This window comes from Xenopus tropicalis, chromosome 1 (genome assembly GCF_000004195.4).
Source record: "Xenopus tropicalis strain Nigerian chromosome 1, UCB_Xtro_10.0, whole genome shotgun sequence".
Classification (NCBI taxonomy): Eukaryota; Metazoa; Chordata; class Amphibia; order Anura; family Pipidae; genus Xenopus; species Xenopus tropicalis.
This window is the reverse complement of record NC_030677.2, coordinates 28,574,464-28,697,707: the sequence shown is the minus strand read 5'-3', so window position 1 is coordinate 28,697,707 and position 123,244 is coordinate 28,574,464. Positions and strand designations below refer to the sequence as shown.

General features: G+C 41.4%; 2 protein-coding genes across 2 annotated transcripts; one reads left to right on the top strand and one right to left on the bottom strand.

Annotated features, from left to right (window-relative positions):
• Positions 1–13,355: 13,355 nt before the first annotated feature.
• On the bottom strand, positions 13,356–49,252 carry LOC100492857. Its single transcript, XM_018090917.2, has 23 exons — positions 48,564–49,252; positions 42,214–42,381; positions 40,823–40,920; positions 40,121–40,180; positions 38,912–38,995; positions 36,531–36,622; positions 35,918–36,063; positions 33,932–34,044; positions 33,717–33,845; positions 32,255–32,458; positions 32,010–32,156; positions 29,925–30,038; positions 27,938–28,030; positions 26,431–26,550; positions 24,574–24,668; positions 23,851–23,956; positions 23,197–23,319; positions 22,501–22,602; positions 21,409–21,530; positions 17,781–17,922; positions 17,504–17,583; positions 16,548–16,689; positions 13,356–13,669 (listed from the first exon to the last, which is right to left on the bottom strand). The coding sequence occupies exons 1-23, from the start codon at positions 48,970–48,972 to the stop codon at positions 13,643–13,645; spliced, it is 2,916 nt and encodes a 971-aa protein (XP_017946406.2). The 5' UTR covers positions 48,973–49,252; the 3' UTR covers positions 13,356–13,642.
• Positions 49,253–51,891: 2,639 nt separating this feature from the next.
• LOC101731905 lies at positions 51,892–92,440 on the top strand. The gene is made up of 22 exons (XM_018095330.2): positions 51,892–52,466; positions 53,789–53,941; positions 56,102–56,202; positions 56,606–56,671; positions 57,487–57,582; positions 60,684–60,775; positions 62,856–62,998; positions 68,720–68,826; positions 68,912–69,052; positions 71,724–71,918; positions 72,686–72,832; positions 74,571–74,684; positions 75,421–75,504; positions 78,231–78,350; positions 78,424–78,518; positions 79,036–79,132; positions 80,522–80,644; positions 82,744–82,845; positions 84,168–84,256; positions 86,918–87,053; positions 89,610–89,689; positions 91,707–92,440. Exons 1-22 carry the CDS (start codon positions 52,049–52,051, stop codon positions 92,173–92,175), a joined length of 3,168 nt encoding a protein of 1,055 aa, XP_017950819.2. The 5' UTR covers positions 51,892–52,048; the 3' UTR covers positions 92,176–92,440.
• The last annotated feature ends 30,804 nt before the right edge of the window (positions 92,441–123,244 follow it).

Sequence of the window (123,244 nt, the reverse complement as noted above, 5' to 3'; positions counted from 1 at the left end):
ATGAGATCAGCAGGACAGCTGTCCCCAGCAGCTACATACAGAGCAGTAGAAAGTAGATTACTAGTCAGCAAAGCTACCTAAACTGTCCCTCAAACCCCTGCACAGCTCTCTCCCTATGCTAACTCATCAAGCACACACAGGCAGAATGTAAAATGGCTGCTGGGCTTCGGTTTATATATGGAAGGGAGTGGTCCGGGGGTGGTCCAGGAGGGAGAGCTGCCTGATTGGCTGCCATGTATCTGCTGGCTCTGGGGTGAGAGGTCAAAATTTGGCTCCAGCTAAGGCGAACCCAAAATTGCGAACATCGCTAAAAGTTCGCGAACTTGCGAACACCCAATTTTCGTGTGAATTAGTTCGCCGGCGAACAGTTCGCTACATCTCTAATTAACATGGTCTGTAATAAGGTAGTAATCATTATTGCCATAGCAACTGCTGGTACAAAAATATTACTGAACTACACACATATATACAACACTCAAAATTTTCCTCAATCTCATTGCTGTACAGACTTATTTTATTATTATTTTATTTATATTGCATAACCAATGAATGTGACATTTAGGGCAAATGTGTATATATATATATATATACAGAAAAAGACAGAGCACACCCTAATTATAATCAACTGCCCCGGGTGCTTGCAAAAAACATGTATAAAGCATGACAGTGAGCCGCACACACAGGGACTTAGTTAGAAGACAAAAAAAATTTTTATTAATGAAAAAAAAATTTTTTTAATGAAAAAAAATTTTTTTGTCTTCTAACTAAGTCCATGTGTGTGCGGCTCACTGTCTTGCTTTATATATATATATATATATATATACAGTAATCAAAGAAAAAGGGGCTACTTATGTATAAACAGAAAAAAAGACAGAAAAGGAAATTTAATTCCAAATTTAAACTATAATCAAATTAATAAGCCAAAAAGCAGTTTGGAAAAATGCGTGAAAATACAAAATCAAAGAAAAGGTGTATAGGCAACGAAATTCGTACCAAATTGAATGATAAGGTCCGGGTGTGTACACCCCGAACCTAGCGCAAGTCTTGAAATCAGACCAAACCGCTGTGAAATCTAATAACGATCCATAACAGTCAAATTCACTCACCCGGGTCTCGAAGTGGTCCGGGTGCCCAGGGCCCCGAACCCGTAGCCTGGGGGTAATCTCAAAATTCAGTCGAAAGAAGCTCCAAACACTCCGGACTTCAAATATAAAATTCCATCTTTATTGATCCATTAAAAAGCAAATACCTAACGCGTTTCGTGCGCAGGCGCAGCCTATGATTAAGTGCGCCTGCGCACGAAACGCGTTAGGTATTTGCTTTTTAATGGATCAATAAAGATGGAATTTTATATTTGAAGTCCGGAGTGTTTGGAGCTTCTTTCGACTGTATTATAAATATATACAGCAGCGAAGAGATCCGCACTCACAGGATTTATAGAATTAATCTGGTCTTTATTGAGAAGACTAATGTTTCGGCTACCTCAGTAGCCTTTTTTCCCCGGTCGTACTCCATATCAGCACTATCTGGGATATTCCCGCCCCCATGCCCCATCAGAGGGATCCTCCCCAAAGCTTTAAAAGTCACCCCCACTATGGCGTCTTTTTTTCCTTCTACTTTCCTTGCTCCATTGGAAGCAACATTTTTGCTTTTTAGCCTTGGGAAAGCATTAGGTGACCGGAAATGGCACCTAGCGACTGGGGTTTTTTGATCCATGAGATCTTTTCCCCTGCACATTACCTCATATCCTGGGATCTTCGGCTCTGTTCTGCTTGATAAGGTAGGACAATGCTGTTTGGTATATTTGATCCCATCTGCCTTTCTGGTTTGTCATAATGGCATCCAATGGCAAGTGCTAGTCCCCCCATCCGTATGCCCTCCCAGGCCGTGAGTGTCTGGTGGCAATGGTGTGTGGCCCGGCACACTTAATATTTTTGCGGATGGGCGAGGGAGGTGGAAGTTAGCAGTCCTCAACATTTAGTTAGTGGCCTGAGTCGATCTCCATATTACTTTTTGTTCTACTGTGTGGAGAGGTTTTTTTTTTTTGAATGGAGCCAGAGTTCGAAGCCTACTGCCTCCCTCACAAAGTCTTTCCTAGGGTTTTGTATCAAGAGGTGTTTTTAAAAAAAAAAAAAAAAAGGGCCTGACAACCCGCTGTCTTTAAACATTGGGCTGCATTATGTACTACAGATGGGTTAGTTTGCCTGCTAGTTGTTACATACCTGACCAGACAGATTGGGTGATTAATTGAACCTTTCAGTTGCTCTGAATTGTGTTACAGTTGCTAGGGCAGAGCCATGTAGTAACCTTGGGAACTGCCTAATGAAATACATTCCTGAGTAGCCTCAGGTGAATGTGATTATGTGCTAAGCTACACTCTACCTGAGCTTTCCAGAGATTGCAGCAGTCCTGTGTTATGGCTACTTGCTGATACATGGGGTAATGCGTCAACTCCTTTCAGCTGCCCGCATTGTGTTATGGTTACTAGGGCACTGTAGTGTAGTTACTACTAAGAACTGGCTAATTAGATGCATTCCTGAGTAGCCTCAGGTGATTGTGATTACGTGATCAGCTATACCTCAGCTGAACTTCCCAGAGAGTTGCACCAGTTTTGTGTTATGGCTACTGCTGCTACACCAGGTAATGCACTAACATTTCACTTACTGTGGAAGGTGTTTATAGTAGTCAGGGCATTATAGAGTTGAAGTACCTCTGAGATCTGTATCTGCATTAGCTGGGTATAATTATGTGTATGCACATGGATCCAGTACTTTGCTATCACGTTTGTAGCCAGATTGTATTGCTGCATTAGGTCTGAAGTTGTTCAGGTGCCTAGCTAGTAGTAGCCTGGCTAATTATGTTTAAAACTCTGTATAAGGGTCTGTAGTATAACCCTATGGGCTAATTGGGGTGTAACCTCTGCTGAAGGCAATTATGTAATTAGCAAAAGGTGTTGTGGCTCTCATTCCAATCCTGAGTTCCCAGAGTATAGCACCATGGTCTGGGAAGGTAAGGTTCTGTATACTGATTTTGTTTGCTGGTTTCTTTATAATCAGTCCTCCTTTAGGAACCTCTTTCCAGTTTTTGATGCCTAAGGTAGGCCATAACTGTTAGCTTAGAGAGCTATAGTATTATAGAAATTGAGAGCCCTTTATTCTGATCACTTAAAGGTGTTTTGTAGCACACTGCAGAGGGCTATAATCCTTACCTTGTCAGCTAGCAGCAATTATTGGCCATGCTTTGGGGTCCCCAGGCCAGGCTTGTGTTGCTACCAGTAAACTAACACAATTATTTGATTTGTGATTAGCACTCATCTGCATATGTGTTATAGTGTATTGCCATGTAGTTTTCATTCAGGCTATGCATGGGCACATTGCCATTAAATATACTTATGCTGTATGTTTCTCTGTACAATAATCACCAGCAGATTTTTTTTCACTTTTCTAAGATTTAGAATCCTGTATCATGCATGCTTAAAACTGCAAATGTCTGGGTACCAGATAATATTCATTAGTTCTTCAGCAACCATTGGCTGGTAACAATTTGGGCAGTAAGCATACCTAAAGCTTTAGCTGACTGAATGTTTGCTGTACTGGGCAATGTGCATGTTCATGAATCTGCAGCCCAAACAGAGTGCATCTCCAGCATTTCTTTTATCTGTGCTATTAGCATGCCTAAAGATGCAGCACAATTCATGGTTCACTGTGTCCTATTATTGATAAGCTTCATAAGCTGTTGCCAGTTCAGGGTTTTGTAGGCCTTTTTTGCAGTACTTCTAAGACCAGGTAGTATGTATGGGCCAAGCTGCAAGTTTCATTGGGCCCTGTGGTATGCAAGCTGAATGCATTATGGTTATAACTACAGCTGAACCAAAAGGGTTAGGCTCACATGCTGTAGTTCAACTGTGGGGCCATTGGGCCTGTAGTAATTATTGAGCCTGGCATAAACCATGATCCATAATATGCTGCCAAACAAATATTCCTCTGAGTTTGCAGTTATTCTAGAGCCCAGCAACATGCATTCCTTTGTGCCGCAGGCATCACTTTAGCAGTATATACACTTGGTGAACAGCATCTGACTTGCGTGTTCTACAGGGCTCTCTCATGAGTTTGATCTACATGATAAGTCAGTCCGAAAACATTGAGTTAAATAGGGGCTGGCTCCATGACCGGTTTGAAGCAAATCCATCAGTGTGTTTATGAATCTCCGCATTGCTAGTGTATAACACTAGCCTTTTTTGAAAGGTGCCATTACACTTGTTGGTATTGCCTCTTGGGACCTAAAGGCTGGCAGGTTGCAGCCAATCTCATGGCATCTGCTGGATCGCAGTAGCTCAAGCAGGGTAATAAGATGGCATGTACATTACATCTTAATTATGTTGCTGGGTATCTTCTCTGCCTTGAGTAGCTTCACAGCTGGACGCTTGTTTACGAAGCTCTGTTTTTTGTTGACAGGGGTTAGGTGCTTGTTGCCCAACAAGCAGCCGTTAAATACACTTTATGCATTACCTTGCTAAGCTATCATTGTCACTTCTGTTGGGTTCGGAGGGTCTAACCCTTGCATTGAATTAGCTGCGGGATTACAGCTGTTTAGGCATATTGTATACATTCTACAGGGCTTGAGAATATATAAAAGTTCACCTGGCTTCCAATTACATGCTATAAGTAAATATTTTGGGGTAGCTGCCATTCCATACTTAGTTCCCCCAAGAGGACACGTGTTTGCTCTTTGGCAGGGAATGACCTTGTCTCTCACGGGATGTGTCACATTCGCACTGCTTGGGATGACCTATGCTTTCAATTTATGGACTGTGCCATCATAGTCTTTAGAGGTAAGTTCTAGCTACATCTCCCTGCCTAGGGCCCAGTTATCTGGCCCATAATATTGCCTGTGCAACAGTTAATTACTTGCCCTGAAGTATTCTCCCTTGGGTGAGGGTGCCTCCAGCTGGGAAGCTTGAAACAGGGTGTTTTTGGCTTCCATCAGATTAGTCCGGACACAGGGCATACACACAGGTTATATCTACTGTAGAAGCTCTAAACTTAACTCATACTTGAAAGACATTCCTTATTCCTACCCAGTTGTCTACATTGGCTGGGATTATGTCTTCCTGTTCCTATGCTATATATTAGTTTAGCGGCATGGTGGCTATGAGTATGCCTTCCCGTCCAGGGTATATCATATGTAGTGGCATTGCCGTTCATGTCTTCTGCTTGGCCTGTTTTGTCATTGCAGTACCTGAGATTCCTGGAATTAGGTTACCCTTGTAGAGGGTTATCATTCTAGTATGTGACCTCGGCATGAGAGCAACCTTTAAAGATTGTTATGGGATAGAGTGCTACTAGCGATCAAGAGGTCAGCATAAGCACATATAGGACTCATAAAGGTCTGACAGGGCTCACATGGTTTCTGCCTATAGTACTTCCTTCATGATGCATATCTTCTACCTTGTGATGTTCATGTTGCATTAGTTTCAGATACTGATATGTATAGAGACTGGATTCTCTGCTATGGTTTAGAAGGTATTTCCACTTGCGGTGAATTTCACAGCTGTCAAATGGTATGCTTCTAAATAGTTTTGTGAAATTCTGGGAGTTTGTTCTTAAGGTGTGTCAGGCACTGTCCACCTCTAACCAAGTGGAGATGAGATGGTCAATTCGGGGTCACACTCACTGTGTGTGTTTCTCTCTATGTCCCAGATAGTGCTGATATGGAGTATGACCAGCGAAAATTGTATCGTACTTACCGTGATTTTCCTTTCCTGAGAGTACTCCATATCAGCATGTTCCCATACCTTATGCAATGGTAGTCTTAAAGCTCGTAACAAAGACGCCATAGAGGGGTTGGGGGTGGCTTTTAAAGCTTTGGGGAGGATCCTTCTGATGGGGCATGGGGGCGGGGATATCCCAGATAGTGCTGATATGGAGTACTCCCAGGAAAGGAAAATCACGGTAAGTATGATACAATTTTCCCTTTTCCTTTATATATATATATGGACTCAAGATCAGGCACTCACGTAAAAAATAATAACGAATGCCTGGGTGCAGAATATCACAGATACGATACTATTATATATATATATATATATACACGCACACACACTCAGGTCTTAGATGCAAAAAACAAAGTTTTTTTTTTTATTTGGATCAAGGACTGACGTTTCGGCCGCACAAGCAGCCTTTCTCAAAGTGCAGATGTGGCAATCAAACCCCCCCTGATAAACCCAGCAGTGGCAAGGCTTGATGACATCATAGAGTGGGCGTGTCTATGATGTCATCAAGCCTTGCCACTGCTGGGTTTATCAGGGGGGTTTGATTGCCACATCTGCACTTTGAGAAAGGCTGCTTGTGCGGCCGAAACGTCAGTCCTTGATCCAAATAAAAAAAAAATTTGTTTTTTGCATCTAAGACCTGAGTGTGCGGCATATTCTTTCTAATTTTGCATGCTCACTTTATACTGCACCCAGGCAAATTATTACTTCATTATACGTGAGTGCCTGCTTTGACCTGTTCCTATATATATATATATATATATATATATATATCTCTAAAATACCTGCTCACTGATGAAACAACATATTTAGCAAAACAGTACTTTCTGATTCCACAGAGCTTCTTATGACATCTATTTCAAGAGATTTGCGGTTCAGATGTGATTCTTATTAAAATAGAAGGGTTGTTATAAAATATTGTGCTGCTCTCCATACAATACAAGTGAGTGATCTTTTATTTCCCATAGGGTCTTGTTGAAACAAACTGATATGCTCTTTCTCTGTTGATGGCTAAATAACCCTGCCAAACTGCAACAACTATTCCTAAACGGAGAGGAGGGGCCCGTGACACTGTTTGTCATTAACTTGGAGCCGGTTTCATAAAAACTCACACTTCCAGTCATGAAATTTGAAAAATGAACAACTGCCTCAATGAGACTCATGCTACTATTGTGACTGCGTTATAATTTCACCCTTAGCCTTTCAGATATCACCAGCCTTAATAAACTACATGGAACCATTGGGATTGTATGTTTGTGACAGTATAACCCTTAGGGGGTGATTTATCAACTGTCAAGATTGAATTTTTTTCTTCATTCAAAATTTTTTTAACTGTGAGTAACCTGTAGGTAATGTTGCAGGTACTGTTTCATGATCAACATGTGCAAAATGTGAGCAAAAGACATGCTGTGTCTAACACTACTAACCACGTGGATATGTACAAAGTTAAGTGGGGTCTTGATGTTCTGCAGAATACACAATGGCTACAGACGGCTACAATGATATTTAGTGAGCCTTTGAGGGCCATCATGGCTGAATTCTCCTGCACTCGCCTTCATTGCCCTCCTCTGGATGGCAGAGCTGATTTAGCCCCTAACTGAAACTTAATTCCTGTATGGCCCTGTGTGGCCCCAACTTTGCAAATGCTATATGTAATATGCTTGCTAGACCACCCTTATGTAGATGCAGAATTGCACAGCATCCAAACACAGCTTGTAGAACTGCACCAAAACCCAATTCAGGTGGCAGTATTTTCACATAATGGTATGCATTTTATTTTTGTTAAATGTCAAATCTGTCAAAATGTCTTCACTTGAAAATTTAGTGATAAGCAATTGTTTTAGCCAGGCATGGATTTGCAGCAAATTTCCACATTGTGCCATTGGCGAATTGTTTTGCAAAACTTCAGCGAAAATTTGCAGCGAAAAAATTAGTCGCATGTCAACAAAAGTTGCATCTAAGATCACGTCAAAATAGACATGGTCACATCAAATTGGGTGCAGTCACGTCAATGACTAACAAGCAATTTGCCAAAGCAAGTCAAACTGTAAGGGCTCTGGCACACGGGGTTAGGGCTCTGGCACACGGGGAGATTAGTGGCCTGCGACAAATCTCCTTGTTCGTGGGCGACTAATCTCCCCAAATTGACTTACATTGTCGCCGGTGGGATGGCAACTGATGGCAACTCGGGGAGATTAGTCGCCCGTGAACAGGGAGATTTGTCACAGGCGACTAATCTCCCCGTGTGCCAGAGCCCTAAATAATAAAACTATTGTTTACATTTTCCTCTACCTTCTCAGTGTTGTCAGAAGAATCCTAACATAATGTTTCTCAAGTTACACAGTTATGGGCTTGTTCCTCAAATTTTTGAGTTTCCTTATTCAAGTTTGTTTGAATAGGAGGGGAAAAAATTCCTTCCTAATTCAAGATGGCAATCGGACCAGTCCCTGGATTAACCTGTAGAGCTGTCTTCCATAACCCTGTATTCCCTCACTTGTACTGAGAGCTATCTCCCATACCCCTGTATTCCCTCACTTGTACTGAGAGCTATCTCCCCTACCCCTGTATTCCCTCACTTGTACTGAGAGCTATCTCCCATAACCCTGTATTCCCTCACTTGTACTGAGAGCTATCTCCCCTACCCCTGTATTCCCTCACTTGTACTGAGAGCTATCTCCCATAACCCTGTATTCCCTCACTTGTACTGAGAGCTATCTCCCCTACCCCTGTATTCCCTCACTTGTACTGAGAGCTATCTCCCCTACCCCTGTATTCCCTCACTTGTACTGAGAGCTATCTCCCCTACCCCTGTATTCCCTCACTTGTACTGAGAGCTATCTCCCCTACCCCTGTATTCCCTCACTTGTACTGAGAGCTATCTCCCCTACCCCTGTATTCCCTCACTTGTACTGAGAGCTATCTCCCCTACCCCTGTATTCCCTCACTTGTACTGAGAGCTATCTCCCCTACCCCTGTATTCCCTCACTTGTACTGAGAGCTATCTCCCCTACCCCTGTATTCCCTCACTTGTACTGAGAGCTATCTCCCCTACACCTGTATTCCCTCACTTGTACTGAGAGCTATCTCCCATAACCCTGTATTGAATGCTTGCTTATTTATTAATAAGGAAAACACCTAAAACTTGAATATCTCAGTTTACAAAATAATTTTGAGTTTAAAAATATAGCTTTACTTTGCCTAGGCCAACTCCCACTGACTTCTGTACCGAAAAATCGTGAAAAAATGTAAACTCTAACGTTGATAAATCTCCTCCATAGACACAGATTTGTTAAAAAAAATTCTACCACAACTAAACTCACTCACTCACAAAAAGCACAAATGTCTCCAAATTTATTTAACATATGATTATAAAAAACAGTTTAAAAAATTGTAAAACAAAACTAATATGACAACCTTGAACTCTTTGTTTATATAAGAATATTTATGAAATTAAAAGTGAAAAAAACCCTGAAAAACTCCAAATCCTCAAAGTAGGTTTACAATTTGCAAAGAAGAGCTACCATTGACTTCTACATTACCTTACCAGCTTTTCAATGGTGTCATTTTTTATTAGTTTTTCATAGTAATTATTTAAATAGATGCATTTTGAAGAAAAGGAAAAAATAAGAACAATAATAAATCTGCACCATAGGTTTAGTTTTACTTCATAATATGATTTATCAATATCCAGCTGCTGTACTGGAATAAATGGGAAATTCATTTCAGTTCACTTTGTAATTTAATTGAATCTTAGGAATTAAGAAAAAATGCAGATTCCTTTGGAAATCTAGGGGACTATTTTACAGACCAAAAGAGGATTAGCATCGAGCCTTACTTGCTGCCACAGTAAGTAACAAAATCCACGTTTCTTGTTTATTTCCAGACTCCCTATTAAGTACCTTTAATGGATATTAAATAGACAAATTCGGGTTTAAAAACAACACAAAAGTTATTCTTCAAAATGAATTACTTCAGAAAGACAAGCAAGGTTTATAATAAAATAGGAACTAGAATTGTTCTATAACCCTGGCCAATCCACACTCTGTTTCCAAATGCAATTGCAATAAAAATATTTAAATTAAATTAAAAAAATGCAAATAAAAATAAAATATATTTCCATGTATCAAGTATTTGATGGCATTATCACTCAAGTGTAAATATATACACATTGGGGCAGATTTATCAAAGTGTGAAATTATAACTCACCACAGAATAATTCACCCCGCGAATAATTCACCCCCACAATACGCGTCTAAAAACCCCATAGGAATGAACAGAGAACGGGTGAATTTTAGTGAACTCTAATTTCACAATTTGATAAAGATCCTATAGAGCAGTGCTGTCCAACTTCTGTGGTACTGAGGGCCGAAATTTTTCCGACCTACGTGGTGGAGGGCCGATAATGGAAGCCAGTTTTGACTACTCCCCTTTTTGAAACTGCACCCACTTGAAACCACACCCATGTTATCACATGACCATACCCATATTAATGGTTTTAGTACAGCAAAAACTTGCCATACTCTGCCTTCCCTACCCTACCTGTGTGTGCCATACTCTGCCTTCCCTACCCTACCTGTGTGTGCCATACTCTGCCTTCCCTAACCTGCCTGTGTGCCATACTTGGCTGGTTTCTGCTATACTTGGCCTGTGTGTGCCATACTCTGCCTGTGTGTGCCATACTCTGCCTTCCCTACCCTGCCTGCATGTGCCATACTTTCACTGTGTTTGCCATTCTTGGCTGGTTTGTGCCATACTCTGCCTTGCCTACCCTGCCTGTGTGTACCATACTCTGCCTTCCCTACCCTGCCTGTGTGTGCCATATTCTGCTTGCCCTATGATGCCTGTGTGTATGGCACACACAGGCAGCCTACAGTGACACAATGCTGGCACTGCTCCTACAGTCTGCACAATAACTATAAATTAAAAAACTTTTTAATTGCAGTACCACCTCAGTATATGTTCTTTTTGTAGTGTGCAGGGTTTATTTGTGGGTTTATACTGCTCCTGAGGTGTGAACAGGGGAACAATATGGTTGATTACAGACTGAGCCTGAGGTGTGAACACTGCAGGGGGTGAACAATGCAGAGATTAAAAGGTGTGAACAACACAGTGGATTACATATTTAAACAATACAGCCTGATTACAGCCTGAATCTGAGGTGAGAACCATGCAGGGGGGCAGTTAATCACAGTACTGATACCATTTAAAGCTTACACAAGGTAAGCCATCAAAGCAGCCAGACAGGTGGGGGGCCACACAGAGGGGGGTCGCGGGCCGCATGCGGCCCGTGGGCCGCCAGTTGGACAGCACTGCTATAGAGTTTATCTTAAACTTACTTACATTTACTTGGGTAAAAACTGGTTTGTTCATTGAGTGTCCATTTACATTGACACAGAAGTAATGATGAGTGAAATTTTGCACCCTAAAAAAAATTGACACACGCAACAATATTTTTTGACACAGATCATTTTCTGTGGTTTTTTTGACACTTCATGAATATTTCCAAAGCTTCGTAAATTTTACAGCAAAGCAAAATGGGACAGATCCGCTCACCGCTACACACAATTGAAAGCAACAATACTGCAAACCTTTACATTTTTTTTTAAATTTTTAGCCTCATTGAAAATAAATAGAATAATATGATTCTCACTTGTGTTTGAGGGTTTTTTCTAATTAAAAAAAAAACTTGATTGCAAATATTGTCGGACATTTTTCTTAAATAAGTTAGTGCTTGAAGAAAAGAATGTTATGGGAAACAAATCTCATGTTTTTTTTTCCCTTTTTTATATGTAATCAAGATTTTTTTTCTTGACCTTGTAAATAAGTAAATAGGGCGCCCTGTGTTGATTAGCTGTTATAGGTTTCTCAGACTTTGCTAATGTAATCTAGTACAGATATGGGATCCCTTATCTGGAAACCAATTATCGAGAAAGTTCCGAATTACAGAAAAGCCATTATAAGCAAATAATTGTAATTTTTATACATTTTTTTTTCTCTGTAATAATAAAACAGTACCTTGTACTTGATCCCAACTAAGATATAATTACCCCTTATTGGGGGCAGAACAGCCCTATTGGGTTTATTTAATGGTTAAATGATTCCATTTTCTCTGTAATAATAAAACAGTACCTTGTACTTGATCCCAACTAAGATATAGTTAATCCTTATCGGAGGCAAAACAACCATATCGGGTTTACTCAATATTTAAATGATTTTTAGCAGAATTAAGTTATGGAGATGCAAATTATGGAAAGACCCCTAAAATCCCAGGTCCCGAGCATTCTGGATAACAGGTCCCATACCTGTATGAGTGTTAGAGCGTATCAACATACTAATGCTCCCCATTCCCTAGATTCCCTTTATTTTTTAATTATATGATTAATAAAATGAATAGATATTAACTGGTTATTTAAGGCTGCAGCTCTGCCTTTTATATGTTTACTTTGATTGCAGGAAAGAGATATGTTATTCTTATAATTCCACAACAAAATGTATATTCAGTATAAGATATGGGGCCTCCTTTAAAATGAGAGTGGATTACCTGGACAAGAAACAAATACAAAAACAGTTGTTTGAGCTCAAATTTCTAGAGCCAGGTAATGTATATCACTGGGGGTGGTTCTCGGATAAGAACTAAGGGGTGAAAAAACAAAATGGTGAATTTAAGTTTTCTGCCATACATTTATAAAACATAAAAAACCTGAATTAAATAATTTGGCATCTAAAAACATGTAAAAGTCAACAAGTCATTTTTTTAAATGAATAGAAATGTTATTTTGTGGGAAATTAAGAATATGTAGGGTTTTAGTTTTAAAAACTCAGTCATGGAAAGCAAATCATTGTTGCTAAGTATATGTTTTAGGGGGGAAATTACTATTATATATTGTGACAATGTGGTTAGGAAACACAGCAGCCTTGAAGCGTGTGATGTGGACTGCAGGGGAATTCCTTGTGCAGATAGGGTTAATAATCCCTCTCAGTCAGCTAATTAAGAGGCAGCTGAGAGAGGAGCTTCCTGGAGAGGTAAAAAGGTGTGTGCTCCCCCACCTGGGGGCCGCTCAGTGTGAAGGAGTCAGTGAGAGTGAGGGGTCACTCAGAGAGGTATCCACTCTCAGAGCGGGGCACAGGGCAGGAAGGCTGCCTGTCTGTGTGAGGAACTCCCAGAGGGGCAGGAAGGCTGCCTGTCTGTGTGAGGAACTCCCAGAAGGGCTGGGGGGGCTGCCTGTCTGTGTGAGGAACTCCCAGAGGGGCTGGGGTGCTGCCTGCCTGTGTGAGGAACTCCCAGAGGGGCTGGGGGGGCTGCCTGTCTGTGTGAGGAACTCCCAGAAGGGCTGGGGGGGCTGCCTGTCTGTGTGAGGAACTCCCAGAAGGGCTGGGGGGGCTGCCTGTCTGTGTGAGGAACTCCCAGAGGAGCTGGGGTGCTGCCTGCCTGTGTGAGGAACTCCCAGAGGGGCTGGGGGGGGCTGCCTGTCTGTGTGAGGAACTCCCAGAGGGGCTGGGGGGGCTGCCTGTCTGTGTGAGGAACTCCCAGAGGGGCTGGGGGGGCTGCCTGTCTGTGTGAGGAACTCCCAGAGGGGCTGGGGGGGCTGCCTGTCTGTGTGAGGAACTCCCAGAGGGGCTGGGGGTGCTGCCTGTCTGTGAGCAAAAGGCCCAGGGATGGCACGGACAATTTACCCATAAAGCTGAGAGCATACATTGAAATTAAAGACACCCATGACATAATAACATAGTATCAATCTGAAAAGTAAGATTGTCACTCGATAAACCACAAACAAAAACACAATACTAACAAAGTCTAAACAGTTAAAAATGCTATTTTCCATTTCCATCTTTCTGGCCGTTTCTTCTTGGCTGTGACGATCTCCATGACCACTAGGATTCCCGAAAGTTTACCGACATCTGTTTTGAAAGGAAAAAAAAAAGGAAAAGCATTAAGAAATCCATCAGGTTCAGCACTTCCAAAACTCTGATAAAGCTAAATCATTTGTTGTATGAAATGTGTTATCACAAGATGATATTCATTTTACACAGGGCAAACAATTCTGCACACATTTTGGATAAAACAACATTTTTAAAAGTGTTTCGGGGTCTTGCAACACCTGCTGCATTCTTTAAGAGATGAAGTATTTCTTATAATATTTTCCAGAGTAGATACTGGGGGTTGATTTACGAAGAATAGTAAAAATTAGAATGATGGAGGGCACTATAGGATAGGATATACTTGTCCTTTAAAATAATTTCATTAAATAGAAAATAGGTATAGGTACTAAGGTTTAAAATCCCCCCAGTTGAGGATTATATACATTGTAATGCACCACATATAAACCTTGCACACTAGAAACTCAAGAGTCCCCTTGACAAAGGCTTTCAAACTGAAACGTTGGGGAATTTTCTCATCCATGCCTTTGTCTTTTCTCTGCTCATTGCTGGGTGTATTTCTTTGCTCACTGGGGGATATTGTGTGTGTGCATATTATGGCATTTTTCTATTTTTTGTATTGTGCAAGGTTTATATGTGGACCATTACGGTGATTTACAAAGAACCCAGACAAGAATGCAAGAGCATGCCCCTTAGTGCTCACACAGTGAGCATTGATCTAACCGCACTCAGGGCCAAGGTGCAGAATGCAGTATCTGTGGGCACAGGCAGCCCTGTTCTTACCACATGCTATAGGGCCGGGAGTTAGCACAGAGCCCTGTTGTGACCACCGCCAGTCCCTAACGTGTGCATCTGAATGACATAAAAGTTGAGGGACAGGTAGGGGGCTGGAGGGACATGCTTACATACCTCCCACTTCTGATAAATACAGTGCATTTTCTTAAAATGAAATTTACATTGGAAGACAGTACTGGATTTGTCACTTGCAGAACCAAGTCTCACCGGTATTACCTGGAATACTTTGCCATTGGGTGAAATAGAAAAGAACTATAATTTATAGAGCTGTAGACAGGAAGAAAACGCTTAGAAAAAAAAGATAGCTTAAAATAATATAACTTTATATCAAAGCATCTCTCTACAGTGTTGGATGGGGGCATCAGGGGCCCACACCATCCCAAATCACAAGCTCCTACTTCCCCCCACACTGCATACTGCACTCCATACTGCACCCTGTACCGCACCACACTCTGTGATTGGGTGCACGCAATTGCCTGTGGAGGAGTGGGCAGGGCACATATAAATATATATATATTGAACTTATTGCACGAGTCTATAGTTTCAGCATCTCAATAGCAGCAATAATCCAGGCCTTCATACTTGTCACAGGACACTTTGGCAGCTGCTTAGAAGCTGAGCTTAGGGGTTGTCACAAATTATCAAGCAGAAAATGAGGCTGGCCTGTCATATAAACTGATGTTACAGGGCTGATTATTAAATTCTGATGCTAATTGCACTGCTTTCTGAGCTGCCATGTAGTAATTATCTTTGTTAATTGCTAATCGGCATTATGTTCTGACATTTATATTCTATATATACACAGTATATTGTGACATTTATATTCTATATATACAGTATAGTGTGTCATTTATATTCTATATATACAGTATAGTGTGACATTTATATTCTATATATACAGTATAGTGTGACATTTATATTCTATATATACAGTATAGTGTGCCATTTATATTCTATATATACAGTATAGTGTGCCATTTATATTCTATATATACAGTATAGTGTGACATTTATATTCTATATATACAGTATAGTGAGACATTTATATTCTATATATACAGTATATAGTGACATTTATATTCTATATATACAGTATAGTGTGACATTTATATTCTATATATACAGTATAGTGTGACATTTTTATTCTATATATACAGTATAATGTGCCATTTATATTCTTTATATACAGTATAGTGTGCCATTTATATTCTATATATACAGTATAGGGTGACATTTATATTCTATATATACAGTATAGTGTGCCATTTATATTCTATATATACAGTATAGTGTGCCATTTATATTCTATATATACAGTATATAGTGAGTGGGCCCCTAAGCTCAGGTAAGTGTCAGCAGCACAGAGTATGGGCAGGGAATCAGCAGAAAAGAAGATGGGGGGCTACTGGGGCATTTTCGGAAGAACAGATCTTCCCTGCTAAAGGGCTGTGGGTGCCTTGGGCTGGTACAGAAGCTCAAAGCATAATGTACAACATGTTTGCCCTACTTCTTTAGTTCGGCTTTAGTTCTCCTTTAAGCTTCCCTGAAAGATCAAAGTTTTTGGGTGTATACATTATACTCCCACAAAAAATAACCTGATACCAGGTCTCGTAAATATATGAATTAGGTAGCCTAATTACGATTGGTTTTATGCTTGATACATTGTTGTTTCTGTTAGCTAAATGGGTGATGGCTGGCTTGGATCCATATATTGTGTACCAACAAACAAATTGGCGGAGTGGAGTGCAATGTTGCTTAATTTATAAAACTCAGCCTGCAGCCTTGTGCCTTTATATGGTCACAGAACCCCTCAGTGACTGCTAATATCCTTATAATTTACAGCAGGGGGTACATTATCCCTTATAATACATGAGTGATACTCAGAGTTCCTTGTATAACTCAGCCTGCAGCCTTGTGCCTTTATATGGTCACAGAACCCTTAATATCCTTATAATTAACACAATATAGAACTGTAGTAGCAATTCAGCAGAAACAGTTTGTATGGTTGTCATGCCCAAAGCTCCCCTGTGATGCTGCAGGCCTGGGGCAAATACCAATCCTGCCCTACCCTAGGATAGATCATAACTTAAAGAAGAAATCATACCATATGAATTAAAGCATCAAGAATGTCTGTGTCCTGGCGATGGTCTCTGATTTTGGAAATCAGTTTCATTTGTTGCACCAGCCTCTGCCACATCTTAGAAGTTCCTTTAGGTGTCATAAGTTTCCCATAAAGGCTTTTCAATCTAGAAAAAGAGTAAAACAAGTTACAGAGATAGCTATTTAAATAGCGTAGACTATTGGCACATACAACATACAACTGGGGAGCTTTTATGAAAGAGTCAAGAACTGAGGGCCGATAAAATGCAGTAGCTGACAGGTTTTCTTACTTCTGCACTCATAGCACCAGCAGCATACTAGGGTATTCGCTCATTTTTGCACATATATATTTTTTTGCAAAGGCAACTCACATATTTCAGTTACTTTACTACACTGAATAATTTCACTATTGTCAGGGATGGGCAAAAAGGCCCTAGTATAACCAGGGCATATAATTATGATTCTTTGCTTATATTAGCTGAAAGTCATTTCTTGATTAATAGCTACATATGAACAAGAAGCATGCAAGGTCTTATACCAAGTCTTATGATACATAGGTTTGTAAGGATTGGCATAATTATAAAATAACTGCCAAATAAAAAAGAAGTTGACAAGATTGAGCAAGAGTGAACTAGGGACTGCTGATTGTGAATGTGTATGATGAACTCAATGTACCAATCAAACACATAACTTTTACCAGGTGTGGGCAACTGTACATTATATTTTACTTACTGGTAAACACTTTCATTTTTTGGCATTTATTATCCTGTAGGGAACATGTAAAACACTGCCTGTTGAAAAACAAGGCGGCTTGGAACTGTTTTTTTTGCACTTTTTTTGCATTCTGGCCTGATTCCTTTTTGTATCAAAAAAAGCTTGTATCAAAAAGTACAAGACAATAGAAATTTACTATGAAACGTACAACAAAAGTGAGTGGTATTTTTTTCATTTTCCCCTTACCTCTCCTTATGCAGAGCAGATAGTTTGAGTAAAAAACATTCTTTTATATCCATTATACAATTTTCAATATTTTCTTCAGTCTAGATAGGAAAAATGCAAGAAACCTGAATTAGAAAAGGTGTTTTATATAGTATTTGAGCTAAATGCACTTGTGCTTGATCTTTCCTTGGAGGCTGAATGTTTGCTGGGTGCTAACAAGCTGCAAAGGGACAATTCATTTTCTGAACAGTATTGATGTATACTTTTTATTTAGAGGTATATAATGAATTTTACTTACTTTTTGTTTTGCAATTTCTAAAGGTCTGTTGTGGCTGAAATTTGGTACTAGAATATATTTTTTAAAACTGTGATTTTGACTCTCTTCAAAATATTTTTTCATTGTTTTCTCATTGAAAGGGCGTCTTTTCTTCCCTAAATACCTTTAAAAAAAAAAAAGGAATTTAATCATTACAGCATAAGAATGAAATCTCTAAGGGGTTTTCCCGAATTTGACCTTTTAGCTCTTAAAATCGTGTATTTGGGTAATTTCTCTGAAACATACATTTTTCACTATTTATCAAGTGTAAAAACCATGAAAAACTCTAATACAAAACATTGGCATCTAATAGCTGGCGAAGTCAGTGGGAGCTGTCCTTTTCCAATTGTAAAATCTTTATTTGAGATTTATTTAGAGGTTTGCGGGATTTTTTTTTGTTTGTAATCACGTGAAAATTCTTACGAAAAAATGGATTTCAAGGTTTACGTATTCTTATTCGTACTAGTTACGCATTTTTATTTGGATTTTTTTTTTTTTAAAAATGAGTAGAAATTCATGCTTTTTTAAAAAGTGAGTTTAGACATGGTAGAAAAAAAACATAAAAATTACACAAATACTTATTTTAATAAATATGTCCCCCCATGTCAAAATAACAATATATACATTACAAATTATGGATAAAACTATCTAGCAACAATTTTACAAATAGAACAAGCGTCTTTCCAATACATATGGAAATAGGGTTATCCTATACTAATATCACTGACTGTTTCATTTAATAATCTTTACACCATTTTGCTAACTTGCACTCCTAATATCATTAAAATGAGATGGTTTAGGAAAAAATGAATTTCTTTTAGGATGGAAGGTTAATCTAACCCCCAATCTGTCTCTACAGTGCTTAGTTGGGGCTAGATTAACATATAGGAATATATACTCGAGTATAAGCCGATCCGAATATAAGCCGAGGTACCTAATTTTACCTAAGAAAACTGGAAAAACTTATTGACTCAAGTATAAGCCTAGGATGGGAAATGCAGCAGCTTCTAAGTTTCAATAATCAAAATAAATTCCAATAAAATTAGGATCTATCAATCTTACTAAACAAATTCATGCAGGGAATGAGTATGCAAGATGCCAGGCTCCCACCTACTCCCCCCCCCCCTATTCAGTGTGAGTTTTACTTTAAGGAGTTCCCCCTCTGTCTCCATTGCCTGCCGGCATCAAAGAGTTCTGCCACTCAAAAAGATAAATAGCAGGCCAGTTTGAGCTTTTCCCTGCATGCCTGCTCTCCTTCCCCCTATTACACACACAGACACCGGAGCTGAAGCAGGGAGCGTGTGATATCACGCCGGGGGGTGGGGCAAGGAACCAGGAAGGATCGACACGCAGAAGAGAGCACAGGGAATCAGGTAGCAGAGGGTGTTAGTGTTAGTTATAGTGTTGTATAAGCCGAGGGTTGATTTTTCAGCACATTTTGGGTGCTGAAAAACTCGGCTTATACTCGAGTATATATGGTATGTGGATTAACCATACCAGGTGTTCCTTCCCAAACAGGCCCAATATATCTTCTAACTACCCCTAGTTTAACAGCAAGAAATAATTTCTAATGATGAACAAATCTGTTCCATTTCACCTTGCCAATTAGTGAAACTGCTGAAAAATTTGCAAAATGGCAAAAAAAAATTGACAAATGCAGCTCCCATTTTGCAGCTAATGGTGAAATGCAGAATTTCTGGCCTGGCAAAAAAAAGGTCACTCATCACTAATAATCTTAAGCCAGTGCTTATAAACATTTCAAATGGCAAGATCTGAAGGGAACATTTTAGGAATGGCTATCACCAATGGTTTTGAATATGCAGCACAAACTAAGGAAAGCTAATTTTACAGGTTTTACTGTTTAAAATTTCAAGAGAGAGGTCAATATAATGTGCCGCTGAGGAGCCATGAGGACATGTAGGTAACAATATAATAACAGAGACAATTTCCAAGGTCAAGGAAACAATAGCTATAAATCAGCATTTAGAATTCCCTTATATACCATTTGACTATTGGACTAGTATTACATTATGGATTGCTGTGTCTAAACCTATAATTTTATATCTATCTTATTTCCCCATATGTGTTAAGAGTGCAAAATGCAGTCTGAAATCTTTGGGGTATTTTAGCTTCATCCATATTAGATTGAATTCTGTTTGCATTGTGCATTCTACAAGTCACAACAATTACTACATCAGTTAAGAAGGTATCACAACTAAAATGATGTGAAAAGCAGCTGGTGCTTCTTGGTATGTATTCCAGGCAGTGATGTGCCAATCTGGAATAGTGTGAAATTGTGTGAACCGGCGAAAAAACACAGGTCATGCACAACTTCTTTGTGCCTTTTTGACAGGACCACAAATTATTTGCGGTGAAGTCTCACGAAACAATTCGCCAAAGGCAAAATGCAGAATTTTGCTGCAAATCCATGCCCGCTGAAAAAAAAACGCTAATTCCAGGATCTCATATACAACACTTTGGGACTAATTACATAATAAAAAAGCAAGCAGGGCCAAAAATTAATGCAAATTAGATAACAACCTTAACTCATTGGTTTTTTTCATCCCCTTAGTTGAAAATTAATGAATCAGGGCCCCAGATGTTGATTCATTAATCTTTATGGAGTTGGATGGGGGAAATCAAAATGTAAAAAAAGAGCACATTTTTTATATATTTTGAATTGTATTTTTTTTTTAAAATGTAAAGCTTGGAAAACCTGGCTTTTTTTTGCTTTTTTTTTTTTTTTTTTTTAAATAACGCAATCAAGAAAGAAAGAGTGTAGAAAAAAGATAGACTTGATGTAAAAAACACAATTTATTTTACATTCATTTCTCCAATCCCCAAGCATGATGGAATGATCACTTACCTTTGGAAAGGTTTCCTTAAAGAGATTCTGACACCTGAGATTAAACTTTTTTTAAAATATATAATAACATTGTCTTTGCATGCTCTCTACAATTTTGCCAAAGTATTTGCTTGATGCTTTTACATAACCTATCTGATCCCCCATGTTCCTCTATGAGGGGGCGGCCATATTTGTGCAGCAGGAGTTCGTTAGCATTAGAAGCTATAACTGACAGGCTGAGAAGGGACAGGCCGGTTGGCAAAACAGTGAGGTTTAGGAACTTCAAGTAACTATTACTTACAAAAGCAGGTCTATCAGTGAAAAACCATCAACATGACCTATAGGCAACCTTTTATGTACATTCATATTTTGAAAAGTAATTTCTTTGTGTCAGTATCACTTTAATTTTGGAGATACATGCATGACCTGTGACCACCATGGCCTCGATAAAATTATTTTCTATTTCTGGGCAATTTCCTCAAACATAAAACTACCAAAAAAAATTGTGAATGTAAAAGAATAGAGAATTCTTGGGTAAATGGAGCAATAGAAATATTTTCATTCAAACAGGGGGTGATATTCCAATTGGTGGAAATGAATTTCAGCAAGTTTGGGAGACATTTTGAGACCCCTCTGAGAGAGGACACAAAAAATGATAAGTGGCAAACATATGTGGCACTAAAAGTGATGTCTTTCATTAAGAACAAATGAAATTTTGATTTTATTTGATTTATCAGCACTTTATTAATGTATAGTAACACTAACCATGCCAGTGCATCATCCAGTTGCTGTTCGATGGTATTTTTGACAAATTGCAAAGTGAATTGATCCTGGTTGTCCGATAGCAGCTTGTTTAGGTCTTCCATACACTGTTGCAGGATTTTTCTCTAAAAGCCACAAAACAACAGAGCAATTATAGTTACAAATGCTAAAGAAAAGGAACAGGTAGTGTTTGATTTTGGGTCTGTCACAAACCTAAGTTGTTAACATTCATGTATGTCTCACCTAGAACTAAAAGGCTTTTTTTTATAGCTGTGTATAAGGATTTGTTAAAGGGGTTGTTCACCTTTAAAGGAGAAAGAAAGGAAAAAACTAAGTAATCTTTACCAGAAAGGTCTATGTAAATGCAGCCATAAGCACTCACAGAAACGCTGCACTGAGTCCTCTATCAAAACAAAACACAGGAATTTTTGTCTCCTTTTTATAAACATGTTCAAAGGGTATCTGACTTCCTCTCTCAGACTCCCACCTCTCTCCCCTGCAATCAGTCTTAAATTCTTCTGCTAAGATCCTCCTGCTCTCTCATAGTAGTGCACTTAAGGGCCAACCCCCAAACCTTGTGCACTTTTAACCTCCAATTTGTGCCTGTGTGTTACCTGCCCATTTAAATTGTAAGTTCTATGGGGCAGAGATCTCCTTCCTACTGTCTCATACCACAGTATAATCTCTGTGTATTTATACTTGAAATATATTGTATTTGTTATAATACATGTCCTCCCTGTGTGCACTTTTGCGCATTGTAAGATTGAACAGCGCTGTGTATCCTTGTAGTGCTTATAAATAAAGTTATACATACATACATACATACATACATACATACATGTATGATAAAACACTTTATTTTTCCTCAAAACATTAATTCATTAGGAAAAAGTTTTTTGAATCCCAAGGCATGTTTATACTATAAACCAGGTCGGCTATGCAGTTTATGCAAGTTACAGCAGTTGGTCCAGTTTATTGCAACATACAGATTGTCAGTGGTAAGCACAGGTTAAACATCTTTTTAATGCCTACAAAGGGGGTTAAAAATGACTTAATTTTAGCATTAATTATTATTCATCATGTGACTATACATACCTTGTATTTTTTGAGTAAACCCTCAATTCTTAATTTAATTTCCTGGAAGATGTGTCCTTTTTTTTCTTCTAAGCCATCAAAGAAAATATTATGTAGTAGCACCTATAACACATAATATAGGTATAAATATTTGTTTTGTACAAACTGTGTTGAATAACATTATCAGAAAAAAGTTACCTCTAATAAACTAATTTAGGTGCAGCATTGCCCCAGTGTTAAACCCATAGCAATGAAATATTTGCTTAAAGAAGGGTATGTATCAGGAGGAAACTAACATCTAATTATATGATCCCTAAAGCTAATGGCACATGTAAGGTTTCTTCCTTAACATATTATATCCAGCAGATAAGTTCCCAATACCCACCCTTGTCACCTATCACACCTTGTCACCTCATTCACAATAGATGATTTTTGCCCTAAAAATAAGCACTTTCTGGATAAAAAACAGCGAGTGGTGATTGCTAAATGCTTAGTATCATAACATACCAGCCAGCTGTATAGTGTGATCCACGCTAAGTAAAACCAGTTTTGTATCAACATGTTTTGCAGTTGACCCAATACTCGGTACTCGTGTTTTGCTCTTATTGTTGCTTAATGTAGGATAAAATGAGTGGTACATCATTCTTGGTTAGTATTATGCACAGATTTGTGGCTGAAGAAGTTTCTATGGCTGAATTTAGCATTAATTAATGTCACCTTGTACACAGGATGTCTACCATTAAAGTGAGGACTGAAAACCCCAACTGACTGAATTCTGTCCTTATGGCTTCTCCAGTTTTTCTTTGCCTGTTCGATATTTTCTTTTAAGACAACATCCACCTGCAACACAAAATATAGTAAGCATGCATAAAACTTAGATGGGGTGTGATAGTTTGCTGTGTGGGGACAGGTTTTTACCATACAATACTGAGGGACATATTTTATGTATAATGTGTACTTAGCATATCAACTGAATGGTACTTGATCATCAAGGTGTTTGTTGCTCTAACACTATTAATTGAAGGTTTCCTTTTAATTTCTTCAACACCTCCCCATAGGTCTTTGGGCTATAAAATTAAAACTACTCCTTCTCTCACATTTACTGCTATAATGCTGTATTATGTGGTTATCATAATTTTTTTTCACTGTTATTAACATTGACCTGAAGCCTACTGGCTGAGCCAGTAAAAGCTGGTCACGTGGCAACCTTTAGATCCCATGACATAAGATTTTTCCCATGTCCCTACAATGTACTGGATATAAGGCAGAACCTGCCATTGTACATGGTATCTCCCATTATACAGACCACAGTTTATCATGTTTTGTAACAAAAACTGAAATTCTGCAACTGTTTTACATTTACATACTCACCTCAGTTTCTACAATCTCACAAAGCATCTCTTTTATGCTCTTATCAAAGCAAATCAACAGTTTGTCAATATTTTTATTAATTTCAGACTCCACAATATTTTTAGATCTGAAACAAACAAGACATTTTTTAAAAATATGCAGTACTAGCTATCTATTAAGTCATTCAGTTCATTTATTAGCAAAAACCTAAGAGCTATTTCTCACAACTAGATTTCCAGTGTGGATTTCTTGCCCTTCCTCCTCTCTGTAATATTTTCTCTTACCCTTACCTGGGTGCAGGGTCACCGACTCATTCCTTTAATTCAGCAGTATGATTTTATTGAAATATCTACAGATAAGTACCAGGCATAGTTCAGAACCATTAGTAATAATGAATAAGGATGGAGTTCTCTCCCACTTTTATATCCTACCCCGATGCTTTTCTGACTCTCTTCTTGAAGTCTTTCTCACATTAATATACACTTTTACTTTCTCGCACAATTATTGTGAACACAATCCACAGCCTAGAAATTTGTTTTTCACATACACAAAGACACTGGGGCATGCAGAGGGCTTTACTTCCCTGCCAAATACAGTTTCTGAATAATAATCATCTACTGTAAATCATCATAATCACAATAGGCATAACGTAGAGTTACACTTTCTACCAGCAACAAAAATGTACATTAAAGCCCTGAGAATTCAGATTTCATATTAAGATAATGGTGTCTCCTTGGTACTTACTCCCTTCTGTATAGCATGTGCAGTACTGATCTTGCCGCATCTGTATTGTTTTCTGAATTGATCTCCTTATGTAAATGTGAGAGCTGTGATTTTACCTAAAAAAAAGATTAAAAAGATGTTTTATGCCTGATAAACACATATCGCTACCAGGAGTAAAAACACAGTTCTACGCTAAATTTTGTTAAAAATTCTGCTTAATGCTTTCAAAGTCAGTGGGGGGAATTCCCAAAAGTAGAGATAGCTGTTTTGATTTAATAAAAGTAGTGGTAAAACTGGTGTAAAACACTTTCTCCATATTCACAAACAGAAATCTGCCTAAATTCCAACTCAACCTTCACTTCTCAGTGAAGTTTACAGACACTTTTGTGAATTTGTCTTTTAAACATTTGAACAACTTTTCCCCCTCCATTTTTTCCTGCCATTTTCAAAATGGAGCAAAGTGGGGTGTGCGTAATTATTCAGCCCCCTGAGCCGTCACAGAGCAGCTGTATTTGTACTGACATTAGATTACACACAGGTGCACTCTATTTAGTCATTAGCACTCATCAGGCAATGTCTGTGGGCAACTGACTGCACTCAGACCAAAGGGGGCTGAATAATTACACACACCCCACTTTGCAGTTATTTATTTGTAAAAAATGTTTGGAATCATGTATGATTTTCGTTCCACTTCTCACGTGTACACCACTTTGTATTGGTCTTTCACGTGGAATTCCAATAAAATTGATTCATGTTTGTGGCTGTAATGTGACAAAATGTGGAAAAGTTCAAGGGGGCCGAATACTTTTGCAAGCCACTGTAAATGGCTAAAAATTAGAATCCAAACTTGCTGAGTGCAAGTCAGTGGCAGAGATCCCTTTCCTTTCCCTGAAGATTATAGGTTATATAGATTTATAGATTATAAGTTGAGGTTTCACACCAAAAATTTGCAGCAACTTTTCCTATCTTTTTTAGTAAATGTTACACATTCGAGGAAATGAGCTTAGTTGATGTTAAGATGTTAAATATTTGGTATTGCAAAATAAGTTGTATCCCAGGCCTGAATGGGTTAACATGTTTCAAGTATACAACTGACTTGCCATTTACACTATACCTCACATACCCCATTGTTCCTTAAGTCTGGAATGTGATGTATAGGAAACATATGGAACCTCTTAGGGGGTAATACAGTGGGGGAGAGGTTTTCCAACAGGGATATATATCAATAACAAAAGGCTGGGGATGACATTGACGTAGTTGGCCAGCTTGAAGTATATTGCAATATATGGGCAAACAATCCCTCTTTTGGGTCAGGGGGTGGGCATTTCTTAGTAGCTGAATGCACAGAATGTCCTAATGTCCTATTTCTACATATTGATAATGGGTGAGTGCAGAGGATCTTTTGTGGTTGTTTATATGTATTTTGTGGTCACAACCTTATTGCACCCCCGCCTAATGGTTTACAATTTAGTGGTTGAGCACAACTTTCCCTTTTTCTTGTGGTCTTATACTTACACACTTACACTCACACATGCTCTCTTACACACATTCACTCTCACACACACACACACACACAGCCCTGACACACACATGCATACATTTTTAATACTTTAAATGATTACAGGCAAATACTTTGTATTGTATTGGTAAACTGTCAATAATGTTTTTGACTGGCTAAACAACTGGTAATTTGTATGTAACTTTTGTAACTTCTTGCCACACATTAACTATACTTCACCTTCGTGAGTGGTGTTTGTTGACCATAGTACTTACACAAATATATTAGAGAAAGAACATTTATAACCGTTGAGCTGGACATTTTTTTAAAAATAAGAAATTTGAGAGTTTTAGTAAATATGCCTCCACGAGTCTATTTACCTCTTCAGTGGTTACATTTTGCCTTGATGACACAAATTCATCAGTTATAGTTATGAGCTTGCTAATTCCAGTGTACTTCAAAAAAGTTTCATACTTTTGAAATATTGTGTATTCTTCTCCCTGTTAGAAAAAGAACAATTAAACCAATATACATTATTTCTGTCCGTAAAATGATTGCAGAACATTTTATTTATTGCTATTAATGTACACACACGGTCCATATTCTGTTTCAGTAAATAGGGCATAGTTAAATTATAGGGCTTGCCCAGTACTTAAAAACTAGCTGAGCACAGGCTTGCCAGGTTCAAAATACAGAGCAGGATAAATAATAGGTTTTTTTTGTTTTTTTTTCTTTTGCTTTACTGCATCAATAAAAGTGCAGAATATAACATTTTGTAATAGAATACAATATAAATACATGGAAATGTGTTCATTATATTGAATTTAAATGCTAATTTCTTTCCATCAGATGCATCAAACTAAGCTGTCATTTCTACCTTCATGCTTACAATATAATTTGGGTTACACAATGCAGCCAAGAGTTGGGGCAGAGGGATTTCTACAAGCCCATATTTGTTAGTGTTGACCCCCCCAGACTATTTAAATCACATGGGCACCCAGATTGTACCTAGAATACATACAAAATACATACAGAATACATAAAAATATTTAATGATAAAATTAATTTTATTACTAAAAATATCATTCTGTAACTGAATTTTGGCAGCCCAAAAATACATTCTGTGAATGCTTATGTATACTGCAGTAAAAACAAATACATATTGACAGCACAAAATTTGCCCAGGACAGTAACTCACACCTGCCTGCCTGAGGATGAATAATGAAGGCTAACTGGTTGTTGTAAGCTATCAGATAGTAAAAGAAGATCAGTGACACTGCACATTTTTGTAGAGAGATCTAGCTAAGGTAAAACTATTTTTGTTTGTTTTAAACTAAGACATAAATAATATAAATAAAAACATATATAGTAATATATTTTAAAAGTATCCATTTAAGACCAAAGTTCCTGGAACCTAACAAAAAAATTCTATAACCATTTGGTTTTGTGGCTTTGTATTGAATCTACTGTGCTGCTGGCATAAATGTGTATAAGCTGAATAAATGTGAATGTTCTTTTGTTGTTCCCATATACTATATCCTAGTAGTGCACATCAGCTCCCAGGGTCAGTTTAATTGTAAAGTGCCTATGAAACTTTTCCAAATTTTCCTACTAAGTGCAATAACCTTGAGCAAGTTTCCCTCTAGAATTTCGATATCAACCTGAAGACTAATCCTCTGTCTATGCTATGTTTATGTGTATTTTGTTGTCACAACCTCATTTCACCCTAATGGTTTAAAATTTAGTGGTTGAGCACAACTTTCCCCTTTTATACTAAGCCAAAAGCCACACTTACAATATAGTCGCCCACATTGTGTTCCTATTAGTGCTCATTATTGCTTCCCTTTCAAACCAAATGGACAATAAGAAGCAAGCATTCACTGGTACCTGTGCTGTAGGCTGTGCAAGAATAGATGTGTGCAATACGGGTAATATGTAGGATGTAATAATGCTGGTCTTCAATTCATCTGGTAAAGTGTCCTATAACAGAACAAAGGTAAGTTTTATTCATGGTTATTCAATAGTATTAAATGAGTGACCGATTTAAGATCTAAACTCTCACTACTTCAGGTATAGGATCAGTTATCCAGAAACCTGCTATTGTAATTATCGAGGGCCATCACTTAGTGACTTCATTTTAATCAAATAAATCAAAAGTGAAACTTATTTCCTTTTTCTCTATAATAATAAAACAGTACCTTGTACTTTATCCATACTAAGATATAATTACCCCTTATTGGGGGCAGAACAGCCCTATTGGGTTAATTTAATGGTTAAATGATTCCCTTTTCTGTGTAATAATAAAACAGTACCTGTACTTGATCCCAACTAAGATATAATTACCCCTTATTGGGGGCAGAACAGCCCTATTGGGTTTATTTAATGGTTAAATGATTCCCTTTTCTCTGTAATAATAAAACAGTACCTGTACTTGATCCCAACTAAGATATAATTACCCCTTATTGGGGGCAGAACAGCCCTATTGGGTTTATTTAATGGTTAAATTATTCCCTTTTCTCTGTAATAATAAAACAGTACCTGTACTTGATCCCAACTAAGATATAATTACCCCTTATTGGGGGCAGAACAGCCCTATTGGGTTTATTTAATGGTTAAATGATTCCCTTTTCTCTGTAATAATAAAACAGTACCTGTACTTGATCCCAACTAAGATATAATTATTCTGTATTGGGGGCAAAACAATCCACTTGGGATTATCACTTAGGTTATTTGATGTTTACATTTTTTACTTAAAGTATGGTGATTCAAATTATGGAAAACCCCAGGTCCTCAGTGTTCTGGATAACAGGTCCCATACTTGTAGTATATAGACCCTGGTGTATTCTGGAGAAAGCTTAAATCACATTACATCTGTGTTTATTGTGCTCATGGAGCCAGGTAAGAAGAAAAATACAGTAGGTGCTGAGTACCTGCGCTGTTCAGTACTTGCAGTAACAGTGTTTTTTGTTTTTTTTAATCTAAATAATAAATATGAAGCATATAACGTCTTCTACATCAGGTTACAGGAGACCATGATGCATTGCAAGGAGCACTGGGAGGCTGTGTATTTTAGCTACAACTCTACTTATCACACTTTCCTGAAAAGTGTGATTGCCTGGAAATAATTCCAAATCTTATTTTATCATGTAAGTCATGTAAGAGAAGTAAATTGTACTTAGACTGTATAAGTTATTTAAATCTCATCTCCTTTAATCCTTTATTTTCTTGAAATATATAATTGCAGCATAGAGGCAGGCTCCATTTTGTAGAAACTGTTACCAAGGCAAGCTTTGCATCATCCCAATATGTAATGAATGCACCAAAAATGCACAGACTACACAATTATACATAGTCAGGAGGGAGGGGCATGTAAAGAGGGCAGTAACATCTAGGAAGTGCAGAAATGGAAGTGAAAGTAATTGGTGTGCTTAAGGCATAGAGGCAGGGAAGGCAATACAATATTGATTATTAACTGAGTTCATAATAGGTATGAAAGTTTTAACAAAACAAAAAGAATTTGGGTTTCATTTTTAATTTAAAAAGATTTTTATTACACAGCTTTTTTTGTCTGGGTGACAGGTTCCCTTTTAACCTCCTTAATAAACACCTATGCCTCGGTAATAGATTCAATTCCTAGATGCTATATGCACCCCAGCTTGGTACCACCAAATATCTTTATTGTGTAGCTAAATGAAAAAGTGAATTAAATATCCAAGTCTGTGCAAAATATCTGGCAGAATAATAGTAAGCATGCTCCAAAACTGATTACCAACTATTACCTTATCAGTGCTTTAATCATATATCAGCTCTATCATAAATTACACTGCTATGATATAGTTCTATTATAACATGTGTATTTAGTCCAAAGTGTTACCATCTTCAACATTTTGCTGATCGAATTCAACTCTACATTTCTTTTCTTCTTTTCTTCTTCTTCCACTTTCTTAATAGTTTTTGAGTCATCTTTTCCAAATTGCCACTTTTGGTTCTGAGAATATTGTAAACTCAGTTTAGAATGCCATGAAATCATTTCAATCACTCAGAGAGTTTCTAAACTCTTGCATGGTTTCTTTATTCGAATACCTCAGCTTCCTGCAGATTGGGGTTTTTTTTTTTCCTCAAACAGGTTTTTCAGAAAAAAAAAAGTTTGGAAAGGCTTTAGGTGCCGAGCTTTTAATTTTTTTTGAAAAAAACCCCAATCAGCAGGAAGCTGAGATATTCAAATGAAGTAAAGACAAATATGGTAAAAATACAACATAAAGCAACTGGTATCGGGATCAGTGTTAGTGGGTCTGTTAGTGCCATTTACTGTGTGTCGTGCCACATGTATTCAGTCCTGGATCAGTTGGTGACAGGGCCACCAAAAGAGGCACTTTTGTAGAGCGCAATGGTGGGGGTGGGAGGGCACTAGACATGTCCCTCTTCTGTTTGCCTGCCCCTACTTTAGTCCCTGAGTGAATTAGTTCCAGCAATTTTTCATTCAACCATACTACCAGCTTGCCTTGGGCATCCTGCCAACTTGTTGAAAATTGTTGTTGAACATTCTCTTGTGTGAGATGCATGTTGGTTTTTCCTTTTGAAAGTATTGAACTGTCTTTATCTATTACATTTGGTAAACAAACTGTTTGACTATTTAAAGTAGATCATAATTGAACATCTCCTAAATTCAAACAAGTTAAAATGTGTTAATTGAAAATAATTTGTTTAGGAAATGCCATGTTTCTATTAAGGCCTTGACATTAGGCCATGAATTTGATGAGAAAAAAATCATGAAAACTCTACAAACAAATTAGGCATTCCTTTATATGGATGCACAAAGGTATGAAACATACCACGGTCCTCAGCGCTTTAGATAAAGTTCCAGTGAAGTACTGTGATTGCTGTGATACTGCTGCTCCTCTTACGAATATAACCCCTTTGACTGGGTCTCAAACGTGTCCAGAAAAGTGTGAAGGGAGCGCACGTATAAAGTGAAACAAAGATGAAACAAAAACAACTGATAGTGTAATAACGTTTTGAAACTTTGTTCAAATAGCTAAACCAATCACCTTGTTGTATGTGAAACAAATTACTATATCCACCACTGTGTGTAGTGACTCAAAAGGCTCACCAGAGGGCGATGAAGTCAAGCTCAACAGTAGGAGACCAGGTTAGATGTAGGCAAATCCCCAGTTCAAACGGAAAGAGGAAAAAACGCCAGACTGTAAGTTTGCCTGATTACTTTCTACAGTCTGTAAGTAGTTTTATTTTTAGCAGTAATTTTATATTAAATGTTTTTACACTATTTGGCGTTTTTTCCTCTTTCCATTTGAACTGGGGATTTGCCTACATCTAACCTGGTCTCCTACTGTTGAGCTTGACTTCATCGCCCTCTGGTGAGCCTTTTGAGTCACTACACACAGTGGTGGATATAGTAATTTGTTTCACATACAACAAGGTGATTGGTTTAGCTATTTGAACAAAGTTTCAAAACGTTATTACACTATCAGTTGTTTTTGTTTCATCTTTGTTTCACTTTATACGTGCGCTCCCTTCACACATTCCTTTATACTAGTTCCCTTATCTGGATAAGCTCTGAATTATGGGAATGCTCTCCCCATATACTCTATTTTAATCAAATTATACATTTTTCTAAATGATTTCATTTTTTTCTGTAAAAATATAACAGAAACTTGTACTTGATCCCATCTAAGATATAATGAATCCTTTTGGAGGCAAAACTTTACATTTTTTTAGCCTTTTCTCAGACCCATACATCCTGGATAATGGGTCCCATACCTGTTGTTGCAGTTAAACCTTTTAAAAGAGAACCGTGCTAGTTCTATATGTGTATAACACTATATATATTCTAATATAATATTGGTCACTGTGGATTGTTTGCAAACAAATTTAAATAACCAAAGTTATTTCCATGATATTATGTGCCTTATGTAATATATTCATGTTAATATGGCCGTACCTTTTCTGGATATGCGAGGAGCATGAGTTTATAATTGCTGGGATTTTGTTTCCAGTATTTTGCAAAATAACTGCTGACAAACACGTCTTTCACTTCTTTTTCAATTATCTTGAAAGCAAAATCACTTACAAGAATGACTGCATCCACCTAAAGAAAAATACATCATATTTATTTAATAACAAAATAATAATTAAAAGAAAGGCATACAGAAAGAATCTATTTGCCAGGCAGTGTTTTACATGCACCTCATACAAAGCAGTTTGTATAAAATTCATTGCCACTGGGTCTGAATCATCCGTTCCTGGCATTTCCAGAATTTCTTTGCCACCATACAATATTTTGCTGGGCAGATAAATGACTATTTCCTTCACAGCAGCGATTCTCTTTTTGTATTCTTCTGCTTTGTCCTGGTCCTCCTCCTGGGAAGTTGTTAGTTGCCTTAGAATAATCTGTCAATAATACAGTACAATATATCATATTACATAACAAGTTTAAATATCAGTGAAACAATAACTACCCTTGGTTAGCAGATGTGACCCTAACTAGTTGGGTGTCTGCTGATTTACTAAAACTAATTCTAATTTTTTGTTTGTTTGTTTGTTCAAATAAACTCCGCAAATGTGTGACATTCACTAAAATGTCTGAGCTGAAATAGTATGTGTGGGGAAAAAGCTGCAAAAATGTCACAAAACTGTGACTTTTTTGTATTGTTACACAAAGACTTTACTTTTTTGAATTGTTGCACAAATACCAGCATCACAAAATTCAAGAACCTCTAAAGTTTCTAAGCACAGAAAGATCTTGCAGGAAAGGGACATGTGCCATGTATTTTTACCTTAGAGTAGACCTCTGAATGAACTGTAAACAAAAGCTTATGAATGACAGGTTTGAGGATTCGCTTCCACCTATATATGTCTCCCTTAACTCCTTTAACTAGCAAGCTTCTATGGGCAGTATTCCTCCAGAAGAATGTGGTAGACTAGGATGCTAACACAGCCTTTCCATGGCAATATGATTCCATCCTGGTTACCAAACTTGCCATTCTTTTAATAACAAGTGCAGGTCATCTACTCTGGGGTATCTCAGCTACCCCTGTCCAGCTCTAAGGGTAAGGTCAACCAACCGCTTACCAAGCTTCTTCAGCAGCCACCCATCCACGCAATGGGGACCTCCTTCCAGCCATGCATGCCTGGCTCAGAGGGTAAGGTCAACCAGCCACTTTGCCATGCTGGTCCTGTAGCCTCCCATCCAAGTTGTGGAGACCCAGCTCCGAGGGTCAGGCCAACTGGCCGCACAGCAAATAAATAGCAAGAGACTAACAATCAGCCTGCCCAAATTGTTCTACCCCCAAAGCCAGCAGTATAGTGAGGAGTTAGTGTGCATATACTGCAGCTAATAACATTATATAAAAGAGAAAAACTCTGCCTCAAGTTTCTACCTGCTCAGAAGGAAGTGAACTGCTTCTCTTGTGACATCACATCCCTCTCCTTTTCCACCCCCAGCCCAGCTTTCCCCTGCCTTGATTCATTTCTTCTCACCCAATCACAACTACACCTGATTCTGCCAATCTCTAAACATAAACCAGTGTAATCTGGCTGCTGATCATTGGATCCCTTGTCATACAGCCCCTGCATTTATAGCTACAGGGCTTTCCTTTCTCTAAGACTAGTAGTTAAACAAAAAAAAAACATGGTTACAAAGTAATACCTGAATAGCAAGTCGGTCACGTTGGGCCTCTTTCCCATCTCCTATATATAATTCTGTTTTTCCAGCAAACTGTTGGACGTCTTTAGAAAGAACAATATCTTTTGAAGACTGAAATTTGCCTTTTATTTCCTACAAAGGTCATAAAATGGTATTCAGAACATACTGCAATCTCTAATATGCTTTCAATTGTAATTATTTCAGTGGAAACATATTACCTTTAAATCACTGGCAATCCCATGATCACTTAGAATTTGAAACCTAGCCTTTAAGCATTCTAGAGCTCTCTCTTTTATATGTTCAATTGATTCATCCATCTGACTTGAAGAGCCTAAAATAAAAGACTTATTACTTGAAGAATAGCTGCATATATTGTACATAGGCAATTAGCTAAGCCAAAGTCAGGATTGTAGGAAAACAGGTACAGAAAACAGGGCACAGGGTTAGACAATAATCAGACAAGACCATGGTTATTAAATGAAATCAGTAGAGACTTACCAAGTGGAGCTCTTCCATTCTAATTTTTGGGTCAGAAAGGGAATTTATGTTTCCCTTGTAGTGTAACTGGGATGGTCAGTTGGGGTTTTGTTTTTATTCATCTGAATCAACACTTAGGTTGTTTTGGAAAAGATGAACTTGATGGGCCAGGTGGACATAAAACTATACATTGTGTAACAAAGTAAGTGGAAAGAAACTTGGAAGGCTATTTCCCTAGTGGAGAGGTTCAAAAAGACATCAAAAGCTAATTTTAGCTAAAGCTAAATTGTCCAAGGCATCTACAGAGTTGGTATACTGGAGGCACCCAGATGGCCTTCTTGACATGATTGGTTCAGTGGGACAATGATCTATAGCCGTGCTATCAAACATCTGTGGTACCAAACATTTTTTCTGGCCTTCATGGTGGAGGGCTGATAAAGCCAGTTTTGACCACTCCTCTTTTTTAAAATGACACCAACTTTAAGCCACACCCATGTTATCACAAGAGCTTTGAAGACCATACCCACATTAATGGTGGCAACACAGAAAAAACCCAAATGGTTAATGAAAGAATTATACTAAGAGTCATATTAAGACACACCGATAAATCCATATGTCTCCTTCCCTGTGGATAGCACAGCAACCCCCAGCATATAATTACACACCCGAGGGACCATATAATGACTATTTCCAAATGCTTCCAGAACCAACCCGTGCCAGGTTCACCTCCCACAGGCAGCATAGGGCAGGCAGAGTAAGGCACATAGGCAGCATATGGCAAACAGGGTATGGCACACCCTGCCCTACCATGCCTGAGTGTGCCATACTCTGCCTACCCTACCCTGCCTGTGTGTGCCATACTCTGCCTGCCCAATGCTGCTGTGTGTGCCATACTCTGCCTGCCCTATGCTGCCTGTGTGTGCCATACTATGCCTGTGTGTTCCACACTCTTCCTGCTCTATGCTGCCTGTATGTGCCATACTCTGCTTGCCATATGCTGCCTGTGTGTGCCATACTCTCCCTGCCCTACCCTGCTTATGTGTGCCATACTATGCCTGTCCAGTGTATGGCACACACAGGCAGCAGAAACACAATGCTGATACTGCTCCTACAGTCTGAGGTGTGAACAGATGTACAGGCGATTACAGTCTGAGCCTGAGGTGTGAACAATGCAGGGATTAAAAGGTGTGACCAACACAGGGGATAACATGTTTAAACAATACAGGGGTTTACAGCCTGAATCTGAGGTGTGAAGCCAGTTAATCTCAGAACTAATACCATTTAAAGCTTAAACAAAGGTAAGCAGTCATAGCAGTCAGACAGGTGGGGGGCCACACAGAGGGGAGCCCCGGGCCACCAGTTGGACAGCCCTGATCTAAAGCATATGTCTGAGCTATGTAAAACCTATTTGGAGAATACACAGTAAGCCAAAGTATGGAGTGACTGGAACTATAATTTGACTGCAATCATATGGTGCCTTGTAGGAAGAGTCCCTTCTCTGGGGAAAGCTACAGGGGACTTGGGTTGAAACTTCCCATGAAGATCTTTAAAGCCAAAGGTCTGCAAAGCTGGGATTGCCTATGTGGGGACTGTGCCAGCTATAAAAATGATGTATACTTTACTCAATCCAATATGTCTCTGCCTATCAGGATGATGTGTTTTTAGCCAATTGCATCATAACATTTAGATAGAGAATAATATTTTAATTTTCTTTAAATGATACTTACCATCTCCATTCAAAGTCACCAAACCAAATAGTTGTTGTTGAATTTCTTCTTCTGAAAAGTAATTTACGCTCATTTGGTAAACTGTACCGTATCTCAAATGAATAATGCATTTTGTAGTAGATTCATAGCTTCCCTCAATCTCTTTCCTGTAATGCATTAATATAAAAGATATTTTGAAACAACAAACATTAGAAGAACAACAAGAACATTAGCTCTTGCATTCAGAAAATAGAATCGGAATATTAAGCCTAGGTCACACTTGCTATTTTCTCTGCCAGCAGAAAGATGGAAAATCTGCCCTGATTATGCCCGTCAGTGCTCACACTGGGTATGAGTTTCTTTTATATTTTAACGTGTATTGTGTTTTCAAAATGTAGTCTTTCACTTTCAATACCTGCCTGACTGCTAGCTGATTCAGAGGGAGGCAATAAACCCCTTCTAAAGCCTCCATTTTGCCCCAGAGGGGGAAAAATTCCCTGATGGCACAGACCAGTCCCATGCGCTATTTTCAATGACCCTGCATTTTCCCACTTGCTAAAAAGCACAATGAGTTAATACTCTGCTGAAAACAACTCACTCAAATATTTTCTGAAATAAAATGCACCAAACTTACTGAGCAAGGATGAAGGGTTCTATGTCTATTCTGCTTCTTCTAGAAAAATAGTCGCCCAAATTTGAAAATGAATCGTTTGATTTTAGGATGCTCTGAAAAAAAAAAATAAGTAGGTTTGAATAAACCAAAGCAAGGAATATATATTTTTGTTCTATATCTAACAATAATATAAATGTGAAACAATACAAGTATGTTGGTTTATGGTCATAATTTTAATAATTTTTACTCATAACTTTGTTATGGGGCAGATTTAATAAAAAGTGAGATTAAAATTCACCACAGAAAAATTGACTCGCTTTTAATTTATTCCTAGGGACTTTCTGGAAGATTATTTATGAAACTACGAACTCAAACTTTAACGCACTGTTAAATAAGCTTCTAAAAATCCCATAGGTACCAACAGAAAGGGGCCCATTCATTAAACCACCTTTTGAAAAACATTTGGAGCAACTACGATAATTTCTGATGTGTAAAGTTGTCACGAAAATTCTTTTCTCGAAAATATTGTGGTTCCGTTCCGAAAATCACAAAACTTTAGGATCCGAAAGTTCGGAAACGGTGCAAAAAACTTTCGCCCTTTAAAACCTGCAATGTATGATCTTGGAAGCCTCCCATAGGGCTCAATGGCACTCTGCAGCTCCAACCCGGCCCAAGGAAAGCCTCCCATAGGGCTCAATGGCACTCTGCAGCTCCAAACCGGCCCAAGGAAAGCCTCCCATAGGGCTCAATGGCACTCTGCAGCTCCAACCTGGCCCAAGGAAAGTCTCCCATAGGGCTCAATGGCACTCTGCAGCTCCAACCTGGCCAAAGGAAAGCCTCCCATAGGGCTCAATGGCACTCTGCAGCTCCAACCCGGCCCAAGGAAAGCCTCCCATAGGGCTCAATGGCACTCTACAGATCCAACCTGGCCAAAAGATAGTCACAATTAGTTATGACCGAATCTGTCCCGTTTAGTTTCTCCATAAAATTCACAAAGCAAGAAAATTTGCAAAACGGCGAAAAATCTGCAAAATGCATTTGTTGCCCAATTTTTTTTGTCCCCTGCGTCTTTTTTGTCGCCCGCGCTTTTTGAAGTGACCGCACCCTTTTCAACGCGACCGTGCCCAATTTTTCTCGCAACAAATTTTACCGCAAAACAATTTGCCAGTGGCAAAATGTGGAAATTCGCTGCAAATCAATGCCTGGTGAAAAAATTTGTCATGATACGAAAGCTGGAATAAATTCCGAAATTGTCATAGTCGTTGCAAAAAATACGACTTTTTCGTGGAAGTTAACGAAACCACAAAAAGTCGTGGAATTTTAACAAAATTATCATGGGCATTACAAAAAGTTCTATGAATTAGAAAAAATACGATTTTTCCTCAAAAAAAAAATTGTGGTTTCATGAATGGGCCCCAAAATCTGAATTTTTCTCTGATTAGCTCGAATCTCACATTTTGATAAATCTGCCCCCATGAGTTCTTAGTAACATGATATACAGGTATAGGACCCATTATGCAGAATGCTCACGACCAAGCGTTTGCTGGATAAGGGGTCTTTCTGTAATTTGGATTCCATACCTTAAGTCTATTAAAAAATCATTAAAATATAAATTAAACCCAATAGAATTGTTTTGCATCCAATAAGGATTAATTATATCTTAGTTGGGATCAAGTACAGGTACTGTTTTATTATTACAGAGAAAAGGGAATCATTTAACCATTAAATAAACCCAATAGGACTGTTCTGCCCCAATAAGGGGTAATTATATCTTAGTTGGGATCAAGTACAGGTACTGTTTTATTATTACAGAGAAAAGGGAATCATTTAACCATTAAATAAACCCAATAGGACTGTTCTGCCCCCAATAAGGGGTAATTATATCTTAGTTGGGATCAAGTACAGGTACTGTTTTATTATTACAGAGAAAAGGGAATCAATTTTAAAAATCTGAATTATTATATTAAAATGGAGTCTATGGTACACAGGCTTTCCGTAATTCGGAGCTTTCTGGATAACGCGTTTCCAGATAACGGATCCCACACCTGTACTTTGAATCAGTCTCTTGTTTTTACAGGGAAACCCTTTTGAGATAAAAATAATAACAAAAGTGGTATAAAGGTGATACCTTTATTGGCTAACTAAGATAATCATAGCAAGCTTTCAGAACATTTTAGTTCCTTTTTCAAGCTGATTGCCTTTATACCACTTTTGTTATTTTTTATTTCAAAAGGGTTACCCTTTAAACATTTTGACTGGCTAGCACGGTACATCACCTTTTCCTGCATCTCTTGTTTTTATAAACATGTTTTTTTATGTTTTGAAGTCCCTAAGCGATCTCTTTGCAATTCATGGAACGATGAATTTACCTTTACCCTTGAGTTTCAATGTGTAGAACTTACCTGTGGGAGCTTATAGCACAAAGGTTCTATTACAGATCTAGCAGGTTGTTTCTTGTTCAGTGTTGTTTTTATAACATCTTTTACCTAAAGTAGGATAACACATATGAGTAAGGTTATGAAGCTGGGTTTTTTTGTACACTGTATATAATTATTACGTCTGCAAAAATCTAAATTAAAGTTATATTTCATTTAAATTTGCCTTTTAATTTCTTTATACTATTTGGTGCTGAATAATGTGTAATAATAATAAAAATGTGGTCATATTTTTTCAATCTTCATGCTGCACAGCCACACTGTTATGAAAAACGATTCCTTTTTGTTACCTACCAAACCTCAGGCCCGGATTTGTGGAGAGGCCACAAAGGCCCGGGCCTAGGGCGGCAGATACCTTGGGGCAAAATGTTAAAATATGTGTTTGGCTTACGGCGCATGCCTGCTTGCATCCCCCACTCCCCCTGCTGTTCGCGCATGCGCAACCCCCCCCCCCCCGTTCGCGCGTGCGCACTCCCGTTTGTGATGCATGCGCACTGGGGGTGCGTACGACCGGGGGCAGCCTCGGGGGGGGGGCGGTTTTTAAATCCGTCCTTGCCAATCCTGGCACACCTGGTAAAAAGTACCTGCCCATGAGCGTATATGCCATCAGTAAGGGGATACATGGTGATGGAGAAGATTTAATGCACACGTGTACATACAACCAAATTCATTTCAGTAAGGAAAACAGTTGGATGTGTAAGTCAGACTAAACTTACAACATTTGTAAAGTAGATACAGGTAGGGTAGGGTGTGAGTTGCCATGGTTATCTTGGTCTGGGAATCAGATTGCAAGTTGCCAGTGAATGTGTGATATGGGAATTTATACAAAGTACCCTAGAAATGAAGAATCTATGGCAATGACTGGTACTTTGGTATCAACAGCATAGATTTTATAACCTTTGGCACTTAAGGGGTTCATTTACTTGTAGGCATCTCCCATTGCTCCCATATAACCCTTTATACTTGTATTTTAAGAGATACCATTCACACTTTTGGCTGCTAAATCTAACAGGTTAAGCATATGTGAGGCCAGCCATAATTGTAAGCTCTCAAACCCATTATTTCTCATTACCTCCATTTGCCATTTTCCAATAAACTGCTTGTGCTCATCTATTTATGGCAGGGTATGGCACTATATTTCATAGTAAACTGAGACTTTTTAAAATATTGTGTTACCACATCTGGCAGATCTTCATCTTCTTCTAACTCTTCCACTGTTATGTTTTCCATAATATTCTTAAAAAAGGGAAAATGATAAAGTCAAATATCTATAGTAATAATTTGTTAATAATATGAGTATGGGAAGTTCATAGTGACTAAATGGACGATGTACTGTCAAGAATCTCTTCTGCTGCAGTGTTTTAAGAATCAGTAGGGCACGGCAAGAGGCAGACAAATACTTATGTAAATGGTAATTATATTTATAAATAACTCATAAAAAGCCAGCTCGCATTTTATGTAATACAGGTATTAGACCCCTTATCCGGAAACCCATTATCCAGAAAGCTCCGAATTACGGAAAGCCCGTCTCCCATAGACTCCATTATAATCAAATAATTCAGAATTGTAAAACTGATTTCCTTTTTCTATGTAAAAATAAAACGATACCTTGGAATTGATTCCAACTAAGATATAAATAATCCTCATTGGATGCAAAACAATCCTATTGAGTTTAATTAATGTTTTATTGATTTTTTAGTAGACTTAAGGTGCTGAGATCCAAATTACGGAAAGACCCCTTATCCGGAATTCCCTTGGTCCCGAGCATTCTGGATAATGGGTCCTATACCTGTATAGACTGGAATTACAGTCAGAATTACAGTTTCTTTGTAATGCAATAAAACATGAATTTTATAATGCTCAATTACAAATACAAACCTGTGGCAGCTTTAAATTCTGATTATTTTCCCTATATTCTTCTTCATTATCTGCTGTTAGGAGTAAGAGCAGGTTAAGGATGAAACTCTTCCCTTTTCCTAAAATATTAAAGAAAAATAATTTCAAAACCAATCAAATCATGAACATGTTCCATGCCTTTAATCCTTAGTTTTCTATTGTTGTACTGGTCATATATGATGTCCCAGAAAAACCCAAACCCTTGTTTAATTTATCTTTAGTTCTGTAAATGTGTCTGGTAGCCATCAAGTGTTGTTTTCTCTGGAAAAGAGGCGCTTGCGAGGGGACATGATTACTCTGTACTAGTACATTAGAGGGGATTATAGGCAGATGGGGGATGTTCTTTTTTCCCATAAAAACAATCAACGCACCAGAGGCCCCCCCTTTAGATTAGAGGAGCTTCCATTTGAAGCAGCGTAGGGGGTTTTTCACGGTGAGGGCAGTGAGGTTGGGGAATGCCCTTCCTAGTGATGGGGTAATGGCAGATTCTGTTAATGCCTATAAGAGGGGCCTGGATGAGTTCTTGATCAATCAGAATATCCAAGGCTATTGTAATACTAATATCTACAGTTAGAATTAGTGGTTGTATTTATAGTTTATGTATGTGAGTGTATAGATTGGTAGGTGTGGGTTAGGTGTGCTGGGTTTACTTGGATGGGTTGAACTTGATGGACTCTGGTCTTTTTTCAACCCTATGTAACTATAACTATAACCAGCGCCGGATTTCAAATCTGGGCGCCCCTAGGCCGCCCCCTATTCCCTCTGCGAATGCGCGAATAAAACACCTCCCCCGGCGCCGCGCCGACGCAAGTGCGCATGCGCAGACATTTAAACTCCCATAAGGCGCACTGGGGAGAAGTCCCCAGCGCTCCATATGGGAGCAAAATGTCAGAATGTTTGTGCGGCGGGGCGGCATGCCGCCCCTAAGTTTCTGCCGCCCTAGGCCCGAGCCTTTGTGGCCTCGCCACAAATCCGGCCCTGACTATAACACAGCCAACTAGAAGCCTCTTATTCTGATATCTGTAATTGTGGCATTTTAAACTCTCTCTTTCTCAGTTTTCCGAGACAGAGTGCATAGACAGTTAGAAAGTAGAGTCGCTAACACTCTGGGCCTTCAAAGAGAGCTATTAAGCCAAGCCTACCAGGCAGTATAAAACTGTCTACAACTGAGAATATATCAGAAAGTAATATTTTAGTAATATTGCTTAATATGGGACAAAGAAAAAGGAGAGTGGGGTCAACAAACCCACAGCAATCTACTGAAACTAGAGTAAAAGTACAAAAATATTACTCTTGCACCTGTTACTTTTGAAACTGGGGAAACAATTCCACTTCATTCACAAACATGTGTACATATTTTTTGCCAGACTTACCATTGTGAGACAGAACTGCAAACTTTGTATATTGTCCCTTTAAATCATCTGAATTGGATTTGATGGTGTCAGCAGCTACGATAAGATCAGGTTCTTTGTCAAACCCTTTGGAGATTTCCACAAGGCCTTCATAGCACAGTTTAAGCTTGTGGAGTTCAAAACTGGTTTCTAGAAAGTAGAAAATGCTATTGTAAATAACTGCCGTAATAAAAACTGGCAAAGAGGGTAATAAAACACTGTCAGGGATGGTTAATAAACTGACAGAGAAGGATAGCTAAATATTGAGATGAACAGGTTTTTAAACCAATTGAGGTATCAGTACACACTTTCCAAGGAATAACTCTTTCTTTTCCAAAATACTACATTTTCAATAGTACAGTCACATTTTAGGCATCTTTCCCCTCTAAAAGTACACAGTAATCCAACATCTTACATGTCCCTTAGTCACAAGCTTTTTAATACTGCAAAAGCACACAACACACACCAATGCCAGCACTTTAAGATATTTTAATTCTATGAAAAAGGGTGATTTTGGCCACTTTGGTGCTAAAAATCCAATTTCGGTTAGCCATCCAAAATTTGTTCCTTTTGGCCTGAAGGGATTTCAACTAAAAAAATATAAATACAGGTATGTACATTTTTATACAAACATAATTATTATGAATAACACCTCAATGTGTACTTAAATAAATTCTGCTATGCCTCTTTTGAAGATTGCTTATTATGTTGGGTTGAAAACCCCAACATACTGTTCTTCGACTTTAGCTTATTCTTCCGCTTCTTCTTCTTCTTATTCTTCTTCTTAGCGCCCCCCATTTTCTAAACGCTACTCCTCCTATAGTTTTAGGGGTACAACACCCAAACTCCCCACACATCTTCGCCCTATAGCGGAGCAGGTTGCTTGTGCTTTTTTAAGCAATCCGGCCCCCCGTCTTTTTGTGGCGCCGCTCCGAACCCCCCAATTTTCCCATTGACTTTGACAGGGAAGATTTTCAAACTGCTGCCACACTTACAGCTTTGAAGCTACACCCCCCAAACTTGAATAACATAATCATGGGGTCACCCCGAATGAAGCAGCAACATTTGTTGGATGACCCCAAAGTGGGAGGGGCCAACAACAGCCAATCAAATTTTAATCATTGACTTTAATGGGGAAATTGGAACTGCTGCTAATCTTGCACCTTTAAAGGCTACACTCCCCAACCTTGAATCACACCGTCATGGGCTCAGCCTGAATGAAAATATGATGATTGTTGGATGCCCAAAAGTGGGCGGAGATGTGAACAGCCAATCAGATTTTACCTATTGACTTGGTGGAAATCCAACCTGCTGCCAGTCTCACAGTAATAACGCCAGGGTCCCCAAACTTTGCAGGGTTAGGCACCAGGTAACTGTGGTTCAAGGTAAGAAAAAGTGGGTGGAGCCACCAACAGCCAATCAGAGTTTACCTATTGACTTTAAATGGGGAAATTCAATGTGCTGCCATTCTCACAGTAATAACACCAGGGTCCCCAAACTTTTCACAGTTGGTCACTAGGGGGCTGCAGCTTTAGTTTTGAAAAGTGGGCGGAGCCACCAAAAACCAATCAGATTTTGCCTATTGACTCTAAATGGTGAAATTTAACCTGCTGCCATTCTCACAGTATTAACACCAGGGTCCCCAAACTTTTAACAGTTGGTCACTAGGGGACTGTAGTTTTAGTTTTGAAAAAGTGGGCGGGGCCACCAACAGCCAATCAGATTTCACCTATTGAATTTTATTGGTTTGATGCTAGGGTTCGCAAAATTTGCACAGTCACTGCGTGACTTCGTACTCAAAGTTAGAAAAAGTGGGTGGGGCCGCCAAAAGCCAATCACATTTCTTTCATTGTTTTCAGTGGGGAAATTTTAACTGCTGCCATTCTCACATGTTTAATGTCAGGGTCCCCAAACTTTGCACAGTTTGTCATTGGGTGACTATGTTTCAAGTTTAGAAAAGTGGGCGGGGCCAACAACAACCAATCAGATTTCACCTATATACTTCATATGTTTAAATTAAACTGCTGCCATTCTTTAAATATTAATACTAAGGTCTCCAAACTTTGCAGAGAAGGTAACTGTGGTTCAGAGCTAGAAAAAGTGGGTGGAGCCACCAACAGCCAATCAGATTTTAACTATTGATTTTCAATGGGGAAATTCAACCTGCTGCCATTCTCACAGTATTAACACCAGGGTCACTAGCGGATTGCATTTTTAGGTTTTAAAAAGTGGGTGGAGCCACCAACAGCCAATCAGACTTCACCTATTGTTTTTTTTTGGTTTAAATTTAAAATGCTGCCTTTCTCACACTATTTATGTCAGGGTTCCCAAACTTTGCACAGTTAGTCACTGGATAACTACATATTCAGGGTTAGACAAGTGGGAGGAGCCACCAACAGCCAATCCATTTCCACCCATTAGATTTCATTGGTTTATATTTAAACTGATGCCATTATTTAAATATTAATTCCAGGGTTGTTAAAGTTTCCAGAGTTAGTCACTGGGTATTTGCCGTTCAAAGTTTGAAAAAAAAAAAAAAAAAACGTGGGCGGAGCCACCAACAGACAATCATATTTCACCTATTTACTTTCAATGGTGAAGTGTAAAATGCTGTCAGTCTCACAATGAATGCCTGAGTCCCCAAAATTCGCAAAGTTGGTCACTGGGGGACTGCAGTTCAAAAATAGGAAAAGTGGGTTGGGCCACTAACAGCCAATCAGATTTCATCCATTGAATTTTATTGGTTTAAATTTAAAATGCTGCCATTCTCACACTATTTATTCCAGGGTGCCCACTGTTTGTCACTGGGTGACTTCTACTCAAGGTTAGAAAAAGAGGGCACACCCACCAACCACCAATCACAATTCACCTATTGACTTTTATTGGTTTAAATTTTAACTGCTGCCGTTCTTTAAATATTAATCCTAGGGTCCCTAAACTTTGCAGAATTAGTCACTGGGTAACTGCAGTTCCAGGTTAGAAAAAGGGGGTGGAGCCACCAACCGCCAATCAGATATCACTCGTTGACTTTCAGTGGGGAAATTTAAGTTGCTGCCATTCAGACACTATTAAAACCAGGGTCCCCAAACTTTGCACAGTGGTTTTTACTATATAACTGTGGTCCAAGGTTAGAGAAAGTGGGCAGAGCCCATTCAGTGACTTTATGTTTTTCAACCCAACATGAAGTTTTTTCTCAAACTTCCCTTTCTAGTTGAGTGACTGCTCTCTATCCATGGTTATTTCCACTCCCTTGGCTGAAGGCTCAGGGCAGTGCACTTTGGCCTCTTGTAAGCTGTGGTGAGTTAATGATTTACTTTTTTTTGTATTACTTAAGTCTGTATTTTTCACTTGCACAATGTGCTTGATAAATGTGTTCTTCTTCCCTGTATTGCGCTATAGTAAACGGCGGAAAAACCAATCCGAATTTTTCACAACGGCGACGAAAAAGTCACGGAAAATATATGATAAAGTTGTAATGGCGACGAAGAAGTTGCGCAAAATACGAAACAATTGTGACGGCGACAAAAAAATTGCAAAAATATTGTTTATTACGAAAAAAATGCATTCGGACAGTTTCGGACGTTCGTGGATTAGTAAATGTGCCCCTTAGGGGCACATTTACTAAGACACGAATCCGAACCGAATTGGAAAAATTCCGATTGGTAAACGAACATTTTGCGACTTTTTCGTATTTTTTGCGATTTTTTTGGCGCCTTTACGACTTTTCGGAAATTATCGCGACTTTTTCGTTACCAATACGATTTGCGCGAAAAAAACGCGACTTTTTCGTAGCCATTCCGAAAGTTGCTCAAAATCTGGCGATTTTTTCGTAGCGCTAAAACTTGCGCGAAAAGTTGCGCCTTTTTCGTAGCGTTAAAACTTAAAAGGCGCGATGTTTCGCGCAAGTTTTAACGCTACGAAAAAATCGCGACTTTTCGCGCAAGTTTTAACGCTACGAAAAAATCGCCAGATTTTGCGCAACTTTCGGAATGGCTACGAAAAACTCGCGTTTTTTCTCGCAAATCATATTGGTAACGAAAAAGTCACAATAATTTTCCGAAAAAATCGCAAAATACCGATCATTACGAAAAAACCGCAATCGGACGCATTCGGCCCGTTCGTGGGTTAGTAAATGTGCCCCTTAGTGTTAGAAACATTGGATTAATTAAGATTTTTTGTTCTTTTTTGAGTCCCTGTGTGTGCGGCGCTCTGTTCTTCATTTATTTATATAACGAAGGAATCCGCACTCACAGGACTTATGAAGAAGAAATGGTGTTTACGTGAGAAGACTGATGTTTTGGCTAACCAAGCAATACACAATACAATAGTAAACACCAAGCAATACTCAATACAATAGTAAACAAGATTATAGAAACCCACAAGTATACCAGCAAATAAATCACAGACATAAAAAGACTTAGGAATTCCATGCAGAGTCTATATACAATGTAGGTATTCATTTTGAAACAAAATATGTTGAGCAGAACGCAACTGTATCTAAATATTAGGAGTCAAATGCAACTGAAGCCAGAAAGTATCTGTTCAGTCAGAGGAGACCGCAGTTCTGTCATCCAGTCTGTGCAGTGCCAAAGCTGCTCACATAAAGTAACAGAAAGACTTGCTTTAAAGTAAGCGTGTAAGTAAGCAAAATGGTATCGCAGTCCTTCCATCTAATGTGTGCGCAGCACTGGAGCAGGGGTACTATAAAGAGGTCTAAAACCTTACTTGAAAGTATTGTGGCTGTATAGCAAAACTATTGTATTGTGTATTGCTTGGTGTTATGTCCCTATATGCTGAGGTATGATGATGTCATCTTTACTCCTTTCCCGCCACAGAATGCTGTTTAGGCCCTACTGTTACATGAGTCACTTTGAAAAAGGCTATTGTGTTAGCCGAAATGTCCGTCTTCTCACAATAAACACCGTTTCTTCTTCATAAGTCCTGTGAGTGCAGATTGCCTCACTGATATACTATCTGCTTATTTGAACCTGTACCCATGCTCCTGTGTTCTTCCTTAAATGTGAATGGTGGCTATTTCTTGGACATTATATATATATATATATATATATATGTATGTATGTATGTATGTATGTATGTATGTATGTATGTATGTATGTATGTAGAAGTAAATAATGTCGGCACTCACAGGATTTCCACAATAATACTCACAAGCAATAAATCATGTTTAAAGATGCAATCAGGTGTGGTTTTATTGGTCCAACGTTTCAGTTCCCTGACGAAAGTTCCAGTAAGGGAACTGAAACGTTGGACCAATAAAACCACACCTGATTGCATCTTTAAACATGATTTATTGCTTGTGAGTATTATTGTGGAAATCCTGTGAGTGCCGACATTATTTACTTCTATTCTATGCTTGCTGCTCTGGCACCCAGGTATCGCATTTTAAGTTTGGTGTGCTCTTCATCCTGTATTTTGTATATATATATATATATGTGTGTGTGTGTGTATATATATATACATATATATATATATATATATATATATAATATTTATTTTTTTTGTGCATGCAGCCTGAAATAAAATAAGAGGGTTAAGCACTAGGTTTAACCCCCGCACATCTTCCATAAGCATGTATATGAGTGTGTATTTATGCTTGGTCAGAGCCCACACTAATACTTTAGCAATCCCAAAGACTGAAGTTAAAAAAATCAGGTCACTATTCTGTCAATTTAGTGCTCTTATATTGGATAAACTTTCTAAACAAGTCACTTAGAGGTACTTTATTTTATTAACTTAGTAGATGCAGGAAAAGGTGATGTACCGTGTTAGCCAGTCACAAATGTTTACAGGGTAACCCTTTTGAAATAAAAAATAACAAAAGTGGTATAAAGGTGATACCTTTATTGGCTAACTAAGATAACCATAAAGGGTACCCTAATTTATATCAAGTCACTTTGATCCACATTATCCTGTACCTTATCTGTTTGTATCTGTTTGTCCCTTCTCCCCCCCCCCCAGTTTATATGACTTTGTTAACACCTTCCACACAGATATTCTTTTTTTCTGGTTATTTGATCTATGAGCTGAATGTTGTATATATATCAGAGAGCATGACAGCTTCATTGTAATCAGCTTGAAAAAGGAACTAAAATGTTCTGAAAGCTTGCTATAGTTATCTTAGTTAGCCAATAAAGGTATCACCTTTATACCACTTTTGTTATTTTTTTATTTCAAAAGGGTTACCCTGTAAACATCAACTTAGTACACATGTACTTTCTATCACTAAGGCAAGTTGACATAAATAATCGTCTCTCTTTCTTTCAGGAAATAAGGAAATAGTATAATGAATACAGAAGATGAAGACACTATACCTGAGATTATCGGCTGTGGAATCATCTCTTCTGTGTCTTTAACGTAATCAATCAAAATGAGCTTTACTTTTGAGACCTCTGTTAATTTCTGTGCCAGTGTTTCCCGGTATTTCTTTAGGTTATTGTCATCAAAACTGTGAGAAGTGGAATATTTAACAAATAAATTGCCATCCATCTCCCTGCCAGTAGCTGCTGATTTCCACAGAAAGGTTGGATCAGTGAGTCCAATCCCAGTGCCAGCTTCCTGAACAGCTTTATATAAAACCTTTTCCTGCAGTTTATAGAGAACACGGATGGAGATTTCTGCTTTGATGAGAGGGCAAATAATGTTTCCATCAGTGCGAGTGAAGGCATCACACAGGCGAATCAGGACTTTGGATGGTCTGGCTTTCTTAGGAGGTGGTTCCATTGTGCAAGGCAAAAGCTGTGTTTATGCCAATCCAAAAATTAGCTTTTTATCAATTGAACATGATCTGTGACTTGGTGTTAGATTAACTTTCACCTGGGGAAATTCAAGGCAAAATGAATGCAGAGGAGCAGCACAAAGGGAGTGTATTCTCTATGCTAAAGGGTGCGGTTAAGAGGAAATGACAGCCTACAAGGCAAGAACACTAAGAAAGTAAAATGAAACTGCTAACATTGGCATTCTTTCTGCTTATGCTGCTTATAGTAAATATTTTCTATTGTTTAATGAGACAACTGTCAGAAGAACTGAGGTTAAATTCACAAAAGAGAGTATTCAGAAGCATGGCCTTACATAACAGAATGGCCATACCTGAATGCTAGCCAAGGCTTGTGGCAATAATGTTGAAATTTATTGGTTCTTTTTAAGTGGTTAAGCATCATGGGAAAAGGCTAAATATAGAGTATATGGAAAATTGAAATGATATATAGGTTTTATTCATTCTCTTGTCTTTACTTACCAGTGTTGTAAAAGCAGCAATGATGAAATACATATGCAAAAGCTTAGACTGGCCGCTAGGGAGCAAGGAATACATTATTAATAAGCTATCTGTAGCTATACTAAAGTATACTAAGTGCAACTACTAAACTACTCTAAGGGGCAGATTTATCAAAATGTCAGTTTAGAGCATAATACATAAAAATGCACCCACATTCTATTCATTCCTATGGGATTTTTAGAAGCATAATTATCAATTGGTGAAAGTTAGAACTCCTCAATTGATAAATACACTTCTAAAAACCCCATAGGAATAAATAGAACGTGGGCAAGTTTTTATGTATTAAGCCCTAAACTCACATTCATTTCAGTTTCATCCAAAGGCGTCTATGGTCCCTTGATGTCCTTTAGTTGAGTTTGCCTACAACTCCCATAAGCTTCTGCTACACCTACTCAACTGTTCTCTCTGCCTTCCTGTTGCTCACGGCTTCCTGAGTGTAATTGAGCTGCTGTCTGGGCTGTTTATACCTCTTCTACCTACACAGCAGTGTAATATATTTTACAACTGCCTTTATCTTGACCTTTCAAGTTTGTTAGTAAAATCCTTTACCAGATCAGTGTCCATATTGTAGTAGAAACCTACTACCCATTAATGACATAAAACCAAATTTGTATTAGTAGTGTGCAAGGTGCAAAAATGGGTGCAAAGATCAGTTGTTTTTAGCACATTGTACTTTGCCTCAGATTATTTGTAATATGCTATTTGCTCTCACCAAACAGCACACAAAGAGTTCTTACCTTCTTCATATAGTAAATATGCAGAAATCACCATTGTAACCTGCTATTGACTAATAACGTATCTGTAATTTAAAAAAAAGCTTAATTCCTTTTGTGAAACATATGCAATCAGGCCTTATTTGCCTGGTGATCTCTCTGATAACCTCTTTATAGGTCCCTGTTAAGGCCTCACCTTGAGTATGCAGTGCAGTTTTGGGCTCCAGTCCTTAAGAAGGATATTAATGAGCTGGAGAGAGTGCAGAGACGTGCAACTAAACCGGTAAAGGGGATGGAAGATTTAAGCTATGAGGTGAGACTGTCGAGGTTGGGGTTGTTTCCTCTGGAAAAGAGGCGCTTGCGAGGGGACATGATTACTCTGTACAAGTACATTAGAGGGGATTATAGGCAGTTGGGGGATGTTCTTTTTTCCCATAAAAACAATCAATGCACCAGAGGTCACCCCTTTAGATTAGAGGAACAGAGCTTCCATTTGAAGCAGCGTAGGGGGTTTTTCACGGTGAGGGCAGTGAGCTTGGGGAATGCCCTTCCTAGTGATGTGGTAATGGCAGATTCTGTTAATGCGTTTAAGAGGGGCCTGGATGAGTTCTTGAACAATCAGAATATCCAAGGCTATTGTGATACTAATATCTACAGTTGGTATTAGTGGTTGTATATATAGTTTATGTATGTGAGTGTATAGATTGGTAGGTGTGGGTCGTGTGTGCTGGGTTTACTTGGATGGGTTGAACTTGATGGACTTTTTTCAACCCTATGTAACTATGTAACTATGTAACCTGGTTGTTGGTGGGCCTTATATTACTCACATCTATGTGGGGGCCATTATTATTGCCCTTACACTATGCCTACTTATAGTTAAATCATTTATTTTCTTTATACAGGTATATGAAATAATGTGTGACCATGTCATTCTCTAAATCTTTGTATTTAACGCATGCTTGGGATTTGCAATGCTTTCTCCAGCTTTCCCAATAGGATAGTGAGAACTCTTCATGGCCTTTAGGGCTACCAGCAGGAAGGTTTATAACTGATATATTCACTAGAACAGATACCAACCTTATATTAGGGTTGCTGGTACATTTAAGCAGAATGCCTCAGTGAAAGAAAGAACACTGGCCTGTCCCCATGCATAATTATTATTATATGCAAAGAAGCAGCGTTCTGGCCGCAGAACAGTCTATGCGTTTATATTCAACAATCAGGGAAAACACGAACCACAACTTACAAATATGCCATTTATTTCTTTTAAAAGACAATGTTTTTCAAAGCAGTCAAAGGGGCACACCTACCAAAATAAATGATCTTCAAAAAATCTTCCTCATTATATTTCTAATATATCATACTACAGGTATATATAAATTTGTCTTTATGTAGTAATAATCAGCACCTATTGTATTAAGCAGCTAGCTTTTATTGGGCTAGTCAGTAATGAGCACAAACAAGTGACTGGTTTAATGATGAGGAAAAAATGATACCGATCTCCATATGATGCACTGGTTGTAAATGATGTTTGCTGCTGTACCATTTCTCGTTCAGTTTATTTCACTTTCGTTTCCCTGTTCCCTGTTGTGCTATATAAAAACACACCCAGCCCAGTGACTCGCAGCCTATAAACTTGTTTTGTGCGAGTTCTTGTCATTCAACAGAAACCATTCTAACATAACGTTGTGTCCCAGCTTGTGCCTAAGGGGGAAAGATAAAGATTTATTCTGAGAAACAAGTCACGACCAATCACAACTAAATCTTAACCCAGGCATTTCAGTTTTGCTTTAGCATTTAGACATTAACAATGGCAATGAATGCCAAAAGGCCAAGGCTGGATGAAGCCCCCACTTTGCTTATACGGATTTGTGATGCATTTGTCCGGACACCAGTGAATATTATAAGCCCTATCATAAAAGCAAAAGCTTCAGTGCGCGTCTTTTACAAACTTCAAGGCCATTTACTGGAGAAAATACTACGTGAAACAGGAGAAGGATTTGGTTTGGAGTTATCAAATATCCTCTGGCGCCAACTTACTGAGAACAGCCACAGCAACACTGAAGGCAATATTTTCATAGAGTATAGGGCATCCAAGCCACTGGACACAGATACATTTGCCTTATATAAGGACTGCATAGAAAAACAGTTGAAAGAATCAGGAATAAGAAATGTTTTAATACATCAAGTGAAGGATCAGATAACAGTTTGCCAGCCTTTAATAACAGGTAATTACCATGGTCTGTAATAAGGTAGTACTCATTATTGCCATAACAACTGCTGGTACAAAATTATTACACTCATATATACAACACTCAAAATGTTCCTCAATCTCATTGCTGTACAGACTTCTTTATATTGCATAACCAATGAATGTGACATTTAGGGCAAGTGTGTGTGTGTGTGTGTATATATATATATATATATACTGTATATAGCTAAAATACCTGCTCCCTGATAAAACAACATATTTTGCAAAACTGTACTTTCTTATTCCACAGAGCTTTTTTTTACATCTATTTCAAGAGATTTGGGGTTCAGATGTGATTATTTTTAAAATAGATGGGTTGTTATAAAATATTGTGCTGCTCTCCATAAAACACAAGTGTGGGATCTCTGTTGACACTGTTTATCATTAACTTGGAGCCGGTTTCATAAAAACTCACACTTCCAGTCATGAAATTTGAAGAATGAACAACTGCCTCAATAAGACTCATGCTACTATTGTGACTGCATTATAATTTAACCCTTTAAGTTTCAGATAGCACCAGCCTTAATAAACTCAATGGAACCATTCTGATTGTATGTTGGTGACCGTATAACCCTTAGGGGGCGATTTATCAACTGTCGAGTTTGATTTTTTTTCTTCATTCAAGATTTTTTTTAACTTAAAAAACTTGAATTTGAGTTATGGTTTGAAAACTTGATATGTCTGGTATTTATTAAGTACAAAAAAACAGAAATCTCGAATTTAAAACTTCGCCATCTAAGGCTGAAGGCCCACAGAGCAAGTTAGTCGCCGCGATAGATCTTGGATACCAAGGATTTCAGAGCTATTAGTTGCTGGCGGTTGCCTGTGGAAAGGCAAAGTCATGCCATAGCTTCAATTCAAGTTTTATTCAAACTTTTGTTTAAATATTTTAGGTTTTTTTATTCGCGCTTGTACAGTAGCTATACAGATGGCTCACTGTGAGTAACCTGTAGGTAATGTTGCAGGTACTGTTTCATGATTAACATGTGCAACTTGTGAGCAAAAGAAATGCTGTGTCTAACACTACTAACCACGTGGATATGTACAAAGTTAAGTGGGGTCTTGATGTTCTGCAGAATACACAATGGCTACAGACGGCTACAATGATATTTAGTGAGCCTTTGAGGGACATCATGGCTGAATTCTCCTGCACTCGCCTTCATTGCCCTCCTCTGGATGGCAGAGCTTATTTAGCCCCTAACTGAAACTTAATTCCTGTATGGCCCTGTGTGGCCCCAACTTTGCAAATGCTATATGTAATATGCTTGCTAGACCACCCTTATCTGTGTTTATTTTCAGAGATTGACTACAGGATACATAAGGTAACATCCACATATCAGCGCCAGTTGGTAGGAGATGGAAACCTGGTAGATGCAGAATTGCACAGCATCCAAACACAGCTTGCAGAACTGCACCAAAACCCAATTCAGGTGGCAGTATTTTCACATAATGGTATGCATTTTATTTTTGTTAAATGTCAAATCTGTCAAAATGTCTTCACTTGAAACAGAACTTTAGAAATTTAGTGATGAGCAATTGTTTTAGCCAGGCATGGATTGGCAGCAAATTTCCACATTGTGCCATTGGGGAATTGTTTTGCAAAACTTCAGCGAAAATTTGCAGCAAAAAAATTAGTTGCACGTCAAAAAAAGTTGCATCTAAGATAACGTCAAAATAGACATGGTCACATCAAATTGGGTGCAGTCACGTCAAAATAGACGCGGTCACAGCAAAATGGGCACGGTCACTGCAAAATGGGCGCGACAAACTCATTTTGTGGATTCTTTGCCATTTCGGAAATTTTCCTGTAGTTTCGCAAATTTTCCAGCGAAACGGGACAGATTTTCTCATCACTACACATAATCCTTAATGTCATGAACTGCTTTAAGCAACATCTTTATGTTGCAATGTTGCATCAGTTAGCAAGAGAGGAAGATAAAAAACTGTATAACTGACGCAACATCTATTTACACCAACTATGTCAAAAACATATTATTATTCAGCTCTGTCTATATTTTGGCCTGTTATAATAGCTCCTCAGCTTATGATCTCAGGGGTTAGCGTTAGCATTGCTGTCTTACACTGCTGAGGTTCTATTTTGATTCCATCCAGGGCTCTGCAAAGAGTTTGTACTGTATATTTTCCCCTGTCTGCAGTGGTTGCTTGAATTGGTAAGAATCACATGATGCTGTCCATAGACAATGGATAGTCAGTCATCCAATCAGCATCTTGGCATTTCCTGATGCACAAATGAGTATTACAAGGAGAAAACTTGCTGACCCTTGTGTATCTGGCTACAGAGGAGCAACAGCCATACAGATGCAGCCAAGTGTCTTCACCATGTTGCCGCATTGGGTCTCTTCCAGTTAGCACAGGGAAAAAAAACAATACTATGGCATTTTCGATTGCACCATCCAGAGACAGCATTTAACATTCAAAAAATGGTGTCTGGACATGGTAGGACAAAATGTGAATACTTGCTGGCTGCATCTGTAGCTTACTAGTACATACCGTACTTTATAATACATTTGAAGGTTTCCCTGTTCTGTGCATCCCCTACCCATTTTCTCTATAGGATAGTCTGTCTATGTGCTCTCTGGCATCAGTTCCCTACCCCACTTAGGCTCACTGTGTAATGCAACCCCATCTTCATCTTGTTTCATTAACAAAGTGATGGATTCTGGGACTTGAAGTCCCTATGCTTTCCATAGTGTTGGTGCACAGGAACTTCAAAGAAAATGTCAGTCTCACGTGTACAGTATGTAAGAAAGCAAGCAAAGGTAGAAGTCTCTTTGTTAAATGTATAATGAAGCAGTAGAATTCTTAATGAATCAGATCAAAAATGGGTGTAGGACTGGCCAGACCGGGGGTTAGTGAGTGTAGGACTGGCCAAACCAGGGGTGACTGTGACGTAGTTGGCCAGCTTGAATATATTGCAATATATAGACAAACAATCCCTGTTGTATTTAGGGGAGGGCATTTCTTGGTGGCTTAATGCACAGAATGTCTTATATATATATATATTGATAATGGGTGAGTGTAGATGATCTATTGTCTATGTCTGTATAAATTTGGTAATCACAGCCTCATTGCACCTCCACCTAATGGCTTAGGCTGATGCCACACGTGGCGTTTTTCCGCTGCGTTTTTTCTCAGCCTAAAAACGTCGCACAAGCCACACAGCCCGAGACTATGGCATTTTTCAGCCTGGTGACTTAAGCAAATCCCGTTTCCATGGTGCTAATAGTGCGAAATAGCAAAAAACGCAGCGTCTGGCAGCTGCCTTTGCGTATACATAGGAATAGCTTGCTTCGCAAATACTGGCGTATTTCGGCCAACGCTTGAAAAATCCGTGCTAAGGCGTTTTCTAGCGTATTTCCGCATTGTGTGGTTTGCTTCGCGTTTTTTCAAGTTATTTCTATGGATGATGATATCAGGCATTTTTCAGCCGCAGAGAGAATTAGAAAATACGCAGCGGAAAAACGCCACGTGTGGCATCAGCCTTAAATTTATGTAACAACTTCCCTTATATATATTCTAGATTAGTTATTAGATCTGCTAATTTGGAATTACAGTACAATAATGAACCTGAAATAATATTTTATGAAACAGGTGTGGGAAAGAGTTTCCTTCTCAATCTGTTGCTGCTACTGACAGAAGAAAACAAGGAGGAATTGGAGGCTAACGGACTGAAGAAAATACAAACATTGCAGGTGCTAATTATTTTAATTAAGGGTGATGGGATGGACACAGGGAAATAATGTAAATCACTGGTGAAAAAACATACACATCGCTTTGTTTATCAGAAGTTGCCTTGCAAGGAAGTTTGGAAAAACAAATCAACATGGATGCTGTCCCACTGGCAATTTGCATTATTGCGGGTGGGAAAGCATTTAGAGATTGTCACCCCTAGTAGTTCAGATATATCACAGGCAATAAATATATGTGCCATGGCCCTAAATGGTTTCCACCATGTACATCTTACTATTTGAGGAGTTAAAATCGAACTATTATAACACAGTGTAAATGGAGCGAAATGTGTTATACTTAGAACTGGTTATATTAGCCATATGCTAATGCATTTACAAATATTATTTTCTTGCTTATTTCATTCAGGCCATTGATGAACATGCAGAAGTTAGAATGGTGAAGGATGATTATTGTACAGAGCTGCCAGAAGCAGTAAGTACTGATATTTGTACCAACATGGCTCAGTATTAGCTTAGTTAATATCAAGTACAAGGCACATTCATATTATTACTGAGCAAATACATCAAAAGTAAAGTATGAACTTATCACTAAATAGCACTCAATACCTGTTTTACTGCTACGGATCTTCACATCCCTTCACAATCACCGACCAGGTCAGGCCTGGGTTGAGAATGGGCAGATTAGGGTTGAGAATGGGTGGGTTAGGGTTGAGAATGGGCAGGTTAGGGTTGAGAATGGGTGGGTTAGGGTTGAGAATGGGTGGGTTAGGGTTGAGAATGGGTGGGTTAGGGTTGAGAATGGGTGGGTTAGGGTTGAGAATGGGTGGGTTAGGGTTGAGAATGGGTGGGTTAGGGTTGAGAATGGGTGGGTTAGGGTTGAGAATGGGTGGGTTAGGGTTGAGAATGGGTGGGTTAGGGTTGAGAATGGGTGGGTTAGGGTTGGTAAATTCACATCACAACTGTATACATATTTTTCTGGCAGGTAAAAAATATTTATTGAAACAGAAATATGACTGAAATGCCCATTGAACCGAGCAGTGTAGCCAGCCTGGCTGACTTAACCGCCATTATATTAAAATAATGTATTAAATATGGGTAATTTTGTGAGCGCAGGCACTTATTACACACTGGATTTGTTCATAGTGTTTTAGGAAATGTGTATTGGGAAGCCTACATAATGATTATTTTTGTGTTGCAAAATAATGGGCAAATGTCTGTATTGTAATGTTTAGCTGCAAGTCTCACTAAGATGTTACTCAGACGGATTGCTGACGTTTTACATTTTAGATACAAGATTTTATTAAAGACCTTAATGGCGATGAGAGAAACTTCAAGAGTTTAGTGGGATCTATCTGCCATGAGTTAAGATTTACAAATCAAGAGGTAATGGGAATTATTTGTGTAATTATATGCAATCAACCCCTTAAGCATTTCCTGGTTGCTCTGGTCAATGTCTAACAAGCAATTTGCCAAGCAAGTCAAACTGTAAACAATAAAACTGTTTACATTTTCCTCTACCTGCTCAGTGTTGTCAGAAGAATTCTAACACAATGTTTCTCAAGTTACACAGTTATGGGCTTGTTCATCAAATATTTGAGTTTCCGAATTCAAGTTTGTTTTTTTAAATTAAATAAACTTGCATATCATAGTAACATACCAACATAGTAAGTTAGGTTGAAGAAAGACATATGTCCATCAAGTTTAACCTTAATGCCTATATATAACCTGCCTAACTGCTAGTTGATCCAGAGGAAGGCAAAAACCCCATCTGAAGCCTCTCTAATTTGCCGCAGAGGGGAAAAAAATTCCTTCCTGACTCCAAGATGGCAATCGGGCCAGTCCCTGGGGCAACTTGTACTAAGAGCTATCTCCCATACCCCTGTATTCCCTCACTTGTACTGAGAGCTATCTCCTATAACCCTGTATTCCCTCACTTGTACTGAGAGCTATCTCCCATAACCTTGTATTCCCTCACTTGTACTGAGAGCTATCTCCCATACCCCTGTATTCCCTCACTTGTACTGAGAGCTATCTCCTATAACCCTGTATTCCCTCACTTGTACTGAGAGCTATCTCCTATAACCCTGTATTCCCTCACTTGTACTGAGAGCTATCTCTCATAACCCTGTATTCCCTCACTTGTACTGAGAGCTATCTCCTATAACCCTGTATTCCCTCACTTGTACTGAGAGCTATCTCCCATAACCTTGTATTCCCTCACTTGTACTGAGAGCTATCTCCCATACCCCTGTATTCCCTCACTTGTACTGAGAGCTATCTCACTACCCCTGTATTCCCTTACTTGTACTGAGAGCTATCCCCCCTACCCCTGTATTCCCTCACTTGTACTGAGAGCTATCTCCCCTACCCCTGTATTCCCTCACTTGTACTGAGAGCTATCTCCCCTACCCCTGTATTCCCTCACTTGTACTGAGAGCTATCTCCCCTACCCCTGTATTCCCTCACTTGTACTAAGAGCTATCTCCCCTACCCCTGTATTCCCTCACTTGTACTGAGAGCTATGTCCCATACCCCTGTATTCCCTCACTTGCACTGAGAGCTATCTCCCCTACCCCTGTATTCCCTCACTTGTACTGAGAGCTATCACCCCTACCCCTGTATTCCCTCACTTGTACTGAGAGCTATCACCCCTACCCCTGTATTCCCTCACTTGTACTGAGAGCTATCACCCCTACCCCTGTATTCCCTCACTTGTACTGAGAGCTATCTCCCCTACCCCTGTATTCCCTCACTTGTACTGAGAGCTATCACCCCTACCCCTGTATTCCCTCACTTGTACTGAGAGCTATCCCCCCTACCCCTGTATTCCCTCACTTGTACTGAGAGCTATCACCCCTACCCCTGTATTCCCTCACTTGTACTGAGAGCTATCTCCCCTACCCCTGTATTCCCTCACTTGTACTGAGAGCTATCACCCCTACCCCTGTATTCCCTCACTTGTACTGAGAGCTATCACCCCTACCCCTGTATTCCCTCACTTGTACTGAGAGCTATCTCCCCTACCCCTGTATTCCCTCACTTGTACTGAGAGCTATCACCCCTACCCCTGTATTCCCTCACTTGTACTGAGAGCTATCACCCCTACCCCTGTATTCCCTCACTTGTACTGAGAGCTATCTCCCCTACCCCTGTATTCCCTCACTTGTACTGAGAGCTATCTCCCCTACCCCTGTATTCCCTCACTTGTACTGAGAGCTATCTCCCATAACCCTGTATTCCCTCACTTGTACTGAGAGCTATCCCCCCTACCCCTGTATTCCCTCACTTGTACTGAGAGCTATCTCCCCTACCCCTGTATTCCCTCACTTGTACTGAGAGCTATCTCCCCTACCCCTGTATTCCCTCACTTGTACTGAGAGCTATCTCCCCTACCCCTGTATTCCCTCACTTGTACTGAGAGCTATCCCCCATAACCCTGTATTCCCTCACTTGTACTGAGAGCTATCCCCCCTACCCCTGTATTCCCTCACTTGTACTAAGAGCTATCTCCCATACCCCTGTATTCCCTCACTTGTACTGAGAGCTATCCCCCCTACCCCTGTATTCCCTCACTTGTACTGAGAGCTATCTCCCATACCCCTGTATTCCCTCACTTGTACTGAGAGCTATCTCCCATACCCCTGTATTCCCTCACTTGTACTGAGAGCTATCTCCCATACCCCTGTATTCCCTCACTTGTACTGAGAGCTATCTCCCATACCCCTGTATTCCCTCACTTGTACTAAGAGCTATCTCCCATAACCCTGTATTCCCTCACTTGTACTGAGAGCTATCTCCCATAACCCTGTATTGAATGCTTGCTTATTTATTAATAAGGAAAACACCTAAAACTTGAATATCTCAGTTTACAAAAATTGAGTTTAAAACTATAGCTTTACTTTGCCTAGGCCAACTCCCACTGACTTCTGTATCGAAAAATCGTGAAAAAATGTAAACTCGAACGTTGATAAATCTCCTCCATAGACACAGATTTGTTAAAAAAAAAAAAAAAAATTCTACCACAACTAAACTCACTCACAAAAAGCACAAATGTCTCCAAATTTATTTAAAAATATGATTATAAAAAACACAATTTAAAAAAATTATAAAACAAAAACTAATATGACAACCTTTGCTTATGTAAGAATATTCATGAAATTAAAAGTGAAAAAAACCCTGAAAAACTCCAAATCCTCAAAGTAGGTTTACAATTTGCAAAGAAGAGCTACCGTTGACTTGTACATGCCCTCGCCAGCTTTTCAATGGTGTCATTTTTTTATTAGTTTTTTATAGTAATTATTTAAATAGATGCATTTTTTGCATGAAAAGGTTTGATTTGAGGAAAAGGAAAAAATAAGAACAATAATAAATCTGCACCATAGGTTTAGTTTTACTTCATAATATGATTTATCAATATCCAGCTGCTGTACTGGTATAAATGGGAAATTCATTTCTGTTCACTTTGTAATTTAATTGAATATTAGGAATCAAGAGAAAATGCAAATTCCTTTGGAAATCTCAGGGACTATTTTACAGACCAAAAGAGGATTAGCATCGAGCCTTACTTGCTGCCACAGTAAGTAACAAAATCCACATTTCTTATTTATTTCCAGACTTGCTATTAATTACCTTTAATGGATATTAAATAGACCAATTCGGGTTTAAAAACAACACAAAAGTTATTCTTCAAAATGAATTACTTCAGAAAGACAAGTAAGGTTTATAATGAAATAGGAACTAGAATTGTTCTATAACCCTGGCCAATCCATACTCTGTTTCCAAATGAATCAGCAATTGCAATAAAAAAAAATATATTTAAATTAAATTAAAAAAATGCAAATAAAAATAAAATATATTTCCAAGTGTCAAGTATTTGATGGCATTATCACTCAAGTGTAAGTATATACTGGTGAAATTATAGCTCACCACAGAAAAATTCACCCACTGATAAATACGCGTCTGAAAACCCCATAGGAATGAACAGAGAACGGGTGAATTTTGGTGAACTCTAATTTCACAATTTGATAAAGATCCTATAGAGTTTATCTTAAACTTACTTACATTTACTTGGGTACAAAACTGGTTGGTTCATTGAGTGTCCATTTGAATTGACACACAAGTAATGATGAGTGAAATTTTGCCACTAAAAAAATTGACACACGTGACACACGCAACAATATTTTTTGACGCGCATCATTTTCTGTGTTTCACAAATTTTTTGCCACGTCACAAATATTTCCAAAGTTTCGTAAATTTTACAGCAAAGCAAAATGGGACAGATTCACTTACCACTACACACACGTGAAAGCAACAATACTGCAAACCTTTACATTTTTTTTAAATTTTTAACCTCATTGAAACTGAATAGAATAATATGATTCTCACTTGTGTTTGAGGGTTTTCTCTAATTAAAAAAAAAAAACTTGATTGCAAATATTGCCGGACATTTTTCTTAAATAAGTTAGTGCTTAAAGAAAAAATGTTATGGGAAACAAATCTCATGCTTTTTTTTCCCCTTTTTTATATGCAATCAAGATTTTTTCTTGACCTTTTAAATAAGTATATAGGGCACCCTGTGTTGATTAGCTGCTATGGGTTTCTCAAACTTTGCTAATGTTATCTAGTACAGATATGGGATCCCTTATCCGGAAACCAATTATCTAGAAAGTTCCGAATTACAGAAAAGCCATCTCACATAGACTCCATTATAAGCAAATAATTCTAATTTTTATAAATTATTTTTTTTCTCTGTAATAATAAAGCAATAACTTGTGCTTGATCCCAACTAAGATATAATTAATCCTTATTGGGGGCAGAACAATCCTATTGGGTTTATTTAATGGTTAAATGATTCCCTTTTCTCTGTAATAATAAAACAGTACCTGTATTTGATCCCAACTAAGATATAATTACCCCTTATTGGGGGCAGAACAGCCCTATTGGGTTTATTTAATGGTTAAATGATTCCCTTTTCTCTGTAATAATAAAACAGTACCTTGTACTTGATCCCAACTAAGATATAATTACCCCTTATTGGGGGCAGAACAGCCCTTTTGGGTTTATTTAATGGTTAAATGATTCACTTTTCTCTGTAATAATAAAACAGTACCTGTACTTGAACCCAACTAAGATATAATTACCCCTTATTGGGGGCAGAACAGCCCTATTGGGTTTATTTAATGGTTAAATGATTCCCTTTTCTCTGTAATAATAAAACAGTACCTGTACTTGATCCCAACTAAGATATAATTACCCCTTATTGGGGGCAGAACAGCCCTATTGGGTTTATTTAATGGTTAAATGATTCCCTTTTCTCTGTAATAATAAAACAGAACCTTGTACTTGATCCCAACCAAGATATAATTAATCCTTATTGGAGGCAAAACAATCATATCGGGTTTATTCAATATTTAAATGATTTTTAGCAGACTTAAGTTATGGAGATCCAAATTATGGAAAGATCCCTAAAATCCCAGGTCCCAAGCATTCTGGATAATGGGTCCCATACCTGTATGAGTGTTAGAGCGTATCAACATACTAATGCTCCCCATTCCCTAGATTCACTTTATTTATTTTTTTTAATTTTATGATTAATAAAATGAATAGATATTAACTGGTTAATTACGACTGCAGCTCTGCCTTTTATATGTTTACAGGAAAGAGATATGTTATTCTTATAATTCCACAACAAAATGTATATTCAGTCTAAGATATGGGGCCTCCTTTCAAATGAGAGTGGATTACCTGGACAAGAAACAAATACAAAATCAGTTGTTTGAGCTCAAATTTCTAGAGCCAGGTAATGTATATTACTGGGGATGGTTCTTGGATAAGAACTAAGGGGTGAAAAAACAAAATGGTGAATTGAAGTTTTCTGCCATACATTTATAAAACATAAAAAATCTGAATTAATTTGACATCTAAAACCTAAAAACATGTAAAAGTCAACAAGTAATTTTTTTAAATGAATAGAAATGTTATTTTGTGGGAAATTAAGAATATGTAGGGTTTTTGTTTTAAAATCTCAATCATGGAAAGCAAATCATTGTTGCTAAGTATATGTTTTAGGGGGGAAATTACTATTATATATTGTGACAATGTGGTTAGGAAACATTGCAGCCTTGAAGCATGTGATGTGGACTGCAGGGGAATTCCTTGTGCAGACAGGGTTATTAATCCCTCTAAGTTGGCAAATTAAGAGGCAGCTGAGAGAGGAGCTGCCTGGAGAGGTAAAAAGGTGTGTGCTCCCCCACCTGGGGGCCGCTCAGTGTGAAGGAGTCAGTGAGAGTGAGGGGTCACTCAGAGTAGGTCACGCTCAGGGCAGGGCACAGGGCAGGAAGGCTGCCTGTCTGTGTGAGGAACTCCCAGAGGGGCTGGGGGGGCTGCCTGTCTGTGTGAGGAACTCCCAGAGGAGCTGGGGGGCTGCCTGTCTGTGTGAGGAACTCCCAGAGGGGCTGGGGTGCTGCCTGTCTGTGTGGGGAACTCCCAGAGGAGCTGGGGGGGCTGCCTGTCTGTGTGAGGAACTCCCAGAGGGGCTGGGGGGGCTGCCTGTCTGTGTGAGGAACTCCCAGAGGGGCTGGGGGGGCTGCCTGTCTGTGTGAGGAACTCCCAGAGGGGCTGGGGTGCTGCCTGTCTGTGTGGGGAACTCCCAGAGGAGCTGGGGGGGCTGCCTGTCTGTGTGAGGAACTCCCAGAGGGGCTGGGGGTGCTGCCTGTCTGTGTGAGGAACTCCCAGAGGGGCAGGGGGTGCTGCCTGTCTGTGTGAGGAACTCCCAGAGGGGCAGGGGGTGCTGCCTGTCTGTGTGAGGAACTCCCAGAGGGGCTGGGGTGGGGGCTGCCTGTCTGTGTGCGGAACTCCCAGAGGGGCTGGGGGGCTGCCTGTGTGTGTGAGGAACTCCCAGAGGAGCTGGGGTGGGGGCTGCCTGTCTCTGTGAGGAACTCCCAGAGGGGCTGGGGGGGGGCTGCCTGTCTGTGTGAGGAACTCCCAGAGGAGCTGGGGGGCTGCCTGTCTGTGTGAGGAACTCCCAGAGGGGCTGGGGTGCTGCCTGTCTGTGTGAGGAACTCCCAGAGGAGCTGGGGGGGCTGCCTGTCTGTGTGAGGAACTCCCAGAGGGGCTGGGGGGCTGCCTGTCTGTGTGAGGAACTCCCAGAGGGGCTGGGGGTGCTGCCTGTCTGTGTGAGGAACTCCCAGAGGAGCTGGGGGGCTGCCTGTCTGTGTGAGGAACTCCCAGAGGGGCTGGGGTTCTGCCTGTCTGTGTGAGGAACTCCCAGAGGAGCTGGGGGGGCTGCCTGTCTGTGTGAGGAACTCCCAGAGGGGCTGGGGGCTGCCTGTCTGTGTGAGGAACTCCCAGAGGGGCTGGGGGTGCTGCCTGTCTGTGTGAGGAACTCCCAGAGGGGCAGGGGGTGCTGCCTGTCTGTGTGAGGAACTCCCAGAGGAGCTGGGGGGCTGCCTGTCTGTGTGAGGAACTCCCAGAGGGGCTGGGGTGCTGCCTGTCTGTGTGAGGAACTCCCAGAGGAGCTGGGGGGGCTGCCTGTCTGTGTGAGGAACTCCCAGAGGGGCTGGGGGGCTGCCTGTCTGTGTGAGGAACTCCCAGAGGGCTGGGGGTGCTGCCTGTCTGTGTGAGGAACTCCCAGAGGGGCTGGGGGGGCTGCCTGTCTGTGTGAGGAACTCCCAGAGGGGCTGGGGGTGCTGCCTGTCTGTGTGAGGAACTCCCAGAGGAGCTGGGGGTGCTGCCTGTCTGTGTGAGGAACTCCCAGAGGGGCTGGGGGTGCTGCCTGTCTGTGTGAGGAACTCCCAGAGGGGCTGGGGTGGGGGCTGCCTGTCTGTGTGCGGAACTCCCAGAGGGGCTGGGGGGCTGCCTGTGTGTGTGAGGAACTCCCAGAGGAGCTGGGGTGGGGGCTGCCTGTCTCTGTGAGGAACTCCCAGAGGGGCTGGGGGGGGCTGCCTGTCTGTGTGAGGAACTCCCAGAGGAGCTGGGGGGCTGCCTGTCTGTGTGAGGAACTCCCAGAGGGGCTGGGGGGCTGCCTGTCTGTGTGAGGAACTCCCAGAGGAGCTGGGGGGGCTGCCTGTCTGTGTGAGGAACTCCCAGAGGAGCTGGGGGGGCTGCCTGTCTGTGTGAGGAACTCCCAGAGGGGCTGGGGGGCTGCCTGTCTGTGTGAGGAACTCCCAGAGGGGCTGGGGGTGCTGCCTGTCTGTGTGAGGAACTCCCAGAGGGGCAGGGGGTGCTGCCTGTCTGTGTGAGGAACTCCCAGAGGAGCTGGGGGGCTGCCTGTCTGTGTGAGGAACTCCCAGAGGGGCTGGGGTGCTGCCTGTCTGTGTGAGGAACTCCCAGAGGAGCTGGGGGGGCTGCCTGTCTGTGTGAGGAACTCCCAGAGGGGCTGGGGGGGCTGCCTGTCTGTGTGAGGAACTCCCAGAGGAGCTGGGGGTGCTGCCTGTCTGTGTGAGGAACTCCCAGAGGGGCTGGGGGTGCTGCCTGTCTGTGTGAGGAACTCCCAGAGGGGCTGGGGTGGGGGCTGCCTGTCTGTGTGCGGAACTCCCAGAGGGGCTGGGGGGCTGCCTGTGTGTGTGAGGAACTCCCAGAGGAGCTGGGGTGGGGGCTGCCTGTCTCTGTGAGGAACTCCCAGAGGGGCTGGGGGGGGCTGCCTGTCTGTGTGAGGAACTCCCAGAGGAGCTGGGGGGCTGCCTGTCTGTGTGAGGAACTCCCAGAGGGGCTGGGGTGCTGCCTGTCTGTGTGAGGAACTCCCAGAGGAGCTGGGGGGGCTGCCTGTCTGTGTGAGGAACTCCCAGAGGGGCTGGGGGGCTGCCTGTCTGTGTGAGGAACTCCCAGAGGGGCTGGGGGTGCTGCCTGTCTGTGTGAGGAACTCCCAGAGGAGCTGGGGGGCTGCCTGTCTGTGTGAGGAACTCCCAGAGGGGCTGGGGTGCTGCCTGTCTGTGTGAGGAACTCCCAGAGGAGCTGGGGGGGCTGCCTGTCTGTGTGAGGAACTCCCAGAGGGGCTGGGGGGCTGCCTGTCTGTGTGAGGAACTCCCAGAGGGGCTGGGGGTGCTGCCTGTCTGTGTGAGGAACTCCCAGAGGGGCAGGGGGTGCTGCCTGTCTGTGTGAGGAACTCCCAGAGGAGCTGGGGGGCTGCCTGTCTGTGTGAGGAACTCCCAGAGGGGCTGGGGTGCTGCCTGTCTGTGTGAGGAACTCCCAGAGGAGCTGGGGGGGCTGCCTGTCTGTGTGAGGAACTCCCAGAGGGGCTGGGGGGCTGCCTGTCTGTGTGAGGAACTCCCAGAGGGGCTGGGGGTGCTGCCTGTCTGTGTGAGGAACTCCCAGAGGAGCTGGGGGGCTGCCTGTCTGTGTGAGGAACTCCCAGAGGGGCTGGGGTGCTGCCTGTCTGTGTGAGGAACTCCCAGAGGAGCTGGGGGGGCTGCCTGTCTGTGTGAGGAACTCCCAGAGGAGCTGGGGGGGCTGCCTGTCTGTGTGAGGAACTCCCAGAGGGGCTGGGGTGCTGCCTGTCTTTGTGAGGAACTCCCAGAGGGGCTGAGGGTGCTGCCTGTCTGTGTGAGGAACTCCCAGAGGGGCTGGGGGGGCTGCCTGTCTGTGTGAGGAACTCCCAGAGGGGCTGGGGGTGCTGCCTGTCTGTGTGAGGAACTCCCAGAGGGGCAGGGGGTGCTGCCTGTCTGTGTGAGGAACTCCCAGAGGGGCTGGGGTGCTGCCTGTCTATGTGAGGAACTCCCAGAGGGGCTGGGGTGCTGCCTGACTGTGTGAGGGACTCCCAGGGGGGCTGGGGTGCTGCCTGTCTATGTGAGGAACTCCCAGAGGGGCTGGGGTGCTGCCTGTCTGTGTGAGGAACTCCCAGAGGGGCTGGGGGGCTGCCTGTCTGTGTGAGGAACTCCCAGAGGGGCAGGGGGTGCTGCCTGTCTGTGTGAGGAACTCCCAGAGGGGCTGGGGTGCTGCCTGTCTGTGTGAGGAACTCCCAGAGGGGCTGGGGTGCTGCCTGACTGTGTGAGGAACTCCCAGAGGGGTTTAGGAGCTGCTTGTCTGTGTGAGGAACTCCCAGAGGGGCTGGGGGGCTGCCTGTCTGTGTGAAGAACTCCCTGGGGTGCTGCCTGACTGTGTGAGGAACTCCCAGAGGGGCAGGGGATGCTGCCTTACTGTGTGAGGAACTCCCAGAGGGGCAGGGGGTGCTGCCTGACTGTGTGAGGAACTCCCAGAGGGGCTGGGGTGCTGCCTGACTGTGTGAGGAACTCCCAGAGGGGCTGGGGGTGCTGCCTGACTGTGTGAGGAACTCCCAGAGGGGCTGAGGGTGCTGCCTGTCTGTGTGAAGAACTCCCTGGGGTGCTGCCTGACTGTGTGAGGAACTCCCAGAGGGGCTGGAGGTGCTGCCTGTCTGTGTGAGGAACTCCCAGAGGGGCTGGGGGCTGCCTGACTGTGTGAGGAACTCCCAGAGGGGCTGGGGGCTGCCTGACTGTGTGAGGAACTCCCAGAGGGGCTGGGGGTGCTGCCTGTCTGTGTGAGGAACTCCCAGAGGGGCTGGGGGTGCTGCCTGCCACTGGGAGGAGCAGAGGGAGTTGTGACCAGGTGGATGAGAGCTAAGAGGAGTCAGCAAGGCTTAGTGAGAAGCCTGAGTGTTCACAAGTGTGAGAGTCACTGTGGATGTGTGTAAATGCGGATGGTGAGAAACCCTGAAAAAGTTCCAGAGTGTGGAAGTTACACTGGAAGGTGAGAATCCCACAAAGGGCACAAGTTTTGAACAAGTTTGCTGAACTGTTTGTTGATGAACTGTGTTCCTGTGAGCTTTATGTTGAGAAGAATTTCCCCTAAATAAACCTGTGTATTTGCCAGAAGACAAGATGTCCCTGTCTCTATGCTCTAGATCCTCTGCTTACCTGCCTACCATAGCTAATTTCCCCCCCAAAAATTACATTAACAGGCAGTCAGCATGTCACTATGTACAGTATATGCACAAATTTACTCAAAGGTCAACGTAATGACCCTCCCAGATCAAATTTTGATCTTTGATTACATTTGCACTTTTTTTCTACTTCATTCTGACTTTTGTTTTGTCCTTTTCTGTTTTGTTTATGTGTACATGCATGTTTATTTCGGGGTGGCCTAGCAATGCTTTTGCTGCCAAGGAGGTGATAAGCATTAATACTTACACTGTTTTGAGTACTCTGATGAAGGTTACAGTAGGGAACTGAAATGTTGATTGGATCAATAAACCTCACCTTTGTTTGTTAAATAATCTTTAATATTTTGTTCCTCTTGTGTAAACCCTGTGAAAGCTATCAATTCTGCATTATATATATAAGAAATTATAACGTCTTTCTAGACTTAAAAATGCTGCCACTAATTTAGGATCATGTGCAGCCTGTTGTGCAGCATCATTTGTAAAGTGTGGGCCAATAATAATATCCCAGAGAGACCTTTTACCAAAGGTTAGTCACAGGCAAAGCTCTTGGATCTCCCAAACTGACAGCTGCAAGATATGAAGGTTAAACAAAATGTGTTTCCTATGTGATGGTTTTGTTCTTTACAGAAATGAGAACAATGGAATCTGATAATGAAATAAAACAAATGGCTTTTGAGTCACTGAAGGCACGAGCCGCTGTATTGACTGCATATGCTTTCCCTGAAAATGATGAGGTAGGTACTAGCTATAGAATATATGTATACATCTGCACCATAAGGGCTATATTGAATCTTACAGGTCATTCAATCTTTCTTGTAGCAAGCACTCAGGAACATCCTGTGTTCTATAACCCATCCTGAAGATGTTAATATATCCAGAGAAGTTGAAGCATTTGCAGGAAAAACAGAAATATATCTTGGGAAAGGGGAAAATGCTTCAGAAGAAAGGCTGGCTCTTCAGGTAAAGAAAGTATCATATAGTTAGACATAGGCATAAACAAGTCATCAACTCATGCACTGCTGAAATGATTACACAACCAATAAGCATATATTTCCACTGGAATTACTGCAACCAGACTCAAATTAACCAAAATAAAGTTAAAAGAATTACCCATGTGTAGTGATGAGCGAATCTGTCCCATTTCGCTTTGCTGAAAAATTTGTGAATCTGAAACGGTGGAAAATTCTCCAAACAGCAAAAATGACATGCTTTTTTTTTGACACGTGCAACAATTTTTTAATGCATGTCAATTTTTTGATGCGTGTGACAATTTATTTGCATGCACCAAAGTTTTGTGCCGGCTTCGCAAAAAAATCCACCAATGGCGAAACACGGAAATTCGCTGCCATGCCTGACAAAAAATTCCGCCCATCACTACCCATGTGTTACAAAAGTTTCTTGACTATTATACTAAGGGGCCCATTCATTAAAGCACGAGTAACCATGATAATTTCTATGTTCAAAAATGTCACAATCTTTTCCTGGTCGTTCAAAAATATTGTGGTTGTGATCCGAAAGTCACAAAATTTTCAGATCCGAATGATTGTAAACAGCGTGAAAACCTTTCTGGCTTTGAAACTTCAATGCATGATTTTGGAAGCCTCCCATAGGGCTCAATGGCACTCTGCAGCTCCAACCTGGCCCAAGGAAAGTCTCCCATAGGGCTCAATGGCACTCTGCAGCTCAAACCCGGCCCAAGGAGACTCTCCCATAGGGCTCAATGGCACTCTGCAGCTCCAACCCGGCCCAAGGAAAGTCTCCCATAGGGCTCAATGGCACTCTGCAGCTCCAACCCGGCCCGGCCCAAGGAAAGTCTCCCATAGGGCTCAATGGCACTCTGCAGCTCCAACCTGGCCCAAGGAAAGTCTCCCATAGGGCTCAATAGCACTCTGCAGCTCCAACCTGGCCCAAGGAAAGTCTCCCATAGGGCTCAATAGCACTCTGCAGCTCCAACCTGGCCCAAGGAAAGTCTCCCATAGGGCTCAATGGCACTCTGCAGCTCCAACTCGGCCCAAGGAAAGTCTCCCATAGGGCTCAATGGCACTCTGCAGCTCCAACCCGGCCCAAGGAAAGTCTCCCATAGGGCTCAATGGCACTCTGCAGCTCTAACCCGGCCCAAGGAAAGTCTCCCATAGGGCTCAATGGCACTCTGCAGCTCTAACCCGGCCCAAGGAAAGTCTCCCATAGGGCTCAATGGCACTCTGCAGCTCCAACCAGGCCCAAGGAAAGTCTCCCATAGGGCTCAATGGCACTCTGCAGCTCCAACCTGGCCCAAAGAGACTCTCCCATAGGGCTCAATGGCACTCTGCAGCTCCAACCCGGCCCAAGGAAAGTCTCCCATAGGGCTCAATGGCACTCTGCAGCTCCAACCTGGCCCAAGGAAAGTCTCCCATAGGGCTCAATGGCACTCTGCAGCTCCAACCCGGCCCAAGGAAAGTCTCCCATAGGGCTCAATGGCACTCTGCAGCTCCAACCTGGCCCAAGGAAAGCCTCCCATAGGGCTCAATGGCACTCTGCAGCTCCAACCCGGCCCAAGGAAAGTCTCCCATAGGGCTCAATGGCTCTCTGCAGCTCCAACCCGGCCCAAGGAAAGTCTCCCATAGGGCTCAATGGCACTCTGCAGCTCCAACCCGGCCCAAGGAAAGTCTCCCATAGGGCTCAATGGCACTCTGCAGCTCCAACCCGGCCCAAGGAAAGTCTCCCATAGGGCTCAATGACACTCTGCAGCTCCAACCTGGCCAAAAGATAGTCACGATACCGAAGCTTGAATGAATTCCAAAATGGTCATAGTCTTTGCGAAAAATTAACGAAAAATTTACAAAGTTAACGAAAACCACGAAAAAGTTGTGCAATTTTAACGATATTATCATGGTTATTATGAAAAGTTCTAAAAATTAGAAATAATACGATTTTTTCTTTAAAAAAATGTGCTTTAATGAATGGGCCCTAAGTTGATGGGAAAACCTAGGATTATTCAAAATTTTCAAGTGATTCAGTGGTTACATAAATGGTATTTTAGATCACTGACACAATTAAAGATTGTGAAAAGTAAAATTGGATATGTCTATGAAGATTCTCATTTATCCAGGTCATGATATACAGTATCTAGTAGAATTAAGTCTAAAACAACTGGACTTTTCTGAGTTTTTCTTGAAAACGTTTCACCACTCATCCGAGTGGCTTCTTCAGTTCAAATGACTGGTAGGGAATTCCCCGGTATTTAAACTCTTGATGGTAGTAGAGTCACAGACATCCAATCACAATGGTTCCATTGAACTTGTTCAGTTAGGTGTGACCTTCTCACACCTGTCAGTTTCAGCTAACACCTAACTGAACAAGTTCAATGGAACCATTGTGATTGGATGTCTGTGACTCTACTACCATCAAGAGTTTAAATACCGGGGAATTCCCTACCAGTCATTTGAATTGAAGAAGCCACTCGGATGAGTGGTGAAACGTTTTCAAGAAAAACTCAGAAAAGTCCACTTGTTTTAGACTTAATTCTACTAGATACTAAAATTGGATAGATAAGTATTAAAGTACTTCTAAAGAATGTTCTACTCTACTGCAGGTCTTACTCCTTAATGTACTGAAGTGATGGTTTATATATTACTAAATCTTAATTTTATAGAAACTCCTCCAAGAGTTTACATTACAAAATGAAGCTACATCTGACCTCATGAGCAAAAAAATTGCAGCAGTTAAAAGCATTGTGGTTTATGTGCCCAGCAAACTCCTGCATAGCGGGATAGAAATGGTGGAAATGCCGGGAACTGACCATTCTGACCCACTGGTGTTCAGCTTTATACAAGATGCTCTGGACACAGTAAGTACAAATCATTAGCATTTTAAACCTTGAATGAAAAGAGATTTCTAGCAAATATCAATAAACATAACCAGAATGCCTATATATATTGTGGGGATTTAGCTGGTAGCAGCCGGTAGCGGATGGAAATGTGGGCTTCACAGATGAGACAGGCAACTCTGGTTTGCAACCAAAATGATCAGGCTCCGGCCTGTGCTTTATTTTCCACAGCAAAACAGCATATATCACAACTTGGTGTTTGCAAGTAAACAGTTCAAGAAAACAAAGCCTCACCAGACTGTAGTTTCTACAAATGGGGTAACACAAACCCTCACTGCCAATGCCCGGCAGTCCTTTTCTGGAGTCCCAGAATCAGGGGAGCTTGTCATCAGTCCAGCCTGCCCCTCACAGTCTCTCTCAGAAACTCTACTCTTGCTACCCACCCAAGCTCACCTTAAATGATTCAGGTGTTGCCTAATTGGCTCCAGCATTCCCTAATTGGCTCCAGCATTCCCTAATTGGCTCCAGCATTCTCTAGCCATACTTCAGGGTCCTAGCCTCTCCTGCCCTGGAGATTTAAAGGAGCCAGTACCTCAGCCTGGGTGTTATATATCTGCCATCCAACAGCCAAGTCTCACTGAGACAAGCCTTTTTGTCACATACCTCCCCCCTCTTTTCGAACCCATGGGTTCAGGCACAGATTCCCTGGTGGAAACACACCAAATAACGATATTTTCCATTGCCTCTCTCACAATATATAATCATTCTAAACTCTTTGACTTTTGCAGGCCGATGCCTTACTTCTGCTGTCTGAGTTTGCCTTTGTCGTTACTGGAAAAGAAGTTAAATACATGCTTAAACACAGTGGTTTCTTTAAAAATTGGCTAAAGGATTCGCAAGAATATAAACTGATGTTCCTTTCTTATCCAGAAAAGGTATGAATTTAAGCAGAAGCAATAGGCAGATAATTATGTTTTTGGTTAGGGGCCAGCAAGAGAAGGGTAGAGAGGTGGTGGCACTGTAGGTAGTGTGTATTGACACCACAAGTACAATTTACAATTACGGAAAGCGCATCTCCCATAGACTCCATTTTAATCAAATAATTTAGATTTTTAAAATGATTATTGGGGGCAGAACAGCCCTATTGGGTTTATTTAATGGTTAAATGATTCCCTTTTCTCTGTAATAATAAAACAGTACCTGTACTTGATCCCAACTAAGATATAATTACCCCTTATTGGGGGCAGAACAGCCCTATTGGGTTTATTTAATGGTTAAATGATTCCCTTTTCTCTGTAATAATAAAACAGTACCTGTACTTGATCCCAACTAAGATATAATTACCCCTTATTGGGGGCAGAACAGCCCTATTGGGTTTATTTAATGTTTTATTGATTTTTTTTAGTAAACATAAGGTATGGATATCCAAAATATGGAAAGACCCCTTATCCGGAATACCCTTGGTCCCAAACATTCTGGATAACAGGTCTTATACCTGAATAGAGAACTATTCTAACACAACAACCTCTATGAAGAAAATTATACAGTACAAAGCAGAGGGCACTGGCACTAAGGGGCACATTTACTAAGCAATTTTGAGATAAAGTCATATTTTTTTATTATTTCTAGATAATTTCGAGATTTATGAATGGGTTTTTTCGTTATTGCTCCCTGAAAAATTCTAGCTTTTCGAAAATAACTCCCGTAATTTGTGATTTATTAATGTTTACTTGACTTTTTTTTTGTCAAAAGAAAATTTGTCAGGTTTGATCTGTTGAGTACCATTGGGTCCTATGGAAGCTTAGAATAGTACAGGAATAGAATAGTCACTGACAGCCTGTCCTTAAACTGAGACGTTAATCCCCTCATTGTTTTCAGTTTCACTCAGCTTCAAGAGGAAGTTAATCCCCTCATTGTGTTCAATTTCACACGTTTTCAAGGGAATTTAATCCCATCATTGTTTACTATTTCACCCAGTTTCTAGTGAAATTTATTATTGCTTTCCAAGAATGAGTGCAATGCTCCTAAAATGGCTGCTGGAGCAATTCCTGTTTGAGAAAAATAAAGAGGTATATGGAAACGATCATCCGTTTAAACTCAAATTTTTTAAATTTGAACAATACTTTCAACTCAAAAAAATTCGGGATTTTTGAATGTAAAATGTAAAAATTCAATCATTATCGTGACATTTTAAAAATATAGCAATGTTCAAGTTTCGTTCAAATTTATACCATGTTGAGTTTATGTATACATAGGGAGTAATGGATAACAGTTCCCCAAGCAGTTAAAGGTAGTAAATACTGGCACCCCAAGCACAATATGAATAAGTCCAATATGCAGTAAATTAGAGATTCTAGCATCTCCCCCAAGCAATCATATACAGTGAGACACAGCAGAGACTGATTAAGCACAGCCTGACTCTGCCAAAAAGTAAGGTTGGTGGAGCTGTAGGCCTGGAGCACTGTGTAACCTATAATTTTGTGCTCATTTAATCATAAAGGAAGCCCCGCTTGAGTTTACTAAACACATGGGGTTTTGTGCCGAAAAAAACTCTGCAATCTTTGTACGTTTGCCCAAACTGGCTTTTGTAACGAAGAAAAACAGCTTTTAGGTGCATGAAGATTTCCTATGCAGTTCTTCTTGTCATTATTATACTATTATTTTGGTTTTCAGTATCAAAAATATCAGTTTGGTCAAAGTGACCTTATCAAACTACAGAAGATGGAATGTGAAGAGGAAAAGAAAAGAATGAGGGAATTAGAGGAGCTTTCCAGAATAATGTACCCGGTAACCACAATGTTCACCCTTATCTATACCAGCTTTTATTCATGTAAAGATCAGCTCATTATGTAAGGTCTATAAATGAGCTTTTCTGCATGCCATGGGCCAAATCAGGCAAAATATAATAGATCTCGAAAGCTTGCAATTTTTACCTATTCAGCCAATAAAAGGTATCACCTAACCCTACATTTTCTGCATTTTTCAATGGCTAATATGGTACAACACCCTACTAGTGATAAGCAAATCTGTCCTGTTTCGCTTCACCGAAAATTTAGCGAATTTTTAAAAAATTCACAAAAACAGAGAAAATGTTGCAACAATTATTTGGCATGAGCGATAATTTTTTGATGCAGGCGATATTTTTTTGTTGTGGAATAAATTTTTATGAGGCGAATTTTGATCCCCATTTTGCGAAACAAAATCTCGCAAACTTGCAAATTTGCCGCAAATCCATGCCTGATGAATAATTTCTCCCATCACTTCTACTCAAGAAAGGGGAATTTGGCACCCAGTATCATTTGAAACATCTCCAATGTTATATACTGATGGCTACATGTCGTAAGCCAGAGGAATTATATAGTATAGTACTATACGTGTATTAAGTAAGATCTGAAATATTATCCTTATATGTATTTTCATAGAACTCATTTGTATGTTGACATTTGTATGAAATGTATTCCTGTAAAACCTATCACTGTATTTATATTCAGAATTAATATTTTCATTGTGTTTATTTTGCTAGAATTCTTTGACCCCAAATATGACAAGAAATATAGTTACTTCAACAATGTTACCAGTGTTGCACACATCAATCCACGCACAAGAGGTAAGTAACAATTACATCATTTTTAGATACTGAATTTTAATGTTCTAGCGCTCACTGCCACTAAAGATCTGCGCCCCTAATGATTCCACCCAGTCGTTTCCCTAACTTATTCTCTGCTCATTCCCTGCCCATGCTCTGTGCTGCTGCCAGTTACCTGAGCTTAAAGACCAATGCACAATAAAATGTATATTTCCAATATAAAATCCACGTTACAAGGTTAGTTCGTAATTACATCACATTCTCATTACATAGCAACTTTGAAAATAGTGCACTATGCATCAGAATGTAATAATCAGACACATCTTCTCTTCTCTTTATGATTTCTGACAACCCCAAAGCTTAGCTTCTCAATGGCTGCCTAAAGCACTCTGGGCATCTATAGTTTCAGTGACACTCAAGCAATGGCTTAACAAGAACCAAGATGGTGAGCTCCAGTTAATAACTTTGAAGGCCTGAATCATTTCATTCATAGGGCTAATGAACATCCATGCAGTTTAGTCAATAAAATACAGCATTTCTTTTTTGCAGGGCTAATGAACACTGTTTATTGCTGAAAAGGTGGGGCATAGAAAAGCTAATAGGGGATAATATTTACACACAATATATTTTACAATAAGAACTAGTCGTGCTGCCTGAGTATTAAATGGTAAATATCATTGGGTCCTGCATACATTTAGCTCATTTACTCCTATATCTAAAATATCCCCAGAGTCTCCAAAATATCTGAGGATCCAGAGATTTCTATTTTAGAAGTAATTTGGCAGTAAAAATTAAAAATTGGGTTAAAGGGACTGCTAATGCTTTTAGTGCAGTTTGTATGGTAATGCATGTTATCATGTTTGTTTGTACCAAAAGCCCTTTGTGCCTCCCCAAAGTTCCTCAAGTTTAACAGGTAGGTAGCAAAGTGCTGGAAATCACCCCACTTAGCCTGCAAGGTTAATTGCCTGGACTCTGTGGGTATACAGATCACCTGACACATGATCTAGAAATTGTACAGCTGGCAAAATGCTTGGAATAATCCTATGTGCCATGGCCCTAGGACTAGTAATACATGTTTTGAGTTCTGCAGAGTGACACGTGTGCTTAGCACATTCACCACTTGCCAACAACATTATGGACATGAATAGGGCCAGTGGTTCACGTATGGGAAGGTGAGAGCCCAGAAGGTACACTGGTACACAAAGGGGCCCATTCATTAAACCACAATTTTTTTTCAGAAAAAAACAAATTTTTTCTAATTTTTAGAACTTTTCGTAATGACCCCAATAATATTGTTAAAATAGTATGACGTTTTTGTTGTTTTCGTTAACTTCCACAAAAAGTCGTATTTTTTGGAAAGGCTACGACCATTTTGGAATTCATTCAAGCTTTGGTATCGTGACTATCTTTTGGCCAGGTTGGAGCTGCAGAGTGCCATTGAGCCCTATGGGAGACTTTCCTTGGGCCGGGTTGGAGCTGCAGAGTGCCATTGAGTCCTATGGGAGACTTTCCTTGGGCCAGGTTGGAGCTGCAGAGTGCCATTGAGTCCTATGGGAGGCTTTCCTTGGGCCGGGTTGGAGCTGCAGAGTGCCATTGAGCCCTATTGGAGACTTTCCTTGGGCCAGGTTGGAGCTGCAGAGTGCCATTGAGTCCTATGGGAGACTTTCCTTGGGCCAGGTTGGAGCTGCAGAGTGCCATTGAGCCCTATGGGAGACTTTCCTTGGGCCAGGTTGGAGCTGCAGAGTGCCATTGAGCCCTATGGGAGACTTTCCTTGGGGCAGGTTGGAGCTTCAGAGTGCCATTGAGCCCTATGGGAGGCTTTCCTTGGGCCGGGTTGGAGCTGCAGAGTGCCATTGAGCCCTATGGGAGACTTTCCTTGGGCCGGGTTGGAGCTGCAGAGTGCCATTGAGCCCTATGGGAGACTTTCCTTGGGCCGGGTTGGAGCTGCAGAGTGCCATTGAGCCCTATGGGAGACTTTCCTTGGGCCGGGTTGGAGCTGCAGAGTGCCATTGAGCCCTATGAGAGGCTTCCAAAATCATGCATTGAAGTTTCAAAGCCAGAAAGGTTTTCGCGTGGTTAACGATTGTTCGGATCCGAAAATTTGTGGTCTAACGAATGGGTCCCAAAGTGTTATTTCCATAGGACTTACATGTGTATATAAATACAAACAGCAGTCCTACAGTACAGTAAGCAAAATGGCACATTTAGGTCTATTGATTATTTTTATACGAATTAATATATTGTGCTAATATCTTTTCTCCAATTAATTGATAAGTTTAGTGTTTTTATCCCACTCGAGGGGCTTTTTAATTATAATTGAATCCCGGATGGTTATTGGCCTAAGTATTGTAACTTCTTTTTAGTGAATGTCTTGTGGACTAATTTAAGATGCTTTTTAATGTAGTGATTTGTTGTATAATAAAATATTGATTGATACTATTTGTTACACGTGGTGGTGTGTTTATGAGCGCTAACTCCGTTTAATAACTCTGTTTAATAATATTTTTTGTAATTTGGGATTAGTTTGGAGGAAGGCAGCTGACTGATTTACCTATTTCACATTCATAAGTTAGTTTCATATTCACTTTTTCGCTTTCACATACATTTGTTTACGGGTATTGATTGGTTATTTACACTTATATTTTTGATTTACTATAAGCGCAGATAAGGTTTGTTTATATAAAATGGCACATTCCCACAGTTGGCTTTCCCTTTCACATTAGTTGTATCTCTTTTCTTCAATACAGGGAATGCCTCATGAACTAATTGGAGAATATGCAAGATTTTTACAATACACTGGAATTCAAACTTTATTTGCCCAGCTTGATCTCTTTATTCTGAAAAGAAAACAAATTCTTTTAGAAGAGGTAATTTGTATTTTTTATTTTATCAGTATTTTCCACCCAAGGTGTTTAATGCAATTATTTTTTGTTATTTTAGCTTGAAAATAAACTGACTGATTTTGAAAAAAAGAAAAGCAATGAATCAAATAAGGGACCCAGAAACAGCGCTGGATGTAGCCCACAAAAGCCAGAGTAGGTATTCAGTTTCTAACTGTAATTTTTCATTTCCAGAGATAAGTTTCAGATAACAAAATATATAAAAAAGTGACAAGAACAAACATAATTTGAATTTAAGCAATCTGCCCCATGGAGTCCAAAAAATAAGTGGAGCTAGGGGATACCAAGACTTGTGGTTCTCTGAGGAGATAGAAGATCTGGGGTAAAAACACCACAAGCTGGCAATCCATAACACAATACCTGACTGGATAGATACATTGCAAAACAATTTGCAAACTCCAAAATGCTTCAAAAAATGCTGAAATGTGGTCACCTTTCCATGTAAAATGTAATCACACTCAAGATGGAATTTAAAATTTGAAATCACAAATGTGTGTATCATGCAAGTTCCATGCAGCCCTGAGGGATGAAGGTCTTCTGCCCCTACTCCATTAAGGGCCCCTACACCTTCATTATTTCTTAAAGCATGGCAAAAGCACATCAATCTGTCTTTAATATAATTAATAATGCTTTGCCTGTGATATAATTTTAGTATTATACAAGAATCCTTTTTGAAGAAAAATGAAGACCTTTTCAATGGCCTGAAACAAACACAAGAAAGAATAATTAATGACACCATCAACTCCACAGTAAGTAACTTACTAGTTACTAAAACTTACCTGTAGCAGTACTGAGGCAGCAGAGAATAGGTACATTTAGGCGTATGTACCAGAAGTAGAATTAGTGGTGCTGCTTCTACCATGAGGCAAGGTAAGAATGTACATATATGAAATCATGTGGCCTGCTCTTATCTGCCTTTAGACTGTCAGGAGTGACCTCCGGGGTTGGGAATATGTTTGGGGAGATGAAGACTGTGCCCGAAATGGGGGCGTTTAGAGTTATTACTTGATGTATGTATATATGTATATCTTTATTTATAAAACCCTACTTATGTACACATTAATAAAATACATTAATAAAAACAGGGGATATTAAGATAATAGATAAATACAAAGTATTACAATAAACACAAATAAATAAATGTTACAGTTGCAATAAGATAAGAGTCAAAGACACAAGAGGATGGAGGTCCTTGCCCCATAGAGCTTACATTCTAGATATCCCTTTACCTGTAGTTTAAATATCTTTTCTTTCCACCCTCAAGCTCAGCAGGGTGTATAGGTGTCTCTGCCTGTATGAGGTAGCCAGGTGATTACATACAGTAGGAGGTTCATGGTTGGATGAAGCCAATCACTGTAATGCTCATTCATGCAGGCAGAGGTGCATTTAGTAATGAGGGAACCAAGAAGTGGCAATTAGAGATGAAGGTGCATGAAAACAAACATAATGATAAAGCACATGATAATGGCACAGGGCAAAACAGGATAAAAGGGCTATACAGAAGAATAGAAGTCAAAGAGAAAAAAATATTGAGAAATAAAAAGTATAGTGGGAAGATATTAAAAGTGGATAGAGGAAAAGAGTGTGTTATGGTGCAGGGGGGAGTTAAGAGCAAAAGGAAAGCAGGGAAACTGTCTGAAAGAGAGTATATGGAAGGGAAATGGGGAGAGAAGGAGTAGTTCAAAAGAAAGTGGGATTGGGGATGATCAGCAGATGTTAGAAAAGCTAAGAGTGAAGTAAAGAGGGCGGGGTTCACACAAAAGGACAGTAAAATGTTGCAGCAGCTGAATAGAATAAAAAGAAAAGAGCAAGAGAGTAAAATCACATTTCAGGAGAAAAGCCCATAAGTAAAGAATGGGTTAATTACAGCGTGTGCTGAAATATGCAAAGGAAATAACACAATAGGGAGAAAACGGAGTAAGTGAGTGATAAAAAGTTACATGTGTGAGAGTTTTGTATTTATCAGGCTTGTATGAGGCACCTGAGTGCCAGTGCCACACATATGAGCATTGTGGGCAAGGAGTAGGGACTAAATGAACATGGAAAGGGGGCTTAGCCGAAATCAGTTTGAATACCTCTGCTTTTAAACAAAAACAATTAGAAACTAGACTAAAATGATTTCATCTTAAATTATTTAGCTAACAGATTTAATGCTACAGTCGGCCACAAATGCCATAAAAATGTGGGCTGAAAATGAGAGAAAAATTACAGATCCTGGGATCTTCAATCCAGAATACAAAGGCAAACATCCAGCTTTTCAGGTAAATGCCATATTCATGTACATATTTTTACCAGGGTGTTAGTGATCTCCTTATTGTATAAAGTCATCTTTAATGTGGAATTTTTAAAATATTTTTTATGCAATCTATTCTTATTACATTCATATGAAGAAACATAATTACTAATTTCAGTCAGATTAGGGAGGCAAAGGTCCTCTCAGCACTCTGTTCCCTTGCTTGTTCCATTTCTCTAGTTCTGAGTGAGTTTAAACATCATCCAGGAGTCTTATTGCCGCAGTTCTTCATATTCACAATGTTCTCTCTAATTTCTTCTTTGTTAAATGTAAAAAAAAATACTTTGTGTGCACTTTTAAACACCAACATTAAATACAAAGTAAAGTACAAAATTCATTATGCTCACTGCCTCAAAATGTGTGTGATGTGCTCATAAATTATTGTTTGTCTTCCCAGTAATCAGGGCTCATGGTTAAGTTTTGCTCCACAGAAATCACTGCATTATGGCTGGGGGTTACCTAGAGAGACTGTGGGAAAGGCTAGCATGTTAACTGATTAGATCTGGTAAACTTGTGAGATCTGGGACTGAATGATTATTTTCTGCTTGGAGAACCCCAAGGAGAGTAATAATTTGTATATAAAAATAGTTTTTGATATATCTATTATTCAATTATCAATTTTCAAATTTGTAGATTGTAGAGGTTGTTTTTTTTTTTTTTAATAAACTTAAAAAATCAAAATTTTGCTTACTTATTAGAAATTTTGATTATAAAATATTAAATCGCATCAGCACATCAAATGTATTAAAACTCAAATGGGGAAAAATGCAAGCTTTTAGACACCAAAGTTTTACATTCAAGTTTTTCAAATACTGTATTTTGTTCTTTATAAATATCTTGCATTCAAGTTTTGGAAACCATTGCCAAAGCTAGCAATCACACTCACTGTCAGAGTCCTGGAAAAGCAATTTGATCCGAGAAGGAAGATTTAATTCAATAACAAGCTCCAAATACCAATGTATTCAGCGGCCAGGAGAGCTCTCCCCCATCTGACCATAACATGACTTTTTATAGAATAAAACCAAATTATAATTATATTAAGATCATTATCTTTTTAGTGGTTCTTATTAAAATTTTGGCATTTTATTGACTTATAATCGTATTGTCTCATTAATGATCACCCCATACACATTTCTTCTTTATTTCATTATTCTATGTTGGCAGAGCCCACCCTTAATGGACTTGCCATACCTTGCCAATTTCCTCTTTCTATACAGTAATAATGCTGACTCCTTATAATTAGTGATGAGCGAATCTGTCCCGTTTCGCTTCACCATAAAATTGCATTAAATTTGCCATAACAGCAAGAAAATTTGCAAAACGGCGAAAAATTAACCAAATGCATTTGTCATTCAATTTTTTGTCGCCCGCATTTTTGCCCAATTTGACGTGCGACAAAAAAAATTCTGCATGAAATTTTTCCGCGCCCAAGTTTCGCGAAACAATTCGCCAGTGGCAAAATGCAGAAATTCGCTGCGAATCCATGCCTGGCGAAAAAATTCGCTCATCACTACTTATAATTTTTTGCCTATTATACTGATTCTGTTTATAATTTAAGCTTAGCTTGAAATAAATCATGAGACCCCTGCTACTTACTCATTGCGATTCATCAGATTTCTGAAATGATCATTAGAAAGAGAGCTAGAAGAAAAAGGGGTTTACTCTGGGACTAGTTGACCAACTCTGACACCATAATTTGAATTTGGGAGTTTTTGCACAAAAAAATCTGAATCGCGAAAATAACTTGAATTCTAACGTTGGTAAAGCAGCCCCATAGAGTGCACATTTGCAACAGCTTTAGACTTTCATCTATGTCTATGTAACCACTATCATATATATTAGCATCCCCCCTAGTACCCCAGACTGGGAGACATGTGACCTTATGCTGTTTCACTGAAGTCAATGGAGCTTCCCTCAACCAAGGCTGTAGCTATAGAGGCTACCTCTCATGAGCATTACTGCAAATATGCCGATTGGATTTCCACCTTAGAGTGACAACATAATAGCTGCTTAAGAAAAAAAGTTAGCATGAACTTTCCTAATATTTTTTTTTTTCTTTTTAATAAGGTGAAAATGCACGATTTGTTGTTCGGCGATCTTGCCGAAAAGTTATCAGAAGTTTTTCAGAAACTTATTAAGGACCTTAAGCAAGTATTTGAACAATACAAGGTAAGTAAGTAAGTAGAGTTTTATTGTCATCCCAACAATATACTTACAAGTATACAGTGGGACAAAATATCGTCCTCCTGAATCAAAAAGGTGCAATACATAACTATAATTACTATAATAATAGAAAGTACATCGTATATTTCAGTAACTGCAGTGTACTGTACATAACTGTATTAACAGCATTATTACAAGGCATTTTCCTCCTGTTATCAACCATTGAGGCTCAAAGAAATTCACTTCTGGGTCCTTGTCAGGGCCACAAGGCAATGAGGATCAGGAAATGGGCCCCAAGGAGGAACATGGCTCTAATATCTACAACAGAGAACGTAAAGAATATCAGTATAAACAACAGATAAGATGTGGCTGATCAGAGCAAACATTATAGCAAAGCGGTACAATAAAAACAGAATTTCTTGTACAGGTATGGGATCCCTTATCCGGAAACCCGTTCCAGATAAGGGATCCAAATCCGAAGTTCCGAATTACGGAAAGGCCATCTCCCATATACTCCATTATAAGCAAATAATTCTAATTTTTAAAAATGATTTGCCTTTTCTCTGTAATAATAAAACAGTACCTGTACTTGATCCCAACTAAGATATAATTACCCCTTATTGGGGCAGAACAGCCCTATTGGGTTTATTTAATGGTTAAATGATTCCCTTTTCTCTGTAATAATAAAACAGTACCTGTACTTGATCCCAACTAAGATATAATTACCCCTTATTGGGGGCAGAACAGCCCTATTGGGTTTATTTAATGGTTAAATGATTCCCTTTTCTCTGTAATAATAAAACAGTACCTGTACTTGATCCCAACTAAGATATAATTACCCCTTATTGGGGGCAGAACAGCCCTATTGGGTTTATTTAATGGTTAAATGATTCCCTTTTCTCTGTAATAATAAAACAGTACCTGTACTTGATCCCAACTAAGATATAATTAATCCTTATTGGGGGCAAAACAAGCCTATTGGGTTTATTCAATATTTAAATGATTTTTAGCAGACTTAAGTTATGGAGATCCAAATTACAAAAATATCCCTTATCCGGAAAACCCCAGGTCCCAGACATTCTGGATAACAGGTCCCATACCTGTACATATTTGTACATGTACAGAATATATATCAATAATATGTGCAGTGAAATGAGTCATGGCATAGTTTTGGCATTACTTGTTTTTTGAAAATCTATCATGAAGAAAAACAGCAAATGAAAACTGGCGCAATATGATTCATTAATTCAAGGTTCTGGGGACATGTAAAATGTAAAGGAAATGTTACCGGGGTTCTGTTTTCTAAAGAAGAATTTCTTTCTGTGCAGGACAAGACAATAGAGTTGTTTAGGAAGGAGCTCAACAGGCGGCCAAGTGAAGAGAGGATTGGGGGGTCCTTGGAATTTGCTTTGAATTGGTAAGTTACATGGACACTATGGGGCACATTTACTAACCCACGAACGGGCCGAATGCGTCCGATTGCGTTTTTTTCGTAATGATCGGTATTTTGCGATTTTTCGGAAAAATGTCGCGATTTTTTCGTTGCCATTCCGAATGTTATGCAAAATCTGGTGATTTTTTCGTAGCGTTAAAACTTGCGCGAAAAGTCGCGCCTTTTTCGTAGCCATTCCGAAAGTTGCGCAAAATGTTGCGATTTTTTCGTAGCGTTAAAACTTGCGCGAAAAGTCGCGCCTTTTAAGTTTTAACGCTACGAAAAAAAGCGCCAGATTTTGCGCAACTTTCGGAATGGCTACGAAAAAGTCGCGTTTTTTCGCGCAAGTCGTAATGGCTACGAAAAACTCGTATTGGTAACGAAAAAATCGCAACAATTTCCGAAAAGTCGCAAAAAATACGAAAAAGTCGCAAAATGTTCGTTTTCCAATCGGAATTTTTCCAATTCGGATTCGGATTCGTGGGTTAGTAAATGTGCCCCTATCAATATTATATAATCAAATATAAACCATTTACATTATCAAACATAAAGGGGCTTATGTAATCAAAGGCAAAGGGCCCATTTATCAACATTTTCATTTTTGTGGTTTTAAAGGTTTTTGAAATCACAACTAAACTCATTTCTGCTAAAACCACGAATGCCAAGTGATTTATTAAAACAGCCTTTTAAAAAAGCAAGAACCAAAAACTGGAATTTATACATTTTTGTAGTAAAAAATGAAAGCATTGAATAAAATCCAGAATACCTTTAAAACCATGAAGCAAATAAAGATAAGTCCATTGGAAAAGGACACCTGCCATTGATTTCTACTTGCCCTCGACTGCTTTTAGATGGTGTATTTTTACTTTGTCAGTCTTAAATGCGTAATAAGTGGTGTAAAAATCATGTTTTTTTCATGGAAAGATTGCATTGAAAAATACAAATCGTGAAGAAAACCACCTCCTTTAGTATATGGGCCCCTTGTTTATACAGGTGCAGAAACCCATAGCTACCAATCAGCAGTTAAAATGTATTGGTCCCCTGTTTAAAAGGAAACATCTTATTGTTACTATGGGTTACTGCTACTGGGCAAACTTAGTGCTTTTTATTACATATGGGGAAAGAACGTTCTTTTAATTAAATTTGTTTTTTATAGAGATTATGAATTATTATGTAGTATGTAGATACAGGATACTACCGGCTCCAGAACAACATATAACTATACCAAAAATTCTCCCACTCACATGATGAGTTCCACATGCAATGACATAGTGATTCCAACATATAATGGTACAGAGTAACTAGAATATAATAGAACATTTACGGTTTGGGATTCGGCCTTTTTACAATGGTCCATAATGTACAATGGTAAAGTAACCCCCTGCATTTAATGGTATTGTACTTGCTGAACAGCACATAATAGCACAGAGACTTTCCTTATATAATGGCACATACTGTATAATACTTACCCTTACATTGGTGGTATTTATGGTTCTTACTGCACCCATGCCCTCACTAGCACCCTACAACCATGTGACTCTTTGGGGGAGAATAATGAACATTCCAGTTTGATTTTTTCCAAGTTTTTTGGCTGAGATTAGATGATCTACTGATGAAGCAAGGATCATATGATAAACCTGCACATAACAGATAATCCCACCCTTTCAAGTGAACAAATAATAGTTGATTTTCAAAAATTAAAAATGGCAGCTATATCCCCTGGCACAGCAGAGCAGTAAAGCATAGGCTGTGAGTAAATGGCAGGTTCCACTCATGTGCAACTGGTTCTGAAAGTGGTGTCTCATATTTGAATGGCAGATATTAATTAAGTGCAAAAAAACTGAAAATTACAATGTAAAAATTCACCATCTAAAGGCTTGTGAGTTTATATAGAAAACATTGGGAGTTGTCAAGCCATATTTTCAACTCGAGTTTTTTTCGAGTTTGTAAACTCAAAATTTTCAGTTTTTTTTTATTCTGACAAGTTTTCTTTAATAAATAAGCAAACATTTAATATGTGAGTTTATTTCATTTAGAAAAATTCGAATACACTTGAGTCCCCTCTCTACTTGGGTCCCTTAGCAGTTACAGGGTCTTCCTATATTGTTATTCCACTGCCTAGTGTCAGGGGGTAGCTTTTTTCCTATAGTCCCTTAAAAGCTGTTGCTTGATGACTGCGCATTATGGAGGTAGAGCAGGGCAATTAAAAAATTGTGCTATTTTGTTCATGACACATATACATATAAGCAGCATTTTGCCTCAAGCTCTTTTTTTTCTGGCTGAAAATATGGGGCCAAATCATCACAAATTGTCCTATATAAACCCTATAAATATCAATGAATATCCCATGATAGGGCAGTCACACACAATGTTTGCATTATTCTTGGCCCAAGATATTGCTGAACTACCACATGTGTGTACCTTTGTGGGAGGATTCTGGGAGTTTCTGTACAGCAACCCACCCAAAGTTAAGGACAAGGGCCCATCTGATGCAGACAATCGAAATGTGGTTTGTGGTGGTTGGAGCTATTGTCTGTTGCTACTTTGCTATATATTTTTGAAACAAGGTTAATCTATCTAATTCAAATATACAGGAGGCTTTGATAAAAATGTGTTACTTTATCTTTATTTTCTTTTATGTTAAAGGCTTTTTGGGGCAAGAAGATCATCTTTAAATGAACAGACCTTACAGAGATCTTTTGAATGCAAGTTTAAGGAGTGCTTAAGAACACACATTCTGGAACCTGCCTATAGGGACAACATTGAAAATACAAAAAGAAAAGTATGTTCTGAATAACATGGGTAACCAGTAATATAAGCAGTTATAACTGATTTTAACCTCGGCCACCACCCAACAATGCTGTACAACTAAGATACTCATTTATTAAGTGGCAATACCTTTTAATCCTATTTGATATAGAAGCTGCACTTCTTTCTGCCTCTAGACCTTGAGGTTCAGTATCCAAACCTACAACTGACCTGTTGGTTCCTGTGTGTACATCTATAATGGCAGATAGAAAGGCTCAGGTGACCAATAATATAGCTCTGAAATAGCAGGTAGCAAAATGCTCTGAAACTTTCTAAATTTATTTGAAATAACCTGAAAATTTATAGCACCAACAATTGTAGGCAACTGCTAAGCAATTATTAGCATTGTTTACAGCTGCCCACAGAGATATTAATCACCCATGTGACAAAAAACTAGGATCTCAACATATGCAATGGCCCTTGTTTTTAAGTAATTAATGCTGATCGAGATAATACAGTAGGTATTAAACCACAGTTAAATAGAATGCAGAGAACAATGGCTTTGCTTATAAGTTATGGTTACCAGATCTATTTACCTATGTATAGAGCAGGAGCAATATGGTGAAGGATCTTTGGTTCTAATGAGCTGTTTAAGAACCATATGCATCAGTGGTGACAGGCAGTTTCCATTGATGTGGATGGCTGGTTATTTCAGGTGTTGCTCACCTACTGGAAATGCATCAGGGGAGGAACCACCTGTTGTGATGTTAGCCTTGTCGGAAACATTACTAAGGCTCTAGCCCCCATATGTAATAAAATGCACACAGTTTGCCCATGTGCAGTAATTCATAGCAACCAATTAGATGTTTGCTTTTAAACAGGTGACCCAAAAATAATACCTGTGGATTGTCTAGTATATATAAATCTAGAGCAACTGGACTAGCTGAGTAATACATGAAAGCCACCTCTGGACATGCTCCAATGCTAAAGGTGTAAGTGCAGAGTGGGAGAGAGGGGGCGGCATCGGGGCTGCTGCCTCGGAATTGGCACTGACTCCATTAATCTTGGGGACAAACTTTTGACATTCTGAACGTGATGCACTGTTTTGCCTACCAATGGGGCTAAGATGTTAGTATTTTACAATGCTGTAAGTCACTGAACTGATGCTGCTGACAGTAGGCCTGAGTGGGGCTCCTTCCTTGTGTATCTTAGGGAGTCCATATAAGCATAGTGTGGCTTCTCTGGGGTACAGGCAGTGGTATAAAGCTTGATCAATGGCTTCCATCTTTTTAAGTAAAGCAGTTTATCACCTTTTTCTTGTAACTGCTGGTCGGTCTCTCGTTAAAGGTTCCTATGTATTACTATCACTGAGTAGCATCGTCATTTTGCAGTGATAATCAATGATTACTCAGCAAGTCCAGTTGCTCTAGATTTATTAATACTAGACATACCATGACCTGCATGAATGAAAATCTTCATATTTACCTGCAGATTGGCTGAATTGGATACCAGGTTACAAACATACCTTTTTTTGGGTACCTGTTCAGCCATATCTACTTTCACTCCTGCCACATTTCCTTTCTATAGCACATACATACAGTAGGTATACCACTAACTGTTCCTGAGGATGATATGGACACCAGGTTACAGCAGAAAGGATGTCCCCAGATACCAAATGTAGAGTTTATGAATAGAGGAAGATGGGCTATATCTAAATTACAGGGCATATATACAAAAAATGAATTGATGTTATAGAGTGAAACACCCCAAAAAACTCAGCGCTTCTTGGTGATAATCCTTAATAGGCAATCTTCAATGTGATCATGTGCAGCTTCCTCTTGAAATCAGCTCCCCTTTAGATGAGCCTCAAATGTGTATGCAGAAATGTCAGTGGAAGCGCATAAAATAAAAACAGAAACAAAATATAGTGCAGATCAAATGGATGTTGTGTGCACCAACAAAGTGCTTAGCAAATTGCTTATACCAGAATGTAACACCCAATCATAGTGTCTAGTATAAATGCTCACCAGACACCATTAAACATGGAGCATATAGACCAACCCGACCGGGCCTTGATTGGAGTGGGGTCAAAATCCTCAATATATATAGAATGGAAGAGGAGGCAAAAATAGTGTAAATCGTTTAATGAAAAATCAAACCCTCTAAGTAGCCTGCATTGTGCAGGGTTTTATTTTTCATTTTTGGTGTCTGGTGACCATTATTCTAGACACTATGATTGGGTGTTACACTCTGGTATAAGCAATTTGCTAAGCACTTTTGGGTGTTGGTGCACACAACATCCATTTGATCTGCACTATATTTTGTTTCTGTTTTTATGTTATGCGCTTCCACTGACATTTCTGCATACAAAAAATGAATTGAGTTGGGAAGATAACTAAACATCCTGTATATAATATTATTTGTATATATTATTGCAGATACTCTAGTGGTTGCTAAACAATCCTATAAAGGTCTGACATACAGCAGGGGGGTCCAACTCCTTAACGTAATGCCAGATAATTTTAGCATTAACAAGAACAACCATACTGTACAAAGTAACACGTTAATATATTTCTGTTTTTTTATGTAGATGAACAGCCAAATAAGACTTGTTTCACAGAAAGTGAAGGAATTATTCTTACAAACCATACTTTCCCTTTACAATGAGAGGTAAGGTGAAACTAGTGATGTAAGATAACACAGCCTTCAATGAGGGCAGGGCAGTACAAACAGGGTTGTAAGTGGAAGTCAGCATAGCTGGGGCAACTCTTTAGGTTTCTTCATGACCTGTATGGAGGCATCCTATATTGTTCTACAGCAACCAAACCCTTTACCACACCCTGCCATTGTATAATGACCCCTTAAAATACAAACAATTCCTGATCTTCACCATTAAAACAGATCAATGTCTCTAAATCATCCTACTTCTTCATATAGTATATCAGCCTTTTGCCAACCATGCCTTCAATACCTTCAACTGAAGCACACATGCCGTTCCAATTACCGTAGGGTGGAATATGGGGAATTGACTTCCAGAGATTAGATGATCTACTGATGAAGCAAGGATCATATGATAAACCTGCACATAACAGATAATCCCACCCTTTCAAGTGAACAAATAATAGTTGATTTTCAAAAATTAAAAATGGCAGCTATATCCCCTGGCACAGCAGAGCAGTAAAGCATAGGCTGTGAGTAAATGGCAGGTTCCACTCAAGTGCAACTGGTTCTGAAAGTGGTGTCTCATATTAGCTGTAGGCAGAGGGCGGGGGGAGTTTATCTCTCCTTTAGGGTATAGTTTGACCATTTACTTTTATTCACTAATATATTTTAACCTAGCCCATAGCTTCCTGCCCACAGCAGGCACATCCAATCAGCAGCACAGGAAACTATTTCTCAAAGCTTTGAACAACTACATTGCTGTAAATCTGCAGATATCATCCCAGCGAAACGTTGCCACTCTCTTCTAAATACCCTTTAATATGTTGGCAAAGAGTGGCTAAAGAGTTGGAATTAAACTAGGAGGAGTCTATGGAAGGAAACATTTAATTAGATGGGCGTTAGTTTATATGTATGTATTGTATATGTGCACTGAAGGCTGGAACTGGCGGCACATTAAGGGGCACACTTACTAAAACTCGTTTTTTTCTGGCATTGAAAGTCTTATAAACTCGACATGGTATAAACTCAAATTAAACTCGATCATTGTTGTATTTATAAAATGTCATGATAATGTTTGAATCATTTGTATGTAAATTTCAAGTTTACATGAAAAAAATCCTGAATTTTTTGAACCTTAGGTATTGTTGAAACTCGAAAAATTCCAGTTTGAACTGACATTTGTTTCCATGAGTCCTCTTTTGTTTCCAAACAGGAATTGCTCCAGCAGCCATTTTAGGAGCATTGGCACTCATTCTTGGAAAACAATAATCTGTTTCAATTTCCCTTGAAACTGGCTTCAATTGAAAACAATGATGGGACCAACTTGCCCTTTAAAATGTGTGAAATAGAAAATAATTAGGGGATTAACTTCTCTTGAAAATGAGTGAATAGAAAACAATTAGGGGGTTAACTTCTCCTCGAAAATGTGTCGGTCGCTGACTTTTCTATTGCTCTACTATTCTTCTCTACTAGCCTCCATAGGACTCAATGGTACTCGACAGATCAACTTTTTACACTGACCTGGAGTGCGCTGTCAATGTGTGAAACTTTACTGGACAGATCAAACCTGCCAAATTTTTTTTTTTTTGCAAAAAAGTTAACTAAACATTAATACAGTTTTCTGGCAAAATTTTTAAAAAAGAGAACCAATATCAGGAAAATCGAATACTGGCAAAAACCCATTTGTAAATCTTGAAAATATCTAGAAATAATAGAAAAATAGACTTTTTCTCAAAAGTGCTTAGTAAATGTACCCTTAAGTCAGGGGTGGCCAATACGCCAATCATGGTCCACCAGTCGATCCCCCGTGGATTTGAAGCTGGGGATGCGGAAGTGCTGTGTGAATGTGTACATATGCATTCATGCCACACTTCCGCATTTCCCGGTCAATCGTGGATGAAAAAAGTCTGGCCATCCCTGCCCTAAGTGATAATGCCCTTGCTTGGGTTACTAGTGAATAAGTGAATATGTGTCCCTTGTGGGAATATATATGATCTCACCTTAATAACTGCATATTGATTTCCAGGTGGCCTAAAAACCTTGCCAGATACATGGTCCGAGCCTGCATTCCTAATAGCCGACCAGAATGCACATTCTGTGGGGAAATAAGTTGCTCTATTTGCCTGTACATGGAAACCACTTCCACCTTTACAAGTACTAAAACTGGTAAGGTGTATAATATATCAGAAAGGCTGAGCTGCACCACACGCAATGTTATATACCTGATCACCTGCAAGAGGTGTAGGAAGCAGTACGTGGGGCAAACTTCAAACTCCATACGCCGCAGGTTTGTTGACCATTTATCTACAATAAATTGCAAAAAGGCCCTGTCTCTACCTGAGCATTTCCATCTGCCTGGCCATTCTACACAGGATATAGCACTTACAGTGATCGAAAGGGTCAGAAGTGATCAAAACCTGCTGGAAAGAGAAATACACTGGATGGAAGCGCTGGGCACACTAACACCTCATGGGCTGAATGTGAAAAGTAAATAGCCTGCCTAAATATAGCAAATGTGTTTCCTGTCATGTGTAATTAGTATATTAGGAACACAGTTATGGGGAAATTGGGGGGGCAAGGGGGCACTATAAAGGTTAAAGGGTAAATATATCACACATAAAGTTTACATTTTTTTGTTATTCCTAGGTTCAGATCATGCTGTACATTGTGAATGTAGCATCATTTAAGGCATGATAGCTGCCTTGATAGTAAAACATGTTTTTCTGAATAAGAACTGTATTATTAAATTGTGTAAAGATACCAGCAAGGATGCATTGTATTTATACATCCGCTCCCTAACCTAAATGTGACAACAGTTCCATCATCCCAGGGTCGGCCTCGGTACATAGAACCCTGTGCAGCATAGTGCAGTGGCCATTGTAGCTTGAATGCTGGATACAGGAATGTAGCTTTTAGTGCATAATTACAGGTTCATATCCAAATAGGGTTGCCACTTATTACGGTATTTCAGATGAATGGGGATGTAGCAGCATGGGGATGGCAGGGGCAGGATGGGGAGGTCCAGGTGCTGGGAATGTCATAATGGGCAAGGAAAGATTAATCAAGTTACACTGATTATGATAAATAAATGTCAAGAGTCAATTGCAGTAAACATAACGGTAGGAATAAAAATGCTCTTTCCCCCTCTCAGCACTAGCTCTGATTGCTGTGCACACACACCCTTTGGTGCCCTCTGCTGGACTATTTTGAAATGATTGGCGTGTCTTTGCTTTACACTAGTGGTAATGCCACACAGGGCTGATTCTTGGCAAGCATACAAACGCTTTTTGAGAATCGGCCCCTCTGTAGGCACATGCAGCGTATTTCTGCCCCACATTGTGTACTCCAGCAGTTTCAGGCAGACATACCCAGGCAGATTCAATGCTTCCAGGTGCAGGCACAACTTAAGGTGGCCATACACTGCAAGATCTTCTCCTGATATGCCCACTTACAGGCCAAAGGATCGATGTGGTCCCCGATCCAACAGAAAAATCAAACCTGCCAGATCGAGAGCTGCCCAATTTCAGGCAACATATTGGTCGGGTAGGCCTGTCGGCGATGCCCATACACAGGCAGAGAAGCTGCCAAATCAGTATACCTTTAGGGCATACCTCCCAAACATCCCGCTCTTAGCAGTACAGTCCTGATATTAATAGCACTGCCCACTGTCCCGGATTCATTGTTAGGTGTCCCGCTTCTCAGCATTGCCATTTAATTGATTGCTGTGCCCGCCCCCTTAACTCTTGAATCTCCCCTGCTACGCTCAAGCTCACAGGTTTACCTTGATGTTTAATTGTCCTGGGAGGAGCATTTGTGACGGGCAAGGGTCAACTATCGGCACTGACGTGCATTCCTCCCCTTGCTCCTGCTCACCGGCTCAGGGGCTGAGAGTGCACTCTGTCTTTTATCAGGCAGAAGAGGCTGCTGTGTTTATTTGTGTGCTGGACAGTTTCACCTTTCCACTCCTAACATACTGTACAGTGTATCTCTCACTCCTGGGAATCTCTGGCAGAGCACAGCATGCAGAATAGAAAACAGAGGTATCGCTGATCCGTTCATAAAATATAGCAGACATTTAAAAGGGGCCCTTATAAGTTTGGGAACCTTAGGCCTTGTTAATATGGCTAGAAATTCTAGTGGTACATTAATATTGTTTTGCTTTCAACTGATTAAGAATGGAAGGAAATAACATAGATGTATGTACCACTGGAATACTGGAATTGGACATTTATAACACAGCACAGAACTGTTGGCATGTCTGAAGTTGATATGCCCTTTATCAGTTTCATTTAGTAATTTTACTGGCATGTCAGGGGTTAATATGCCCTTTTATGCCAATTTAATGTAGTCACCTTTATGTGGCACCTTTGAAGTTAATATGTCCTTTATTCTTTTTATTTAGTGATTATACTGGCACATCTGGAGCATGTAAAGTGGGTGTGGCATGTGGGGGCGTGGTCACAAAACAGGCATGGCCAAAAAATATTTCCGCACTACCCACGTCACATATTTTTGTCCCTCTTTCTCTTAATAAAATGTTGGGAGGTATGCTTTAGGGGAATGTGGCATTACCCACACACAGCTGCCCTGCTATTTAGCTCAGAGCAGCGCTGATTATCACTGTAACCCAACCAGCAGCCACCTATTTGTGCTCTCAGAGCAAAGGTGGGAATTGCAGGCAAAAGATTGTGTTTATACATTTAATGAATGTATATTGGTAATAGATTTCTGTTTTAATGGATAACCTGGAACTTGGCTTTTAGCTAAATATACAGTAAAAATCTTTAATACGTTTGTAACAATGTTTCTGTAATTTCTTATTCAATAAAACAACATACCCAAAGAACTTTTTTATAATTTCTGTTGTTTATGTTCTTTTGGTTGGGGGGTCGGGGTGGGTTTGAGATTTTGCATTATCAGTTCCTCACTCCACTTAGCAATGCATGGTAGGTAATAAGTGAATCCAACAGCCAATTAAAGGGGAAAGGATACCGTACATCTCCATCGCCCTCTAAAAGGGATTCCTCATTGCATAATACCTTTTCCTTTTGTTGGTTTTTATGGTTGTTGATTACACAGTGTAAGTGACCATTATATATAGGCCAGCCAGCTGTTACTAATAAAATACATATTATAACATATAGATTGGGATAATTGTTTCTCAGCTGCTGTTGGTCTTGAAGCCAAGGCCTTTACTTATTGTTTACCCTGTCATTTACTGTATATTTATGAAGCAGGATAAGTGCACTGGGACTTAACATAGAGAGGATCTGCCTATGCAGTCTGTCCCTTGCCTGCCCTAGCTCTGCTAAACTGGATCAGCCACACTGCCCTCCAAATGTCTTGTTTTTAAGTACCTTAAAATGGCTATTGACCCTTACTGGCCATGTTGCTGGTCTACTGGGCTGGTTATTACCCCCCAGCCAACCAGAGGCTAAGGGAAGCAGAATAATAGACATGTGCCCACCTGGTTGTGCTGCCTATTCCCCTTGGCCTGTGTTGGAACCTTGCCCTACCTCCCTTTGGCCTATGTTGCACCCTGTAGCCAAGATATTCCCTATACCTTCATACAAAAAAGAGAGGGGGATTGATCAATGCACATTCCCTGGTCCCGTTTCATACGTAAGTTATCTATGCTAGTGCATGTATTTACAAAAAACAGGGGTTTTTAGTTACAAATTTATGATCATAAGATTGGTAAGCCACCATACCACTCAAGGTAAACCCCGTATGGTGGTCCTATTTACCTCTGGTCATATTTGTAGAATTTAGCAAAGAAATGAATGGAGGACCAAGTAGCGGGCTTGCAAATCTGTTTAGCTGAGGCCTGTTCTGGAAGGCCCAAGAGGTGCTGATGCCACTGGTAGAATGAGCCCTGATTCACAGAGAAGGAGACAACCCCTTGGCCACATATGCTCATCTAATGGCCTCCTTAATTCATATGGAAACAGCCCCCTACCAGCCTACTAAATAGTGACTGGATATGGCAACTTACAGCAGTACATCTGCCATTTGCCAGAATCCACAGATTTCCAGTCCAGGCCTTTCTAGGACCGAAGGAGGGGAGGGCTCCAGAAATGGCAGGTCCATGCTTGTGGCACCCTGGAGAAATGTGTGAATGTTAAGGTTAGAGGCGCGTTTGAACTGAATAAGCACGGAGAAAGCAGACACCTGGGATTTGAGAGACCCCAGTGAAAGGCCTTTGGTTATAAACCCGGTAGATCAGTTTGTTTTTGTCCAATCCAGTTGCATGCTCAGCACTCAATAAAAGTCTAGAAGACTGGAAGAGCCGCTCTACTGATTCAAGCATTCAGATCCATTTTATGTTACTGGTCTAGCTCAAATTCATCTGGTTTGTTTTTTTTAGTCATTTAATATATTATGGGTGAGATTCAATTGGACAAACCTGAGATTGTTTTGCCTTACTATACACACTATTTCACAGCTTATGTTCTTTACCTCACATCATCTCATTTCATTATACAAACTATGCCACAATTATACAATTTACACAATATTGACTATTTACACTGTCCCATAGTCACAGCCCATTTCCCTGCACACCATTCCAGGTATTGCTACCTTCCCAAAAACTGCTACAATTCCTTTTTCTCCCCAGCATCCCTTCTCAAGGCCACATAAAGTTTGATGGGGGAGTTACTGTTTATACTGCCTCCCAAAAAGCCAGCTGCAGGTAGAACAATAAATGCAACAATTCGACTGGTTGACATAGGTTACTGTCTATGGGTAAGTCTGCCCAGTGTTGATAAATGAGCTCCTGTAACTTCCATCAATGACATCTCCTGCTGCAGAAGTCATTGGTAGGTCTACTTGCCCCATGACTATTAGCAGATGATTTCCTAGGTGCCATGAAATTTAATCCACATTACAGGGCTGAGGAATATGGAACATGAGGTTATCAGTTTTGCACCAATACCTTTGTACATGCCATAGCTGTGCCATAGGTTTCTTATTATTAAACTTTCTTTTGAAGGTAAAACCAGAGTGTTCTGTTTAGTAACAAGCTCACTAATCTGTCCCATAATCCTGCTAACAACACAGGGTGGAAACACCAGGACACACAATATTTTTTGCTATAATGAAAAAATGTAATAATGTGAAGCTTTTGAGTGAATTCAAGTATTTCTTCTTATATTTCAGCATGGATAGGTTTAAGGTTGCTGATTAGGAAGATTACAGTTCTATACCAGGATGCCCACCAGTTTTTATTTGCATTTATGTGCATAATGATGGTTGATAATGCTCTCTCTCATCTGACCAATGCATTAGACTCCTTTCTGCTTGATATTATTGAAAAATATAAGATCTTTAATCATTGCTTTTTAAACAGCTGGTACAAAATGAGAGTCTACATTATTACTGCACATCTGTTTTGTTAGACATATACATATTTGTATAATAAAATGTGCATTAATAAAAGCATGCACTATGGTACCTACTAATTGTTATTGAGAGCCATATTTGTTTATCCCAGTTTGTTTTCTGGTTTGGACTCTTGAAAGAATGTAGCAGGAGTCAGTACTTCTCCAGGTCTGTTAATCAGCAAAACCTGCACACAAAATATGCACAGCAAGACCAAAGCTGCTTTAAAAAGTTATTTCTATGTAAGTACCCTTTGGCTGCTCCCACTGAAGCTCCGACATACCCCAGGCATGGGTCATTGGATACCTATATGGAAAATACAGCTGTCACATTGTCTTGATGACATCAGTAAGAAAGTTCTGTCTCTCAAAGTATTGTCAGTTCTTATGTGTTACTTCCTATATTATTGGATTTTCTGTAGTCTTCATCCACCAGACCCATAACTGGGCCCAATATTCCTTTTTACACCATCCACACCCACTGCGCTCTCTCATCTTAACCCTTTCTATCTCACTGCTCCTTACCTGGAACTCTATCCCTGAATCCCTCCGTAGGGAACACTCACTCTCTTTAAGGAAAAGCTCAGCTGTTACCTTCTGGAGCAGTAAAACATTATTTTGCCCAGTCCTGCGCTTAAGGGCAAATGCCCATACCTGGTGCACTCTTACCTTCCAGTTTGTGCCTGTATGTTACCCAACCACTTAGACTGTAAGCTCTATGGGGCAGGGACCTCCTTCCTACTGTGTCTCATACCACATGGCACTTATTCCCTGTGCATTTATATATATATATATATTTATTTATTATGACACTTGTCCTCCCTGTGTGTAATTGTGTATATTGTAAGATTGTACAGCGCTGCGTACCCTTGTTGCGCTTTATAAATAAAGTTATACATACATACAATAAACACATATCAGAGGGAGCAATATACCATCTGTAGGCTTTTCTTAAGCATGTCCATTCATGCCAATAACCGACAGGAAGGTAGCCTGGAAGGCTTGCTAGTTAGAACGTTTCTGTTTTTTCTTTTTTAATAAACAATGTACTAAAAACCCAGAAATACTATTTTGTCTTTAAAACAGTGGCTAACTACTGGGCAGGGTAGGTAACAAAAATGATTATTATATTCCTCTACCTAATTACAATATGAGTTTAAATATAGTAAGTAGATTCCCCTTAATAAAGACAGAGCTTGGCTTAGTTAATAGTTGGTCTGGAAGTTGCAAATTCTTCTAGTCCTGGCTTAAAGAAACCAACCTATGGAAACTGGACATCCATCATTCCAGTGTCTATGTTAATGCATGCCTGTAACTGTACTAGCTTTTAATACCAGTTGACTTACAAAGGTGCTGTAGGGTTAGTGTATAAACCTGTTAATCTCCCATGATTAATATCACCCAGTTGAGTAGATTTGCAGCATCCGTTCCTCCGTTAAAACGATGCTCCTTGTCCTACATCTGGATCATTATTTTAGTTCCACTAGACCAGAATCCCAGGAATTATAACTCTCTCAATTGTACCATTACAGTCTGATTTCCATCATATTCCTCTTATTAATACTTTCACTCCCTCTGTATAGCTTGGGCTTAAGTCTTAATGGATATATAATTCCAATAAAATAAAGAAAGCAGCCAAGATATTAAACATACACATTTTATTTTATTTACATTATAAAAAGTGCTGTGATTTTGGCTTCTATTTACTGTATGTTAAAAGAAATTAACACAGATTCATATTTGAATTTCCAAAAGTAAGTTTCAATAAGTAAGGTTAAAGAGGAACAATCATGAAAAACATTTCAACACTTTATAGCATTTAAAAATTTTGCGCCATTACAAAGTTATGGCTAATTATTGAAGCCGCCTCCCAACCCCCCCCCCTCCAGAATCTCCGGCTCCCTGGTCTGTGTCAGTGACGCAGAAATGTGTGAGTGACAGAGCAGAGTGAAAGCTGATTGGCTGCGGCATGTCACAAGGCCACACCTCTTAACAGCAAACATGGGAAAGTAAAGGGATGGAGCTGGGCTGGGTGCTGATAATATACATATAACAGTAAAGCAGCTTATTGTTTATATCCTTTATATACACTTATTGGTATTGTGCTTGCTTGGTTATTCATTTTTGTGTTTTAGTTATTGCATTGTATATGATACTGAGTATTTTGTCTTTAACAGAAAATGGTTTTGGCTATCTACGTACTGTATTAGTAATATTTTTGTTTTTTTTCATTCAGTAAAGGATGTTTATTGATATGTGGGTATGCATGGGCATTACCCATTTTAATAAGAAATTACTTTAAAAATGTTTCATTTTTTTTTAGTAGGAAAGAATCTAGGTGAAATCTCAAATTCATTTTTAAGCAACTTTTTATAATCACCATTGATCCCACAAAGTTTTTGTACCTGGTCCTGCCCGTGCCATCAGTTTAAAGTGAGGTAGAAATGTATTCACACATAGTAGGCTCCATTTTGGTGATAGGAGCTGCTTGACCTGGGCTATGTTTAAAGACTTTTGGAAAGACTCACTTTTCTCATGGGTAAGGCTATATTCCTCTATAAGGCAATAACCTACAGGGAATCAAGTACTAACCCCTGACTGTCCAGCTTGGGTGGATCTTTAAACAAATGCACAACCTGAAGGTGTCATATGTATTGTGGCTACCGGGCAAAAGAGAATCAATAGAAAAGAACATCAATATTCAATTGTTCGCCAGGAGCCAAAATAAACTTCTAAATGCTGTTATATTCATTTTCAATAGTTAATGGGATCCGTTATCCAGAAAGCTCTGAATTACAGGAAGCCCATCTCCCATAGACTCCATTTTAATGAAATAATGTAGATTTTTAATACTGATTCCCTTTTCTCTGTAATAATAAAACAGTACCTGTACTTGATCCCAACTAAGATATAATTACCCCTTATTGGGGGCAGAACAGCCCTATTGGGTTTATTTCATGATTAAATGATTCCCTTTTCTCTGTAATAATAAAACAGTACCTGTACTTGATCCCAACTAAGATATAATTACCCCTTATTGGGGGCAGAACAGCCCTATTGGGTTTATTCAATGGTTAAATGATTCCCTTTTCTCTGTAATAATAAAACAGTACCTGTACTTGATCCCAACTAAGATATAATTACCCCTTATTGGGGGCAGAACAGCCCTATTGGGTTTATTTAATGGTTAAATGATTCCCTTTTCTCTGTAATAATAAAACAGTACCTGTACTTGATCCCAACTAAGATATAATTACCCCTTATTGGGGGCAGAACAGCCCTATTGGGTTTATTTAATGGTTAAATGATTCCCTTTTCTCTGTAATAATAAAACAGTACCTGTACTTGATCCCAACTAAGATATAATTACCCCTTATTGGGGGCAGAACAGCCCTATTGGGTTTATTTAATGGTTAAATGATTCCCTTTTCTCTGTAATAATAAAACAGTACCTGTACTTGATCCCAACTAAGATATAATTACCCCTTATTGGGGCAGAACAGCCCTATTGGGTTTATTTAATGGTTAAATGATTCCCTTTTCTCTGTAATAATAAAACAGTACCTGTACTTGATCCCAACTAAGATATAATTACCCCTTATTGGGGGCAGAACAGCCCTATTGGGTTTATTTAATGGTTAAATGATTCCCTTTTCTCTGTAATAATAAAACAGTACCTGTACTTGATCCCAACTAAGATATAATTACCCCTTATTGGGGGCAAAACAAGCCTATTGGGTTTAATTAATGTTTTATTGAATTTTTAGTAGATTTAAGGAATGAAGATCCAAATAACAGAAAGACCCCTTATCTGGAAAACCCTTGGTCCCGAGCATTCTGGATAATGTGCTCTATAATTGTAGTATTAAAAGTTGTTCTCTCTATTTAAGTAACACATTTAGTTTTTTTTAACCTACTTTCATAATTTTTTTTATCACTTATTATTATAATGACCTTTTTTTACAACATGATTGGCTTTTATAACTGATAACTAATGGTTATTTAGCTATTATTATTTGTAATAATACAGGTTTTTTTTATAATGGTTATGCCGTTTCTGACTACTGCTAATTAAGAATTACATTTTGCTGCTTTAACAGGACATTATATTCCTATTAGGTATAAAGAATTATTGGTTCTTGACTTTAGTATTTTCAAAAGTATTATTATGTTATTTCTAATAGGGAATGGTGTTTTGGTATGGTTTTTACATATTACACTGAAATATTTTTGACATGATTCAATTATATAAAATTATTAGTTAATAGTTATTTTGATTGTTAATCAATTTTTCAAGTTTTTGGCTCTTGCTATTCTAGAGCCATTTGTATTAGGCCATGTTTAAATGGGGCACTTACTATTGCTCCATTCTTTCAGTTTGGGTTTTTTGGTTCTACATGATCTCGACAGGTTTTAGCTGCTGCATTTTTGCAATCAGAATTGTCACAGTTTTGTTGCATAATAAAGTGCGACAAAAATCCCATTTTTTTCTGCGACAAGATCAGGCTTTTGGTGATCAAACTGTTCAGTAGACCATAGGTGTTCCTATTTGGGATGATTTGCCTCTGTATGTAAGAAATTGTGTGAGATAAATGCGGCAAATTGCAAAATTTTTAGGCGATTTTCTGAAATGTCATAAAAATCGGCAAACAGGAAAGCTTTGCAGCTTGGTACTTTGAAGTAGAAAGACATGGGTACCGATTTTAGATTCGGGGGAAATGTGTACTTTCCAAAAATATATGACTTTCTGGGGTGAGTGTACTTTTTTGTAGCTTTATCCCACATAAAGGATGTAAATGTGTTGATTTTGCAGGAGCTGAAGTGATACATCATATGGGGGTATGTTCCCATTGGGGCCCCTACATGCCACATACTTAGGTAAACCTATACATATTGGGCATCAAACTGTTCAGTGGACCCCTGGCGTTCATATTTAGGGTGTTTTATCTTGGTACCTAACACTATGTAGGAGATAAATTGCTAACTTTAGAAAAGCTTGTGTGGCTTGGTACTTTGGAGTAGAAAGACATGGGTACCCATTTTAGATTCAGGAGAATGTGTACTTTCCAGGAATATATGACTTTCTGGGGTGAGCATACTTTTTACTAGTTTTATCCCACATATAATTATGTAAATGTGTTGATTTTGCTGGAGCTGAAATGACAGAAATGATAGATCATATGGGGGTATGTTCCCATTGGGGCCCCTACATGCCACATACTTATGTAAACCTATACATATTGGGCATCAAACTGTTCAGTGGACCCCTGGCGTTCAAAGTTAGGGTGTTTTATCTTGGTACCTAATGCTATGGGGGAGATAAGATGCTGCAAAGTGGAAGCTTTGAGGGGATTTTTGGAAATGTCATCAAAATTGCTACATTTAGAAAAGCTTTGTGGATTGGTACTTTGGAGTAGAAAGACATGGGTACCCGTTTTAGATTCGGGGGAATGTGTACTTTCCAAAAATATATGGATTTCTGGGGTGAGCATACTTTATACTAGCTTTATTCCACATATAATGATGTAAATGTGTTGATTTTGCAGGAGCTGAAGTGACAGAAATGATAGATCATATGGGGGTATGTTCCCATTGGGGCCCCTACATGCCACATACTTAGGTAAACTTATACATTTAATATTTGGGGTGTTCTATCTGGTTACTTTATGCCTGTAGGAGATAAGATTCTATAGACTGGAAGCTTTGAAGCGATTTTTTTAAAAATTTCACAAATTTTGATAAAAACCAATAACTTTAGGAAAGCATTGTGACTTGATAGTTTGGAGTAGACAGACAATTGTGCCTATTCTGGATTCCCCAGAATCTGTTCTTTCCAAAAATGTACAATTTTCTGGGATAAACCTTCTGTTAGTGGAATTTTTGGCCTTGAAATCTAAAGTATGCAGCTTTCTGAAGCAGTGCTTTGGGAATTTGGTAGGGTACTGCTGGGAGGTTTTGACCTATACAAGTGAGAATTCTCCATAAAACTATATATATTTGGTATTGGCACGTTCAGGAGACATGGGACTATCCAAATCAGGTGTATTTTTTTGCATAAAATAATCTTTGTTTCTGGTATGTGTGTCTATATTATGGAAAATATGATTTACATTTTTTTTAGACATTTAGAAGCCTATATCTTGTTACAGAATTGGGATTACACCAAAATTCTACCATATTTGGAAAGCATATTTTGAAAAAAACGTTATATTGTTTTCCTGAGTAAAATAAAAGTCCCCCAGAGGAAAGGCCCCTAAAGTGAAACAGTGCAAAATGTTCAAAAACTGTCTGGCAGTACAAGTTCCGCTTTAACCAAAACACCTGGCAGTGAAAGGGTTAATAAACATGTAATAGCAAACATGCAAAATACAACACAACACCGAGGGGCACATTTACAAAGCATTCATTCTAACGCTCCAGGCGTAATTTTGCCAATTTTTTTCGTGCGTCCGCATGATTTTGTCGTACGCCGCGTGGCTTTTTTGTGTGCTTGCACAAAAAAATCAAAATGGCTTTACCGCTGTTTACAATTGTACGGTATGAAAATTTCGTGACTTTCGGATCCCCAATACAATACGATTTTTTTCGTAAGGATTTTCGTGATATTTGCGATCTTCAGAAATTTTCGTTTCCAATCCGAATTTTTCCAGTTCGGAATTCGAACTCGTGATTTGATAAATCTGCCCCTGAGTCTCAATAAAAATCTATACAGATATTTACAAAAATAATAATACATGTGAATATGTTACATATAATTCCACTGCCTCCCTTATACTCATCCTTTCATTGAGTCTGGAGTCTGTATTAGGAAAAGGCTTTAGTCAGGGCTATTTAATTATCAGCTGCACGTGGTCTTTGAAATATTATTATTTGTAATAAGAAATCTGTTTTAATATTTAAGTATTAATTCATTTGATTTTCCTGCTTCAAAAGTTTTGATATTTTTGTACAACATTTAGATTATTAGATTAAGAAGTGTATTATTGGTTATTAAATTGCCTATTGTTTATTTAATGATTTTCAAGTTACAGTTACAATATATCTCTTTTATTAAGGAAGGTTCAGATAACCTAAACTTTATTATTTGGAAACTGTAATTATTATTAGGTTTGATTTTTGGTTAGCAATAATTAATAATGATATGTCTGCGGTATTATTTAACTTTTTCAGGCAAAGTTGTGATTGTTATTTCTATATTTTTTTTAATTATTTTGGATATTTAGCAATGTTATTTAGAAGAAGGCGGGCTGATACCCGTGAAATATGTAGAACAAGAGAACTGATAAACTCTCCGGCTGATAGCCACCTCCTCCAAGACAGTGTGGGCTGTGCGCATAGCGGCGGATTCACATGAATGTTTGGGGGACAGAGATACGGAGCGAGCTGGTGTGGTGACAGCAAAGGAAAATGTTGGAGTGAGTAGAACAGCAACTGAAAACAAACTGACAGATAAGATCGTTTAATGCACATTTTCACTGTAATTTCGTGAGTGTGTTTTAACAGGTGGGAATCAGGTTTAAAAAAAAGAAACTTTTACCTTGCGCCTCTACTGTTATTAGATATTATGGGCCTGATTCACTAAAGGGCGATAAAAATTATCGCACACTTTTTTGCGTTAAAAAACACAAAATAATTTGCGCACGATTCACCATAGTATTATCGCGTGCGAAAAATCGCCATTTTCGCATGGGTTATTTCTCGCACTAGTTTTACCGCATGTGTTAATTTCCACGCTGAAAAGAATACGATTGCATGATTCACTATAACTTTTGTGCGCTAAATATCGCATTCGGCTATGCGAAAATTAACACCTACTACAGGCAGGCGAAAAATTATACAAAAGTACAGTAAATTATTTTTTGCAATAAAATATGGACTTACAGTGTTATTTATTCAAGTCTGTGTTTCCCCTAGAGTGACGCAGCCGCCAGTTTGCAGCGAAATGTTCATTTTTAATACATTAATTTTCTGCAAGTATTGGCGTGTATGGCTAACATGGCGTGCGTTCATTTGCGCGACTATTTATATTTGGCTACAAGTGATGAAATGCTTCGCCAAGCATGGATTCGCAGCAAATTTTTGGACGTGCGTTGAATTTTTTCGCGGCGGATTTTTTCATGCGTTTCGCAAAACAATCCGCTAATGGCAAAACGCATGAAAAAATTCGCCACGCAAAAATTCACCGCACATACAAAAATTGATACAAGCGTCAAAAAATTATAGTCACAGCAACAATTTTTTTTGCCCGCACAACATTTTTGCCGTTTCGTGGATCTTTCGAAAGATTTGCTAATTTTTCACTAAAGAAACCAGAACACATTTGCTCATCACTAGTGGCTACTATTTATAAGCATCTACTATTTATATCAGTGCTGTCCAACTTCTGTGGTGCCGAGGGCCGGAATTTCTCGCGCATACATGGTGGAGGGCCGCTAATGGAAGCCACTCCCCCTTTTAAACCACACCCACTTCAACCACCCACACCCATTTTATCACAATGGTGGTAGTGCAGCAAAAACCCAAATGCTTGGTCCTCACTGCAGAGATATCAACCATCATTCATATGTGAAAGAATTATATTATGTCATATTAAGACACACCCTAAAATCCATATGACTTCTCCTCCCCTGTGGATAGCACAGCAATCCCCAGTACATAATTACACACCTTAGGGACCATTTAATGGCTATTTCCAACTGCTAACAAACTCCCAGAACAAACCCCTGTCAGGTTCACCTCCCACAGGCAGCATAGGGTAGAAAGAGCATGGCACACACAGGCAGCACTCTGCCTGCCCTACGCTACCTGTGTGTGCCATACTCTGCCTGCCCAATGATGCCGGTGTCTGCCCTACCCTGCCTGTGTGTGCCATACTCTGCCTGCCATATGCTGCCTGTGTGTGCCATACTCTGCCCTACCCTGCCTGTGTGCCATACTCTACCTGCCATATGCTGCCTGTGTGTGCCATACTCTGCCCTACCCTGCCTGTGTGTGCCATACTCTGCCCTACCCTGCCTATGTGTTCAATACACTCCCTGTCCTATGCTGCCTGTTTGTGCCATGCCCTCCCTGTCCTATGCTGCCTATGTGCCATACTCTGCCTACACTATGCTGCCTGTGTGTGCCACACCCTCCCTGCCCTATGCTGCCTCTGTGCCATACACACAGGCAGCATAGTTCAGGCAGTACATACAATGTCTGAGGTGTGAACAGACGAACAATATGGGTGATTACAGACTGAGCCTGAGGTGTGAACACTGCAGGGGGTAAACAATGCATAGATTAAAAGGTGTGAACAGCACAGGGGATTACATGTTTAAACAATACAGAGGGATTACAGCCTGAATCTGAGGTGAGAACCATGCAGGGGGCCAGTTAATCTCAGTACTGATACCATTTAAAGCTTATACAAGGGTAAACCATTAAAGCAGCCAGACAGGTGGGGGGCCACACAGAGGGGGGTCGAGGGCCGCATGCGGCCCGCGGGCCGCCAGTTGGACAGCACTGATTTATATGATACCATTTATATGCTACCATTTATATGTGGCTAATATTTATATACGCCATTTATATGCGGCGACAATTGTTATACACTATTTCTAAGCTACCATTCATATGCGGCGACTATTCGCGGGCGTAATTTAGCACATGTACCAGCAAATACCGCATTGAAATAGTCTTCGCGAGTTAAATAACGCATGCAATATCGCGCGTAAAAAAGCGCGAGTATGCTTATAGTGAATCGTGCGAAAAATCGCCAAAATTAAGACACGGTAAAAATTTTAGCGCACAATAAAAATAGCGCACGTTTTATCGCCCTTTAGTGAATCAGGCCCTATGTGTGTTTGGAAGTAGGAGTACTCAGGAACCGAAAACAAATCTTCAGATGAGATTGTCTAATATATGATTTAAGCTTGATTTTGTCAGTACATTTTAACAGTTGCGAATTAGGTTTCAATAAAAAGTGAGACTTTCACCATGAAAAGATTCTTCCGCTGTTGCACTGCCACTGTTTTTAGATATTCACTGTATTTAGGAAAAGGAGTGCTCAGAAACCAAAAAAAATACACAAATACAATCTCTTAATGATCTTTGATTTGTAATATGAATTATCATTAATAAAGTTTGTAAAGAGAATCTTTGGTTATCATATTGATCTATTTTTTTTATTTGTGTTTCATTTATACTTTAGAATAAAAGGTTGTTTAAACACCATGGGGCTCACTTATCAAAGAACGATTTTCATACATTTAAAAAGCACAATACCAAAAAATCGCATTTAATGTGATTTTTTTGTATTGTGCTTTTTAAATTTCGAAATGATCGTATATGTTAGTACGCAAAATTTGCACTTTACTTAGCAAGAAAAATTTCTCACTTTGATCCTTCTGTGCATGATTTTGGAAGCCTCCCATAGGGCTCAATGGGACTCTGCAGCTCCAACCCGGCCCAAGGAAAGTCTCCCATAGGGCTCAATGGCACTCTGCAGCTCCAACCTGGCCCAAGGAAAGTCTCCCATAGGGCTCAATGGCACTCTGCAGCTCCAACCTGGCCCAAGGAAAGTCTCCCATAGGGCTCAATGGCACTCTGCAGCTCCAACCTGGCCCAAGGAAAGTCTCCCATAGGGCTCAATGGCACTCTGCAGCTCCAACCTGGCCCAAGGAAAGTCTCCCATAGGGCTCAATAGCACTCTGCAGCTCCAACCCGGCCCAAGGAAAGCCTCCCATAGGGCTCAATGGCACTCTGCAGCTCCAACCTGGCCAAGGAAAGCCTCCCATAGGGCTCAATGGCACTCTGCAGCCCCAACCTGGCCAAGGAAAGCCTCCAATAGGGCTCAATGGCACTCTGCAGCTCCAACCCGGCCCAAGGAGACTCTCCCATAGGGCTCAAAGGCACTCTGCAGCTCCAACCCGGCCCAAGGAAAGCCTCCCATAGGGCTCAATGGCACTCTGCAGCTCCAACCTGGCCAAGGAAAGTCTCCCATAGGGCTCAATGGCACTGCAGCTCCAACCTGGCCAAGGAAAGTCTCCCGTAGGGCTCAATGGCACTCTGCAGCTCCAACCTGGCCCAAGGAAAGTCTCCCATAGGGCTCAATGGCACTGTGCAGCTCCAACCTGGCCAAGGAAAGTCTCCCATAGGGCTCAATTACACTCTGCAGCTCCAACCTAGCCCAAGGAAAGTCTCCCATAGGGCTCAATGGCACTCTGCAGCTCCAACCTGGCCCAAGGAAAGTCTCCCATAGGGCTCAATGGCACTCTGCAGCTCCAACCTGGCCCAAGGAGCCTCTCCCATAGGGCTCAATGGCACTCTGCAGCTCCAACCTGGCCCAAGGAGCCTCTCCCATAGGGCTCAATGGCACTCTGCAGCTCCAACCTGGCCCAAGGAGCCTCTCCCATAGGGCTCAATGGCACTCTGCAGCTCCAACCTGGCCCAAGGAGCCTCTCCCATAGGGCTCAATGGCACTCTGCAGCTCCATCCCGGCCCAAGGAAAGTCTCCCATAGGGCTCAATGGCACTCTGCAGCTCCATCCCGGCCCAAGGAAAGCCTCCCATAGGGCTGAATGGCACTCTGCAGCTCCAACCCGGCCCAAGGAGCCTCTCCCATAGGGCTCAATGGCACTCTGCAGCTCCAACCTGGCCCAAGGAAAGTCTCCCATAGGGCTCAATGGCACTCTGCAGCTCCAACCCGGCCCAAGGAAAGCCTCTCATAGGGCTGAATGGCACTCTGCAGCTCCAACCTGGCCCAGGGAGAGTCTCCCATAGGGCTCAATGGCACTCTGCAGCTCCAACCCGGCCCAAGGAAAGTCTCCAATAGGGGTCAATGGCACTCTGCAGCTCCAACCTGGCCCAAGGAAAGCCTCCCATAGGGCTGAATGGCACTCTGCAGCTCCAACCTGGCCCAAGGAAAGTCTCCCATAGGGCTCAATGGCACTCTGCAGCTCCAACCTGGCCCAAGGGGCCTCTCCCATAGGGCTCAATGGCACTCTGCAGCTCCAACCCGGCCCAAGGAGCATCTCCCATAGGGCTCAATGGCACTCTGCAGCTCCAACCTGGCCCAAGGAAAGTCTCCCATAGGGCTCAATGGCACTCTGCAGCTCCAACCCGGCCCAAGGAAAGCCTCCCATAGGGCTGAATGGCACTCTGCAGCTCCAACCTGGCCCAAGGAGAGTCTCCCATAGGGCTCAATGGCACTCTGCAGCTCCAACCCGGCCCAAGGAAAGTCTCCCATAGGGCTGAATGGCACTCTGCAGCTCCAACCTGGCCCAAGGAGACTCTCCCATAGGGCTGAATGGCACTCTGCAGCTCCAACCCAGCCCAAGGAAAGCCTCCCATAGGGCTCAATGGCACTCTGCAGCTCCAACCCAGCCCAAGGAAAGCCTCCCATAGGGCTCAATGGCACTCTGCAGCTCCAACCTGGCCCAAGGAAAGTCTCCCATAGGGCTCAATGGCACTCTGCAGCTCCAACCTGGCCCAAGGAAAGTCTCCCATAGGGCTCAATGGCACTCTGCAGCTCAAACCCGGCCCAAGGAGACTCTCCCATAGGGCTCAATGGCACTCTGCAGCTCCAACCCGGCCCAAGGAGACTCTCCCATAGGGCTCAAGGGCACCCTGCAGCTCCAACCCAGCCAAAGGAAAGTCTCACATAGGGCTCAATGGCACTCTGCAGCTCCAACCCGGCCAAAGGAAAGTCTCACATAGGGCTCAATGGCACTCTGCAGCTCCAACCTGGCCCAAGGAAAGTCTCCCATAGGGCTGAATGGCACTCTGCAGCTCCAACCTGGCCCAAGGAAAGCCTCCCAGAGGGCTCAAGGGCACTCTGCAGCTCCAACCTGGCCCAAGGAAAGCCTCCCATAGGGCTGAATGGCACTCTGCAGCTCTGACCTGGCCCAAGGAAAGTCTCCCATAGGGCTCAATGGCACTCTGCAGCTCCTACCCGGCCCAAGCAGACTCTCCCATAGGGCTCAATGGCACTCTGCAGCTCTAACCCAGCCCAAGGAAAGCCTCCCATAAGGCTCAATGGCACTCTGCAGCTCCAACCTGGCCCAAGGAAAGCCTCCCATATAGCTGAATGGCACTCTGCAGCTCCAACCTGGCCCAAGGAAAGTCTCCCATAGGGCTCAATGGCACTCTGCAGCTCCAATCTGGCCCAAGGAAAGCCTCCCATAGGGCTCAATAGCACTCTGCAGCTCCAACCTGGCCCAAGGAAAGCCTCCCATAGGGCTGAATGGCACTCTGCAGCTCCAACCTGGCCAAAGGAAAGCCTCCCATAGGGCTCAATGGCACTCTGCAGCTCCAACCTGACCCAAGGAGACTCTCCCATACGGCTCAATGGCACTCTGCAGCTCCAACCCAGCCCAAGGAAAGCCTCCCATAGGGCTGAATGGCACTCTGCAGCTCCAACCTGGCTCAAGGAAAGTCTCCCATAGGGCACATTGGCACTCTGCAGCTCCAACGTGGCCCAAGAAAAGTCTCCCATAGGGCTCAATGGCACTCTGCAGCTCCAACCCGGCCCGAAGAGACTCTCCCATAGGGCTCAATGGCACTCTGCAGCTCCAACCCGGCCCAAGGAGACTCTCCCATAGGGCTCAAGGGCACTCTGCAGCTCCAACCCGGCCAAAGGAAAGTCTCACACAGGGCTCAATGGCACTCTGCAGCTCCAACCTGGCCCAAGGAAAGTCTCCCATAGGGCTCAATGGCACTCTGCAGCTCCAACCTGGCCCAAGGAAAGTCTCCCATAGGGCTCAATGGCACTCTGCAGCTTGAACCTGGCCCAAGGAGACTCTCCCATAGGGCTCAATGGCACTCTGCAGCTCCAACCCGGCCCAAGGAGACTCTCCCATAGGGCTCAATGGCACTCTGCAGCTCCAACCTGGCCCAAGGAGACTCTCCCATAGGGCTCAATGGCACTCTGCAGCTCCAACCTGGCCCAAGGAAAGTCTCCCAAAGGTCTCAATGGCACTCTGCAGCTCCAACCCGGCCCAAGGAGAGTCTCCCATAGGGTTCAATGACACTCTGCAGCTCCAACCCGGAAAAAGGAAAGCCTCCCATAGGGCTGAATGGCACTCTGCAGCTCCAACCTGGCCCAAGGAAAGTCTCCAATAGGGCTCAATGGCACTCTGCAGCTCCAACCCGGCCCAAGGAGACTCTCCCATAGGGCTGAATGGCACTCTGCAGCTCTGACCTGGCCCAAGCAAAGTCTCCCATAGGGCTCAATGGCACTCTGCAGCTCCAACCCGGCCCAAGCAGACTCTCCCATAGGGCTCAATGGCACTCTGCAGCTCCAACCCGGCCCAAGCAGACTCTCCCATAGGGCTCAAAGGCACTCTGCAGCTCTAACCCAGCCCAAGGAAAGCCTCACATAAGGCTCAATGGCACTCTGCAGCTCCAACCTGGCCCAAGGAAAGCCTCCCATATAGCTGAATGGCACTCTGCAGCTCCAACCTGGCCCAAGGAGACTCTCCCATAGGGCTCAATGGCACTCTGCAGCTCTGACCTGGCCCAAGGAAAGCCTCCCATAGGGCTCAATGGCACTCTGCAGCTCCTACCCGGCCCAAGCAGACTCTCCCATAGGGCTCAATGGCACTCTGCAGCTCTAACCCAGCCCAAGGAAAGCCTGCCATAAGGCTCAATGGCACTCTGCAGCTCCAACCTGGCCCAAGGAAAGCCTCCCATATAGCTGAATGGCACTCTGCAGCTCCAACCCGGCCCAAGGAAAGTCTTACATAGGCTCAATGGCACTCTGCAGCTCCAACCTGGCCCAAGGAAGTCTCCCATAGGGCTCAATGGCACTCTGCAGCTCCAACCTCGGCCCAAGGAAACTCTCCCATAGGGCTCATGGCACTCTGCAGCTCCAACCTGGCCCAGGAAGACTCTCCCATAGGGCTCGAATGGCACTCTGCAGCTCCAACCGGCCCCAAGAAAGCCTCCCATAGGGCTCAATGGCACTCTGCAGCTCCAACCTGGCCAAGGAAAGCTCCCATAGGGCTCAATGGCACTCTGCAGCTCCAACCTGGCCCAAGGAAAGCCTCCCATAGGCTCAATGGCACTCTGCAGCTCCAACCGGCCCAAGGAAAGCTCTCCATAGGGCTCAAGGCACTCTGCAGCTCCAACCGGCCCAAGGAAAGTCTTCCATAGGGCTCAATGGCACTCTGCAGCTTGAACCGGCCCAAGGAACTCTCCCATAGGGCTGAATGCACTCTGCAGCTCCAAACCCGGCCCAGGAAAGCCTCCCAAATAGGGCTCAATGGCACTCTGCAGCTCCAACCTGGCCCAAGGAAAGCCTCCCATAGGGCTCAATGGCACTCTGCAGCTCCAACCTGGCCCAAGGAAAGCCTCCCATAGGGCTCAATGGCACTCTGCAGCTCCAACCTGCCCAAGGAAAGTCTCCCATAGGGCTCAATGGCACTCTGCAGCTCCAACCTGGCCCAAGGAAAGTCTCCCATAGGGCTCAATGGCACTCTGCAGCTCCAACCTGGCCCAAGGAAAGTCTCCCATAGGGCTCAATGGCACTCTGCAGCTCCAACCTGGCCCAAGGAAAGCCTCCCATAGGGCTCAATGGCACTCTGCAGCTCCAACCTGGCCCAAGGAAAGTCTCCCATAGGGCTCAATGGCACTCTGCAGCTCCAACCCGGCCCAAGGAAAGTCTCCCATAGGGCTCAATGGCACTCTGCAGCTCCAACCCGGCCCAAGGAAAGTCTCCCATAGGGCTCAATGGCACTCTGCAGCTCCAACCCGGCCCAAGGAAAGTCTCCCATAGGGCTCAATGGCACTCTGCAGCTCCAACCCGGCCCAAGGAAAGTCTCCCATAGGGCTCAATGGCACTCTGCAGCTCCAACCTGGCCCAAGGAAAGTCTCCCATAGGGCTCAATGGCACTCTGCAGCTCCAACCCGGCCCAAGGAAAGTCTCCCATAGGGCTCAATGGCACTCTGCAGCTCCAACCCGGCCCAAGGAAAGTCTCCCATAGGGCTCAATGGCACTCTGCAGCTCCAACCTGGCCCAAGGAAAGTCTCCCATAGGGCTCAATGGCACTCTGCAGCTCCAACCTGGCCCAAGGAAAGTCTCCCATAGGGCTCAATGGCACTCTGCAGCTCCAACCTGGCCCAAGGAAAGTCTCCCATAGGGCTCAATGGCACTCTGCAGCTCCAACCGGCCCAAGGAAAGTCTCCCATAGGGCTCAATGGCACTCTGCAGCTCCAACCGGCCCAAGGAAAGCCTCCCATAGGGCTCAATGGCACTCTGCAGCTCCAACCCGGCCAAGGAAACTCTCCCATAGGGCTCAATGGCACTCTGCAGCTCCACCTGGCCCAAGGAAAGTCTCCCATAGGGCTCAATGGCACTCTGCAGCTCCAACCTGGCCCAAGGAAAGTCTCCCATAGGGCTCAATGGCACTCTGCAGCTCCAACCTGGCCCAAGGAAAGTCTCCCATAGGGCTCAATGGCACTCTGCAGCTCCAACCCGGCCCAAGGAAAGTCTCCCATAGGGCTCAATGGCACTCTGCAGCTCCAACCTGGCCCAAGGAAACTCTCCCATAGGGCTCAATGGCACTCTGCAGCTCCAACCCGGCCCAAGGAAAGTCTCCCATAGGGCTCAATGGCACTCTGCAGCTCCAACCTGGCCCAAGGAAAGTCTCCCATAGGGCTCAATGGCACTCTGCAGCTCCAACCCGGCCCAAGGAAAGCCTCCCATAGGGCTCAATGGCACTCTGCAGCTCCAACCTGGCCCAAGGAAAGTCTCCCATAGGGCTCAATGGCACTCTGCAGCTCCAACCTGGCCAAGGAAAGTCTCCCATAGGGCTCAATGGCACTCTGCAGCTCCAACCTGGCCCAAGGAAAGTCTCCCATAGGGCTCAATGGCACTCTGCAGCTCCAACCCGGCCCAAGGAAAGTCTCCCATAGGGCTCAATGGCACTCTGCAGCTCCAACCTGGCCCAAGGAAAGTCTCCCATAGGGCTCAATGGCACTCTGCAGCTCCAACCTGGCCCAAGGAAAGTCTCCCATAGGGCTCAATGGCACTCTGCAGCTCCAACCTGGCCCAAGGAAAGTCTCCCATAGGGCTCAATGGCACTCTGCAGCTCCAACCCGGCCCAAGGAAAGTCTCCCATAGGGCTCAATGGCACTCTGCAGCTCCAACCTGGCCAAGGAAAGTCTCCCATAGGGCTCAATGGCACTCTGCAGCTCCAACCTGGCCCAAGGAAAGTCTCCCATAGGGCTCAATGGCACTCTGCAGCTCCAACCTGGCCCAAGGAAAGCCTCCCATAGGGCTCAATGGCACTCTGCAGCTCCAACCTGGCCCAAGGAAAGTCTCCCATAGGGCTCAATGGCACTCTGCAGCTCCAACCTGGCCCAAGGAAAGTCTCCCATAGGGCTCAATGGCACTCTGCAGCTCCAACCGGCCCAAGGAAAGTCTCCCATAGGGCTCAATGGCACTCTGCAGCTCCAACCGGCCCAAGGAAAGACTCCCATAGGGCTCAATGGCACTCTGCAGCTCCAAACCGGCCCAAGGAAAGTCTCCCATAGGGCTCAATGGCACTCTGCAGCTCCAACCTGGCCCAAGGAAAGTCTCCCATAGGGCTCAATGGCACTCTGCAGCTCCAACCTGGCCCAAGGAAAGTCTCCCATAGGGCTCAATGGCACTCTGCAGCTCCAACCTGGCCCAAGGAAAGTCTCCCATAGGGCTCAATGGCACTCTGCAGCTCCAACCTGGCCCAAGGAAAGTCTCCCATAGGGCTCAATGGCACTCTGCAGCTCCAACCTGGCCCAAGGAAAGCCTCCCATAGGGCTCAATGGCACTCTGCAGCTCCAACCCGGCCCAAGGAAACTCTCCCATAGGGCTCAATGGCACTCTGCAGCTCCAACCTGGCCCAAGGAAAGCCTCCCATAGGGCTCAATGGCACTCTGCAGCTCCAACCCGGCCCAAGGAAAGTCTCCCATAGGGCTCAATGGCACTCTGCAGCTCCAACCTGGCCCAAGGAAAGTCTCCCATAGGGCTCAATGGCACTCTGCAGCTCCAACCTGGCCCAAGGAAAGTCTCCCATAGGGCTCAATGGCACTCTGCAGCTCCAACCGGCCCAAGGAAACTCTCCCATAGGGCTCAATGGCACTCTGCAGCTCCAACCGGCCCAAGGAAAGTCTCCCATAGGGCTCAATGGCACTCTGCAGCTCCAACCCGGCCCAAGGAAAGTCTCCCATAGGGCTCAATGGCACTCTGCAGCTCCAACCTGGCCCAAGGAAAGTCTCCCATAGGGCTCAATGGCACTCTGCAGCTCCAACCTGGCCCAAGGAAAGTCTCCCATAGGGCTCAATGGCACTCTGCAGCTCCAACCTGGCCCAAGGAAAGTCTCCCATAGGGCTCAATGGCACTCTGCAGCTCCAACCCGGCCCAAGGAAAGCCTCCCATAGGGCTCAATGGCACTCTGCAGCTCCAACCCTGGCCCAAGGAAAGTCTCCCATAGGGCTCAATGGCACTCTGCAGCTCCAACCTGGCCCAAGGAAAGTCTCCCATAGGGCTCAATGGCACTCTGCAGCTCCAACCTGGCCCAAGGAAAGTCTCCCATAGGGCTCAATGGCACTCTGCAGCTCCAACCCGGCCCAAGGAAAGTCTCCCATAGGGCTGAATGGCACTCTGCAGCTCCAACCCGGCCCAAGGAAAGCCTCCATAGGGCTCAATGGCACTCTGCAGCTCCAACCTGCCAAGGAAAGCTCCCATAGGCTCAATGGCACTCATGCAGCTCCAACCTGGCCCAAGGAAGTCTCCCATAGGGCTCAATGGCACTCTGCAGCTCCAACCCGGCCCAAGGAAAGTCTCCCATAGGGCTCAATGGCACTCTGCAGCTCCAACCTGGCCCAAGGAAAGTCTCCCATAGGGCTCAATGGCACTCTGCAGCTCCAACCTGGCCCAAGGAAAGTCTCCCATAGGGCTCAATGGCACTCTGCAGCTCCAACCTGGCCCAAGGAAAGTCTCCCATAGGGCTCAATGGCACTCTGCAGCTCCAACCTGGCCCAAGGAAAGTCTCCCATAGGGCTCAATGGCACTCTGCAGCTCCAACCCGGCCCAAGGAAAGTCTCCCATAGGGCTCAATGGCACTCTGCAGCTCCAACCTGGCCCAAGGAAAGCCTCCCATAGGGCTCAATGGCACTCTGCAGCTCCAACCGGCCCAAGGAAAGTCTCCCATAGGGCTCAATGGCACTCTGCAGCTCCAACCTGGCCCAAGGAAAGTCTCCCATAGGGCTCAATGGCACTCTGCAGCTCCAACCTGGCCCAAGGAAAGTCTCCCATAGGGCTCAATGGCACTCTGCAGCTCCAAACCGGCCCAAGGAAAGTCTCCCATAGGGCTCAATGGCACTCTGCAGCTCCAACCCGGCCCAAGGAAAGTCTCCCATAGGGCTCAATGGCACTCTGCAGCTCCAACCTGGCCCAAGGAAAGTCTCCCATAGGGCTCAATGGCACTCTGCAGCTCCAACCGGCCCAAGGAAAGTCTCCCATAGGGCTCAATGGCACTCTGCAGCTCCAACCCGGCCCAAGGAAAGCCTCCCATAGGGCTCAATGGCACTCTGCAGCTCCAACCTGGCCCAAGGAAAGTCTCCCATAGGGCTCAATGGCACTCTGCAGCTCCAACCGGCCCAAGGAAACTCTCCCATAGGGCTCAATGGCACTCTGCAGCTCCAACCTGGCCCAAGGAAAGTCTCCCATAGGGCTCAATGGCACTCTGCAGCTCCAACCTGGCCCAAGGAAAGTCTCCCATAGGGCTCAATGGCACTCTGCAGCTCCAACCGGCCCAAGGAAAGTCTCCCATAGGGCTCAATGGCACTCTGCAGCTCCAACCTGGCCCAAGGAAAGTCTCCCATAGGGCTCAATGGCACTCTGCAGCTCCAACCCGGCCCAAGGAAAGTCTCCCATAGGGCTCAATGGCACTCTGCAGCTCCAACCTGGCCCAAGGAAAGTCTCCCATAGGGCTCAATGGCACTCTGCAGCTCCAACCTGGCCCAAGGAAAGCTCCCATAGGGCTCAATGGCACTCTGCAGCTCCAACCTGGCCCAAGGAAAGTCTCCCATAGGGCTCAATGGCACTCTGCAGCTCCAACCTGGCCCAAGGAAAGTCTCCCATAGGGCTCAATGGCACTCTGCAGCTCCAACCTGGCCCAAGGAAAGTCTCCCATAGGGCTCAATGGCACTCTGCAGCTCCAACCTGGCCCAAGGAAAGTCTCCCATAGGGCTCAATGGCACTCTGCAGCTCCAACCTGGCCCAAGGAAAGTCTCCCATAGGGCTCAATGGCACTCTGCAGCTCCAACCTGGCCCAAGGAAAGTCTCCCATAGGGCTCAATGGCACTCTGCAGCTCCAACCGGCCCAAGGAAAGTCTCCCATAGGGCTCAATGGCACTCTGCAGCTCCAACCTGGCCCAAGGAAAGTCTCCCATAGGGCTCAATGGCACTCTGCAGCTCCAACCCGGCCCAAGGAAAGTCTCCCATAGGGCTCAATGGCACTCTGCAGCTCCAACCCGGCCCAAGGAAAGTCTCCCATAGGGCTCAATGGCACTCTGCAGCTCCAACCTGGCCCAAGGAAAGTCTCCCATAGGGCTCAATGGCACTCTGCAGCTCCAACCGGCCCAAGGAAAGTCTCCCATAGGGCTCAATGGCACTCTGCAGCTCCAACCCGGCCCAAGGAAAGTCTCCCATAGGGCTCAATGGCACTCTGCAGCTCCAACCGGCCCAAGGAAAGTCTCCCATAGGGCTCAATGGCACTCTGCAGCTCCAACCCGGCCCAAGGAAAGTCTCCCATAGGGCTCAATGGCACTCTGCAGCTCCAACCTGGCCCAAGGAAAGCCTCCCATAGGGCTCAATGGCACTCTGCAGCTCCAACCCGGCCCAAGGAAAGTCTCCCATAGGGCTCAATGGCACTCTGCAGCTCCAACCCGGCCCAAGGAAAGTCTCCCATAGGGCTCAATGGCACTCTGCAGCTCCAACCTGGCCCAAGGAAAGTCTCCCATAGGGCTCAATGGCACTCTGCAGCTCCAACCTGGCCCAAGGAAAGTCTCCCATAGGGCTCAATGGCACTCTGCAGCTCCAACCCGGCCCAAGGAAAGTCTCCCATAGGGCTCAATGGCACTCTGCAGCTCCAACCTGGCCCAAGGAAAGTCTCCCATAGGGCTCAATGGCACTCTGCAGCTCCAACCGGCCCAAGGAAAGTCTCCCATAGGGCTCAATGGCACTCTGCAGCTCCAACCTGGCCCAAGGAAAGTCTCCCATAGGGCTCAATGGCACTCTGCAGCTCCAACCTGGCCCAAGGAGACTCTCCCATAGGGCTCAATGGCACTCTGCAGCTCCAACCCGGCCCAAGGAAAGCCTCCCATAGGGCTCAATGGCACTCTGCAGCTCCAACCTGGCCCAAGGAAAGTCTCCCATAGGGCTCAATGGCACTCTGCAGCTCCAACCTGGCCCAAGGAAAGCCTCCCATAGGGCTCAATGGCACTCTGCAGCTCCAACCTGGCCCAAGGAAAGTCTCCCATAGGGCTCAATGGCACTCTGCAGCTCCAACCCGGCCCAAGGAAAGTCTCCCATAGGGCTCAATGGCACTCTGCAGCTCCAACCCGGCCCAAGGAAAGTCTCCCATAGGGCTCAATGGCACTCTGCAGCTCCAACCTGGCCCAAGGAAAGTCTCCCATAGGGCTCAATGGCACTCTGCAGCTCCAACCCGGCCCAAGGAAAGTCTCCCATAGGGCTCAATGGCACTCTGCAGCTCCAACCTGGCCCAAGGAAAGTCTCCCATAGGGCTCAATGGCACTCTGCAGCTCCAACCCGGCCCAAGGAGACTCTCCCATAGGGCTCAATGGCACTCTGCAGCTCCAACCTGGCCCAAGGAAAGCCTCTCCCATAGGGCTCAATGGCACTCTGCAGCTCCAACCGGCCCAAGGAGAGTCTCCCATAGGGCTCAATGGCACTCTGCAGCTCCAACCTGGCCCAAGGAAAGTCTCCCATAGGGCTCAATGGCACTCTGCAGCTCCAACCGGCCCAAGGAAAGCCTCCCATAGGGCTCAATGGCACTCTGCAGCTCCAACCTGGCCCAAGGAAAGTCTCCCATAGGGCTCAATGGCACTCTGCAGCTCCAACCTGGCCCAAGGAAAGTCTCCCATAGGGCTCAATGGCACTCTGCAGCTCCAACCCGGCCCAAGGAAAGTCTCCCATAGGGCTCAATGGCACTCTGCAGCTCCAACCCGGCCAAGGAAAGCCTCCCATAGGGCTCAATGGCACTCTGCAGCTCCAACCTGGCCCAAGGAAAGTCTCCCATAGGGCTCAATGGCACTCTGCAGCTCCAACCCGGCCCAAGGAAAGCCTCCCATAGGGCTCAATGGCACTCTGCAGCTCCAACCTGGCCCAAGGAAAGTCTCCCATAGGGCTCAATGGCACTCTGCAGCTCCAACCTGGCCCAAGGAAAGCCTCCCATAGGGCTCAATGGCACTCTGCAGCTCCAACCTGGCCCAAGGAAAGCCTCCCATAGGGCTCAATGGCACTCTGCAGCTCCAACCCGGCCCAAGGAAAGTCTCCCATAGGGCTCAATGGCACTCTGCAGCTCCAACCTGGCCCAAGGAAAGTCTCCCATAGGGCTCAATGGCACTCTGCAGCTCCAACCTGGCCCAAGGAAAGTCTCCCATAGGGCTCAATGGCACTCTGCAGCTCCAACCTGGCCCAAGGAAAGTCTCCCATAGGGCTCAATGGCACTCTGCAGCTCCAACCGGCCCAAGGAAAGTCTCCCATAGGGCTCAATGGCACTCTGCAGCTCCAACCTGGCCCAAGGAAAGTCTCCCATAGGGCTCAATGGCACTCTGCAGCTCCAACCCGGCCCAAGGAAAGTCTCCCATAGGGCTCAATGGCACTCTGCAGCTCCAACCCGGCCCAAGGAAAGTCTCCCATAGGGCTCAATGGCACTCTGCAGCTCCAACCTGGCCCAAGGAAAGCCTCCCATAGGGCTCAATGGCACTCTGCAGCTCCAACCCGGCCCAAGGAAAGTCTCCCATAGGGCTCAATGGCACTCTGCAGCTCCAACCTGGCCCAAGGAAAGTCTCCCATAGGGCTCAATGGCACTCTGCAGCTCCAACCCGGCCCAAGGAAAGTCTCCCATAGGGCTCAATGGCACTCTGCAGCTCCAACCTGGCCCAAGGAAAGCCTAATAAAACAGTACCTGTACTTGATCCCAACTAAGATATAATTACCCTTATTGGGGGCAAAACAAGCCTATTGGGTTTAATTAATGTTTTTATTGAATTTTTAGTAGATTTAAGGAATGAAGATCCAAATAACAGAAAGACCCCTTATCTGGAAAACCCTTGGTCCCGAGCATTCTGGATAATGTGCTCTATAATTGTAGTATTAAAAGTTGTTCTCTCTATTTAAGTAACACATTTAGTTTTTTTTAACCTACTTTCATAATTTTTTTTATCACTTATTATTATAATGACCTTTTTTACAACATGATTGGCTTTTATAACTGATAACTAATGGTTATTTAGCTATTATTATTTGTAATAATACAGGTTTTTTTTATAATGGTTATGCCGTTTCTGACTACTGCTAATTAAGAATTACATTTTGCTGCTTTAACAGGACATTATATTCCTATTAGTATAAATAATTATTGGTTCTTGACTTTAGTATTTTCAAAAGTATTATTATGTTATTTCTAATAGGGAATGGTGTTTTGGTATGGTTTTTACATATTACACTGAAATATTTTTGGCATGATTCAATTATATAAAATTATTAGTTAATAGTTATTTTGATTGTTAATCAATTTTTTCAAGTTTTTGGCTCTTGCTATTCTAGAGCCATTTGTATTAGGCCATGTTTAAATGGGGCACTTACTATTGCTCCATTCTTTCAGTTTGGGTTTTTTGGTTCTACATGATCTCGACAGGTTTTAGCTGCTGCATTTTTGCAATCAGAATTGTCACAGTTTTGTTGCATAATAAAGTGCGACAAAAATCCCATTTTTTTCTGCGACAAGATCAGGCTTTTGGTGATCAAACTGTTCAGTAGACCATAGGTGTTCCTATTTGGGATGATTTGCCTCTGTATGTAAGAAATTGTGTGAGATAAAATGCGGCAAATTGCAAAATTTTTAGGCGATTTTCTGAAATGTCATAAAAATCGGCAAACTTAGGAAAGCTTTATGGCTTGGTACTTTGAAGTAGAAAGACATGGGTACCGATTTTAGATTCGGGGGAAATGTGTACTTTCCAAAAATATATGACTTTCTGGGGTGAGTGTACTTTTTTGTAGCTTTATCCCACATAAAGGATGTAAGTGTGTTGATTTTGCAGGAGCTGAAGTGATACATCATATGGGGATGTTCCCATTGGGGCCCCTACATGCCACATACTTAGGTAAACCTATACATATTGGGCATCAAACTGTTCAGTGGACCCCTGGCGTTCATATTTAGGGTGTTTTATCTTGGTACCTAACACTATGTAGGAGATAAATTGCTAACTTTAGAAAAGCTTGTGTGGCTTGGTACTTTGGAGTAGAAAGACATGGGTACCCATTTTAGATTTAGGAGAATGTGTACTTTCCAGGAATATATGACTTTCTGGGGTGAGCGTACTTTTACTAGTTTTATCCCACATATAATTATGTAAATGTGTTGATTTTGCTGGAGCTGAAATGACAGAAATGATAGATCATATGGGGGTATGTTCCCATTGGGGCCCCTACATGCCACATACTTATGTAAACCTATACATATTGGGCATCAAACTGTTCAGTGGACCCCTGGCGTTCAAAGTTAGGTGTGTTTATCTTGGTACCTAATGCTATGTGGGAGATAAGATGCTGCAAAGTGGAAGCTTTTAGGGGATTTTTGGAAATGTCATCAAAATTGCTACATTTAGAAAAAGCTTTGTGGATTGGTACTTTGGAGTAGAAAGACATGGGTACCCGTTTTAGATTCGGGAGAATGTGTACTTTCCAAAAATATATGGATTTCTGGGTCAGCGTACTTTATACTAGCTTTATTCCACATATAATGATGTAAATGTGTTGATTTTGCAGAGCTGAAGTGACAGAAATGATAGATCATATGGGGTATGTTCCATTGGGGCCCCTACATGCCACATACTTAGGTAAACGTATACATTTAATATTTGGGGTGTTCTATCTGGTTACTTTATGGCCTGTAGGAGATAAGATTCTATAGACTGGAAGCTTTGAAGCGATTTTTTAAAAATTTCACAAATTTTGATAAAAACCAATAACTTTAGGAAAGCATTGTGACTTGATAGTTTGGAGTAGACAGACAATTGTGCCTATTCTGGATTCCCCAGAATCTGTTCTTTCCAAAAATGTACAATTTTCTGGGATAAACCTTCTGTTAGTGGAATTTTTGGCCTTGAAATCTAAAGTATGCAGCTTTCTGGAGCAGTGCTTTGGAAATTTGGTAGTGTGCTGCTGGGAGTTTTTGACCTATACAAGTGAGAATTCTCCATAAAACTATATATTTTTGGTATTGGCACGTTCAGGAGACATGGGACTATCCAAATCAGGTGTATTATTTTGCATAAAATAATCTTTGTTTCTGGTATGTGTGTCTATATTATGGAAAATATGATTTACATTTTTTTTAGACATTTAGAAGCCTATATCTTGTTACAGAATTGGGATTACACCAAAATTCTACCATATTTGGAAAGCATATTTTGAAAAAAACGTTATATTGTTTTCCTGAGTAAAATAAAAGTCCCCAGAGGAAAGGCCCCTAAAGTGAAACAGTGCAAAATGTTCAAAAACTGTCTAGCAGTACAAGTTCCGCTTTAACCAAAACACCTGGCAGTGAAAGGGTTAATAAACATGTAATAGCAAACATGCAAAATACAACACAACACCGAGGGGCACATTTACAAAGCATTCATTCTAACGCTCCAGGCGTAATTTTGCCAATTTTTTTCGTGCGTCCGCATGATTTTGTCGTACGCCGCGTGGCTTTTTTGTGTGCTTGCACAAAAAAATCAAAATGGCTTTACCGCTGTTTACAATTGTACGGTATGAAAATTTCGTGACTTTCGGATCCCCAATACAATACGATTTTTTTCGTAAGATTTTCGTGATATTTGCGATCTTCAGAAATTTTCGTTTCCAATCCGAATTTTTCCAGTTCGGAATTCGAACTCGTGATTTGATAAATCTGCCCGAGTCT

Coding starts and splice junctions, on each gene's coding strand:
- LOC100492857 (XM_018090917.2), bottom strand. CDS start 48,972: ATGGAACCACCTCCTAAGAAAGCCAGACCATCCAAAGTCCTGATTCGC. Junction 42,382..48,563: donor TCCACAGCCGATAATCTCAG/GTATAGTGTCTT, acceptor TCTACTTTCTAG/AAACCAGTTTTGAACTCCAC. Junction 16,690..17,503: donor TCTGCTCTGCATAAGGAGAG/GTAAGGGGAAAA, acceptor CTCTTTTTCTAG/ATTGAAAAGCCTTTATGGGA.
- LOC101731905 (XM_018095330.2), top strand. CDS start 52,049: ATGGCAATGAATGCCAAAAGGCCAAGGCTGGATGAAGCCCCCACTTTG. Junction 71,919..72,685: donor TACAAGATGCTCTGGACACA/GTAAGTACAAAT, acceptor TGACTTTTGCAG/GCCGATGCCTTACTTCTGCT. Junction 78,519..79,035: donor TGTAGCCCACAAAAGCCAGA/GTAGGTATTCAG, acceptor ATATAATTTTAG/TATTATACAAGAATCCTTTT.